Source organism: Narcine bancroftii, chromosome 6 (genome assembly GCF_036971445.1).
Source record: "Narcine bancroftii isolate sNarBan1 chromosome 6, sNarBan1.hap1, whole genome shotgun sequence".
NCBI lineage: Eukaryota > Metazoa > Chordata > Chondrichthyes > Torpediniformes > Narcinidae > Narcine > Narcine bancroftii.
Genome location: NC_091474.1, coordinates 123,079,682 through 123,223,860, shown reverse-complemented (window position 1 = coordinate 123,223,860; position 144,179 = coordinate 123,079,682). Strand labels below are relative to the sequence as shown.

At 41.5% G+C, this 144,179-nt stretch overlaps 2 protein-coding genes across 16 annotated transcripts in view; one reads left to right on the top strand and one right to left on the bottom strand.

The window, feature by feature from the left end:
• LOC138736410 (frizzled-3) overlaps nt 1–20,048 on the top strand; it is a 78,018-nt gene extending 57,970 nt beyond the window's left edge. For 14 of the 15 annotated variants that reach the window (XM_069885902.1, XM_069885898.1, XM_069885904.1 and 11 more), the window contains 4 exons: nt 1,071–2,088; nt 3,631–3,779; nt 5,561–5,791; nt 11,204–20,048. In XM_069885902.1, coding sequence (XP_069742003.1) covers nt 1,071–2,088; nt 3,631–3,779; nt 5,561–5,791; nt 11,204–11,414 — 1,609 coding nt within the window. In that variant the 3' untranslated portion in view covers nt 11,415–20,048. Of the gene's footprint in view, nt 1–1,070; nt 2,089–3,630; nt 3,780–4,719; nt 4,795–5,560; nt 5,792–11,203 lie in introns of those variants that run through there. The other variant, XM_069885910.1, reaches the window with a different exon arrangement.
• A 14,589-nt stretch (nt 20,049–34,637) lies between these two features.
• LOC138736409 (transient receptor potential cation channel subfamily V member 5-like) lies at nt 34,638–143,741 on the bottom strand. Its single transcript, XM_069885894.1, has 19 exons — nt 143,580–143,741; nt 141,059–141,112; nt 130,843–130,902; nt 108,692–108,842; nt 107,161–107,322; nt 102,111–102,220; nt 99,502–99,595; nt 98,261–98,289; nt 97,278–97,352; nt 89,156–89,247; nt 87,552–87,660; nt 85,119–85,289; nt 81,786–81,856; nt 79,804–79,971; nt 73,505–73,623; nt 65,265–65,460; nt 56,434–56,626; nt 55,083–55,159; nt 34,638–34,842 (listed from the first exon to the last, which is right to left on the bottom strand). The coding sequence occupies exons 2-19, from the start codon at nt 141,095–141,097 to the stop codon at nt 34,653–34,655; spliced, it is 2,106 nt and encodes a 701-aa protein (XP_069741995.1). The 5' UTR covers nt 141,098–141,112; nt 143,580–143,741; the 3' UTR covers nt 34,638–34,652.
• Between the last annotated feature and the right edge of the window lie 438 nt (nt 143,742–144,179).

Genomic DNA, 144,179 nt, shown 5'->3' with positions numbered 1-144,179 from the left:
CCCCACCTTTTTATTCAGACGCCTGCCTGCTTTCTCATCCCTTGATGAAGGGTTCAGGCCCAAGACATTTTCTTCCTGTAGAAGCTGTGTAACCTGCTGAGTTTCTCCAGCACCTTTGTGCATTGCAGATTCCAAGGCACATCCATCTCTCTTTCCAAATAATAACAGCAGGTCCCACAAAAAAGTGGCAAGTTCCATCTCTCCATTAGCTCTGTACTCCAGTGAATTGCTGAAATAAAGGAAAAATTATAGTCAATTTTTGTTTGCAAACTGAAAATTAATTCTAAAAATGGACTCTGTAACTTTCCTACATAGCTGATCTATTTCCTTTCAGTTAAGACCAAGCAGTTGCTGAAAATATCAATGAGGCAGATGCATCTTTCTTTCAAAGTTTATAGAAAAAAATAGCTAGGTAACAACTTGGATAATATTGGAGTTGGGATCGAAACAGTTTTTGAATTGATTTAGTGAAGAAGGAAAGAAGTAACAATGCACATCTTGCTGGTCAGCTGGATGGAAGTAGAATTGTGGTTGAATGATCTTTGGAGGATGGTCCAAAGTTGGTTTCACTTAACCCCTCTTTGTCATGTCTGCCCTGTGCTAATTCTCACAGAGAAGCAAAGGCCATTCAAAAATTGGCTGAAAATTGGGCTTTTACTTCCAAGCAGACTGTTGAAGAGCCTAAAGCTGGTTTGTGAAGGGGAAGGAGGTAGTACACCTTCTGTTTTCTAACAGCAGCTGGGTATGCGGTTCAGTGTTTTAGTTAATACAGTGAACAAAATAAATGGCTTGTAGATCACAGCTCCATCAAGAAAAAGTCCCTAATTTGCAAAGTTGATTGATGGCATGAAGATGGAAATTATTTTCAATTCAATTATCCACATAACAATTCAAATCTCAAATGCTGTTAATTTATTAACATTCTTAAACTGACATGTTATTGCTTACGTTAATAATAGTACCTTAATGGAATGTTTTAAAAATGGAAATCAATACATTTTGTGAAATTTAGATATTTTACAAGGAGAATTTTCAAATCTTGTCCTGATCAAATCTTTTGTGCTCCACAGATTTCCAGATTGTGACGAAGGCTATCCACGCTTAGCTGACTCTGTTTCAGATAGCGATCCTACAGAGGAGGCCCCAGTGGCTGTACAGAGAGATTATGGCTTCTGGTGCCCAAGGGAATTGAAAATCAATCCAGAGCTTGGCTATTCCTTCTTGGGGGTCACAGATTGTTCCCCCCCTTGCCCTAATATGTATTTCAGACGTGAAGAGCTTTCCTTTGCCAGGTATTTCATTGGTGTGATATCCATCGTCTGCCTGTCTGCCACACTCTTCACTTTCCTCACATTCCTCATTGATGTAAAAAGATTTCGCTACCCAGAGCGCCCAATCATATTTTATGCAGTCTGTTATATGATGGTGTCCTTGGTGTTTTTTATTGGTTTTCTTCTTGAAGACACAGTTGCCTGTAACAGAAGTGAACCTTCGATTTATAAAGCCTCCACAGTGACACAAGGTTCCCACAATAAGGCATGTACAATGCTGTTTATGGTACTGTACTTCTTCACAATGGCTGGCTCCGTTTGGTGGGTCATCCTGACCATAACGTGGTTTTTGGCTGCCGTTCCCAAATGGGGCAGTGAGGCGATAGAGAAGAAAGCCCTACTATTTCATGCAAGTGCCTGGGGCATCCCAGGAACACTCACAATCATCCTCCTTGCCATGAACAAAATTGAAGGGGACAATATCAGTGGTGTTTGCTTTGTTGGACTGTATAATGTTGATACACTGCGATATTTTGTTCTGGCTCCATTGTGCCTCTATGTGGTGGTGGGGGTTTCCTTGTTACTGGCAGGTATAATATCACTGAACCGTGTGCGGATTGAAATCCCATTGGAGAAAGAGAACCAGGACAAGTTGGTGAAGTTCATGATCCGTATTGGTGTGTTCAGCGTTCTCTACCTCGTCCCACTCCTAATCGTAATTGGATGTTATTTCTATGAGCAAGCATTCCGTACCATCTGGGAGACGACGTGGATTCAGGAACGGTGCCGTGAATATCACATTCCCTGCCCTTACCAGGTATGAACTTCAGCAAGTCATTAAACAAAGTTCCCCAATACTGATTGATTAAGAAAGTAAAGGCTGAAGGATCCAAGGCAAGGTAGCATATTGGGTTAAAAGATGGCTCCGTGGTAGAAAGATTAATTAATAGTCAACAGGAATTATAGTGATTGGCACGCAGAGCTCAGTATTGAATCTGTTGGCTTTTTTTTAATGAGTTTTTTTTGGGTGGCACGGTTGGTGTAATGGTCAGTGCAATGCCTTCATACCGCCAGCGATCAGGCCCGGGGTTCAAAACCCATGCTGACTGTAAGGAGTTCTCCCTGTGTCCGACTAGAGTTGTAGAGCTGCAACATTATTAATGATTTGCGAACTCGAGTTTTGGGAACAGCTGACTCCTGTGTAGTGTACGATGAGGCCTGAACAATTTAAAACTGTGGTGTGAAGGTGGGTCTGTGTTGACCAAATGTTCTTAAGATTCTTTAGTAACAGATGACAGTGAATTTTGAATCAGTCATTCCACTGACAGAGGAATAGCAACGAGATGAAGCCTGTGTGTGAGATTCTCTTCAGTAAATAGAACTGCATTTATTTTGTATATGCTGAAGTCCATGATCCTGTTGGGGAATTTGGAAATGATGAGCATTCTCTCCATCTAGTTAATGGTTCACTTCAAGGTTCACTGGTTAACTGTTCAGTGAGGAGATGACATTATGTGAGTCGTGACTGGTTAGGGTGTGGTGAGATTGGGGTTTCCTTGTTACTGGCAATTATTTGTTAAAGACAAATAATTTAAGATGTTAATTGGAACAAAATAAAACCAAACTTTTCTTGGGAATGAGTTGATTCTACAAATCCATAATCCAATAATTGAATTGTTCACAGTATTTTTGCAAAACATACATGGGGTGTAGGTCAATCGGGTGTAATTGGGCAACATGGGCTCATAAGGCTGAAATGGCTGTTATTAAGCTGTATGACTTAATTTTTTTTAAAAATTATAATTTAGAAAAGAGACCAGTCAGCCAATGTCCTTGTTACAATAAAACCTCTTAACCCCTCCCCATCTTCTCGTATTAGATCCAAACACTTGAAGACTAGGTCTCCAAGTAAACATCCAAGATTTCTACCTTGACCATTCCTACCTTAATCAAACAGTCAGTCTCCTTCCACTTTTTGGATGGGGAGTTGGGGGAGTAGGGAGTACTCATCTCCCTTCTAATCCTACCATTCACTTCAAATCTATTCCCCCTGGATTTTGATCTTCTGTTTGAGGAGGGGGGTTGCTTGAAATGGCCTTGCTATTTGTCTGCTTGGGCCATTTAAAAGCTTAACTTCTTCAATTGAACCTCCCCTCAGCCCACAGCGAAGAGCTGCAACTTAAGCAATATTTCTTCATATTCTGGCAACACCTTTTTTTCTGCATCCTGCCCAGTACTGTGACCAAAGACATCATTGCAGTACCTGGAGCTCTGTACAGTTCTAGTATTACTTTCCTGGTTTTGTACTCTGTTGCAGCAATAAACAGAAAACATCCGATAAGTTGTTGTCTCTCTCAAGGTGACGCAAGTGAGCCACCCTGATCTTATTCTCTTCCTGATGAAGTACTTGATGGCTCTGGTGGTCGGGATCCCATCTGTGTTCTGGGTTGGCAGTAAGAAGACATGTTTTGAATGGGCCAGCTTCTTTCATGGGCGCAAGAAGAAAGAGTGAGTTTGCTTCTGTTGTTCATCATCCTTTTTATCATCCAATTCCTCCACAAGGAAATTCACCATCAGAAACATGTTTATCTGAGTCAAGGCCAACTCCCTGTCATATTTCATCTTCTCAGTTTTACACCAGTGCTCATGTGAACTGCCCATGTGAGTGCAGTATTTAATACAGCCCCATAATTTGTTCTGCGGCAGTACCCCAAATGTGGATCCAATTCATTGATTTGTTTCTACTGCTGTTAATAGTTTTGAGTATAAATGCCTTGGCATCGACTGAAGATGTGGAGTACACTCCAATACAATTGTCTGAAAGGACTAGAAGAGTTGACCACTGAGTTATGGATGCTCAGTGAAAGTTGGTGTGAATGACAAGGGTTGAGACTATATGTTAATTATCCATTTGTACACAAAAAAATTCCAGTGATGAGGTCCCCATGGCTGGGAATTACCCAGGTATATCCTTTCCGGTTGAAATGTACCTGGAGAAGTTAGAGAAATTTAAAAGATCTAGGTTTATTTCAATAAATTTAAATGGCCAGAACATTTGTGAACACTTCAAATTTGTGGAAACACTACTGATATCCGGAATACTCATCGTTCAAACCTTTAGTGAGTGTGAGAACTGTGAAATAATAAATTTGACCATCAAATCGATTTTTAATCTCCCACACTTGAACATTTTGCTCACTTTTAATGGAACTGCCCCATTGTTCTTCAAATGGTAACAGTCAAGACGATGCCCAGTGGAAAGAGCAAATTATCTATTTTTAAAAGTCCTTAAAAAATCTGTATTGTTAGTGTTGCAGAAGAATATTGGCCTAGATTTCTGTAAAACTAGGACTTGAATTTCACAAACTTCTGACACCAATGAGAGACTTAATGAAGATGCTGGTATTACATACTTTAAAAAAAAACTTTGCTGTATTCCTTATAACAGAATGAGACCTTTCCATCCTTCAAGTTTATGTCAGAGATCAATCTTGTTTGAATTTATGGAGGGAGAGTGAAACAGGTAAATAGACATTGCTTGGGATGTTAATGTGGCCTTGTTCAAAATGTTTTCATTCTTGGCCTGTGCCAACCAGCTCACTCTTTAGAAAATGTAACCAGGCAAAAACTATTCTGTCCCTCGAGCATATTTCACCATTCAGTTAGATCAGGGCTACAATTTAATTTTACAATCTTACTAATGTTGAACATTTCTAGCATCTGCATGTAGAGCTCATCGAAAGAATCAAAAACTTGTTGATCCAAACCAAGGCTTTTATTAGCAAAAGACAGGAGCTCTCCACAGGTGGCCAACCAGTCTGGAATGATCCGACCTGGCTAGGGACACAACCCTTTAAGGCCCAGACAATAGGCGTGGCTTAGCTCTCAGCCAATTGCTGTAAGCACAGTCTAGATAGAGTAACTATATACACTATGTACATTGGTGATAGATCTGTACTATCACACCGCAATTGTGTCTTTATTAAAGATTTTCAAACCTCTTGTAAAGACATGTTCTCTCAAGAATGACCTGGTTCTAATTAACATTATCTTCCCTTTTCCTAGGGAATTTGCATAACACATTCCAAGACCAGTCTGTCTAATGGTAAAACTATTAAATCTGTGAACGTTACCAGAACTTTGAAAGCCTGAAGAAATAAAAATCTAGAAAAATAGTGGGTAGAAATTGTTTTGGAAATATCAGGAGTTGGAGATTGTTGCCTCGTGTTTTCTTCTCTTTAAATGGATTCCGTAATTGATTGTAGATCGCCGTTTTTCTTAATTTTTAGTTCTGTGAACGAGAGCTGCCAAGTTTTGCAAGAACCCGAGTTTGCACAATCTCTGCTCAGAGATCCAAACACTCCCATCATCCGCAAATCTCGAGGCACCTCCACCCAAGGAACATCCACTCATGCCTCTTCCCAGCAGCTGGCCATGGATGATCAGAGGAGCAAAGCTGGTAGTGTCCATAGTAAACTCAGCAGTTACCATGGCAGCCTTCATAGGTCACGGGATGGCAGGTGAGTTGATCTTCAAAAGCACTATAGCTGTCCATTTGGAATTTGCAGCTGGATAATCCTCCATAGTTAGGAGGACAGATAAGAGGTTCTGTGGATGAGATCAAGTATCCCAGATGGTATGTTGCCTCCCTGATGCCAGGGTCTGAGATATTTCAGATCGAGTTCACAGCATTCTCAGGAGGTAGGGTGAGCAGCCAGATGTCGTGGTCCATATAGGAACCAATGACGTGGGTAGGAAGAATGAGGAGTTCAGGAAGTTGGGTGCTACATTAAAAGACAGGACTTTCAGGACTGTGATTTTAGGATTGCTACCTATGCCACGTACTAGTGAGGTTAGAAATAGGAGGATAACGTACCTTAACACATAGCTAAAAACATGGTGCAGGACGGAGGGCTTCAGGTTTCCAGATCATTGGGCTCTCTTCAAGGGAAGGTGGAACCTGTTCCAACAGGCAGTTTGCATCTGAACTGGAGGGGGCTAATATCCTTGCAGGAATACTTGCTAGTGCTGCCTCTGGTGGGTTTAAACTAGATTTTCAGGGAGGTGGGAACCAGAGTGCCAGAGCAGGTAGAGGAGCAAAGGAGGGAAAACATAATGTGAAAATTGCATGCACCATTAGAAGTCAACGGGTTGTACATGGTTGAAATTTTCTCAGATGCATCTGTTTCAATACAAAGATATTGTAGGAAAAACAGACAAACTGTGGATCAGCACATGGAATTATGATTTTTTTGCCATCAGTGAAAGTTGGTTACAAGAGGGCTAGGGCTGGCAGCTCAATGTTCCGGACATCTGTTGCTTTAGACATGATAGAATGGGGGGGGGGGGGGGGAATGAAAGGGGGAGGAGTGGCCTCGCTCGTCAGGGAATATATCATAGCTGTGTTCAGGCAGGACAGACCAGAGGACTCATCTACTGAGGCTATATAGATGGAGCCGAGGAACGAGAACAGTATGACCACACTCATGGGGTTGTGTTTTAGCCTGCCCAATAGTCAATGAGAATTGGAGGAGCAAATCTGTAGTGAGATAGCAGTCAGTTTCAGGAAACACAAGATTATGACATAGGAGATTTTAATTTTCCACATATTGACTGGAACTCCTGTACTGTAAAAGGGCTGGATGGTTTGTGTTCAAGAACATTTTATAAATCAATAATATAGAGGTACCAACTAGAGAGAGTGCAATACTGGATCTCCTTTTAGAGAATGGGACATGACAGGTGACAGAAGTATGTGTAGGGGAACGTTTTGGGTCCAGTGAGCATAATGCCATTAGATCCAAATTAATTATGGAGAAGGATAGGTATGGGCCTCGAGATGAGATTCTAAATTGGAGAAAGGCCAATTTTGAGGAAATAAAGGATCTAAGATGTGTGGATTGGTAAGTGAAGGTCCTTCAAAGATGACATTTTGAGAGTACAGAGTTTGTATGTTCCTGTCAGGATTAAAGAAAGCCATGGTTAACAGGCATAGGAAACCTTGGTTTTCAAGGAATATTTGGGGATCTGGTTCACAAGAAGAGAGAAGTATAAAGCAGGAGTAGGCAACCTGGAGCAAATGAGGTACTTGAAAAGTATCAAAAATGCAAGAAAACCCTCAAGAAATAAATCAGAAAGGCTAAAAGAAGACCTGAGGTTGCTTAGACAGTGTGAAGGAAATTCCTAAGGGTTTCTACAGGTATATTAGGAGAAGAATTGGTCCCCTTGAAGATCAGAGTGATCGACTTTCTATGCAGCCAAAAGAGATGGGGGAGATCTTAAAAAATTTTTCAATCAGTATTCACTCAGGAGACAAGCAAAGAGTCATGGGAAGTAAGGAAAACAAACAGTGAAGTCATGGAACCTTTACAGATTAACAAGGTGCTTGTTAAAGCAAAAAAAGGTGGATAAATCCCCAGGGGCTGACAAGATATTTCCTTGGACCTTGAGGGAGGCTAGTGTAGAAATTGCAGAGAATCTGGCAAAAAAATTTTAAATGTCCTTAGCCACAGGTGTGGCGCTGGAGGATTGGAGGGTAGCTCACATTGTTCCTTGCTTAAAAAAGAGCTCCAAAAATAATCCCTAAATCTTAGGCCAGTCAGCCTAATGTCAATAGTTGGCAAATTATTGAAAGGTGTTCTATGAGATCGGATGTACATTTATTTAGATAGCCAGAAACTGATTAGGGATAGTCATCATTGCCTTGTGCGTTGTAGGTCATGTTTAACTAATCTTATAGTTTTTCAAGGAGGTTACCAGAAAAGTTGATGAAGGAAAGGCTGTGGATGTTGTCTACATGGTCTCTAGCAAGGCCTTTGACAAGATCGCACATTGCAGGTTAGTCAGGAGGTTCAGATGCTAGGTATTCATGGTGATGCAGTGAACTGGATATAACAATGGCTGGATGGGAGAAGCCAGAGAGTAGTGATGGATGATTGCTTCTCAGACTGGAGGCCGGTGACTAGTGGTATGCCTCAGGGATCGGAGCAGGGACTATTGTTGTTTGTCATCTATATCAATGATCTGTATGATAAAAGTGGTAAATTGGATCAGCAAGTTTGCAGATGACTCTGGAGGTGTTGTGGACAGTGAGGAAGGTTTTCAAAGCTTGAAGAGGGATCTGCACCAGCTGGAAAAATGGCAGATGAAGTTAAAGCAGGCAAGGGTGAAGTGTTGCATTTTGGAAGGACAAACCAAGAAAGGACATACATGGTAAATGGTAGGGCACTGAGGAATGTGATAGAGCAGAGGGATCTTTGAATACAGATACATAATTCCCTGAAAGTGGCATCACTGGTGGATAGGGTTGAAAAGAGAGGCTTTGGCATATTGACATTAACAAATTAAAGTATTGAGGAGTTGGGAAAAGACATTGGTGAGGCCAAATTTGCAGTATTGTGTGCAGCTTTAGCCACCTAACTACAGGAAAAATGTCAATAAGATAGAGTGCAGAGAAGATTTACTAGGATGTTGTTTGGACTTTATACCCTGGAGCATAGAAGAATGAGGGAGATTTGATAGAGGTATTTAAAATTTAGGGGGATAGACAGCATAAATGTAAATAGGCTTTTTCCACTGAGGGTAGGTGAGAAACAAACCAGAGGACGTGGATTAAGAGGTGAAAGGGAAAAAGTTTAGAGAGAACATGTGGGGAACTTCTTCACACAGAGAGTGGTGGGAGTGTGAAATGAGCTGCCAGCTGAGGTGGTGAATGTGGGCTCAATTTTAACATTTATGAAAAAAGCTGAAAGGTACATGAATGGGAGAGATATGGAGGGCTATGGTCTGGGTGCAGGTCAATGAGACCTTGCAAAAAAAATGGTTTGGCATAGTCTAGAGGGGCTGAAGCAGCCTGTTTCTGTGCTATAGTGTTTTATGGTTCTATAGTCCAATTTTCACCACAACTAATAAATGCAGTTAGTAGCCCCTTTTTCCACTGACACCCTGTCCCTGGAATTAACTGGAAATTTACTGGGACAGAGTTCAGTGGAAAAGGAACACTGTCTGAACGCTGGCATCAAATGACGTCATTTCACGCTGGCGATTAACCGTCTCCACCCCTACTCATATCCCCGGTGTTTGCTGACACCGGCTTGCTGATAAAACCAGTGGAAAAGGGACAGCAGAAAGTCACCTGTTTCCATTTGAAGATAGAACACTCCAATCCCCGGGGCTGTTGTGTTCAGTGGAAAAGCAATTAGTGTCCTAGTTAAGGGTTACCCAGTGAAAATGGTACAAAGGGCTTCCTATCCCAGGACACTGCACAGCTAATTAACTGGGATGCCAGTGGAAAAGGCACTGGTAATTTCGAGGGTGCCAACTTTGAGAAGCTCCCTACAAAAAGAATGGTTTTGGTGATTAGTAGAGAGACGAGATAAACAACAGTGTAAGAAATAGTATGACGTTCACAGGTTAGGTCAAAGGTAGAAGGACAAAATTTTCTGTTTCTATACAGTAATTAAGCATAGTTGTTTAGTACCCATATACCTTTTTTTAATCTTAATCCAAGTTCAGCCATGGCATAACATTATGCAATGTTCAGATGGAATTGTTAATCACACAAGTACTTTAAATAGTGTAACCTGGTTCTAAGGTTCTTAGACGTCCTATTGGAAATTATTGTTGAAAAAAGGATTCCAGAATTGATTAATAGAATAGCTGATTGCAAGATTATGGAGGCATAGATAGGGTGCACAGGCCCCCTAAGGTGAGAGGAGCACACACTAGAGGACATCTGAACAAAATGAAGAGAGGAGAGATGTCTGGGGCTTTTTTTTTACATGGAGAGTAGTGGATGTCTGGAATGAATTGCCAGGGGCGGTGGTGGAGGTTGCTACAATAGGCACATGGATGAAAGAAAAATAGAGGGTTATAGGGTTGGGAAGGTTTTGAGTATGTTAATATAGGTTGCAGTAACGTCTTGGGCTAAAGGCCCTGTAATGTGCTGTAATGTTCTATGTTCTATTAGATTTTAAATGAGATGCATTCCAACACTTCATACTTCAGCCTAGTCCATATTTACTCTGTCTATTGACAAAGTTGCTTTCACCGCCTCCCCCTCCCCATCCTTGACAAGGAGCAGGAAGTCTCTTTCTCATATCAGCTGAATTCTGTTGGTATACGCTCCTTGTCATCAACCATTCATCTTGCTCGTCTCGATGCTTATTCAGTTTATGCCACTGCCCTTACTTGGAATGGGACATATATGGTTGTGCAAGGGCTGCACAAGACTGGTTCATAACTCACCATGTTGATGGCTTGCCCAGTAGAATCTGGTATGAAGACAAAAGGTGGGTAGGTTTTTTGGATTGAGACCTAGAATTAGGATTGAGGAAGAAGAGGAAATATTGTTGGTGTACAGCAGTACTTTGCCCTGGAAAGGCACATGAAGAGGTGCCACTAGTTCAAATCTGCTATCAAGATTAGAAAGTCAAGCAAAAGAGAGTTCTTTCAGAGACATCAAGTGAGTATAGATACATCTGCCTCTTGTCCAGTCTCGTGGTGGACCTGAGCTTGAGACATCCATGGCACAAACATCAGCCCCTGATTTTGAATCCTCAAAAAGGGTGCCATTCCCATGAATCCCAATCCCAATGCCTGGTTCCCAGAAGCTGGTTGTCTATGTCCTTGTGTGAGGTCTTTGTCCACCAAGCCCCATGCTGATCTGCTTTGGTTTCATAGGGAGAGATGAGAAATGTAGTTTTCCTGAGTCATTGGCTTTGTCCTTTGTCTCCAATCTGGCTCTGAGTTTGCACTCTCAGTTCTCAGCCAAATTCTTAGTATTGACTGGAATAAATCAGATGTGCTCTTAAAATGTGATAGGTGCTGCGGACATGAGCTCTGAATCTCAAACCAATTCTGGTTAACAACCTGTGAACAGTTTATCAAAGGAAATAACTAATGAAATGTAATGTTTAATGCTATTTCACCAGATACACACCCTGTAGCTTCAGAGCACTGGATGAGCGTTTGGTTCATGGAAGTCTGCCAAGGCTCAATGACCAGTCCCAGCAAAGCAGCCTGCACCACCTGAATGACCAGTCCCAGCATGGCAGCATCAGAGATCTCACTAACCCAGCGACACACATCACCCACGGCACTAGTATGAACCGGGTCATCGAAGAAGACTGCACAAGTGCCTAGTCATTGCCTCTTCATCAAAGGCAAAGCAAAGGGACCTAAATGTTTTTTAAATCACTGGAGCCTGAAAGATCAGAATCCAAACACAATGTGGTTATTAAATGGCTGCTAACAAATGTGGAATAAAACTTCTGGAAAGATGAAAGGGAAAGAAGATTGCAAGCTATTGGACTTGACTGTATTGTTCTCAACATTGTTATCGTCCATAAAAGTCAAAGAATAGGAAGATTTCATTCCTCTTCAGAGTTGGTGACAGGATTTAACATCGAAAGCTACCTAATTTCATAGCTTTGTGACACATTTGAACATGTATTCTGCTAACATTCTGAAGTGAAGGTTGATGGGAAAGACATTGACCAATATCCCATTATGGAAACGAAAAAGGGTAAATGTTCAAGGCAGAATTGGGAAGACAGTGGCATGTCTGTTTTTATTTTGAGGTGCACCTCTCAAGCAACATGAATACTGCTGTTGGAAATGGGACTTGCTGTGCGAGAGATCAAGTGGTGTAATAAAGTGTAGAAATGCATTGTATTTACTTGAATTAAGGTTAGTAAAGGGAAGGGACTTGCTACCTCATGGTGTCACATCTAAAATCTTTTGAATAGGGAGCATGTCATTCAGCTATTTGGGCCAATTTATTAGTCTCTGATGCTTTTTTTTTATTGGTGAACTTGTGCATTGCTGTTGATGGGTCTTGAGATGAGTGGATTTGTGAAGTGATGTGTATATTTAGATTAGGAGCATGATGCTAGTGTGACAGGGGGTGATGATTTGTAACATAAGTATTCTGAGATGCAAGATAGTTACTTGTACCAGCCGGCAGTGAAGCGCGAGGAGGGTCCAGTAATCCATATTGATACTTGAGATTTGATCGATCTGTCAGCCACCATTCTTTCTGAAGCCCAGCTTTAAAAGAACATCCGGATGAATGGATTCTGCTTCTACTGGGATCTACAGTAGATAGGTGAGCAGCAACCTAGGGTTTATTCAAAATTGGGTTTATAACCAAAAAATTCTCAAAAATTTTATCAATTTCGAAGACAATTTTCAACTGCACCTGACTTGAAGTGAACCCAAACAGGGTTTTAAAAAGTAAAGATAATTTAAAATACCACAATCATCTGTCGCATTGACCATTTCACAGAATTACATTTTGAGTTGGTGTTTTTGAAGATTTGCCAGTATTTTTACAAAGGTTCTTGCTATATAGTTTTCATACCAGTTCTGGTATTCTGATTGTAAATGTTGTTAAAGACCTCTTTGATCGCACCAATTCAAATCAAGTTGTCAATCATAGCTCAGTTATGGCTCCCATGAAAGTTTAAGCCTGACTCCATGATCTTCAACCCAATACCAAGGTGAAATTTCAGCTTTGATACAGCTGCATTGATATAGGTTGAACCTTTCGCATGAGACATCAGTCTGGGCAGAGAAAAAAAGTTCTCGTATAAAATTCTGGCTTATACTTTAGTCATCAACTGATTTTCTGGTTGTCATCGTATTGTTGTGGACAATTTTGTTAATTATTTATTTTGCACCATCGAAGGCATTCTATTTCTCAGTAGACCAATAGTCTTTTATTTCTAAAGTGTGTTTAATCTTTCTCCATTGTAACAAGATGTATTGCACCAGGGTGTGAGGCTATCTGGGCCAAGCTACAGGGTGACTCTTGCAGATGTAATTTTCCCCATATTTTTGATGGGCGGACTTTTTTGATAGTGGTTTGTGAATTCTGTAAGGGTAGATTTTTTTTTAACCTGAATAGCTGTCACCTGGAGGCTGTCTGATCAGAAGAACAAGAATTTAGGACATACCAAAAAAAAATTGAATTTGCTTTAAAATATCTCTCATCTCAACTCTCACACTCATTTTGTAAAGGCTAATCTAATTTGCTTTTAATGGAAAAGCAAAAAATCTGATAGTATTAAAATGCTAGAAATAGTCAATATGGTGGTTCAAGTTCTGGACAGAAAAACTCTGGAGAGTGGATGTTTCAAGATGACCTTTCATCATAACAGGAAAGTGGTAAAAAAGTGATTTTTAAGTTGCATTTGTTCTCAGGTAACTCGAAGAAAAGGGTAGGGAACAGAACAAGGGACTGTTCGTGACGTTTGTTGACCTTACCAAGCATTTGACCCTGTGAGCAGGAAAGGTGTGTGGCAAATCATGGAATGGCTGGGATGACTCCCAAAGTTCCTCAGCATGGTCATCCAGCTACATGAAGATCAACATGGCCAGGTCAGACTCAACGACGACCTCTCAGAGCCTATCTCAATAGGCAAAGGTGTAAAGCAAGGATGCGTCCTCACGCCGACTCTCTTCACCATTTTCTTCAGCATGATGCCCCAAAGGGGCACAGAAGACCTTGATGATGAGGACAGTTTTTTCATCTGAAACCACACTGATGGCAACTTGTTCAACCTGAGGCGACGACAGTCCCACACCAAAACATTGGAGCAAGCTCATTCAAAAGCTTCTCTTTGCCAATGATGCTGCCCTTGTTGCCCATACAGAGACAGCCTTGCAGTGTATAATATCCTGCTTTGTGAAGACTGCCAGAAGTCAGCTTGAAGACAGAAATTTTCCATCAACCCGCACCTTAGGAAGAGTACGACCCTCCTCACATTACCATCGGCGATACCGAGCTGAAGACAGTCCACCAGTTCATCTACCTGGGGTGCAGGATTTCATCAGATGCCAAGATCGATAAAGCATTTGGCAGGCTGTACAGAAGAGTCTTGAACAACAAGAATCTGAAAAAAAGACACAAAGATTAGTATGTACAGAGCTGTTGTACTGTCCACCTTCCTGTACAGCTCCCAAGTTGTGGGTCACCTACTGTTACCACCTACAACTCCTTGACCAATTCCACCAAACATCCACTGGAGTGACTTCATCACTAACATTGAAGTCCTCAAACAGGCAGAGGTTACCAGCATCAAGACCATGCTGTTGAAGGTGCAGCTACATTAGGCAGGGCACATCTCTGGAATGCAGAATCATTTCCTGCCCAAGATTGTGCTGTATGGCGAACTCTCCACTGTCCACCATGTCAGAGGAGCTCTGAAAAAGAGGCACAAGGAATCACTTGGTGCCTGTCACATTGACATTGCCAGTGGTCTACCTTCTGGTCACCTGGCAACACTCCATTCTCTAATCTGTCCCCTCCTTCGAGAACGCATGAAGGGCTTGCTTTGAGGACAAAAGGAGATGGAGGAAGAACCGTGATATACCAACACAAAACCCAGAACAGAATTTCCCTTGCAGCCACTGCGGCTGGGCATGTCTGTCCCCCATTGGCCCATCAGCTACTAGCGAGCCTGTAACAGACGTGGACTGCCTCCTTCCTAAGTCTTCATTTGAGAAGTCATGCCATGAAAATGAAAAAAGGAAAAGAGGAGGATTGTTGGCTAAAACAGAGAATATTTGTGGTAGATCATGCATAACACTTCAAACCTGCTTTCGCATGGTCCACATTGGACTCTTATTTTTCTATTAGTCTCTGTCTTGCAAAAGTCAACTATAATGCCCAAGAGTATTTTCCATTTCATACATTTCACTACTGATCTTGTCCTTTTCTGTCCCATTCCATAGATGCTGTTTAAACTACATTCTTTTATTTTGGATTTCCGGCAAAAAAAAATCACCGTTCCAGCATGTTGTTATGTTTTCCCCCTCTTCAGTCCCCTATCTATTAATTAGCTATCTCCACCCCTTCCCCTCTCTAGAACTCAAAATACCCTTTCACTCACATTTCCATTTCAGATGAAAGGTCTTTGACCTGAAACACTTCTGTTTCTCTCCACACGTGCAAGCTCTGATTTTCTTTGTTTTATCAAAATTCAAAGCAACATTTATTGATTTCCTATCAGGCCAATGTGGAGAACAGAGTTCTCAATCCATGCCTGAATATCAACGCTGTGGTGGCGCACATCTCTATTTCAGAACTGGCCCTGCTTGTACCGCCACGCTGCCGGGGCAGCTGCAGAAAGATGGCGTCGTCTGGGCTTGCTTATTGTCTCGCGGCTGATGGCTGCGATGGCTGGCCACACGAACAGCCTCTTACACGTGGTCAACACCGGATCAGAGTTGAGCGTGCTTCCCCCGACTGCCCTCGAATCCCGCACAAGAGGCCTGACCCTGTAGGCAGCAAACGGCACCGACATAAAGACCTTCGGTGCACGGACCACTCAGGTACACCTTGGGCCAAACAAATACCGCTGGAAGTTCCTGCTGGCCACCGTGAGATCTGCACTGCTAGGAGCTGATTTCCTCCGAGCGCACAGCCTGCTGGTCGACCTGAAGGGCAAGAGACTCATGCATGCCCATACCTTTCAGTCCCTTCGACTTGAGCCGTCCAGTGCGTACAACCCAGGGATAGCCACAATCTGCATACCCAGGAATGAGTACTCCTGCATCCCAGACAAGTTCCCCGGCATTCTACAGCCACAATTCACCGCCACCATTCCCCAGCACGGCGTCCACCACCACTTCGGCACACAGGGCCTCCCAATCCACGCCAAGGCCAGACGACTGCAGCCAGAGAAGCTGCAACTCGTGAAAGAGGAGTTCTCCCGCCTCCAGGAACTCAGCATAGTCCGCAGGTCGGACAGTCCCTGGACCTCTCCCCTGCACATGGTCCCAAAGTCCTCTGGGGGTTGGCACCCGTGTGGGGACTACCGCCGGCTCAACGACACAACCACATCTGACCGGTACCCCATTCCCCACAAACAGGACTTTATGGCCAACCAACATGGCGTCAAGATTTTCTCTAAGGTCAACTTGGTGAGGGGCTATCATCAAATCCCCGTACACCTGGATGATATCGGCAGAACCGCCATCATCATCCCGTTCGGCCTTTTCTAATCCCTGCGGATGCCCTTTGGCCTGAAGAACGCAGCCCAGACCTTCCATCAGCTCATGGACATAGTAGGTAGAGACCTGGACTTCGTGTTCATTTATCTCGACGATATCCTCATCGCCAGTCGAGATCACAATGAGCACAAGACTCATCTTCATTCACTGTTCGCTCACCTGGCTGAATTCGGCCTCAACGTCAACGTGGCCAAATGTCAATTTGGGAAGGAGTCGCTACAGTTTCTGGGCCATACCATCACTGTGGATGGGACAGCACCATCACAGGACAAAGGCAAGATCAAGGCCATACAGCAGTTCCCAAGATAGACACCCTCAAGGGCCTATAAGAGTTCACCGGGATGGTTAACTTCTACCACCGCTTCATCCCAGGGGCTGCCCGCATTATGCACCCACTGTTTGCCCTGATCTCAGCCAAGCAAAAGATACCGAGTGGTTGAAAGAGGCTGAGACACCCTTCGCACAGATCAAGGCTAGAATCAACCTACTAGCCCACCCATGCCCCAACGCCCACACAGCACTCTCGGTGGACTCGTCTGCCATGGTCATCGGGGGCGTCCTCGAGCAAGAAGTCAACAGAGAGTGGCACCCGCTGGCATTCTTCAGCCGGCACCTCCCACCACCTGAACTGAAGTACAGTGCATTGTACCTCTCTATCAGGCCCTTCTCCTACTTCCTGGAGGGAAGACCATTCTCTGCTTTCACAGACCACAAGCCGCTCACTCAGGCCCTCACCGTGGCGAAGGATCCCTGGTCGGCGTGCCAGCAGCAACACCTTTCCTACATCTCGGAGTTCACCACCGACACCCGACACCGGGCGGATAAGGACAATGTCGTTGCCAACACGCTCTCCAGACCTACCATCCACAACTTGTCCCCTCGCCTGAACCACACCCAATTAGCTCATGCCCAGAGGGAGGATAAAGAGACACAGGCCTTCCAAATCGCCATCACCGGCCTGCACCTCAAGGACCTGAAGCTGCCGGGCAGCCATGTTGTGGTCCTGTGCGATGTCTCGACTGGCTCGCCGCGACCGGTAGTCTCACAGGAGGCGTTCCAGATGATTCACAACCTGGCCCACCCCTCAGTTAAGACATCGTTATGCATGGTGGCGGAACGTTTCTTCTGGCACAGGTTAAAAAAACAAGTGGCCCAGATGGTGAGGAATTGCACGTACCGCCAAGCCTCCAAAGTTCAGCACCATATCAGAGCCCTATACAACATTTCGACCCGCCAGCCAGAAGGTTTGTCCATATCCAAATCAATATAGTGGGCCCCCTTCTGGTGTCCAGGAACGCCTGCTACCTCCTGACTGTGGTTGACCGGACAACAATGTGGCCAGGTGCTATCCCCCTCAGGATCCCCCTTCCGCTGCGTCCTGCACCAGAGCCCTGCTCGCTAACTGGGTCAACCGGTTCAGCATCCCAGCCCACATGACCAGCAACAGGGGCACCATGTTCACCTCTGCCCTCTGGACGCAACTGGCAAACCACTTGGGAATCAAGCAACACCACACCAAGGCCTATCAACCCCAGCAAATGGACACGTAGAGCGCTTCCACCAACACCTCAAGGCGGCTCTCATGGCGCGACTGAAAGGACCCAACTGGACAGACAAGCTGCCATGGGTCCTACTTGGCATTCGAACGGCTGTGAAAGAGGACCTCCAGGCTTCATCCGCGGAACTCGTCTACGGTGCACAGCTGTTGCTACCAGAGAAGTTTTTCGGAGTGGGCAAAAAATCCAGAGGTGAGATCCCAACCTTTCTTGATGATCTCCACAACAGACTCGCCTTGCTGGCACTCCCACCACCAACCCACCACAGCAAGCACCCGGCGAACGCCCCCAAAGAGCTGGCCTAACCGGAGTTCGTGTTCATCCGGCATGGCCCGCATCCAATCCCCCCATGCAGCGCCCGTATGAGGATCCGTACAAGGTCTTCCACCGATCGGGAAAGACTCACTCTGGATGTTGGGGGCAGGGAAGAACTATTCACGGTTGATCGACTGAAACCGGCGGCGCACATGGACAGACCAAACCGTGCAGACAGCCCAACCTAAATGGAGGGGTCAGCCGCCCAAGCGGCATGTAAGCTGGTTCTGGGGGGGGTGGTTTGTGTGGCAGTGCACATCTCTATAAGCAGACCGGCCCCGCCTGTACTGCCACGCTGGCAGGGCAGCTACAGAAAGGTGGCGCCGTCGGGGCTTGCTCGTGGCTTAGGCCACAGCTCACACCCCGGGCAACATGGTGACGTCACCGCTGCATGGGGTGCAACTCACTTTGGCCTTAAAGGAGCGCAACTCACGTTGGCCTTAAAGGTGCGTGCATGAAATAAACAGTTCAACTGAAACCTCCACGACAATGCTTTATTTCCTCAATGACATTGAGTTCACTGAAAATAATGTCATCTTAAGGCAGTGAAGGAAACAATTTCTGCCTGCCTTTCACAAGCCAACACTGATCAATATGCAAGTCACGAAATCTTTACTCTGGTCATGAGGTCTTTTTTCAAAATTAATTTTTAATTTAATTTTTAAATTTAGACACAGCATGGTAACAGGTCATTTCGGCCCAAGAGCCCACGCCACCCAACTTACCTACAGCCCCAGTACGTTTTCAACAGTGGGAGGAAACCGCAGCCCCCAGAGAGAATCCACGCAGCCACGGGGAGGACATACAAACTCCTTACAGACAGCGTGGGATTTGAACCCCGGTCCTGATCGCTGGTGTAACAGTGTTACACTAACCACTATACTCACCGTACCCCTCTTAATTAGCTTGCTAAATCTAATTAACTTGCTAAAGGTGTCCAAACATTTAAATACATACAAAAAAGATTTACTGGCCACTGTCATCCAAGACAGACCCATCTTTAGCTTTCTTTCACTCTTCAGCTTTGAGTCTATCATGCCAACTTCTGTTTTATTGAAACTATTTTCTATACCGTGAAGGTAAGGATTAAACAAAATCCAAACTAATAGAATTTATATATTAACAAGGGAGTAGAAGGAAGCATTATTGCCTCATTCTTGTAATTGTGTAAACTCTGGTCAAGTTTTAATGGCTATGCAAGAATGGAATGACATTGTTTCAAAATGTGCTGTGTCATTTGGTCAATTAGATATTGATTTGGGATGAAAATTGTGGCTGAGATTGTGATATTTTGCATTTTCAATGCTCACTGGCTCTTATAGAAATCAGTATTTGTGCTGCATCTGTCCTCATTATCCTGCAAGGTTGAATCAGTAATGGAGAAGTACTATTTATATCATCAATAGGCGCACAAATTCCAAATGATGGCAGTTGTGACATGCCCATACATACAAGCCTGGGCACTGGGCCAGTATAAAATGAAGCCAATGTAGAAGACAGCTGAAAATCTGTTCCAGATGTGGATTGCCAGGACCGGCAATGGTTGTGCTGGGTTTTGTTGAATATTTCATCTGTCATAAGCACAATGTGTTTGAAATGGGCATCAATTGAGACTCTTGTTCACAATAAAATGGCAGAAAAGGCATTCTTACCTTGCACTCACCCCATAAAGAGACATCTTGTTTAGGCTGGATGTATAGTTTGGTAAAGTGTGTTCCCCCCCCCCCCCCCCAGGTTTAGCACTTTAATCAAGTGTCGCGTTTGGTACAGCGTCCCCGTCCCTCCCCCAGGTTTAGCACTTTAATTGAGTGTCTAGTTTGTTGTGCATTAGTTGTAAATTAGATTTTTTTTAGAGAGTAGTAGATTTTTAATAAAACAATGAAATTTATTTCTCTGTTCTTGTGTGTTTTTAAATTCATCAGTTTATTGAACTTTTAATTTTCAATCTCGTAATTTTTGCATTTCTCTTTTTTGCCTGGAGCAGATTTTTCTGCACCTTTCCTTCAGGATCTGCGTGTGACTGGCAATAGCAGCATTTGTTGTCCATTTCTAATTTGCTTCAAACTGAGTGACTTTAGGGGCATTGGAAGACTCCATCACATTGGTGGGACTTGGGACCCTATTGACCAGACTGTAAAAGGATGGCACATTCTTTTCTCTTTTAAAAAAAAACTGGCTGGATGGATCTTTTTAATGACAATCCAGTCATTTTTGTAGTCATTATAACAAGTTTCCATTTTAATTCCATAATTTAAATTCCATAGCAGCAGTGTTAAGATTAAACTCTGATCCTGAATCTTTGGATTACTGGGCAGATTTTTGTCATGTACCTATGAACTCTTTGGTATTTAGCTAGTAATCCCAGACTTAAGTGCCATGAAGCAAATAACGCCACTGAATCCAATTTGCAAATGTCACCTGTTTTTAAATTTGTTTTGTAGGCCGCAGCTTAGAGAACTGAAACCACTTTGACATTCTTCCCTGATACTTGTGCTTAAGTCAAGTAATTTGACTTTCTATCTGTGCTCTGTATTTTGGGGTTTACCTCAGTTTATTTCTGGGACAACCAGAGTGTATAATATTGCAGTTTCCAGTGCATGGAGCAACACTTCAGCTCAAAGTTTTGGATCTCAGGTGTCCATGTCTGTGAACTCACTGATTTGTGTTCTTCCTACCACAATTTTGAATCCTCCAGTAAAGAGTTCACACTTCATTGAACAAGATGGGATCAATAATATAACATTGCCTTGTCACTTGCTTGTTTGTTCCAAGCCATTCCTTGCATTGATGAAATGATCCCTTCCTTTTATTGGGGATGCTGCTACCATGTGGGCCAGTGAGGTTCAGGTCCGACAGAGAATGCAACACAATGTTCGGCATGAAGCTTTGAGGTTTAACCATTGTTCCACCGTCCAATAAAAATGACTTGCTTTTTGTTGATTGATACATACATCCACATTAATGAATGATTGGGGAGAATTTGAATAAGGCAATCACAGTAAAATCCCCATTATCCGGCTCCTACAGGAAACGTGGATGCTGGTAGTGTGAATTTTCCGGTTGACTGTCATAGTAGTTTATTTATATAGCACATTTAACACAACGCACGTTGATCTAAAGCGCTGAACATACAATTAGGAATAAATTGGTTACTATCTGAAGGATGACAGGCAGCCACAATACACCGACGCAGCCATCTTTTTGCATAGACTATCCCACTTTATTTAAACGTTAACACATTACAATGAACAACTTCCAAAGTTCAAATGGACGACAGTGCTACAAACACCAGACTTCACAGAACAAATGGTGAACACAAATAAGCCCGGTCGCAAATATGTTTGGATGTTACAAAAAATCCAACTGCAGCCATCTTAGGGCTCATTTACCAGCATTGTCAGGACTTGGATGTTAAAGTCTGCCAGTTTCAAAAGAGAAACTACCAACTAAGTCACAATTTCTCAAGGCAGCAGAGTAACAGTTCACCTCAAAGCCTCCCTGACCTTGGATGATCTGAAGGCCTTGAGGCCTCGGGCCTTAGATCAGCATTGACCACAACCAACACCTCCTTCAGGATTTCTCAGGCCAAACATGACTCCACCGCTCTGGTTGTATTGGGTCACCACCTCCGTCTCTGCCACGTTGCACCATTTCCATGACCATTGAAGCAGGCACCACTGGAAGGCTGAGGCCACATCGCCATGCTACCCCGCAGCTTGGTCTCTTAAGTAGGCCTCTCTTCACGACCGTCGAGCTGCAAACCTTGTGTGACCCACTCGTTTGGCGACCCAGGTTTTAGTTCCAGACTCACTTTGTTTCACTGAATCTTGTCGAATCCAGGTTTGTGCACGGTGCATCTACTTGCTCGTTACAGCTGTCCTGTGATTCAAAGCGGCTGCTGCTGTGACTGCAGTCCCACCGCCATCTTGACTTGGTGGAGGCAGATGGGGCTACTGAACTCTCTCTTTCAATGCCTAACTAATACACCTACATTGAATATACCGTTTAAAAGACAAAAAAAGTTGCAAAATACATAGTAATTTGGAAAAAAAATCAGCATTGTCATCTTTAAATTATGCTAACTTACAAAATTTAAATTCAAACCCCAGTAGCTGGCATTGTAACAGTGCACGAACCGTGCCGCCATCATAATTAACCCTCCCCTCCCTTAGGTTTACAGATAAATCCTTGGTAATATACTTAATACTAATAAAAATAAAGATTCTTACCAGGCAGGGTTGGGGAGATATTTTCAGTGAGTCGCCATTTTATTCAAACGCAACTTTAATGATACTTTAGTCAAACAGCTGCTGTGGGTGGTGCAGGGCCGGGGAGCTCCACTGGCTGTATGCAACCAGCTTCACCAAGGCAACCCGACTCACCTCCACACCAGCGTCCCGGTCAGGCCCTTGGTGCAACCCGACTCACCTCCTCTGCCATTTCTGCCACCTATTACGTGATACCTCCATTAGGCATATTCCCCGCTCCGCCTTCTGCAGGGGCCACACCCTCGTGATTCCCTAGTCCATTCCTCCCTTCCTACCAATCGTTCCCACTTGTGCCCACACCTCCTCCTTTACCACCATTTGGAGCCTCAAACAGTTCTTCCAAGTGAAGCAACATTTCACTTGTGAATCTGCAGGGGGTCATCTACTGGATCCGGTGCTCCCGCTGTGGTCTCCATTTTGGAGAGACTGGATGCAGACTGGGACATCGCTTTATTGAGCACCTCGGCTTTGTTCACTGCAATAGCGTGGATCTCCCAGTGGCAATCCATTTCAATTCCCCGGTATATTCCTTTGATGACATGTCTGTCCATGATCTCATGCATTGCCAGACTGAGACCACCTGAAAATTGGAGGAACAACACCTCATTGTCTAATTGGGCACCCTCCAACTGGATGGCATTAATATCAACCTCTCTTACTTTTGTTAAAACCTTCCCCCCCCCCCCCACCCCGCTTCTTTCCCCATCACGTTCTCCCAGCTCTGTCTCCCTTGTCTCGCACAAGCAAATTCTTACCTCATCCCTTATCATATTTAATTAACCCCTTTTCTTGGTCTGGAATCCTCCCCCAGCCAGCACCATCTGAATTCTGAGATTTCCTATTATTTGCTCATTCTGCCTATTCCTTGAAGAAGGCCCTAGGCCTGAAACAACAGCAATATATATATATCTTTGCTTTTCATAATGCTGAAAAAACCGGCTGAGTTCCTCCAGCATTTCGGTGTGTTTTCACTACAATCACAGTGTCAGCAGACTTTTGTGTTTCACCATTTTATTAGTGCTTTACTCACCTGCCTGATCCACTGTTTCACTTTTAGCAGTTTCAGATAACCACGATTTGAAAATATTAAATAGAAAATCCCAGAAATAAACAATTTCTAAGTTTTAAATTGAGCACCGTTCTGAGTAGCGTGATGAAATCTCACGCTATCCCACCTGGGACATGAATCATCCCTTTGGCCAGCGTATCCATGCTGTATATGCTACCTGCCCATTAGTCACTTATTAGCCGTCTTGGTTACCAGATCGACATAGTATATATAGGGTTCGGTACTATCTGCGGTTTCAGGCATCTGCTGGAGATCTTGGAACATATTCCCCGCATATAAGCGGGGACTACTGTCTTAATTTTTAAAGCACTTTGGCTTGCCCTGAACATTAGTTGCTTGAAAGTCATATCCATAACGCTTTTAACTTTTAGCTGAAGTGAATAAACAAGTAACCTCGTGAGGACCCCAAACATTGTCATTGGGGAAACGTGTCAATTGAGATTCATTGATTAAAGATTCCTTTATTGTTACTGATCCCTCTCACACACTGACCCTCAATGGAGGCAGGAGTGGGTAATAACACAGGTGTAATATAGCATGAAATTTGCCTTAGTTAGACAGATTGGCCATCAACGGTAATTGGCCAGGCACTTCTTACACTCAGAGAAAGAGAAGCAAGGGAGAGTCATCCCAGAGTCACTGAATGTCTGTGGATTCACCTCCAGCACTCCTGGAGCCTCCTCACTCCCACACAGATTTCAGTCCACTTCTCAGCAACCTGAACTCCAGGTTCAAACCTCTGACACAATCAGTCAGTCTCCAGCAGTCTTTGGTCTGGAATGAGTTCTTTGACCACAGTCGCTAGTAGCCTGCCGCAGGCTTGGGTTCCTCGCCTCTAGTCACAAACAGCCCATCGCCTGTGTGTTCTTCAGCCTCAGAGCCCCTCAATGGTCTGCCACTGTGGTCACTGTCCCATAGGGTTGTCTCCTCTGCTCCTCCCTGTTTTCTGGTGCCTTGCTTCACTGGAGTCTGCAGCCCCATGAGGCTGCTGCTGAACGTAGGTGCCACCATCTTGGATCCAGAGCTTGCTGTTGCAGGATTTTAAAACAAACCACCTTCGGCTCCTTTAACAAGCCAGTTAGGGTTAAGAGCTGTAGGTTGGACTAGGCAGTAGGACCCTGCAGAGGAGCTTTGTGTCTCCTCTCTCTCCATGGGATCACACCAGGGGCAATGGCACCATTTTGTTTTGCTGTCAGTTAACACAGCACATGTGGTGTGGTGTAAGCCTCAGGAAGCACCGTTCAATTTGGGCATGCAGGTTTTAGTGGGTCTTTGAGGCAAGATCGTTGGAACAACCCAAACAGCAGGTTTCAGTAGTATGAGGCCGTACCAATTTGCATTGCAAGAACTGAAACAATATCAGAACTCAAAGAGTGATGATGGCATAAAGAGGGTGGTGTGGCGGATCATGCCACTTAGTTCTCAAACCATCATTCAGAGGGGTACCGGAACACCAAGCTGGACGTTCAGCGCTTGTGACATCGAAAGAAGAGACAAAAGAGAGGCTGGGCGGCAGTTACTTTTTTTTAACTTCTGTTGGGTGTGGTTCACGGCACCACTCGCTACATTGGTGACCCCGACGATCCAAACTGCATTTTGTACCTTGTAAGGATTCGCAGAATGCTGCTGTGCTCAAACTTCCAGTATTTTGGACCTCGCAGTCACACGTCTGGTTCGAGCAGTTCCATCTACGCCAGATTGCTGCTGTTGTGGTGAAGCCCTACTATGTCATTGCATCATTGGACCAAGACATCGTGGGACGTATTGTCGATTTTTTAAACTCAAGCCAACAGCAGGTCTGAAGCTATCGAAGTCCTGCTCAGACATTTTTTCGGCCTTTCCCAACGCAACAGGGCAGCACTACTCCATCTGGGCGACCGCACGCCTTCCTATCTGCTTTTCGAGCAACTTTTTCTCAAGCAAACGCCAGAAGACATCAGTTTGCTGCTTGCAGACGAAGGCTTTAACAACCCCCCTTGTTTAGCAGCCCGTGCTCGTTGTTGTGGCACACTAAGCAGCATGGTGGACCTTTGGTTAGGTGCATAGCAGTACCTCAGCAAAGGACACAGACACTGTCCACTCCAGTTAGCAGTGCGGCATCAAACTCTACCGGTCGCAGCACAGACAGAGAGCAGTGAGGCTATTACTATCAGAGATGGGGAGCTGCGGCCTGCCTTTGCCATTCCCCCTGCACATATCCAGGAAACGCGATGATAGAGGCAGCGACGACCAGTCACAAGAACAACCTCCTTTTCCTCTGGGATCGATATTCAGGCCGTCAGTTCTTGGTCAGCATGGGAGTGGAAGTCAGTGTGTTTCCCTCCTCCGGCCCTTCAGTAAAAATGTCCCTCCTCTCAGGCCACCAACAACAGCAGCATCTGGACATAGAGACAATTCCACTCAATTTCGGCTCGTCGTCTTTCAGCTGGTCCTTCACCATTGCTTATGTATCACAGCGACTCTTGAATTTTTTTGCGAGCACACTTCCTTCTAGTAAATCTCAAAGGTCACCGCCTAGTTAATTTGAAGACTTTCTAGTCCCTCGCCTTGCACCCCGCAGTGTTTCCTGCACCTTGCCTTGACTTGGTGACGCTTTCAGAAAATGAATATGTCAGAATCCTAGCAGAATTCCCCAGCATTATTACTCCACAGTTGTCGATGGCTCAACCAAAACATGAAGTAAAGCACCACATTCCGACTCATAGACGTCCCTTGCATGCACGAGCGTGCAGACTACTTCTGGATAAATTGTGGTTGATTAAAGACGAATTCCGACACATGGAGGAAATGGGGATTGTTTACTGCTCCGACAGCCCTTGGGTATCACCACTGCATGTGGTGCCTAAATCTTCTAGAGAGTGGGGACTATCGGTGTCTGAACGATATGCACCTGCAAAAAATGTACAAATATTATTTAAGGGGAAAATAAGCTTGAAATTTGCAGCCCCAAAAGAGGGAAATGTGACCAGTGCTGCAGACTTGCTTTTAGTTCGCAGCCTAAATCCTGTAGTGAATAGCTCATCTTCTCACTGCCCAAAGACTGTCCACATCTACAAGGCTCAAGTCAGAAGTGTGATTGGAATATTCTCTACTTGCCTGGATTAGTGCAGCTTCAGCATCACTTGAGAAGACTGAAGCAGGCAAGGCTAATGGCCACCATTATGCCAACCTTCTAAAGGAGCTCTATCGAGAGAGTCCTGGCCAGCTGGATCACAGTGTGGTGCGATGGCTGCAGAGAAATGGATCAGTGGTCAATCCACAGGACCATAAGAGCAGCAGAGAGGATTATTGGAGTCATCACACCCCCACCATTGACGTCATCTATTAGAATCATTGTCTGAAAAGAACACGCAAAATCATTGAGGACCCCTTCCACCCTGCACACAGCATTTTCAGCTCCTCCCATTGGAGAAGAGATACAGGAATAATAGAGCCAGCATCACTAGGCTGAGGAAAAGCTTCTTCCCATAGGCAGTGAGAATGCTGAACAACCAATAGAACTGCTCACACTATCCAAGACTCTCAAGTACAAGACAATATTTATTTATTTGTTTGTATCAATGAAATACTTGTCATGCATATGTATTATTTGTAAGTGTTAAGTCTGGTTGTGTCTCTACATGTTTTGCACCAAGAACCAGAGAACACTGTTGTGTCAGGTTGTACTTGTACAATCTGACGTCAATAAATTTGACTTAATTCTGGCCACGACCAACCTCACAAAGCATTACATTACAGTAGATTTGACTGCTGTTGGATGACAGTCGTTGAGGCAGCTCACTGCTCTACTTGGGGGCTGGGATGATTGAAGCAGGTGGGAACCAACGACTGTAGAAATGTAGAAAGTTGTGCTTTTACGATGGCTACAAAAATTGTTTCTAAGAAAACCAGCATAACTTTTACTCTGTCAAGAAGCTTCCAGAGAACAGGGTACAAGATTAAAACTAACAAACCTCCAGACAGGAATCAATTCTCACCTCTTCTACACCACAGTCTCCAGATATCCTGATGTGCCTGATCTCCTTAACACAATAGTGCTAACTGACTACCAATAGAGTCAACGAGCTGTCAAAAGGCAGCCCATTCATAAATCAATTTCCCGTCCAAATGCAGCTGATTGAGTTGTTACTTGTCAGACACAATGTAAATTGTCAGGCTGCAGTAAACACTGACAGCATCACTCAGTCCCTGGTTGGCATTGTTTCTGCTCAGAAGTTTTGGCCACCATTGTTAACTTCAATAGTTTAACATTAACTAGCTATTTTCATGTGTTAATTGGAAATCAGGCAGGCAGAGACCGGATATTGGTGTGTACTGAGAGCAACCTTCCAGACTTCTGTTGATTCTGTATTCAAGAAGGATGTCTCTTGTACATAAGAATAAATGATTGACAGTAAATCATTTCCCTATCTTTCAGAAGAGGATATGCAAAATGTAAAACATAAGTTGTAACAATACATTCAAGGAAATGTTATCCAATTTGTATGCTAGAAAATACCTTAAATATTGTACCTTGTGACTGTGTTCTTTGAATGAGACCCAACAGTCTTAGTGAGGTGACCTTGTCTACCTAATGCTAACGACTGCTTATTCCCTCTAACATTATTCAGATAAAGTCTATTTGAATTGTTTGTACTGTGTGGCTTGGTTGTACTTTTTGTACAGGAGCATGACTATCACACGACTGCAGCAGTGAGAAGATGAAAATGTCCTTAAACACTCCAGCTAGTTGGTTGCCACAGATTTGCAGTACCCTGCCAGGTATACCGCCAGGGCCTGATGCCTTGCAAGGGTTCACCCTTTTGAATGATGTTCTAATGTCGGCCTCAGAGACAGCTATCACAAGGTCATCAGCCTTTGCAGGGATTTTTGGAGACATTGTTGAGTTCTCCTCAAGGTTAGCGATCAGGACCAGGTTTTGAATTCTGCACTGTCTGTAGGTTTGTACATTCTCATGGGTTTCCCTTGAGGGCTCCGATTTCCCCACACCCTCTAAAATGTACCTGGGGTTGTAGGTCAATTGGGTCTGATTGGGCACCACAGGTTTTTGGGCCGACAGGGCCTGTTCCTGTGCTGTATGTCTAAAGTTAAAAATTAAAAGTGAGGATAGAAGATATTCAGCCCATCAGGTAGTGAAGCATCACAGCCATTTATGGTGTTCGACCTCACTTTATAGGGTGTAATGGTCTGTAGTCCCTGCCGTGTATCTGTCTCTTCCACTACAATCGCCTTTTTTTGTTGCAGAGTTAACCTTCTGCAGGTCGTACCTAAACGTCCTTAAATGCCCTTGATCTTGCCTCAACACGTTGCGAATCTTCGATTCATCCAAGGCTTCTGGTTGGGGAACTCCCGCTATGTACACATGGGCACATACTCGTCCACACAAGTCTTGATGAAGTCGTGATGCATGTTGCATGTTCATTCAGATCTAAGGGTGAGTACTTGAATATGGTCCAATCCACTGATTCAAAACAATCCTGCAGGCCCTCCTCCACCTCCCTCAATCATACTTTTACCATCTTTTACTGGTGCTGTGGCCCTTAGTCTCTGCTTGTACACTAGGTGTACAAGTACAGCCAGGTGATCAGACTTGCCAAAGTGGGGTCGAGGGATGACTCAGTAGGTGCACTTCATGGTGGTGCAGCAGTCAAATGTGTTAGCTCCTCTGGTCTTGCAGGTAACATGTTGGTGGTAGTTTGTTAAGAGTCTTCTTCCGGTTAGCTTGATTGAAATTCCCTCCAATGATCAGGAAGACATCAGGGTGTGCTGTCTTATAGCTGCAAATCACAGATTTCAGTCTTTCCAGTGCCAGCCTGACAGCCTGGGCCGGACTGTACACTGCGACCAAGATGATGGCGGTGAACTCCCTTGGCAAATAGAATGGGAAAGCAGGCCTGGGATATAACTCTCATGTTTGTGCACCACGATGTATTGATGATGACATAAACACCGCCTCCCCTGGTTTTTCCTAACACCAGAGTCTGGTCTGCGCGGTGCAGGGTGTAGCCAATGGAATGTCCTTGCTTAGCCATGTCTCTGTGAAGCCCAACACACAGCACTCCCTGATGTCCTCCTCATGCTGTAATGTAGTTCTGAGTTCATCTAGTTGGTTTTCAAGAATTGTATTTTGACCAGGAGGATGGTAGGGGTGGAGGCCTCAGGGTTCAGTGTTATGTGAATGGAGTCTGCCTACCCAATAGAACATGACAATATTGGCTTCAGGTCAAGTTATATATTCAGGTTAAAAAAATTGAGCTCAGTTTTATCTCTATCAGGATGATTTGCTTAGCATTACCATATGTATCCTCTGTTCTTGAACATTAATTGTGAGTTTATTTAAAGATGTTGGACATTTGGGAAAAATGGTTGTTGGGCTTGGGTTCCAGTAAACCACCATCTTGATTTTTAAATGCATACCTTTTGACTGATCATCTCTTTGACCGCTTCCAAACCTAAAATTCTCACATCTTAGCATTTTGTCTATTTTAACTTCAAAAGTTTCTCAAAATTTAATTGGTCCATCATTCGTGACTATCTTTCAGTTAGGCCTACCATCCTAAATCTAATTGTATTCAATTTTCTCCTTGTTCTTTTGAGTCTCTTTGGCCCCTGGTATCTCCTGAGATGAACTGGTCAAAAATGATATTTTGCCATATAAAGTACTAAACTATGTATGTTGAATTTGTAAAGAAATATATTTCAAGACTGAGAATGCCTTTTACATATTCAAATTTATTATTCAAATGTAACATTACAACCCAATGGGACATTCTCTGGTTCATGGTGCAAATACAGTGTAAACACACAAACAGAAATAATGTACATACAAACTATACATATGCACAGAACATATATACATCAAAATAAATATTATTAATAAGTAGTAGTCATGGGGAGTTGTTTTAGCAGTTTAGCAGTCATTCAGCAGTCTCCCTGCCCATGGAAAGAAGCTGTTCCTCACCCTAATGGATCTGGCTCTAATATTCCTGTATCTCTTTCCAGACGGAAGTAGCTGGAAGATGCTGTGTGCAGGGCGATGGGGTCCTTACAGATTTTGCATGCTACCTTTAAAGAACGATCCCAGTAAATCACATTGATGGGGAGGAAGGAGACCTCAGAGATCCTCTCTGCCTCCTTTATGGTCATGTAGGTAGAACTCTGATCCGATACTCTACAGCAATCCCACCACTTTGTGATCCAGCCAACCAGGATGCTCGTGATAGAGCTCCTGTAGAAAGGTGGCAGAATGGTGGTCTGTAACCTTGCCTACCTCAGCCTTCTAAGAAAGTGCAGCTTCTGTTGCATCTTCCTGACAAGGGAAGAGATGTTATGTGTCCAGGATAGCTCACTTTTTAAGTGAACTCTGAGAAAATTGGTGCTCTCCATTATAGAATTACTAATGTGTGGTGAAGGGACTCCTGATGTTCACAATTATCTCCTTTGTCTTGTCCACATTGAGACTCAGGTTGCTATTCTCACACCATTTCACGAGATTTTTCACCTCTTCTTTGTCGTGTGAATCATCGTTGTTGCTGATGAGGCCGACCTTGTATGTTGTCTATTGACCTTCCACTGAAGACCGGTGTTTGCACAGGTGTTTGTGGATCTTCTGATTCTTTGTGGATTTTTATTTTCAAGGAAAAGACAATGGTTGTGGCAGGGTTCAAACCCAGGATACTTTCATAGGCAGAAAGGATTCCAATAAACAATCTCCACTCTTAGAAATGTAAACTATTTTGGTAATTTTAAAGTTTGTCATAAGAATGATTCCTGGAATGAAGGGACTAGCATATGAAGAACATTTGATGGCTCTTGGACTGTACTCCTTGGACTTCAGAAGAATTGGGGGGGTGGGGGGGGGGGGGGAGACTTCATAGAAGCATTTTTAATGTTGAAAGACCTGAGCAAAATAGATCTGGCAAAGTTGTTTACCCTGGTAGCGGAGATGAAGATAAGAGGGCACACTTCAGAATTGAAGGGCACCCATTTAAAACAGATGCAGAGGAATTTATTTTGCCAGAGAGTGGAGAACCTCTAGAACTGGCTACAACGGATGGCTATGGAGGGTCGGTAGTTGGGTGTATCTAAGGCAGAGATTGATAGATATCTCAATAGTCAGGCTAACAAAGGTTATGATTAGAGAGCAGGGGAGTAAGGCTGAGTGGGAAAATGGATCAGTGATGTGGACTCAATGGGCCAAATGGCCTGCTACTATTCCTATATCTTATGTTACCCCTGCCTGTGTTCTCAAACACTAACCCTGTCAATTACTGTGGGATCAGGAAGAGATCAGGCAATTAAAACTACTTTTTGGGTCTTATGTGTTTGATTTCCCCACATTTTCAGAAAAAACTCTAGTGACCGTCCATTAAAGAGCTGAAAATTACCTTAATGTTTCAGTAATTCAGTAATTATGATGATAATTGTTAGGTCTGCTTTGTTCATGAATGAGTGAGTCAAACACCAGACTGAGTCGAAATCAAGGTTCTTTGTTCTTTATTGCCGGATTGTAACACTTGCAACTAACAGTGTTAGTTGGAGAAGGCGCATTCTGCCGTTATCAGCAAGTGGTGTTTTTTTATACCTCAGGATATGTACTTAGTAAATTATCATACCATTACATTGTCCAATGAATAAACTGTTGCTATCCTTCTCTGTTAGTCTGCTGCACATCATTCTTGTTAGTGCAAAGCTTATCTTGAGTGTACAGAATCTACATTCTGTTACTCCTTAGTACTGGGTGACTCCTTCTCCGGTCCCATCTCATGATGTTTTTACCTTACATAGTTCATTAACTTTCAAATGGCATAGGTTCTGCTTTTGAAATTTGATTTTTAGTAACATCTTGAATGATTGACTGGCAATACTGAGGCCTTAAGCAGCAGGAACTTCTATTTGCATTGATTTTGTATCCCAATATTTCTCCATATTCCTTCAATTTCTTATGTAGTTCTTTTATTGATATTTCTGGTTCTGTTAAGTATACTATGATGTCATCTGCAAATAAACTGATTTTATACTCCTTTATTTTTATCCCTTTTATTTTATTTTCTGTTCTTATCAGTTCTGCCAATGGTTCTATTGCTAAAGCGTACAGTGAGGGAGATAGTGGACATCCCTTCCTAGTTGACCTACTTAATTTAAATTGGTTAGATACATATCCATTTACTGTCACCTTTGCCAATGGTCCATTATATAATGCTTTAATCCAATTAATATATTTTTCTGGTTGATTGAACCTCTGTAATACTTTGAATAAATAATTCCATTCTACCCTGTCAAAGACTTTTTCTGCATCTAAAGCAACAACCACTGTTGGCATCTTATTTCCTTGAACTGCATGAATTAAATTAATAAATTTACAGACATTATCCGCTGTTCGTCTTTTCTTAATAAATCCAGTTTGATCTTGTACTATTTTTGGTACACATTTGGCCAATCTGTTTGCTAATAGTTTTGCTATTATCTTATAATCTGAATTAAGTAGAGATATTGGTCTATATGATGCTGGTTTATAACGAACATGTATATAAAGTTGCAAGACAAGGAAAATGATGAAATAAGCTATAAACTCAAGCAAAAGTGGGAAAAATATTTAAACATAAACATAAAAAATGAAATATGGGAAAAGTTATGTTCTGGAACTATGAAGAATATAATAAACACGAGGTTACACATGATACAGTATAATTGGTTACATAGGTTATATATCATGCTCCAAAAGTTAAAAAAATGGGATCCAACATTATCAGATAGATGTTTTCACTGCAAGAAGGAAATGGGAACAACAGTACATGCAATTTGGGCATGTGAGAAAGTGAAAAAGTTTTGGGAAGATCGAAATTAGGTATTAAATAAAATCACAAAAAATAACATATCAAAAAAACCAGAGATCTTTCTTTTAAGTAACATAAGAAGTAAAGAATTAGGCCTCAAATTGGATAAAGTGCAAAAAAGATTTATTATGATAACCTAAGCAGTAGCAAAAAAATGTATAATGTCAACTTAGAAAATGGAAGAGAGCCTGAGAATACAGCAATGGTACATGGAAATTAATAAATGTATTCCATTGGAAAAAATAACATATAATTTAAAAAATAAACTGATATTGTTTGAACAAATTTGGGAATCATACATGGAAATAACAGAAAGAGCTTGCCTCGGATCTCCATCCCCTAAAATGATAAGACAATACGACTCGATTCAGTGTGTAAAAGTAAATGATGCATTTTTCTTGTTTATTTTCCTTTGTGTCAAGATATTATTTTATGGTTTTATTGTATTGTATATGTTGAATATTGGTTTTGGAGGGGGGTGGGAAGGGGGGAGGGAAGGTAAGGGGGAAAAAAGGGGAGAAAATGCCACTGTGTATATTTAAGAGGGAAATGTTTGTATGTATTTTGATTGATATGGTTCACAGTGTGTAAAAAAAAAGCAGCAGGAACTTCGACTGAGGAGACACATAGTATCAGGCACTACAATTACTGACTTTAGAGAACAAAATTCTTTTCTTCGATGTAACCTTATTTTTAATATAATTTTCTCAGCAGTACATGAATTGTATGAAAATACAACAGGAAAATTACAAGATGTGAATGTTTTTATAAATAATTTTGCCCTGTATTCATATTACATTCTAAATTTAAATTTCCAACAATGACAAGAAATTTTGAAAACTTTTCTTGCCAATACTGCAACAAATTCCATGTCACTAGTCTTAGTAAAAATGAAGAAATTTAACAGTGGCAACCACAAGATTGTGCTTATTTTAACCACGTTATATAAACAGGTTAATTAAATCACAGGAATCACCTTGTACTGCAACAATGGGTGCCATTCATTAATCTTTGGTTTAAAGACCTCTGCCCATGTGCATAATCTCTGTTCCGTTTGGAACATGACCATTGCTAAGGATTAGGTGTGGTTATACCAAGTGACTTCCTGTATCTTTCTGTCTGAAGATTGGAATGAATATAACTTTTGTAAGAGGCAACATTTACAAAGCTAAGAAGATGACAGTATCGCAACCCCAAAAGAATATTGGAGCAGATAGTGAGGTGTGGTGATGTATATTTGTTTCTACCAAGTTTCAAAAAGCTTAAGGTTACTCCAGTCCCAAGAGTACTCAATAGCACAGAAGTAACAGGCAGCAATTTTAATCATCTTGCTTTGAGTTTGTAGGTTCACTGCTAACTTTCATTCTTTGCAATAAACAGAATATAATTTGCAGGTGAAGGAAGAGAAGCTGATTTTTCTTTTCTCTCAAACTAGCCATCTTCATTAACTTGTTCTGCAGAACATTCAGATCCTGTTCAATTGCAATCAAATTTTGTTCCTCCTCCTTCCTAAAATAGAACAAAAAGTTCAAAATTTTCATCAAAATTCTCAGTGACTCATTGTATTTATTAGAAAATGGGAAAGAGTTTGAGTTTCATTGGCTGCTATAATCTTAAAGTCACACATTTATAACCTGAGAATCTTTACTGATTCCATGATGCCTTTTTAAAAAACTGGTGGAAAATGGAACTGAAGAGAATTAGAGGATATGCAACTATAGTCATGGTTCACAATACAGAGGTTGAAGGACGATGTTAGAGCATTTATTCTGGGTTTGGAATTTGGGTTGTTAAAAAAGATTGGTGGTGCTACCAGAGCTGCTGTAATGCCGGCATTGCTGCTGGTGTGAACCCAGGAGAGAGGAGGTGCAGCGCTACTCCAAAGGGTTCAGCTGCCCGGTCCTAATGCTGGCAGCTCTGTTCAGCCCTTAAATGGCCTGTTAAAGGTGCCAATAATATTTTTTAAACTAAAATCCTGCAAAAATGGGTCTCTGCCCAAGTACTCGGCAGCAGTCACAAGGGGTTGTAGACTCCAGGGCAACAGAAGACTGGTGCAGGATACCAGAAACTGGGAGAACATCCACCATTGAGGAGAAGCAGAGGAAATGTCCCTACAGGATGGATGGTGACCATGGCAACAGACCAACAAGCGACTTAAAGGCTGAGGGATCCACACAAGCTGCGAGTAACTTGCCGTAGACTGCTGGAGTCTAGCTCATGAGAACCGGGTATAAGGATGTTGAGGGCAAGGAGGGATCCCGAAGGACCTTGGGCATTGAAGGCTTGCAGATCATGTTGCAGGTTTGGATCTGGAGCTCAGGTTGTCGATGGATCAAACAGGAGTGTGTGCAGCTCCAGAGGCTGCGGGAATGCTGGAGGAGAATCCCTCCAACTATGAAGGGACTCTCTTTTGCTCCTCTTTGTCTTGTACTGTAAGAGGTGCCAGGTAACTCTTTGCCTTACGGCAGACAGAAGGCAATTTTGTGTGATATTGTATGTTCTGTACTATTGTATGAGAATAATCTTGATGTGATAATACAGATCTATCACCAATGTACATAGTGTATATAGTTACTGTATCTAGACTGTGCTTACAGCGATTGGATGAGTGCTAAGCCACGCCTATTGTCTGGGCCTTAAAGGGTGTGTCCCTAGCCAGGTCGGATCATTCCAGACTGGTCGGCAACCTGTGAAGAGCTCCTGTCTTTTGCTAATAAAATCCTTGGTTTGGATCAACAAGTCTTTGGTTCTTTCGACGAGCTCTACAATTTTATTAGCAAAAGAATTTTTTTTGAAAGGGATGGAGCGTTTAACTCGGCCAGAAAAACTTGATATCGACCCACAGTCAGCTACAGCCTTCAAAGCCTTTAACTTCTGGCTGCTGAACTTTGAAAACTTCCTGAGACTCATTGAGGTGGAGGAGAATAACCAGCGTCTAACAGCGTTGCTGTTTATGGTGTCCTTGAGAGTCTACGAGAACATCCAGGATGAGACCACTTACACCGCAGCCATAAAGGTACTGAAAGAACTGTATAATCAACCGGTGAACAGAGTTCATGCCCGGCTCATGCTTGCTTCAAGGAAGCAACAGCCTGGTGAGTCCAGCAGGGCATATTTACAAGTAGTCAAGGCGTTGGGCAAGGACTGTAACTGTGTGGACAAAACTGCTGCCGAGATCACAAATGATCTCGTCCGGGATGCCTATGTGGCCGGGCTCCGATCGAACGAAGTGAGGCTGCGCATGCTCGAACAAGGGGTAGAAAAACTAGAGGACGTGTCCCGGATTGCAATCACAATGGAGGATGCAGCCTTAAAGTCCACCGAGTTCTCTAGGGACTGGACCCCTCATTCTGATGTGAGTAGAGTGCCCTTCTACCCTACCACTGACGGCCTGTCAGCTACTGCTACCCTGCCCCCTGCGAACCCAAAATGTTATTTCTGCGGGAGGGACAAACACAGCAGGTCCCAGTGCCCAGCAAGAAAAGCCAGGTGCCAGAAGTGCCTTAAAAAGGGCCACTTTGCTGCAGTCTGTAGGTCTAAAATGGCCGCCGGCAAACACAGTGCCTCGTGTGAAGCCCAACCGCCACTATCCCATTCAAACTCTTCTTCCCCAGAGCTCTCATCCAATGAGAGCGATGGCTCCCCTGCACGGCAACGCCTGACGCCACGGAGACGCCGAACCCGGAAGGGGCAGCCCACCCTCGCAACCATGGTGTTGGCCCGCTTCTCGCCCTCGTGCGGAACACTCGACGCTGCTGCCGCCGCCACAGACACCCCCGGGGACGACGCTACCACCGCTGCTGCCGCCGCCACAATCACCCCCGGGGCCAACGCTACCGCCGCTGCTGCCGCTGCCACAGACACCCCCGGGGCCGACGCTACCGCCGCTGCTGCCGCCGCCACAGACACCCCCGGGGCCGATGATACCGCTGCTGCTACCGCCACCACAGCCACCCCGCGGCCAACCAAGTACTCACCCTAGCGTCCATCGCCGACGACCGCCAGGGCCCGACCGCCGCGACCAACGACCTACCCACTGCCAATCGCGAGCAACTACAAACCCCACTACTTACCATTCACCCGCCGACGCCGCCTCAACAGCACTTCCGGGAGGTCCACCAACCTGCTCCTCGAGCGTTGACTACGTCACCCCGTTGCATGACGTCATCCTGTTGCGTGACGTCATCCCGTTGCGTGACGTCATCGTGCAAAACTCCCCTGTCAACTGCTTCAATAACACTAAACCAGCAATGCTCTCATCCCCTCACCAGAGCAATTGAACTGATTAAAGTGCATGGACACTACACCAATTGCTTATTTGACTCTGGGTCAACTGACAGTTTTATCCAGCCAGATCTGGCCCTCCGTTGGGGACTTGACATTATCCCCACTACCCAGAGGATCTCATTAGCGACGAGGTCGCACTCGACTGGGATAAAGGGGTATTGCATCACCACGCTGGAAGTACAGGGCGTAACGGTCACCCACTTCAAATTATTAATCCTTCCCCAGTTGTGTGCCCCAGTGTTGCTGGGATTAGACTTCCAGTGTCAGTTCCGAATGGTGTCCCTACACTTTGGGGGACCCCACGCCCCCCTCTCGGTCTGCCATCGCCCCACCCCCGAAGCACCCGAGCAACCCGCCCCCGTGCCCCGGGGCCAATCCTGCGGCCTTTCCACACTCCGGATTGCCCCGCCAGCACTCTTCGCAAACCTCACCCCTGGCTGGAAGCCTGTGGCCACCAAAAGTCAGCAATATAGTTACAAAAACAGGCAATTCATTAGGAGTGAGGTGCGTAGATTGCTGGATGAGGGCATCATCGAACCCAGTTCAAGCCCCTGGAGAGCCCAGGTGGTGGTTGTCAAGAACAGGGAAAAACTACGGATGGTGGTCGACTATAGCCAGACCATTAACCGCTTCACGCTCCTGGATGCATACCCCCTGCCACGCATCACGGATGTGGTGAACCAGATCGCCCAATACCGCATTTTCTCCACCATTGACCTACGTTCGGCCTACCACCAGCTCCCGATCCGCTGCGAGGACCGACCATTCACAGCCTTTGAAGCGAATGGGCGGCTATATCAATTTCTCAGGGTACCATTCGGGGTTACAAATGGTGTCGCGGTCTTCCAGCGGGAAATGGACAGGATGGTGGACCAGAATGGGCTAACCGCTACCTTCCTGTATCTGGACAATATCACCATCTGCGGCCATGACACGCAGGACCATGACGCCAACCTAGACAAATTTCTTCAAACTGCCCGTCGGCTGAACCTGACTTACAATTTGGACAAGTGAGTCTTCCGGACCACACGACTCGCTATTCTAGGTTGTGTGGTGGAGAATGGAATAATCATGCCAGATCCTGACCGCATGCGTCCCCTAATGGACTTACCCCTCCCCCATACCCAGAAAGCTCTCAAACGCTGCCTGGGCCTTTTCTTGTATTACGCCCAATGGGTTCCACACTATGCCGACAAGGCGCGTCCTCTTATCAAGACCACCTACTTTCCCCTCTCGACCGAGGCCACAGCGGCTTTCGATCTAATCAAATCCGACATCGCTGCTGCGACGCTGCACGCGATCGATGAGTCTGTCCCGTTTCAAGTCGAGAGCGATGCATCCGACTTCGCCCTGGCAGCCACCTTGAACCAGGCCGGTCGGCCTGTAGCCTTCTTCTCCAGAACCCTCCAGGGTCCGGAGAGTAGACACTCCTCGGTCGAGAAGGAGGCCCAGGCCATAGTTGAAGCGGTGCGTCGTTGGAGACATTACCTCGCTGGGAGGCGCTTTACACTGTTGACTGACCAACGCGCGGTCTCCTTAATGTTCAGCAACACCCAGCGTGGTAAGATAAAAAGCGACAAAATCGCCAGTTGGAGAATCGAACTCTCCACCTTTAACTATGACATCCTGTACCGGCCTGGTAAGCTCAACGACCCGCCTGAGGTGCTCTCCAGGGGGACGTGCGCCAGCATACAGATGGACAGACTACAGAAACTCCATGAGGCGCTCTGTCATCCAGGGGTCACTAGGTTTGCCCACTTTGTCAAGGCGCGCAATCTACCCTACACAGTCGAGATCCGCTCCATGACCCGAGCCTGTTCGGTGTGCGCTGAATGCAAGCCCCACTTCTTCCGTCCGGATAACTCTCACGTTATCAAAGCCACCCGCCCCTTCGAGCATCTTAGCGTAGACTTTAAGGGGCCCCTACCGTCGACCAACCGTAATACCTACATCCTTACGGCCATCGACGAGTACTCCCGCTTCCCGTTCGCTGTGCCCTGCCCAGACACCACTGCCACCTCAGTGATACAGGCCCTTCACAGTATTTTCGCCATTTTCAGATACCCCAATTCCATCCACAGTGACAGGGGGTCCTCATTCGTGAGCGCGGAGCTGCAACAGTACCTTCTGGAGTGTGGTATCGCTTCAAGCAGGACCATGAGCTATTTCTTCTTCTTCTTTGGCTTGGCTTCGCGGACGAAGATTTATGGAGGGGGTAAAAAGTCCACGTCAGCTGCAGGCTCGTTTGTGGCTGACCAGTCCGATGCGGGACAGGCAGACACGATTGCAGCGGTTGCAAGGGAAAATTGGTTGGTTGGGGTTGGGTGTTGGGTTTTTCCTCCTTTGCCTTTTGTCAGTGAGGTGGGCTCTGCGGTCTTCTTCAAAGGAGGCTGCTGCCCGCCAAACTGTGAGGCGCCAAGATGCACGGTTTGAGGCGTTATCAGCCCACTGGCGGTGGTCAATGTGGCAGGCACCAAGAGATTTCTTTAGGCAGTCCTTGTACCTTTTCTTTGGTGCACCTCTGTCACGGTGGCCAGTGGAGAGCTCGCCATATAATACGATCTTGGGAAGGCGATGGTCCTCCATTCTGGAGACGTGACCCATCCAGCGCAGCTGGATCTTCAGCAGCGTGGACTCGATGCTGTCGACCTCTGCCATCTCGAGTACCTCGACGTTAGGGGTGTGAGCGCTCCAATGGATGTTGAGGATGGAGCGGAGACAACGCTGGTGGAAGCGTTCTAGGAGCCGTAGGTGGTGCCGGTAGAGGACCCATGATTCGGAGCCGAACAGGAGTGTGGGTATGACAACGGCTCTGTATACGCTTATCTTTGTGAGGTTTTTCAGTTGGTTGTTTTTCCAGACTCTTTTGTGTAGTCTTCCAAAGGCGCTATTTGCCTTGGCGAGTCTGTTGTCTATCTCATTGTCGATCCTTGCATCTGATGAAATGGTGCAGCCGAGATAGGTAAACTGGTTGACCGTTTTGAGTTTTGTGTGCCCGATGGAGATGTGGGGGGGCTGGTAGTCATGGTGGGGAGCTGGCTGATGGAGGACCTCAGTTTTCTTCAGGCTGACTTCCAGGCCAAACATTTTGGCAGTTTCCGCAAAGCAGGACGTCAAGCGCTGAAGAGCTGGCTCTGAATGGGCAACTAAAGCGGCATCATCTGCAAAGAGTAGTTCACGGACAAGTTTCTCTTGTGTCTTGGTGTGAGCTTGCAGGCGCCTCAGATTGAAGAGACTGCCATCCGTGCGGTACCGGATGTAAACAGCGTCTTCATTGTTGGGGTCTTTCATGGCTTGGTTCAGCATCATGCTGAAGAAGATTGAAAAGAGGGTTGGTGCGAGAACACAGCCTTGCTTCACGCCATTGTTAATGGAGAAGGGTTCAGAGAGCTCATTGCTGTATCTGACCCGACCTTGTTGGTTTTCGTGCAGTTGGATAATCATGTTGAGGAACTTTGGGGAACATCCGATGCGCTCTAGTATTTGCCAAAGCCCTTTCCTGCTCACGGTGTCGAAGGCTTTGGTGAGGTCAACAAAGGTGATGTAGAGTCCTTTGTTTTGTTCTCTACACTTTTCTTGGAGCTGTCTGAGGGCAAAGACCATGTCAGTGGTTCCTCTGTTAGCGCGAAAGCCGCACTGTGATTCTGGGAGAATATTCTCAGCGACACTAGGTATTATTCTATTTAGTAGAATCCTAGCGAAGATTTTGCCTGCAATGGAGAGCAACGTGATTCCCCTGTAGTTTGAGCAGTCTGATTTCTCGCCTTTGTTTTTGTACAGGGTGATGATGGTGGCATCACGAAGATCCTGAGGCAGTTTACCTTGGTCCCAACGAAGCTTGAAAAACTCATGCAGTTTGGCATGCAGAGTTTTGCCGCCAGCCTTCCAGACTTCTGTGGGGATTCCATCCATACCTGCTGCTTTGCCACTTTTCAGTTGTTCGATTGCCTTATATGTCTCATCCAGGGTGGGAACCTCATCCAGCTCTAGCCTTAGGGGCTGTTGAGGGAGCTGGAGCAGGGCGGAATCTTGGACTGAGCGGTTGGTACTGAAAAGAGATTGGAAGTGTTCTGACCATCGGTTGAGGATGGAGATCTTGTCGCTGAGGAGGACTTTGCCGTCTGAGCTGCGCAGCGGGCTTTGGACTTGGGGTGAGGGGCCGTACACAGCCTTTAGAGCCTCGTAGAAACCCCTGAAGTCGCCAATGTCCGCGCTGAGCTGTGTTTGTTTGGCGAGGCTAGTCCACCACTCATTTTGGATCTCCCGTAGTTTGCGCTGAAGATGGCTGCATGCGCGACGGAAGGCTTGTTTCTTCTCTGGACAGGACGGCTTTGTAAGGTGAGCCTGGTGGGCAGCTCGCTTCTTTGCCAGCAGCTCCTGGATTTCCTGGCTGTTTTCGTCAAACCAGTCCTTGTTTTTCCTGGAGGAGAAGCCCAGTACCTCTTCAGTGGATTGCAGTATGGTAGTCTTCAACTGATCCCAGAAGGTTTCAGCTATAACCCATGCGGTAACGGCCAGGTCGAGAGGGAGAATGCCACCATATGGAGAGCGGTTACACTGGCTCTCCGGTCTAAAGATCTCCCCACCTCTCACTGGCAGGAGGTTCTCACTAGTGCCTTACACTCCATCCGCTCCCTCCTATGTACTGCAACAAATGCCACCCCCCACGAAAGGATGTTCCTTTTCCCGAGGAAATCCGAATCAGGAACCACTCTACCGGCATGGCTCACCGTCCCTGGCCCCGTCCTTTTGCGACGCCACATCCGGCACTCAAATAATGACCCCTTGGTCGACCGAGTGACTCTACTCCTCGCGAACCCACATTACGCCTACGTTGAGTTCTCAGACGGGCGGGAGGACATTGTTTCAGTGCGGGACCTAGCTCAGCACGCGGTAGTCCCAGCAAACCCCCCCAACCCAACCTTCCCCAACTCTTTATTCCCCAGGCCCCGTGCCACAACAGAAGGACCAACAGCACCCCAACGACTCGGGCCACCCTGCTGACAACACGACTGGGGAATTGAGCGACGGAGCAGTCGCACCCGACGAGCCTGCTGGCGACACATCCCAGTGACCCCAAATCCGGCACCATGGCGGTCATGCCGGATGGTCAGACCCCCTGACCGCTACAGTCCTTGACTTACTCCTTCCTTTCATTCTCTCCCTCGTTTTTTTTTTTTTCCCAGGGTCCGTTCTCCAAGAAGGGGTGAATGTGATAGTACAGATCTATCACCAATGTACATAGTGTATATAGTTACTGTATCTAGACTGTGCTTACAGCGATTGGCTGAGAGCTAAGCCACGCCTATTGTCTGGGCCTTAAAGGGTTGTGTCCCTAGCCAGGTCGGATCATTCCGGACTGGTCGGCCACCTGTGAAGAGCTCCTGTCTTTTGCTAATAAAAGCCTTGGTTTGGGTCAACAAGTCTTTGGTTCTTTCGACGAGCTCTACACTTGATAAAGTCATTTACACAGAACAAGATTATGCTTTATATACAACCACAGAAATGATTGTGTTAACAATGACCACATCCCAGAACATCAAATTTATTGATCTTTCTGAAGAGAGTCTTTGGCATTATTTTAAAATTTAAAATTTTAGATTTTTTTTCATTTTTAAAAATTATTTAGACATACAGCACAATAAAAGCCATTTTGGCCCATGAGCCCGTGCCTCCCAATTTACACCCAATTAACCTACAACCCCCAGCACCTTTCAAACGGTGGGAGAAAACCAGATCCCCTCAGGGAAAACCCACACAGACACGGGGAGAACATACAAACTCCTTAGAGAGTGTGCAGGATTGGAACCCTAGTCCCAATCGAAAGCACTATAAAGGGTTGGGCTAATCACTGTGCCCAACCGTGCCTCCCCAATTCTAGAACATGATCTGCTGTCATTCAAGCAGCTGCTACTGGAAGCAACTGTTAAATTGGCAGGTAAAAGTGGAAGATTTAGTGGTTGGAGCTTGAACCGAAGTAACATTTAGAAAGACAAGAGCAATGAGCACCTGTAAACAGTATCACTTCCTATTTCTCCACTCCATTAGGTCATCCTGACTTGCAAATGTATTGTCACCCTGTGATTGATGCTGAGAAACATCTAAAACCTCCAACCTAAAATTCTGACCGAGTCCATACATTTGAATTAAATATACAATATATTCATTTGTAGATTTATAACCCTCTGCAGACAATTCATCACAGTGTTGTATAGCTATATGGAATAAAGGAAGAAGTCAAAACCTTCCCATTTGACAGAAATGGAGAAGGACATGAACATGTTACTGGAGTTCCAAGTAGAAAAGTGTAAGGTTGCACATTTTGGTTGGAAGAATGAGAATGGTGAAAGAACTTGAAGGCATCTGCAGAAGTCTTCAGAGATAGAACGTTCAGAAAGAACACTGAAGTAGTCTGGAGACATGGGAGACTGCAGGTATTGGAATCTGGAGTAAAAATTACAAACTGCTGGAAGAACTCAGTGGGTCAAGAAGCATCTGTGGAGACTAAGGGCTGCTCAGTATTTTGGGTTGTGACTCTTCATCACTGAGATTGTAGAGGTAAGATTGCCAGTATATAGACATGAGATGGAGGGATGAGATAATGGCTGCGAGGTGATTGGTGAATGAAATGAGGTGATGGTCAAATCAGGAGCAAATGGAGCCAAGAGAGTGAGGGAAGGACTTTCAGGAAGAATTAAAGATCTTGGCCAGAGAGCATAAATGGTCCAGTGGTGAAGGAGTTGATAACAAGAGTTGGTCAAAAAAAATGACATAAGCAAAAAGATGAGCAATGATAGTTAGGATTTTGAAGGAGCTAGCGATAAAGTAGTCAAAACATTTAAAAATGGGAATGGACTAAATGCTGAACAAATATTTGTACATGAAGTGTCACAAATGTTAGAACATAGAAGATTGTGGCCCTTCATTTCTCAATTTTCAAGATTCCTTTATTGTCATGTAATAGCACAGAACATAATATTACATGAAATTGCTTTCTGCCTGCCAAAAGGCATACTTGAAGTGGGAAGGGGGTGGTTCTGTCTTTGATCTGGCTGGTAGCTGAGAAGACAGTGAGGGAGACCATCTGCTTGCTAGAAGGGTTGGAGCATGTGGAGAGGTGAGCACAAGCTCAGGTCCAGAAAGCAGAAACCAAGGCGGAGGATAGGGGATTCTGTATGACCAACAAAGATTTGTATATGGCACTATTGTGGACAGGGTTAGATAGGGATTGGATCAACAGGATTCCCACTCCCACCCTATATACCCTCTGAATGGAGCATTGTGAGGGAAGTCCATTAAAGGAGGAGATTCGTTCCTCCTAGGACATGGGTTTACCCAGCTTGCATTACCTTCTCCCCCACATGAGACCAAGTCCTTACGCAGAAAACAAATGAAGAACTACGGTAGCAACAGGGATGACCACTGGGTGGTGATCCCCCATTCCACTGACAGAGAATCCTGGCCAGGATTATCCAGTGGTCCTTTCCCATCAGGGAGACCTGAGGCCCTATATCCTATGATTGTACACTGTGGAAAGGGGAATATCCAGCAGTGGAAGGCATTGGTGGACAGCAGTACTGAACATACCATCATCCCTGATACATGGCGAGGTCCCTGGGTTGCCATCGAGGGTTTAGTGGGGGTCATCATCCCTGCCAGGCAAGTTACCCTCTGGGTAGACATCAGTACCAAGCAGCTGAAGCCACCACCCATCCTGGTCGCTGCATCCCAGGAGTTCATCTTGGGGAAAAATGTGCTAATGGGGCAGTCCCGTAGGACCAGTAAGGGGAAGTTCACCTTTGGGGTAGCACACGTAAGTATTGGATTGGCCAGATGGAATCCTATTGTAATCCCATGCCCTTCAAGAGTGGTCAGTACCCTGCAATATCAGGTACCTGGCGGCATGAGGAAGATAGGGGAGACAGTGGCCTCCCTGATGCAGGATGGGGAGGACATCCAACCTGCCATCTCCCTGAGCAACAGCCTGGTGTGGCCCATGCAAAGGAAGGACAGCATGTGTCCTATGATAATGGACTACCAGCTGCTAAACAAGTATGCCCTCATCACGACCGCAGTGGTCCCAGTCATGGTGACCATTGATGAGGACAAAGGGGGCCGGGAGGAGAAGCATTGGTACATGGTGGTGGACCTGGCCAATGCCTTCCTCTCAATTCCTCTGAGCCCCGATTTGCAGGAACAGTGGGAAGCTACACATTTCACCACCTCCCTCGGTACAGCCACAGCCCCACACTGTGCTGCAGTCTGATAGCCAGGGACCAACAGGGGTTACAGCTTGACCCAAGTGTCTCCCTGTCTCACTATATTGATGATGTGCAGCTTCAGTGGGGTGGATGTTTCAAGGCTAGTCTTTTCCTGCCAATTAAGAGAGATTCCCAAACTGATAACCATAACTAAGGAATATTTGTTCAGACAGTACAACCTGCATTGGTCCAACCAATCAGTGGGATACAGTGAGTCCACGCAGGAACAATATCCAAGCATGATAGTGCCCATCTCTAACGGTTCAGTGAAGGTGGGTGTTTCCTGGGCATTAAACGATAATGCATTGGATATGCAGTGAAACGCCAAAGTCTGCAGATGCAATAAAAATACAGAAATGTTGGAGGAACTCAGCAGGTCTTGCAGCATCCATAGCAGGTAAAGATATATAACTGACATTTCAGGCATGAGCCCTTCCTCAAGGTATGAGCAAAAAACAGGCAGAGGCCTGACATAATTGGACATGGATCAGAGGACAAGAGAGGAAAAGTGAAAACTGATCAGGCTGGAGTGTGACTCTGTGATTACAGAGATGGAGGAAAGAAGTCTGAGGGAAAAGGAAAGAGTGAGTGTGAGAGAGAGAGAGCTATGAGACCTATGGATGGGGAAGGGGAAAGACAGGCAGATGGTGGCTAACGAAGATCAGAAAAGTCAACGTTAATGCATCTGATTGAAAGGTTCCCAGATGAAATATGAGATGTTGTTCCTCCACTTTGCGGATGGTCTCAGTCTGGCAGTGCATGAGACCATGGACAAGCATGTCAGCAAGGGAATGGGGTGGGGGATTGAAATGAGTTGCCATTGGAAGATTCTCACTATTGCAGTAGACAGAGTGATGATGCTCAATGAAGCAATCTTATTGAGGGCAAGAACCAGTTTTGCCAGCTGGAGGTGGTGGTGGAGCAGGACTGTTTGGATCCTGTTGTTGAGAAAGAAATGAAGGGCTTTGAGGCCTTTGGTATAGGGGATGGAGGACTTTAGAGATTGGCTGTCTTGAACCTTTGGCTTAATTAATTAGTCAAGACAGTAATATGAAGGGTATTATGGTTAAAACTGATGAAGATAAAATTTGTTTGCAGATGACGTTTTGATATATTTAACACAACCTTTGAAATCCTTGGAGAGTCTGCATAATAGATTGGAGCAGTGTGGTGATATAAAGTTAATTGGGAAAAGAGTGAAATTACGCCTTTAGCTGCGGTGGATTACTCGCTTGGTAGGCATATTGTGAAATGTAAGTAGTCTTGTTATAGGATAATATTGAATGATCTCAGATTGATGAGAAGAGGATGGATCAGTTTATTGATAAATGGAATTCTCCATTATTATATAATTATAATTTACCAGTGTTGAAACATTTAATGGAATTATGGACTAAGAAGAATTAAATTATAGGTGCTGAAGGTAAAATTTCAGCTAAAGCACCTTGTTTCAAAATAACCCTTTTCCTTTTACATTTAATAATCAACTTTTAAAACTGTGGGAACAGAAAGAAATTAGATTGGTAGAAGAGTACTTTGAAGCTTGATATTTTATTTTGTTTCCAAGAATGAAAGAGAGGCTGGAGTCATGTGATGGAGCAGTGGCCGGTTGGGAAAACCAGCCCTCTCCAGGAAAATAGGAAAAAAAGTTAGGAAAAAGCAAAGCATAACAAAGATAGAGTACAAGAAATAGAAGATAAAGATACAGAGAAGAGAAAGAAGATGGCTTCCAAGAAGGAGAAAGTAAGAACAACTGGGAAAAAAGAAGTAAAAAAAGTCACCAGAGAAGAAAGAAGAAGGCCTTACCTGGAGGAAGGAACAGGATGCTGTGGAAGCGAGGAACACCCGACCCTCAAGGTCAGTACCTGCCCTGCGGAGTTGTGACCCACCAGCCGATGGACTACAAACATGGCTCTCGAAGCAAAACAAAAGTGCGCAGTATGCAGTCAGAGGAGAAAGAGGACACCGGCAGGAGTGGGGCTCAGCAGAGGAGTGGGCTGTCACAGACCGAGCAGCTGAGGGACGCCCAACACCAGGGCACTCAGCTGGAGGATAAGGAAGACAGCAGAAGAGGGTGCGACGAAGACAGACGGAGGGAAGATCGACAAGAATACCAACGTCAGGAAGGACAACAGATGAGCAGCCCAGGAGGGGAGGAACAGGAACAAGAGGCCCAGCAAGAAGAGGTAAAAAAGAGATACAGCAAAAAGAGATACAAGCAGCTCATCAGGAAAAACAGAAGAGACACAGACACAAAGAAGAGAAGAAGAAGACACAAACACAGATACAGACACAGAAGAAGAGGAAGAAGAAGACCAAGATCTTTACAGAGAAATAGAAGGTAAAACTGATGGACAAAGAGAAATAAAAGATAAAACTGATGAACAGACATAGATTGTCTTTTTTGAAGAACAAATGAGATGACTAAAAGAATGGTCATCATTAGAGATTAATGCAATTAAAAGGAAAATGAAAAGAACAGAAGATAAAATGCAAAGGTTAGAACTAGTAATGACAGAAATAGGGAAAAGAGTAGAGAATGTGGAAGAGTGGGAAACGGCTGTAGAAATAGAAGTAAATGACTTAAGAGGAAAATTGGAAGAAAGTGACAAAAAAATTAAAGGAACGACAGAAATGCAGGAAGAAATGGAAATAGAAAGGGCACACAGAGCATTAGCTTCGAAACCACAGACACATCAAAAACCAAGATATATCTGAGTAAAATTTTTGAGATACACGACAAGAGAAGATATACTGGAATGGGCAAGGAATAAAATTAAAGAAGATAGTAAACCATTGGAATACAGGGTCAAAAAATAATTTTTTACCCAGACATAAGTTTTGAACTCTTAAAGAGGAGGAAGGAATTTAATACAGCGAAATCAACTTTATGGAAAAAAGGTTACAAATTCATAGTAAGACATCCAGCCGTGCCTAAAATATTTATACCCGGGGAGCAAAACAGACTGTTCTTGGATCCAGAGAAAGCGCAAGAATTCACAGAACATTTGCAGGACAGGAGAAGAAATGAAGAAATGTAACAAAAATGAAGAATGGCAATAAAGTATATTTAAAGATGTAAAAACAATGTATATGTAAAGAACTAAAGAGGGAAAAGAGAAGGGAAAGAAGGGAGGAAGGGAAAAAAAGAGAGAGAGAGCTTTGTTATATGTGTTAAAAAAAAGTGTTTTCTGGAGAGAGCTAGGTAGAGGGGGAATAACCATCACTGCAAAATCAGTTGACGCTGCGAACAAGATCACAATCCAAATGAAAAGGGGAGTTGTGGTTGCCCAGCAAGGGATATGGGGAAACTCAGAGAGGGGGGGGGAACATTTGGGGTTAAGGTATTAGTGGATGTGGGAACTGCGGGGGTACTTTATGTCTTAAATGTGTTGTCGTACATTAAGCGTAATAAGAGAAAACTAAGAGATGAAAATGGGGAAAAGGGGGATGGACGTGGGAAAAGAGATGTATGCAAGATATAAGATGGCCATGTTGAACTATATAACTATAAACATTAATGGAATACATAACCAAATTAAAAAGAAGAGGCTACTAAATTTATTGAAGAAGGAAAAAATAGATATAGCATTTGTGCAGGAAACGCTAATTACTGAAGTGGAACATAACAAATTAAAGAGAGACTGGGTTGGACACATAGCGACAGCATCCTATAATTCAAAAGCTAGAGGTGTAGCCATACTAGTTAACAAATATGTACCAATCAAAATAGAGGAGGAAATAATAGATACAGCAGGGAGATATGCAGTGATAAAGTGTCAGATATACTCAGAATTTTGGAATTTGATCAATATATACGCACCTAACGAGAAGGATCAAAAGTTTATGCAGGATAATTTTTTGAAGATTGCAGACACACAAAGAAATATAGTGATAGAAGGGGATTTTAACCTTAATTTGGACCCAATGTTGGATAAAACTGGACAAAAGACAAGTAAAAAGAATAAAGTAGCCAAATTTATGGTTAAATCAATGCAGGAAATGAAACTTATGGATATATGGAGGCGGCAACACCCAAGAGAGAAGGAATTTTCATATTATTCGAGTCGGCACAAAACTTACTCAAGGATTGATATGTTTTTGTTGTCAGCCCATATTCAAGGGAGAGTTAGGAAAACTGAATATAAAGCCCTATTATTAGCAATAGAACTGGAGGACATCCCACCAAGAACATATAGATGGAGGTTAAACTCCATGCTACTTAAAAGACAGGAATTTAGGGAGTTTATTGAATGCCAAATTAAAACATATTTTGAAATAAACACAGGATCAGTGAAAGACAAATTTATATTATGGGACGCAATGAAAGCCTTCATTAGAGGGCAAATAATAAGTTATGTGACTAAGATGAAAAAGGATTACAATCGGGAAATAGAGCAGTTGGAAATGGAGATGGTAAGTACAGAAAAGGAATTAGTAAAAAGGGATGATATAATAAAAAGGAGAGTATTGGCGGACAAAAAAAAATACGAAACATTACAAATGTATAAGGTGGAGAAGAACATAATTAAAATGAAGCAAAAGTATTATGAACTAGGAGAAAAAACACACATAAAATATTATCCTGGCAATTTAAAACAGAACAAGTTAAAAGAACGATATTGGCATCAAGGAAAAAGGACAAAGAAATTACATATAATACAACAGAGATTAATTAAAATTTTAAAGAATTTTATGCACAATTGTATCAAACTGAGAACGAGGGGAAAGATGATAAAATAGAGGAATTTTTAGCTAAAATTGAACTGCTGAAATTACAAGAAGAGGAACAAAACAAACTAATAAAACCATTTGAAATAGAGAAAGTACAGGATATATTAAAAAAGCTGTTGAACAATAAAACATCAGGAGAGGATGGATTTCCAATAGAATGTTATAAAACATTTAAAGAGTTATTAATTCCTCCTCTTCTGGAAGTAATGAACCAAATAGAAGAAACACAAAACTTGCCAGATTCATGTAAGACAGCAATAATTACAGTAATACCAAAGACGGGGAAGGATCCACTAACACCAGCATCATATAGACCAATATCTCTACTTAACTCAGACGATAAGATAATAGCGAAATTATTAGCAAACAGATTAGCCGATTGTGTACCTAAAATAGTAAAACAAGATCAAACTGGATTTATTAAGAAAATACGAACAGCGGACAATGTCTGCAAACTTATTAATCTAATCTACGCAGTTCAAGGAAATAAGAAACCAACAGTGGCTGTTGCTCTAGATGCAGAAAAAGCCTTTGACAGGGTAGAGTGGAATTACTTATTTAAAGTATTACAGAAGTTCAATCTATCAGAAAAATATATAAATTGGATTAAAGCATTATATAATGGACCATTGGCGAAGGTAAGAGTAAATGGATATGTATCGAGTCACTTTAAATTAAGTAGGTCAACTAGACAGGGATGTCCACTATCCGCCTTATTGTTCGCCTTAGCAATAGAACCTTTGGTAGAACTGATAAGAATAGAAAATAAAATAAAAGGGATAAAAATAAAGGAGTAGGAGTATAAAATCAGTTTATTTGCAGATGACATCATAGTATACCTAACAGAACCAGAGGTTTCAGTTAAAAAATTACATAAGAATTTGAAGGAATATGGAGAAATATCAGGGTACAAGATCAATGCAAATAAAAATGAAGTGATGCCAATGAGTATTGCAGACTATACAGAATTTAAAAAAGAATCACCATTTAAATGGCAAGCACAAGCAATCCAATACCTAGGGATCAGGTTAGATAATAACTTAAGCCACTTATGCAAACTAAATTATCATCCACTAATAAAGAAATTGCAGGAAGACTTAGAACAATGGAAAGAATTACCACTAATGCTGATAGGAAGGGTAAACTGCATTAAAATGAACGTGTTCCCAAGGATACAATACTTATTTCAAACATTACCAATTCCCTTAACAGAAAAATTCTTTAAGGAACTAAAGAGAATAATAAGGAAATTCTTGTGGGAAGGGAGGAATCCAAGGGTAGCATTAGATAAATTAGCAGAGAGGTATAATCAAGGTGGTTTACAGTTACCAAATTTTAGAAATTATTATAGAGCCACAAAATTGAGGTATTTATCAGGTTTTTATCAGACAAGGGAAAAACCAGACTGGACTACGATAGAACTAGATAAAATAGGGGAAAAGGTACCGGAACATATAGCTTATGAGTGGGATGAAAAGCTGATGCAATATAAAAACTCACCAGTACTGCATTATTTACTTAATACATGGAAGAAGATCCACTTAGAAAGGAAAAAAACGAATGATCAAATACCAAAATTAATATTGACGCAAAATCTGCTAATCCCTTTTACAATAGACAACCTTTCCTTTAGAGAATGGGAGAGAAAAGGAATCAAAAGAATAGAAAACTGTTTTTTGGGAAATAATGTATTAACATTTGAACAGTTGAAGTACAAATATGGAACAACTCATGGTACAATGTTTGCATATCATCAATTGAAAGCTTATTTAAAGAATAAATTGGGAAACAGCTTGAGATTACTTGAAAGAAGCAGCCTTGAATACGTGATTACAGACACAATGATAATCAGAAGATTTATAACCAACATGTACATTAAGCTGCAAGATAAGGAAAATGAAATAAACTATAAACCTAAGCAGAAGTGGGAAAAGGATCTGAACATAAAGATAAAAAATGAAGTATGGGAAAAGTTATGTTTTGGAACTATGAAGAATACAATAAACACAAGGTTATGCATGATACAGTATAATTGGTTACACAGGGTATATATTACTCCTCAAAAGTTTAAAAAATGGGATTCAACATTATTGGATAGATGTTTTCGCTGTAAGAAGGAAATGTAAACAACATTACATGCAACTTGGGCATGTACGAAAGTAAATACGTTTTGGGAAGAATTAAATCAGATACTAAATAAAATTACAAAAAATAACATACCAAAAAAAACAGAGATATTTCTTTTAAGTAACATAAGAAGTAGAGAATTAGGCCTCAAATTGGATAAAGTGCAAAAAAAATTCATTATGATACCCTTAACGATAGCAAAAAAATGTATAATGTCAACTTGGAAAATGGAAGAGAGCATGACTATTCAGCAATGGTACATGGAAATGAATAAATGTATTCCATTGGAAAAAATAACATATAATTTAAAAAATAAGGTCACAATGTTTGAACAAATTTGGGAACCATACATGGAACATAACAGAGAGAGCTTGCTACGACCTCCATCCCCTAAAATGAGAATGAAAATGATAAGAAGACAAAATGACTAGATTCAGTGTGTAATAAATAGATGATACATTTTTCTTGTTTATTTTCCTTTGTGTGAAAATATTATTTTATGGTTTTATTGTATTGTTTATGTTGAATATTTATGGGTTTTGGAGGTGGGTGGGTTGAGAGGAGGGAGGGAAAAGGGAGAAAAAGGGGAGAAAAGACCACTGTGTAAATTTAATGAGATACGTTTGTCCATATTTTGGTTGATATGGTTCAGAGTGTTAAAAATTAAAAATTATTTAAAGAAGAATGAAAGAGAAATATGAAATATCTTAAAATACTTTGTTTTCTTATTATCAAGTACTATTGTTGGATAATTTTGGGTGTATGTTACGGTTACCTAGGTGATCTAAATATGGTAAGAAAGGATTTATATCTGAGATGTATGCTTTATTGCAGACTGAAATGTTTAAGCCGGATATTTATAAATCTAAATTAAAATGGGAGAAAGATTTGTACACATCTATTGCTCAGGATGATTGGATGAACTTATGGGATGATAGAATGACACCGGATTAAATTGTGAATGTAAGATTGGTTTATTATTTTCTTCATCAGTTGTACTTGACACCGGAGAAATTAAAGAAATATGTTTATTTCTTCTGATTTATGTTTTAGGTGCTATAAACAAGTTGGTTGGTTCTTTTTTACATTCTACTTGGTCATGTGAGACAGTGAAACCCTTTTGGAATAAAATTAAGGAACTTTTAGAAGCTATATTCAAATTTTAAATTTCACTTGACCCTATGGTATTTTTACTGGATTATATTAAGAAATTGAGTTTGAAATTAAAATTAGATAAATTTCAAGTTGCTTTTTTGAGATTGGCCTTAGCTGTGGCTTGAAAATGTTTGGCATGACTTGGAAAAACGAGACCAATTTGTATTCCATTGGAAAAGATAACATATAATTCATATCATAATTATTCCTTCTTTATTAAAACCTAGAGCCCATATATGAAATGTATGAGGTTGAATTTGTAATAGTTTTTTCCCCCACAAATTGATGGTGCTGCCCCAAACCATGGCAATAACGGAAGGCTGTTATGTTATTCGATCTCCACTTCTATTCTCATCTTTCTTTTGGGGTAGTTTAGAGGGGGCTGGGAGGGGTGGTGGGGTGTTATATGTGGTAAAATATGTATTTACTTGTATTTTATTGTATGATTTATTATGATCAATAAATAAAATTTTCAAAAAAAAAGAGATTGGATATCAATGCTGAAAGTGGTTGAGTTCAGGGAACTGGAAGCTGTTGAAGTGATGGAGGACCAAAAGGCAACAAAACTGAGTCAAGGTAAGCAGATACAAATTTGGTAGGGCAGGATCACATGGAAACAATCGGTCTACTGGGATAATTGTGTTTATGGATCTTCGGTGGAAGGTAGAATCAGGCAGGGCGGAGTTAGGAAACAATAAGATTGGAGGCCATGGAAGGAAGATGACCAGAGGTGATAAGTTCAGAGACAGTGCGCGAGTCAGTGGTTTGATGCATTTTGGTGGATCCTGTTGAAGGGAGTAAATAAGAGGTGCCTGAAAGTTGTCACTTAGCCAGATAGAGGTCAGTGTGGCATTCCACAACAGCACCATCCTGTCTGTGGTTTTGTTAATGTGGTTGGGAATGGTGAGGATAGAGTGGAGAGCAGTGCATTCAGAGGGGGTAAGATTAGAAGTTGAGACGATCAGTGAATTATGTAAAGGCCATATTATAAATGCACCTTTCAATTTCCTGTGTTGAAAGATAATTGACAATTCATGTATGTGTGGCAATTATCAATACCAGATACACGACTTATATAAATATATTACCATTTGTAATATATGATGATGGATCAAACACAAAGATCAACGATAAAATAATTGTCAAGAATAAAAGCTGCAGTAAAGTAAGATCCATCTGCCTCACCTTTTACGTATACCACCGATTCCCTTGAAATGCATCATCCTGGTCTTTAGAAATACTTCAATATCATGAAGCTGCTTCTATTAAGTGTCAATAATATGACTTTAGGTGAGTAAATCTTGATAAATAAAAAGCAGGCATGATAAACATTCTGAAAACTTATTGGTGATTATTTTTGGCATTCATATATTCATTGAAATTATTAGATTTTGGATGAATTTTATTCAAATGCTACACAAAACTACCATGATATGTACCACCATCAAATTAACAATTGTTTGAACAAAGATAATCTGAAAAATACTTAGAAGCAAACATTCAGTATGTCCATATATTCCAAATGGTAGTTGAATCAGATTAAAATTTAATATAAAGGCTTTCAAACAGCATCAACCCTCAGCATTGAACAGCTTTTGATCTGCATGAGAATAGACCACAGTTTACTGGTTTGTTCCTTTATTTAAATTTCATTGCCCATCATTTCTCCAGAACATTTTATGACCTTTTCCAAAAGAAAATATTGAAGATGATGCTTAAAATTTAAAAAAACTTTCAAAATCAAATATTTTAGGGAATTTCAAAGTTCCATTCCCATTTATCCAGGTAACCTCTATTTCCTGTTCATAGAGCTAGTTTTATTTCTCATATTAGGATGGGATTTTGATGAATTTCCCACTGGCCCAGGAATTTTGGGCAGATACTGGAAATGGATGTTTCCACCTTACGTGCTATACACTCTAATTTCTAATTTGTATAGGATGTATATGAGCCAATAGTATTTTAACAAACACATTAATTTGCAACATTTGCTTTTATGCAAACATCTGTCTATCCCATTCACCATTTTGTAAATATATAACTTCCTCTTAAATACATCTATGATTTTTATTTTATCTATTCCTTTAGTAACATATTCTACAGTCTCAATATTCTGGATAAAGGGAATTCTTCAGAAGTCTCTTCTGGATTTACTGGTGATTGTCTTTCAGTCATAAAATCTGGCTTTGGTATCTCAAACCAGTGGCCAAATTCTTTTCTGTCTACCTGAATAAACCCTTTCATCATGTCTGCTTAATGCAAACCAAAACATGAATAGCTGTGCACTCAGCATAGGCCTTCCAATCTTTTCTGACCCCATGAGAATCCACATTTTCCAAAAGATCCTCTGCCCACCCCATATGACCTCACTCAAGTGACTAGGTTTTGCTCTAGTTTCATACTGAGTAAATGGAACATCTGTCTTAGTTAAGCCTCAAGTTATGAAATGGGGTCAATAACCTCAAAAATCAATGGCTGCTTCAGTCATAAAAGTGAAAAGAACAACACTTTTGAGATATTGTTTTTGAATACTTACTGTAATCGTCACGAATGCTCCTTTAAGGAATGAAGCTACAGTTACATCATCCTGGACTATTAATGGCATGCATTGTTTGCAGATAAAATAATGTGCTGCCTGATGATCAAAATAGAAGAGCCAACTCTTGTCCCTCTTTACTAATATAGCCAGCCGTTCCATTGTTAATTTGGTTGAGATCTCATCCTGTGCTCTGCAGAAAAATTAGTATTGTATAGTATTGTAAAAGAAAAATTATATTGTGAGATATTAACTGAATAATTTCTTAGTGTAGTCAAGGTTATTTCAGCCAGCATACAAGCTATTAAACTGATGGTGGGTTTACTATTGTAGCTGAAGCCAAACTGATACTCCCTTATTTTCTTGGAGATACTTTGGGGCTGAGATAAATGATCCAAAAATAAAGCTGTGTGCATGGCACAGTTGAAAACTGAGCTAAATAAGAACATTTGCAGGTGCTGGAGGTCAAGTGCAATACAAAAAGAAATCTAGCAGGTCACACAGCATCCATAGGAAATAAAGGGTTACCAATGTTTTGGGCCTGGGCTTTTCATCATTATTAAGGAAAAAAAAACAGACAGTCATCTGAATAAAAAAATGGGGATGGGAAAGGGAGGAAAGTGAGGAGCATATACTAACAAGTAAGAGGTAATAGGTGGATTCAGATAGGAGAATAGAATTGAAAGAAGCTGAGAAGTGAAGGGGGAGAAGGCAGAGAGCTATAAAGGGGATCGCTCTAAAACCAGGCTGGGAAATGGCTTCTTCCTACCAGTTGCAAGATTGATGAACATTATCAATATCCTGTAACTGAGTAAATCATCCCAAATATTTATATTTATTTTAACTTATATCTCTATGTAAGTTAATAAATAAAATTTTCCAAAGAGATTGGATGTCAATGCTGGAAGTGGTTGAATAGCTGTGCACTATCAATCCACCATCTGACCTCCTGGTCAGAAATGATGTTTCACTGGATTTTAAATTTAGTCAAATGATAAACTTGAACTTGGAAGAGGTAGGGAGCAAAGAAGACAGAGAAATAGGGAAAACTGAGCAGCTAGTTGCAATTTTTAAAGTATTCTTTGTATTTGTTTAATAAGGGGATCTTTAAGTGATTTATCACTTCGAGCCAGAAAATTTACAATTCAGATGAAAAGGCTGGGTCCTCAGTAAACAAAGCAAAAGGGACAAAAGGCTGGGTAGAAGCTACAGCTTCAGTGTCCAAGGCATCAAATCGACACATTAGCAATCTCACCAAGCCTCTATCTTCAAATAATTGCATCTGGTTCCTGACAACTGAAATATTAGTGCAAATGAAATGAATCTGAATTGATTTGACACAAATTCTTTGTGTCAGAAGCTTTAACTAACATACAACATATGTTGAAAACAAAACCTCATTGCTTCATTGAAAAGCACCAACTGCAAATGCTCAAAATTCAAAAATAAAAACAGAAAATGCTGAAAAATGTTTTGTACATAAGGCAGCAATTTTTGGAGGAGATGCAGCTTGACCTGATGTGCATTTCCAGCATTTTCTTTTATTTCAGATTTCCAGCATTTGCAGGTTTTTTTTTAGTCAGTGAAAATAAACTCCTTCAGGATTTTAAGGAACATTCTTGAAACCATTACACCCAAAATGGCAGAGATCAACTCAGAAAATACTGTAAGACTCCAAATATTTCTTTTATCAATCCAAGCCCAGAAGAAATCTTGAAAAAAAACCTTAAAGACATGATTTATTTAAAGGGAATATAATTGCAACTGGAAACAACCCTTATCAAAGCACTGACTGGTTGTCAATTGTTTTCGGCATTCATAGATATTAGAAAGGAGGCTTTTATAACAGGGTGTGCAAATTGCAAATGTGTTAAGCTATAAGACTGAACTGAATAAAAAGTGGAAGAATATGATTCAAATCAAGGACACTACATTGCAAGAGACTGCAACTGCACACTTCGTTTAATGTGGAGATCACAAAGGAACAAAAGTGGAAACTGACAGGCAGCAAGGACAGGCAGCATTGGTGGAAATAAAAAATGTCAACATCTTAGGTCAAAGATCTTCATCAAAACTAGGAAAGAGATAAAAAAAAGATTTTATAAGCTGAGGAAAAGGTGGTATAAGGGAATAGGCAGGGCAGGAAATGTGTGTAATTGGATGAGATAAAGTCAAATGGGCTATTGGATTGCAGGAGAGTGATTATGTTTGTTTAGGCCCTTTCAAGCAAGAAAAATGCCCATTTGTAAAGGCAAAGGTTCTTTGACCTTGTGCCTAAAGAGTTACCTCTCTAAATGTGCTGTGGCCAGCTCCGAGACATCGATTCTAACCCTTCTTGGGGAAGGAAAATCGGCAGAACGTTGCACTCCACCACCTGACCTAAATATATAGCGACTGCAAGTGGCTGGTTAGGGGTGGGCTGATGATACCATCAGCCCGTAACCCATCTCCCCACTCACCCCTCTACTTCCATGACCTCCTTAAGGCAGGGGTGGCGGGCGGGAGCCATCGGGGCAGCGGGGGCCGGTGAGTGCCATCAGGGGGTGGCTGGTGTGGGCTGTGATAGCTTCACTGGGCCTCTTTGGCTTTCAGGGCCGCTCTCTGAAGCTCAAAATGTGGCAGAGCAATGGCTGTCTTCCCTACCCATAATCACCCACACAGCTGGAACTGTTCTGGGAAACAGAGCAGATCCAGCTGTGCGGGAGATTATGGGTAGGGAAGATGGCCATTGCTCTACTGTGTATTTATGATGGGTGGTGCTATGGCACCAATCACCCCGCCTCCATCGGATCCGGAGGGTGCTAAGAGGTGCTGCTCAATATGAATGCGACACTGGAGCAGCCTTTTAGGGCTGCTGTCCGAAAGGTAAATTTTAAGTTTCTGATCTGCTCTTGCAGCCGACCTCCAGGTGGAGGCCTGACATTAAATTTTTCTGCATCACGTGTTTCTAATAGTAGAGCCATGAGATATGTCCAGCAGTCAGGCTGAACTAATGAGGAAAGAAAACAGCCAAAATCATTGTTGGGCACTACCAGTTGGCCCAATAATTACAGAGAAAAGGACTGAGGGGAACAATAGGCTTTATTACACATGAGACTGCTGGTCTGGGTCCAAGCTAGGGAAGTGAGGGAAGAGGAGACTCAACCTTTATAGCCTGGGTCACAGGGGAGGAGTCCAGGGAGGAGTCTAGGAGAGGATGTCATCAGGAGGGCAGGCCAGCCTGTGCCTGTAATACATACAACCATATCATTACATTCACCCCATCTTTTAAAAATAGAGACCACCGGGAACAATCACGAGGAGATGGGGGGGGGGGGGGAGGAGAAGAAAAACGGAAGAAAAAAAAAGGCAGACGCTCCCTCAGACTAGAAGTCAGTCACACAGGTGACTTCCTCCTTCTGCCGAACTGCCGAGGGGCTGGCATCTCCTTAGGAGAGGAGGCCGTCGTGGGAGAGGCCGGGGAAGGAACCATTGGGGTTGGGGTGCTGGTGGGGGACTCCTGGAGGAATGGGTGGTCTCACTGTCAGGTGGCTCAGACTCCAGGATTGTGCCCCTGTGCAGTGTGATCAGCTCTGTAGTCTGGTTGGTCGCCGGCTGGGTCATTTCAGGGTCTCTGGCCCTCGCCAGGTCTCAGATCGATACAGTGCCCGCATGGCCATCAGGGTACCTTACGACCAAGTATTGGGGGTTGGCGTGAATTTCTACCAGTGGGTCCGTCTTATGGCCCCTGATGTGCATCCATAGCAGGACCAGCTGTGGTATTGCCAACCAAGGAGGGATGGATGAACCGTTCGCCCATCTCCTAGGGAAAGCAAAGAGGCGTTCGTGCGGGGTGGTGTTAGTAGCGGTGCATAGCAATGATTGGATGGCATGGAATGCCTCAGGCAAAACGTCCTGCCAGTGGGACACTGGCATATTCCTGGACCTGAGGACCAGGAGCACCACCTTCCAGACAGTGGTGTTATCCCTTTCCACCTGGCCATTACCCCTGGTGGTCCTGCTGGTGGCTATGCCTCTGGCTAGGTAGTACTGTCGCAGCTCCTCACTCATGAATAAAGACCCGCAGTCGCCATGAATATAGTCAGGGTACCCGAACAGGGTGAGATGCTGCGCAGCACCTTGATAACTGTTGTCGAGGTCATATCCGGGCAGGGAATAGCAAAGGGGAACCTGGAGAATTTGTCCACCATGGTCAGGAAGTAGGCATTCCTATTTGAGGTTGGGTGGGGGCCCTTGAAATTGACACTGAGTCGTTTAAAGGGGCGTGTGGCCTTAATGAGGTGTGCCTTTTCTGGCAGGTAGAATTGCGGCTTACATTCTGCACATATCTGGCAGCGTCTGGTCATGGAGTGGATGTCCTCTATGGAGTACGGGACGTTTCGAGTCTTGACAAAGTGGTACAGCCTCGTGACTCTGGGGTGGCACAGATTGTCATGAAGGGCCTAGAGACGGTTGAGATGCGCGCTGGCGCACATTCCCCAGGATAAGACATCTGGAGGATCATTGAGTTTACCCGGCCAATACAAGATATTGTAATTATACGTGGATAGCTCGATCCTCCACCTAAGAATCTTGTCATTTTTTTTATTTTACCCCGCTGTTTTGTATTGAACATGAAGGCCACTGCCCTCTGGTCTGTCAGCAGGGTAAACCTTTTACCAGCCAGGTAATGTCAGCAGTGGCACATCGCCTCAACGATCGCTTGTGCCTCCTTCTTGACGGAGGAGTGCCGTACTTCGGGACCGTGCAGGGTGCGGGAGAAAAACACTACCAGCCTGCCTGCCTGGTTAAGTGTGGTGGCCAGTGCGAAGTCGGGGGCATCACTCTCCACCTGGAAGGGGATGGACTCGTCCACAGTATGCATTGTGGTCTTTGCGATGTCTCCTCGGATCTGATGAAACGCAACCTGGGCTTCCGCCGATAATGGGAAGGTTCTGGATTTAATCGGGGATTGCTCTTTTTAGCAGGAGTTGATCCTCCTTGAGGAGATGTTGTCAAATATAATCCGACCTCAATCCCGACACGCAGGCATCTCGGACCAGATCTTCCACATACTGGGTCAACGATATTGTGGCCATCGGGATCCCTAAACAGTCTTTTCCCAGTGTGACCAGAGATTGAATGAACTCTTCAGCTGACTCACCAGGCTGCTGTTTTCTGTACGCAAGCAGGTAACGGGACTAGACTTCATTGACCTTTGACTTGTATAGCGCCCATAGCTCAGCCATCACCTCGACGTAGATCATGCTGCTTTGGATGGGCTGGAAAGCCCTCTGGCCGACTCTTCTCGCCCGAATCGACTACTTCAGAGGCGGCCTCGAGGAAGTTATTGAAGCAGTTCACCCACTGTTCAGAGGTCAGATGCACCTGGGACTTAGGGATCTACCTCTAGCCGATCGGGGCACAGCAACTTCCCCATTACCGGAGACCTTCAAAAATCATGTGTAATAAATTGTTGGGCGCTACCAGTTGCCCCAATAATCACAGAGACAAAGACTGAGGGGAACAATAGGCTTTATTACACACAAGACTGCTGGCCCGGGTCCAAGCTAAGGAAATGAGGGAAGGAAGAGGAGACTCGACCTTTATGGTCTGGGTCACGGGAGAAGTCCAGGGAGGAGTCTAGGAGAGGATGTCATCAGGAGAGCGGGCCAGCCTGTGCCTGTAGTACATACAAGCATATCATTATAATCATAAAGGCTGATTTACAGCAGAAATAGCCAATTCTGAAGCAAAAAGAGTTACTTAAAGTTGAAGAATTGGATCTTATACCCAAAGACTGCAATGTACCTGGACATGAAATCTGCTGTTGTCCTTCAAACTTGCATTAGGTCTTGTGTAACACATAGATGCCACAGGCAGAGAAATAAATGTGGGGATGGATGGAATGGCCTACTGCAAAACGTATTGTCTACATCAGAGGGAATTTTTTGGAAACTCCCCATATCAGAGGAAAATTAATCAAGATGGAAGAAAAACGAGAATGGAACGGAGTCCTTACAAGACCAAAGATCTCCAATCCAAATCATACACTCTTATTTCTCTTCCCAAAGCTGCTGTTTGAACTACTGAATATTTTACATTTTTATTTCAGATTTCAACAACCACAGTTTTTATTGATTTTCCATGTGAATAAAGTCCAATTCAGCAACCATATCAAACTATCAAACTAGATCCATGCAATATATGAGCATCATGGAACTAGATACAAACAGTGCAATGAAAATGTGTTCCCCCCACTTAAGCCAAAAAAAAAATCAAGATTCAAGTTATTGACATGTAATAAAGACAGTGCAATATGACTAGAAATTTGTTTTCGTCTGCAATAGGGCAGACAGATTCACCATTTGACAGAAATTGCCTGAAGCACCACTTATAGAGAAAGAGAAGCAAGAGAGTCCCTCCCCCCCCCCCCCCAGAGTTCCTGTGTTTCCATGGATTTGCCTTCAGCACTCCCAAAGCCCCTGCTGCCACCTGTCTAGTCTAAACCATCAGCAGCCCGAGCTCCAGATTCAAAGCTCTGACATGATCTGGAAACCTTCAGCACCCTCTCATATCCCAGTTTCGATACCTGGTACTCCTTCAGCCAGCCTTGAGCCAGTCTCCAGCAGTCCACATCCCAGTGTAAATCCCTCAATTACAGTTTCAAGCAGCCCACAGCCTGCATGAGTTCCTCGCCTCGAGTCGCCAACAGCCTGCCACCTGTGTGTTATTCAGCCTTATAACTCCTCACTGTTCCTCTGCTGTGGTCTCTGTCCCATTGGGTCACTTCTTCTGCTTCTCCTTCTCAGAAGGGTGTGGTTTCTTCCTTTTCTGGTGCCCTGCCCCAGTCCTCTTCTTCCCTGGAATCTGCAACCCTTCGTGGCTGCTGCCAATCATAAGTGCCGCCATCTTGGGCGCAGATCCGCGACCACTGGATTTTCAATAAAACCACCGTTATCTCCATTTACAGGCAATTTAAAACCTGTACAGAGCTGATGGCAGTCATGCTGGGCAATCTCAAATATAAATTTGGCAAGAAAATCTGAACAGTGGATACACTGGTAATAAAAAAACCTACTTTTTCTTTCAGGCTAAATAGCTAACAGTTGCTCAGCCACACTAGGTGCCATGATTTATCTCCGAGACTTGGACACCACCAAAATACGATAACAAATTTGAAACACGTCAAGTATTAAACACAGAGAAGGTGAAATCCTATATTATCTCAGGGGGAAGAAGGTTAGTTGGGTGTGAACATATAAACATCCTACAGTATTTTAAAACATTTTTGCTATTAATCAAATACTCTTATAGCTGCTGTGGTTGAAACACATTTTAAAATACTTTCATAACTATCAGGTTATGGATATTATTTGAGCCAAATGTTTTTGGGAACTATCAGTGTCATAATCAGATCATTTAGATTAGATAAAAATGAGATAAAGGGTGTCAAAATTACAAAGGTTTGAATGAAAGTCAATTGAATTCTACGTTACACTCTCACAGAATTGATGAATTGTAAATGAATTCTTGGTTTCTGAGAATCCTTCAAAGAATTGGGAGAAAAAGATCAAATCAACCCATATACCCATAAGCCTTTTGTTTGAAAGACTTACCCCTCAGGTCCCCATTAAATCTTTACCCTCTCACCTTAAACCTATCTGGGAAACTTTCCTTATCTGGGAAAAAGGCCATGACCATCTACTTTATTTATGCCCCTCACGATTTGATGAATCTCTCAAGGTCTCGGTGTAGCCTTCTTCGGATCAGGAGGGAACAGTACCCTTAAATCTAGTAGCTCTTTAAAGCGTGAGCCCTCGCATCCTGTCAGTGTCCTTTTACATCTTTTATACCCCCTTAATCAAATCCTTCCTATAACATGGAGACAATGCAGTGTTGTTGAGATGTCAGAACCTGCTGAGTTGACTTGCATAACAGTAGTCATTGTGTTAAACTGATTAGATTGGATAGTACTGAATGGAGCAATGACGTGTGGTTGTGTGCAAATACCAAACATCTTTTTCTAAATGAAATGACCATCTGCTCAAAATTCAGCACATTTGTGACCAAGCATCTTCGGAGAAGTTGTCTTAACAACCATAAATATACAAATGATGTTTTTGTTCCAAGACATGTGATTGATTGAAGAGTCCAGCAATGCTTTTGTGCCATGATGGACATTGTGCTAGTATGATGTGAGATTGAGCGCTCATGTTCTGAGCCAGTTTGTTCTTATTCTTGATATTTCAAACAAAAAGCCACTGAAATGATTTCATAGGCTTCTAGGGTACACAGTGCATATTTTGTAAAAAGTTAATGACTGTGGTTATCATTAACACAGATGAACAAATCAGAGAGGCTTTTATTTTACTACATTGGAAGAGCCTTTCATAAAGTAACATTAAACATTAATTCTGATAAATGTAACTGGGACCCCTCTATGTTCCTATCACTTTTTAGCAATTGTCCACATTTTAGCAGCATTGAAGTGGTTATTTCAAAGTCATTTTCATTTCAGTCAGTCAGAACACACAAAGTGCACTGTACTGCCTTAATTATCACTGAGCAGAATCATAAAATTAATTTGGGCTATGGATTAAAAATTAGACTAACAACTAGTTATCTCAATTTATAGCATTATCATCAGTTCAATATCTTGAAATTAGCTTTCATTGCAACAGTGGTCTTTTCCTTGATCAACCTTTCTGTGTTATGAAATCATTTAAACATCTGATTATTCATAATAAAATAATTATTACAAAATTAAATGTATAATCTTTAACACATTGTTACTTTCCACATAAAAATTAAATTTTGCATTAAATTCATCTTGTTTTTAAATGTTCTACCTTGAAAATCCTTTAGTTAGCATTCCAATAAATAGATTGTTACAAATAATACTTCCAAATATTAGCATGCAAACCAGAACATTGGTCATAATGGGATCAATTTCATGAAATTCTGCATATCCATAATGATGAATGATAGTAACTTGAAAAACAGCGAAGATTAAAGAGTCAGAAGTCTTCATTTGTTGTGAGTTCCCTGCAAAATAAGTATAATGATTTAAATCCTTTTCTTATAAAAGTTACTCTGGTAATTTTACACCCTGAAAGTCTTAATCATTCACTTAGAATTGTGTATTGTTGCCAGTGTACTGTAGTCCTTTGCCATGTGCCTCCACTTGGTTCACCATATTTACCTCTGACCCCAACAAATTTTCACTTTAGAACATCCAGAGCCTACAATTTTTTCACTTATCCTTTGTCCCTTGTTTGTTTATAATCTTTTTTTGCCCCATGAGATACATAACCAATACAAAACACTTTTCAGTAAAATAATTGTATTAAATGCTGCAGAAACTTAAATGATACACTGAATTTAGTACCAGTCATCATAGAAATTCCCAACGAGACGAAAGTACTTAAAAACTGAGATGGCATACACCCTATTGTTAAATCATTTAATATGTTTAGATTGAGTTTGATTATGATTATCACCATTGTACATGTTGTCAGGTAAGGACAGATTCTGCATAATAATTACACTAAATACAGTGCCCTTCATAATGTTTGGGACAAAGGCACATTCTTTTCCCTTTATTTGCCCCTCTGCTCCACAGTTTCAAATTTGTAATCAAACAATTCATATGTAATTGAAGTGTACATTTAAGATTTTATTCAAGGTTAATTGTACTGTATACATTTTGGTTTGACCATGTAGACCAAGTAGACCATGGTAGATGGTGTGGTGAAGAAGGCATTTGGAATGTTGGCCTTCATAAATCGGAGTATTGAATTCAAGACTAGGGAGGTTATGATGAAATTGTACAAGGCATTGGTGAGGCCAAATTTGGAGTACTGTGTACAGTTTTGGTCACCAAATTATAGGAAAGATATAAACAAAATAGAGAGAGTGCAGAGAAGGTTCACGAGAATGTTGACAGGATTTCAGGGTCTGAGTTACAGGGAAAGGTTGTGCAGACTGGGGCTTTTTTATCTGGAGCATGGAAGATTGAGAGGAGACTTGATAGAGGTATTTAAGATTTTAAAAGGGACAGACAGAGTAAATGTGGATAGGCTTTTTCAATTAAGAAAGGGGGAGATTCAAACTAGAGGACATGGTTTAAGATTGAAGGGGGAAAATTATAAGGGGGACGTGAGGGGAAATTTCTTTACGCAGAGGGTGGTGGGGATGTGGAATGAGCTTCCGGCAGAGGTGGTCGAGGCGGGATCATTGGTTACATTTAAGGAAAGAATGGATCATTACATGGATAGGTGGGGACTAGAGGGGTATGGACCGGGTGCTGGTCAGTGGGACTAGGAGGGTGGGGATTTGCTACGGCATGGACTAGTAGGGCCGAACTGGCCTGTTCTGTGCTGTAAGTGGTTATATGGTTATATATGGTTATATGTAGAAATTACAGCACTTTTTATACATAGTTCCCCCATTTCAGGGCAACATTATGTTTGGGATATTTGGCTTCATACATGTGAGTATCAGGTATGTTTAATTGCTTCATTGATGCAGGTATATGAGAGCTAGACTTGCTGTAGAGCGCGTCGAAAGAACCAAAGACTTGTTGATCCAAACCAAGGCTTTTATTATCACATGTAGGTCGACCAGTCCAGAATGACTTGGTCTAGCTAGGAGCAATCCTTTAAGACCTGCCAGTAGGTGTGGCTACACTCTCAGCCAATCACAATCATCCTACACTACAATCTACATATACACATTGGTGATAGAATCTGTACTATCACATTCATCCCTTCTTTGAGAACTGACCCTGGGGTGGATGGAGGGCTGTAAAAAAAAAGAAAAAAAAGGTGCCCAGTGGAGGTTAGGGGCTGTACTGCTCAGGGGGCCTAACAATCCGGCGTGACCACCATGGTGCCGGGATTGGGGTCGCTGGAGTCGTGTCGCCGGCAGGCTCGTAGGATGCAGCCACTGCTTCGCTCAATTCCCCAACAGCATTGTCGACAGTCTGGCCTGAGCTGGTGGGGTGGTGCTGGTCCCAACATCATTGTCGACAGTCTGGCATGAGCTGGTGGGGTGGTGCTGGTCCCTCTGTTCCAGCACATGAGCTAGGGGAGGAGGATTTGGGGTAGGCTGAGTTGAATCACTGCTGCACCTGATCCGGCTTGGGCTAGGTCCCTTACCGAGACTGTGTCCTCCCGCCTATCCGGGTACTCAATGTAGGCATAATGCGGGTTCACATGGAGCAGAGTCACTCGGTCAACCAAGGGGTCATTCTTTGAGTACTGGACGTAGCGTCGTAGGAGGACCGGCCCGGGAATTGTGAGCCACACCGGTATGGTTGTTCCCGATTCAGATTTCCTTGGGAAAGAGAACATCCTTTCATGGGGGGTGGCATTGGTCACGGTGCATAGGAGGCAGCGGATGGAGTGTAGGGCTCTAGTGAGCACGTCCTGCCAGCGAGAGGTGGGGAGACCTTTGGACCGGAGAGCAAGCGTAACCGCTTTCCAGACGGTTGCATTCTCTCTTTCGACTTTACCGTTATTGCGTGGGTTATAGCTGGTGGTCCTGCTTGAAGCAATACCACGCTCCAGAAGGTACTGTTGCAGCTCTGCGCTCGTAAACGAGGATCCCCTGTCACTGTGGATGTAACTGGGTTACCCAAAGATGGCAAAGATGCTGTGCAGGGCCTCTTATGACTGCAGAGGTGGTCATGTCCGAGCAGGGCACAGCGAATGGGAAGCGGGAGTACTCGTCGATGGCCGTAAGAATGTAGGTATTACAGTTAGTCGACGGTAGGGGCCCCTTGAAGTCCATGCTGAGATGCTCAAAGGTGCGGGTGGCTTTGATGATGAGGGTGTTCTCCGGATGGAAGTGGGGCTTGCACTCAGCGCACACCGGACAGGCTCGGGTCATGGAGTGAATCTCCTCGACTGTGTAGGGCAGGTTGCGAGCTTTGACAAAGTGCGCAAACCTAGTGACCCCTGGATGATAGAGCTCCTCGTGGAGTCTCTGCAGCCTGTCCAGTTGTATGTTGGCACAAGTCCTTCTGGAGAGCGCATCTGGTGGGTCATTGAGTTTACCAGGCCGATACAGAATGTCATAATTAAAGGTGGAGAGCTCGATTCTCCACCTGGCGATTTTGTCATTCTTGATCTTACCTCGTTGGGTATTGCTAAACATGAAGGAGGCCGCGCATAGGTCAGTCAGCAGTGTAAAGCGCCTGCCAATGAGGCAGTATCTCCAACGACGTACTGCTTCAACTATGGGGCCTGGGCCTCCTTCTCGACAGAGGAGTGTTGGCTCTCAGGACCCTGGAGGGTTCTGGAGAAGAGGGCTACCAGCCGGCCAGCCTGGTTCAAAGTGGCTGCCAGTGCAATTTCGGACGTATCACTCTCGACTTGGAATGGGATGGACTTGTCAATGGCGTGCAGCGATGCGGTCGAAGGCTGCTCTGCCTTCGGTTGACAGGGGGAAGGAGGTGGTCATGATGAGTGGCCATGCCTTGTCGGCATAGTGTGGAACCCATTGGGCATTGTAGGAGAAAAAGCCCAGGCAGAGTCTGAGTGCCTTCTGGGTGTGGGTGGGGAGGAGGGCAAGTCCATGAAGGGACACATGCGGTCAGGGTCTGGCATGACCACCCCGTTCTCCACCACGCAACCTAGAATTGTGAGCCGAGTGGTCTGGAAGACACACTTATCTAAATTGTAGGTCAAGTTCACCCGAATTGCCGTCTGAAAAAATTTCTCAAAGTTGGCATCATGATCCTGTGTGTCATGGCCGCAGATGGTGACATTGTCCAGATACGGGAAAGCAGCAGTTAGCCCGTTCTGGTCTACCATCCGGTCCATTTCCCACAGGAAGACTGTGACACCATTTGTGACCCCAAAGGGTACCCTGAGGAATTGATACAGCCACCCATTCACTTCAAAGGCCATGAAAGGTTGTTCTTCTCAGCGGATTGGGAGCTGGTGATAGGCCGAACATAAGACATTGGTGGAGAATATGCGGTATTGGGCGATCTGATTCACCACATCCATGATCAGTGGAAGGGGGTACGCATCCAGAAGTGTGAAGTGGTTGATTGTCTGGCTGTAGTCAACCACCATCCGCGGCTTCTCCCCATTTTTAACAACCACCACCTGGGCCCTCCAGGGACTCGAGCTAGGTTCGATAATGCCCTCGTCCAGCAGTCTGCGCACTTCGCTTGTGATGAATTTCCTGTGTTCATAACTATATTGCTGGCTTTTGGTGGCCACAGGCTTCCAGCCATGGATAAGGTTTGTGAAGAGCGCTGGCGGAGCAACTCGGAGGGTGGAGAGGCTACAGGTGAGGCCCTGGGGTGCGGGGGTGGGTGGCTCAGGCTGCCGCTGGGTGGAGTGGTTACAGACAGAGAGTGGAGCGTGAGGCGCCCCAAAGTGCAGAGAAACGGTTTGAAAGTGGCACTGAAAATCCAGTCCCAGCATTACAGGGGCGCACAATTGGGAAAGGACTAATAGTTTGAAGTCTGTGAACGTGATGCCTTGGACATTCAGGGTCACCACACAATACCCCTTTACCCCAGTCGAGTGCGATCTGGTTGCCAATGAAATCCTCTGGGCAGTGGGGAGAATAGCCAGTCCGCAATGGTGGGCCTGAAGAGACAGCGTCGAGGAGTTGGTGGGGGAGTCGGCCAGCCAAAGGTAAGTGCTGGGGGTCATTGCTTGTTGTCGGCGGTGGAGCGGTCAGTCAGGCGGTCGTCAGCGGTCGCGGCGGTGGGTACTGGGTTGGTAGCATTAGTTGTGGTGGTGTGTCCCCGGTCGGCAGCGTTGGTGGGCATTGGGTCGCTAGTGTCGGTCGCAGCGGCGGGTATCTGGTTGGCAGCGGCGGCGGATCACTGGTCAGCAGCGGCGGTGGTGGGCTCAGCGGTAGCAGGCTCAGCAGTGGTGGTGGCGGTGGCCATTGAGGTCGATGCTGGGGCCTGGTCGGACGTTGCTTCGTGAGGGAGGGTGAACGTCATTGCTGTGAGTGTGGGTTGTACCTTCCGTACTCGGCGTCTGCCCCGTGACGTCAGGCGCTGCTGCACAGTGGAGCCCTTGCCTTTATTGGACAAGAGCTCTGAGGAAGAAGTGTTTGAAGAGAAGGGTGGCGGTTGGGCTTCACACGAGGCACTGTGTTTGACGGTGGCCATTTTGGAGTGACAGACTACCAAAGTGGCCGTTTTTAGGGCACTTCTGGCACCTGGCTTTTCTTGCCGGGCACTGGTACCTGCTGTGCTTGTCCCTCCCACAGAAATAACACTTTGGGGTCACATCGGGTAGCGTAACAGCAGCCGACAGGCCGTCGGTGTGTCAGGGGTAGTAGGGTGGAGGGAGGGCATCTTACTCACATCAGACAATGGGGTCCAGCCCCGAGAGTACAGATCCATACTTAAGACGGCATCCTCAATTGTCTCTGCGATCTGGATCATGTCCTCTAGGTTTTCTCCCCCGTGCTCTAGCAGGTACTGCCTCACCTCATTTGATCGAACCCCAGCCACATAGGCATCCTGAATGAGATTGTCTGTGTTCTCCACAGCAGCTCTATCTGTGCAGGTACAGTCCCTGCCCATTGCTCTTAGTGCTTGAGTATAAGCTCTACAGGACTCACTGGGCTGTTGCCTCCTTGTCGCAAATTTGTACCAAGCATAGACCCTGTTCACCAGTCACTCATAGAGCCCTTTTAGCACCTTCGTGGCTGCGGCGTAAGTGGTCATGTCCTGGATGCTCTGGTAGACTCTCGAGGACACCTTAGTCATCAATATTAGTAGTCGATGGCTGTCCTCTATCACGGCAAGGTCAGAGAGCTGTAAGTATGTTTCGAAGCACCTCACCCAGTGCTTAAAGTAATTCAAGGCTGTAGCTGACTGTGGGTCGATGTCAAGGCGTTCCAGCATACGCTCCATCCCTTCAAAACTTTTTAGTTAATAAAATTGTAGAACGGGTCGAAAGAACCAAAGACTTGTTGATCCAAACCAAGGCTTTTATTAACTAAAAGACTGGAGCATATCACATGTAGGTCGACCAGTCCAGAATGACCTGGTCTGGCTAGGAGCAATCCTTTAAGACCTGCCAGTAGGTGTGGCTATGCTCTCAGCCTATCACAGTCATCCTACACTATAATCTGTACATATACACATTGGTGATAGAATCTGTACTATCACACTTGCTTCTAAGCTTTTGACAATTTTTAGAGTCTGTAGTTTCTTTTTTTCATCATGAGGCCCAGAGCTGTGCCAATGAAAGTCAAAGAACCCATTATGAGGCTAAAAAAAAATATAACAGGAAGAGACGTCGCCCAAACCTAAGGATTCCCAAAATCAACTATTTGGAACATCATTAAGAAGAAAGAGAACACTGGTGAGATCAGTAATCGCCAAAGGACAGGTGGGCCAAGGAAAACCTCCGCTGCTGATGAGAGAAGAATTCTCATCATAATGAAGAAAAATCTCCAAACGTCTGTCAGATCAGAAACACTCTTCAGGAGGCAGATGTGGATGTGTCAATGACTACTGTTCACAGAAAACTTCATGAACAGAAATACAGAGGCTACACTGCAAGAGGCAAACCACTAGTTGGCCACAGAAAAAGGATGACCAGATTGCAGTTTGCCTTATTTTAAAGAGATGCAGAATTTTGGAAGAAGGTGTCATGGACAGATAAGACCAAGATTGACAATTCAGAATGATGGCAAGAGAAAAGTGTAGAGGCGTAAAGGAACTGCCCAACTGTTCATCTGTGAAATGTGGTGGTGGGGTTGTTATGACCTGGGTATGTATGGCTGCCACAGGTACTGGCGCACTTATCTTTATTGATGATGTAACTGCTGATGGCATTAGCAAAATGAATTCTGAGGTGTATAAAAACATCTTATCTGCTCAAGGTCGCAGCAAATGCCTCCAAACTCATTCGATAGCACTTCATCCTACAGTAATGCAATGATCCCAAATATACAAAGGAGTTTCTCAAAGCTGAAAACTGGAAAATTCTTGAATGGCCAAGTCAGTCACCTGATCTAAATCCAATTGAGCGTGCCTTCCTTATACTGAACATAAAACTTAAGGGGACAAGCCCCCAAAACTAGCAGGAGCTGAAGATGGCTGCAGTAGAAATCTGGCAGAGCATCACCAGAGAAGATACTCAGCACCGGGTGATATCTATGAATCACAGACTTGCATGCAAGGGATATGCAAAAAAGTACTAAACTACTTTAATATACATGCCATTGCTATGTCTCAAATATTATGGTGCCCTGAAATTGACGGAACTATGTATAAAAAGTGCTGTAATTTCTACATGGTCAAATCAAAATGTACACAAATAAAATCTAGAAAGTGCACACAATCACATGTAAATTGATTAATAAAATCTGGAATGTGCATTTAAATCACATGTGAATTGTTTGATTACAAATTTCAAACTGGAGCAGAGGGGCAAAAAAAGGAAAAATACGTCTTTGTCCCAAACATTATTGAGTCCAAAGCTTCATTACCCATCTTTTGTAATTGAAGAGTTATAAATTAGGCTTGGATATACCAAATTATTTTCATTGGTGATAGCAATATATTTTGTAATCTAGCTAGTTTTGATTGGAGACAAAGCTCCTTCTTTGCTTCAGATTCTGCCAAAAGCTTTCAGGAGTTCTGTGTTGGCCTTCAACATTACATATTCTAAAAGCATATTCACCAATGAGGCCTCAGCACACATCACCAGCTGCTCTCTAGATCTAAAAGGTCATCCAGATTAAATCCTGCATTGGGCCCAGGCAAGTGTGAGCAGATAGCAGGTAGATTCAGCTCTTGAAGTAGTAGTGTAAAAACAGGTCAACTACAAATAAAGTCATGTATTTAATTACAAATAAATATAACAGTTTCACTTAAATTCAACCATAGTTTGAGGCAAGACATTGCTGTAAGTGTGTACTATGTAAGTACCCGTAACATGGAAATTGAGGTTCATGAAAGAGTTATCACAATTTGATACACTTTATAATAGCTTAATTGAGTCCTAGCCTTTAAATCATTCAGTACATTCACTGCTTCCTGCTTTTGGAAGACTCATAAAAAATAACTAAGCCATTCACTTCAACTACTTGCCTGTGAAGATAAACCAGAAGGCAATGGCAAATGCGATAAACATTTCACAAAATATAAACAGATATTTCAACACAGGGACGATGATTTTATAAAGCATAAGAACAAATGGTCCAATATAACTGTAACAACAAAAAAATACATATTTTATTTATTCAAATTTAATTATCAAAACAATCATAAATGTGCAATTTAATATTTTCAGACAGTTATGTTCTGAAACTAATTCCATGAGAAAGTTACTCAGTAATTAACTTCAAAGAAAAGCTGTTCTAGTGCCTCTAAGTCAGTCAAGGAATGACATCTTTTCCCCTTTGTTGTTGCCAGCAAGTCTACTTGTTCAAGCATCAATCATGTGCCATGTTTAGTGCAGAGAAAGCTAGCCATACAAATGAAAAATATCAACATTTTGTCAACAAGACAAATCCTTCTATATATCTATCTTTGATCAGATCTTTTTGAACACAGTTTACCAACATTAGCTGATATTATGCTATTTTATTCCAAGCCATTGGTCAACAAGAGAAATTGCTGGGAACTGGAAAGGTTTCATTCATTATTATTGTTTCATTCTCACCATCAAATAATCTTTAATTTAGCTTGCTAATTAGCCCATTTCTTCTACAGCTTGAACTTCATTTTAATATCTTTATTAGTGGAAAATTATTAAATGTCTTCTGAAAATCCAATCAATTCTATCCTTTGGATACAATCAGCACATCAAAGAACTCCAGCTCTTAATTGTTTAGAATATAGTAAAACTCCAATTATCGGCTTTCCATTGGGACAGAAATCGCAATAGTTCAGCAGCATCCACTGGAGATGCTGATTCCCTTGCTCCTATTAGCTTGTTGGAGCCTGGCCCTGTGCTCCTTCAATCAAACTTAGACCCTGTTTTCAATTCTCCCTTTAAACACTGATGTTCCAATTCTTGTGACCCTAATTTTGTTTCCCAAGCTCTTCTGAAACTTATGGGAATCAATGGAAAATATATTATGCTACTATTTATTATACTAACATTTTACTATTATATCAAAACAATTGAATTAAGAATGTATTGGAACAATAACTGGAAATACATCCATTAGGCAGGAACATCTACTAGTCCAGCACTACAAGGTGCCAAGCCTATTGGATTAATGGAGTTTTACTGTACACAAATTTGGTGTGCCTTGCAATATGTAAATTGGTTACTTTATTTCCTACACTACAACAGTGACAACCCTCCAAATGTACTATTTTGCTTTTAAAGTGCTTCAGGGAGTTCCAAAAATGTCAATAGATGCTGCATAATATATTTTTTATTTAGTTTTAGCAAATTATAGTCAAAGACTAAATGGGATTGTAGGTTAATTGGGTGTAATTGGGCCACATGTGTTTCAATGGCCAGAATATACCATGTTGCAAATAAAATTTAATGGGTGGCATGGTCAGCATAGCAGTTAGTACAATGCTATTACTGCAAGAGGAACCCAGGTTTGAATCTGGTGCTGTCTGTAAGTAATTTTTATATTCTCCCCATGCCTGCATGGGTTTCCTCCAGGTGCTCTGGTTTCCTCCCATCTTTCAAAAACATGCGGATTGTAGGTTAATTGGTATATTTTGGAGGCAGATTCTTATGAGCCGGAAGGGCTATTGTACTGTTTGTCTAAATTACAAATTTGTAGTGGCACTCCAACTCCTAGAAGGCATCGAACCGGCTATGTGATGTCAGTGCATGATGACATCAGTGAATGACAGGCATGTGATTCGGGCTTTTAAAAGGGTGCACGGGTTACGAAGAGTAAATCCGTTTGATTCACTCAAAAAATGCCTCATGTGGTTATTTCATTGTGTCCACTGTGATTCTAGTGGCCACAATTGGTGACCCCAATGAGTCCAAAAACATATTTTTGGACAAACACAGACTCTCCAGCCGTTGCTATGAAGCTACAACATTTCTGGACAGCTGAGCCTGAACTGTGGTTCCAACAGGCTAAAGCTCAATTTCATCTTCGCAAAGTCAAGTTGGACACCACTCATTATTACCATCTTGTCAGTGCTCTGGACCAGGCGGTCGCTAAGAGGGTCAGTGATCTCCTACAGGATCCATCACATACTAGCAAGTATGATGCTTTAAAGCACTTTTATTACAAGTATGTCCCGTAGAAAAAGGGTAGCCAAACTACTACATCTCGATGGGCTGGGTGACTGCGCCCCTTCAGAACTAATGGATGAAATGCTGTTCCTGACATCTGGCGAAAGTCCCAATATGCTAGTCAAGCTCTTTTTAGAATTAATGCAAGATGATATTAGGCTCTTGTATTCCAAGTGTTCATTTGAAGACCAAAGGGCCTTAGCGGCAGAGGAAGACATTCTATGGCTGGCTGAAAAGGACAGTAAAGAAAGACAAGTCTGCACAACCACCCCTCTGATATTGACCCCTTGTCACACACTAGTGCTCTTAGCACATCACTCCCTACAAATAGACAAAACCCTAAAACAGGCAAGCAGCCTGTGGACACCTCATCTTGGTGTCATTATCACAGGTGTTGGGCAGTAAATGCCCACAAGCTCCTTCCACCCTTCTTGTTTGCAGCAAACGCCCAGGCCAACCGCCAGTAAGGGCTGCACGGGTTGTGAAAAAACTGCAAGCCTACTGTATGTATGGGACCAGTTGTCCCAGTGAAAATTTCTGGTGGACATGGGTTAAGAAGTTGGTGTATTTCCACCCACTGGTTTTGACACATGCCACCCTACCCCGGACCTGCAACTACAAGCAGTTAACAGTTCCAGCATTCCAACCTTTGGCACCAGGAAGATGAATGTCAAGTTCGAGAATCATCTTTACACTTGGCCATTTATTATAGCATCAGTATCCCAACCTTTGTTTGGTGCAGATTTTCTTTGAGCTCATTCATTCTTCGTCAACTTAAAAGTGCGTCAGCTAATAGATGGAACTACTTTTTGGACCATTCCTCTGGCATACACCTATACCCTGCTCTCCACCTCCAAACATTAAGTGGATGAATTCTCCAAGCTGTTGGAAGATTTCCCAGAGATTACTACTCTACAATTTTCTGTCTCCATTGCAATTATTCACTGGATTTGTACTAAAGGCCCTACTATCTATGCTAAAGCGTATCGCTTGCCTCCAGAGAAGCTGTGCTTAGCTAAGGAAGAGTTTGCCAAGATGGAGGAACTAGGCATAATTCGTAGGTCTGACAGTCCCAGCGAATCTGCATTACATATGATACCGACACACAATGGAGGTGTGCAACCATATGAAAATTACAGGTGGCTTAACAACGCCACCATCTGGATCATTATCTGATACCTCATATTCAGGATTTTTCAGCTAATATGCATGGAGTGAAGAACTTCTCCAAAATAGACTTGGTGCGTGGCTACCACCAAGTACCAGTAGACCTGGAAGACATTCCAAAAACAACAATAATTACCCCATTTGGGTTGATCGAATTTTTAGGAATGCCATTCGGATTAAAGAATGCTGCACAATCATTTCAACAGGTGATGGATGCTTTAGGACATGGTATTACCAATATCTTAATTTACTTCAACAACATTTTAGTGGCCAGTGCGACTAAGGAAGAACATTTAGAACATCTTTGTCTTTTTATTCATCTCCATTAATCCAGATAAATGCATTTTTGGACAAGAAATTATTGATTTCTTGGGGCATAGGATTACTCAGGAAGGTGTGACCCTGCTGCCATCCAAGGTTGAGGCTATTAGTAAATACTTAAGACCTACTATGGTTAAGAGCCTGCAAGAATTATTGGAAATGGTAAATTTTTACTGTCTGTTTCTTCCAGGAGTAGCTCATATCATGAAGCTTCTTTTCAATTTACTGTCTAGAAACGCCAGAACTATCCATTGGACTGAAGAGGGAAACAACGCCTTCTTGAAGACGAAAGAATTACTGACTCATACCACTACGCTCAGCTACTTAGTTTTAAATACAGCCACTGCCCTTTCCTCAGATGCTTCCAATATGGTTGTAGGAGGTGCATTTCATCAATATGTCAATGGGCAATGGAAAATGTTAGCATTCTTCAGTCACCATCTTCGTGAAGCATAGAAGAAATACAGTGCTGTTGATAAGGAGCTTCTGGCCATTTACTTGTCTATTTGACACTTCTGTTATATTTTGGAGGGCAGAGATTTTACTATGTACGCCGACCACAAGCCCTTAACATTTGTGTTTTCCAAGGTTGCAAAGCCCCGGTCAGTGCAACAACAACGGCAATTATTATTCATTTCAGAATTTTCCTCAAAAATACTACTTACTTCCAGAAAAGACAATGTAGTCGCTGATGCACTGCCCATACTGCTGCACTTGAGAGGTACTGACTACATAGCTTTGGCCGCAGCCCAAGAACACATCCATGAGATGAATGCTTACTGGACTGCAATCACGGATCTGCAATTGAAGGATGCCCAGTTTGGAATTCATGGCAAACTACTCCTCTGTGATATATCAATGGAACACCCACGGCCAGTAGTTTCAGATCATGGAACTGTTGAGTATTCGACTCTGTGCATGGTCTCTCACATCCATCGATTAGATTGACCTTTCATATGGTTTCGGACAGGTTCACGTGGCACAGACTTAAAAACGACATTACACAAATGGCGAGATCCTGCATTGCCTGCCAGAAAGCAAAGGTTCAGTGGCTTACTAAGGCACCACTGCTGTCCTTCCCAATAGTTACTCTTTCTTTTGTTCATGTCCACATGGAGATTGTTGTCCACTTACTGTTTCAAGAGGATACCATTATCTTTTTACAGTAATTGACAGGTTTACGCGATGGCCAGAGCCCATGCCTATGGTAGATGCCACTGCAGATACTTGTGCTCGAGTGTTCCTCAATTCCTGGGTTGTCTTGCTTTGGTTTACCAGTGCAGGCTACTGTGGATAGAGGACCACAATTTACTTCCTCGCTATGGACAGCCTTGTCTCGTTTGCTTGGTACGACAATTCATCATACAACTGCCTATCATGGAATGGTGGAAATATTTCATCGACATCTCAAGTCAGCCTTGATGGTTCAGTTAGAGGGCCCGAACTGGGCTGATGAGCTACCTTGGGTATTACTGGGCATTAGAGCAACTCCAAAGGAGGACCTCCAAGCTTCATCTGCGGAGCTCATGTATGTCATATTGGTGGTCCCAGGGGAGTTCATCCCCTACCATTCCAACTCCAGCGATGATCCTAAGGAACTGTTGAACAGGCTAAGAAAGACCGTAGGAAGATTGACCTCTATCCACCATTGTCACATGGAGAACACTCTTCCTTTGTGCCCGAAGACCTCAAAAACTGCGAATATGTCTTCATCCAAAGGGGAACACTTGGTCAACCTTTGCAGATGCCTTATGAAGGACCTTATAGGATACTCAGATAAACTAGGTCAACCTGTATTTTGGGCATTGAAGGTAAGCCACAGTCTTTCACTATTGACAGGCTTAAACCAGTTTATGTGGACAAGTCTTCCCCACTGCAGCAGCCAACAGTCTGTCGCAGAAGTTGACCACCTAAAAGACAGATAAACCTTTCTGATAGTTCTGGGGGGTGGTGGGGGGGGGCATGTAGCGGCACTACAACTCCCAGAAGGCATTGAACCAATTATGTTACGTCAGGCTTTTAAAAGATTGTGCGGGTTATAAAGACTAAATCGATTTGATTCACTTGAAAAACTCCTTGAGTAGTTATTTCATTGTGTCCACTGTGATACCTGTGGCCACATATTTAAATTTAAAGACTATTTGAATTGGAAACTGGCTACGTCTACATTTCTGCCTTTCCCACCCAGAATGCCAACCAGTTTGGTAGGCCATTAGCTTCAACTCTTAGTTTTTTGTACATTTTGTGAATATCAGAACAACACTGTCTGTAGCACAAACCTATGTCATCTGTCTGATATCTATGTGCTTCAAAAGATGCTTACCAGAATTTCTCTTTCACTTTTGTCTCCTTGTTCTAAGTTATGGAGAAACAAATAATTTTAAAGTAGATGATAATTGCACTGATAAAATGCTTTCCTACAGCTTTTGCAGGAACCATTTCACAAATGACAAGGATGGCCATGTGTTAAACATTAGTAAAGAATTCTGTCTGCCTGTTACTACCAATGGTTAGCAAAGATATTAATTGAACCAGGAGCCTCTTGAGGAAAGAAGGCCAGAGGAGATGATGGTGACATTTTTGAACGAGTTATGAAGGAACCTGAACTCAAGAATGTGCTGAATTGTACAAAGGACCTGTGGAAATTCAAGGCATCTGTATATATATATTCAATTACCTTAGTACTTGGAAGTGCTTCAAGCCAAGTAGCCAGAGGGGAACAATGATAATAGCAACAAGTCGTTGATCATTGTTTCCTAATATCTTCTTTGCAACCATCATATTGGCAATCAGGATGAAGAAAATCAGCAGCAATAGAACATAATAAAACCAGTTGATTAATCGCCTAAAAAATGAATGATTGCACGTTACAGAAAGGAGTAAATAAGACCAATTGCAACATGAAACAATCAATATTAACCAACAAATAGCGTTGTCAACATTCACAACACTAAACAAATGGAAAAAACATGATAAATCATTCATTTTAAGTGATCTCTTCAAACAATAGCAAACATTAAGTTTGCATCTACTAACTTTGCCAGTAGCAATTTATAGACTTTAAAGTACAAGTATTGTAAATCAAGCTGCCTGGCACACAGCCTCATTTGGCTTGTTTATGATGAAACAACTGAGCCAGGTGGGCACTGCATTGGATCATTACCCCTCCATATTTTTCAATTACAAAAATCCAACGGAGATTGGAAACTTCTTGACTGACCAATGTTCTCATTCCTAATCACCTAACCTGCATTTACATAGACACTATGGTGAGACTCAGTTCATAAATTTTAAATTTAAACGGAGTTTTTTTAAATTTAAATTTTTAATTTAGACATACAGCACGGTAACAGGCCATTTTGGCCCATGAGTCTGTGCTGCCCAACTTACACCCAGTTAACCTACACCCCCAGTACATTTTGAACTGTGGGAGGAAACCAGAGCCCCCAGAGAAAATCCACGCATACACAGGGAAAATGTACAGTCAGCACAGGATTCGAACCCTGGTCCCGATTGCTGGTGCTGTAAAGGCATTGTGCTATCTGCTACATCGTCTGTGCCACCCAACACTACTGCATTTTAAATAGAGGGATAAGAGTTTAAAATGCAGTAGTCTTGAATACTGGTGAACTGGACTGTCACCTGATTCTTTGAATCAAAATGACACCACTAGAAAAGGCAAACAACAATACAACTATTACCAGGTAAACATTGATTTCAAGCCAAGGAAGAAAATATTAAGAGGGGTGAGTTAAAACTTGTCAAAGGCAAGGGTTTTATAGAAGATCTGAGACAGAGATGGAGAGATTACAGATTGCAAAGGCTTCTGAAGGGAAGTCTATTAATGATGAGTAAAGAAATTGAACCAGGAGTCCCTTGAGGATGGATAACCAGAGGAGATAATGACAGGATTGGTGCAGAAATTATGGAGGAACTCTAACTCAAGGAAATTTGAAATGTATAACAAAAGGAACCAATGTACAATTTCTGAGTACAGTGGTGAAAGGGTTACCATTATAGGCGAGAGCATCCATTTTCAATGGGGCTGACCCTTGGGGAGGCACAGCAGTTTTAAGGGGAGCCACAGACTGAAATCATAAAATATTTTTACACTTTTTATGTAGTCATCAGGAAAGAAGAAACCAAGTAAACTTGACTGCTTCACAGGGAAGGAGCAGAGTCTTAAGGGGGCCATAGCCAAAAAAAGGTTGAGAATGACTTGGCAAGAGTAATGCACAAAAGTGCAGAAGAAATTCAGGAGGTCAAGCACTGTCCATAGGAAGCAAAGATATCTCCGGGACTTTTGTATATTACTCTATAATCATAGTGTCTGCAGACTTTCCTCTCAATTATAAGCCGGGATGGAAGCTGTGGAATTTTAGATCCTTCACTTCATGCAAAAGGAAAGCAAGCTGGTTAAGATACTATGGTGGATGCAGATATTCTTGATAATGAGAAAGATGGAAATGGCAAAAGCTGCATAAACTAATGTTCTTTTCATGAAGAATAGCCGATCCCTGCGATCCTTAACAACTCTTGCTGACAGCACATCTGCAAAACTCATTAAAAACAAGCTAAACCACCATATTACATCATTACTCTTGATTTACAATATTTATAATAAACCAGACACTAATTATGGTAAGAGGAAGAACTGACCAGTAAGTTATCTGATAAAAGGGTTTCATTTTGATTAGTCGCTCCAGCCTTTTCTTTAGTAAAGCTTCTTCCTGAGAAAGGAAATTATATGTATAATAAACGATTCAAATCATGAAATCTTTTTTTGAATGACTCAATCAAATTCAGAAGGAAAACTTTTTAATTGGATGTTTTAAGAATATTATCTCTATTGACACCATGCAGGAAAGGATCACATAGATCATTTGAGAAGTGCAGAAACTTTGCTTGTCTATTTCAGTTATTTTCCATAATTATGCCAAATCTAATTTAATTATGATTGTTGCCTTGTTCTCAAATATTCTCTCATTGCCACTTGTTCTATTCATTCAGCTTTAATTCCTAACTAAATTCAAATTCCACCATATTCTTGTTGGACTTGCTGCACATTAACTTTTCAAAAATCCTCTAAAAAGTAATTCAAGAATTTTGCTCCTTTTACAACTTTTGCTTGATTACGATTCCAGGAAATGAAATTACGCCTTATTATTTTTGCATTAATCAAAAATGTTCTTGAATTTTCTTATATTTCCCTGATTATTGGGACCTATCTTATTCTTCCAGGAGAGTGATGACCTCTGATTTCTTTTCTTTGTTTCAACCCATATTATTTAGGATTTCCAATCAAATCATCCCTCCACAGAGATCTAACTCTTTCATTAACTAATATTGCAACATCACTTTCCAGTCTACCCTTACCCATCTCACCAATTTAACTCATCTGAAAACCCTGAAACTAGAAGTATAGAGCTGCCATTCTAGCTCATCATTCAATCATGTTTATTAACAGCCAGCAGAGAAATGGAGATTTGGGAGGAATATAGATCAGGATACATCATGTTTTACAACATGATCTTATTGAATGTAGACCAAATTTGAGGAGCTGTGTATACTATTCTTGCTTCTAATTCTTATGCTGTCGTGAAGGAGCAATATATTCATAAGGAAGCAGAGACAGCCAAAAATTCATTCTAACTTGTGGCTATAGAAGGAGAAAATGTACTTATCTCCATCGAGTCGCTATGAAATGACAAACTGGAGATCAATTGATCGGTTATTTTGAAGGCCATAGAGAATTTGAGAGGGATGAGAAAAGATAATGTTCGATGGTGATTCACAGAAAGTATCCGAAGATAACATGCGTGCTGCCTTCAGGAGAGTGAATCCAAGAAAACCATCCAGTTCAAACTGAGTACCTGGCCAAGTACTGAAAACCTCTGCTGACCAATTGGCTAGTATATTCATGGATATTTGCAACATCTCACTCCAACAGGGCGTGGTATTTACCTGTTTTAAACAGATTTCAATTGTTCCGGTGCTCAAGAAAAGTATGGTAACATATTGACCAGTGACACTTACATCCACAATGATGAAGTGTTTTGAGAGGCTGATGTTGAAGCATATCAGCTCCTGTCTGAGTGGTGATATGGATCCATTCAAATTTGCCTACCACAGCAACAAGTCTACAGCAGTTTCCATCTCACCAGCTCTACACAAAACCCTGGAACCTTGGACAGTAAAGATGCATATGTCAGGATGGTCTTTATTGACTACATTTCAGCATTCAACACCATCATCCCCTCAAAATTAATCAGCAAACTCCAAGACCTGGGCCTCAATACCCCACTGTACAATTGGAACCTGGATTTCCTCACATTCAGACCGAAGTCAGGAATGGCAAGAATATCTTCACTATAATCTCCATCAGCAACAGAGCACCAGAGGGTTGTGTACTTGCTTTACACTTATGACTGTGTGGCTCTGTACGACAGCAACACCATATACAAATATGCTGACGATACTACTATAGTGGGTGGTATAAAACATGGCTGAATGGTGTACTAACAACAACCTCTCACTCAATGTCACCAAGACCAAGGAGATAATTGTAGACTTTAGGAAAGGAAATCCAGAGATGTACGATCTAGTGATCAATGGGGATCAGAGGTGGAGAAATTGAGGTCACTATCTGAGGACTTTTCTGAATTCATCATATTAATGCCATTGTGAAGAAACCACATCAGCACCTCTACTGCCTCAGGAATTTACAGAGGTTTGGAATGTCATTGGAAACCTTGGCAAACTTCTACAGATGCATAGTATAGCCTGGTATGGGGGCACCAATACAGTGGAGTCCTAAAGTCTGGATTGCTCGGGGATTGGGTCAGTTGGGATTTTCAGATTTTCCAGATTCTTGGGCAGTACCTTAAAGATTAAAATTAAAATTTAAGGAGGAATAAAGAAGAGATCAACAGATAAATTTTGATATTTATTTTTGATAATACAGCATGCTTCATTTATCAAAATCAGCAGTTTTAAAGAAAAATAAAGTCAATATTTGACAAAAAATGTAAACATAAATTATTTCTCAACAAAAAAATGTGCAATGCTTGCAATTATATTTAAAAATGAAAATTGTAAAAGAAAAATGCAGTATAATAATGAATTTATTTGTGATAAGATTGCCTGTATTAAGCATGGCTGCTTAATGCTGCTGTGAATCTGTGGCACTTACGCATGCATGCACGCACACAAGAGCATGCTAAGTTAAAAAGTTTAAGAGTCCGGATTCTTGGGTGGTCTGAATTTCTGGCATCTGGATTTTTGTACCTCTAAGCAGAAAGCCCTGCAAAAGGTAGTGGACACAGCCCAGTACATCACCAAAATTCTCCCCACTATTGAGTACATCTACATGGAACACTGCCATTGGAGAGCAGCAACAATCATCAAGAATGCACACCAACCAGGACATGCTTTGTTTTCGATGTTGCCATAAGGAAGGTGGTATAGGTGCCATAGGATTCACATCTCCAGGTTCAGGAATAGTTGATACCTTCAACCATCAGACTCCAGAACAACAGACTCACTCAGAGACTCATTTAAGGACTCGTAGTTTGATCATTATTTATCACTGAATATTTATATTTCTGTATTTTCAATCATTTTGTTAACATTTTTTTGTATACATTGCTTTATTCTTGAGTACAGTAATTTAGAAATTCTGCCCTTGAAAAAAAATTGCAGTTATACAGTATGTAATGTCAAATATGTACTCTGACAATAAATCAGAACTTTGAAATGTTATTGTTAATATCTTTGCTTCTGTTGTTTTATTCGTGAAGTCATAAATGGGAGAGAAATCTCAGCTGAATATCTAATTAGTTGGATAAATGAATAACAAACTGCAATGGAAGGAAAGAGGAAGATCTCACCTACAAGATGGACATTTGGAATGTTAAGGCAGTCAATTTTCATTTGGTGGCTGAACAAATGAGAAAGTATGTCAAAAAATACTGTAACAAAATGACTCTGTACCTGTGGCAAAGCTGGGCTGCAGAATTTTAAGTCATATTCTATCGATTCCTGCTGCTGTTGTTGCCACTGCCGAAATATGTATTTGATCCCAAAATATTCATTTATATCAAGAATGATCAAGTATAGTACTTCAGTAATGCAAAATAAAACTAACAAGAAAATCCATATTTCCTGCACAAAGAAAAAAAGACACCTCATCAGGTTTGATGCTTTGATGATTATAATGGCAAATTTTCAAAAATGTTGCTGTGAATAATTACTTCTCATTAGAGTTCTACTTCCCATTAAAAGTTTTAAATGTGATTTTCTTAATTGATATTTTGAGTTGGCAGAAAGTACAGTAAAAGTCCTAAAATTCAGACTGCTCAAGGATTGCATTAGTCGAGATTATTGGATTTTTAAAAAATTCTCGGGAAGTACATTTGTGGTGCTTATGCAATGCATGCACACACACAAGCAATGCACACTCACACACAATGCATGCACACAATGCATGCATGAATGCAATGCGTATGCACGCACATACAAATGCCGAGAGTTGTCGAGAGGTCTGGATTCTCAGGTGATCTGGATTTTTGGACTTCTACTGTATAGAGGGTTTGACATTATTCAGAGACCTCATTTAATTTAAAAATCCATTAGCTCAAATGAACAATATTTTTCCAAGCATCAGTAGTCTTCCTCATACTTTGCTGCCAATTGCTGCTTGGTCATTCAGTGGCATTTCAATTTCTTATTAATAAAGAACATTGTGGACATCACAAATAATTAAGTTGTTTTTAAGATATACTTATGCTCACAAATCCAACTCTGCACTCAATCTGATTGTCTCCCCTGAAGGAAAAGTGCAGATGATTCTTTTTCCTTGAGCTAAAAGTATGTGACCTTAATGTTGTGATGAGTACATCATTAGAAGTAATTCCTTTGTTCTATCAATTGTTCTGGTGACTTAAAACTAATTTGTTTTCTCTCCTTCTCAGTTCTAACAAGAGTCATGGACTAGAAATGTTAACTTTTTACACACATGGTGCCTAACCTGCTGAGTATTTCCAGCATATTTTGATTTTTTTAAAAATTTCAGACTTCTTGTAACTGCATTTCTTTTTATTTACTGTGAGATATACTGCAGAATGATCTGGTGGCAAAGCAATTTAAGATAATAATGGTAGCTGGTGTTGTGGTCACTAAAGGTTGCAAACCTGTGTTAAGCTAGAAAGGATGCAGGAAAAGATTTATGAGGATGTTGCCAGGACTGGAGGGTTTGAGTTATAAAGAGAGCTGGAGAGGCAGGGACTTTTTCCTCTGGTGCATAGAAAACTGAGTAGTAATCTGAAAGAGAATATAAAGTTTCGAGTGACTGAGATAAGGTGAATAAGATAAGATATGTTATTGTTACATAGGTTTAAGGTAAGAGATAAAAGATAGGAACTGAGATGCAACATATTCACCGAGAGGGTGCTTGGTACATGGAATAAGCTGCAAGAGGAAGCTGTACAATTCTCTGACTATATATCACTATTGACCTGGAAACCTTGATTACAGAGACAATATGCCTCAAGAAGATCAATCTCAGCAAGGTGGTCCCTTAAGTATACTCTGGGTGGATAGGGTCTGTAGACATGAGTTCTCTTTCATAGGTCCCTTAGCATATCTCCACAGCAAAAGATTTAGCTCTAGTTCTTGCAGCACACCCAGAAAGGTCACCATAGATACATCTATGGTCATGCACCTCACCCAAATTCTCTGCAGTGTTCAGAATCAGAGCCAGTCTCCAGAGTATTCTGCAAAATATGGATGTAGTCCTTTACAAATGTACTGCTTCATAGAATGCAATAATGAAAACATACTTGTCTTATGTTCTGACTTGAAACTACATGACTCACTGGCTTTTGGCAGAAATATTTCAAATTTGCAGAAGATGCTCATTTTAGGAGTATCACAGTAAATTGTTAAATTGACTCATGAGATTTATAGATTAAATAAATTGGCTAAAATGCAACAAATAAAGCACCAAATCAGAACATGTAAAGTCATCTATTTTGGATCAAAGAAAGATATATTTGAATATTTTTGAATTGTAGCAGTGAAGATAACAAAAATGAACAAGTCCATTTATACATATCACCAAATGACCTATTTTAAATTTCACTCATATAGAGCCTGATCAGCCTCCATCTGGAGTACACTATTGCATCACAGGAAGGATGTATTGGCCTTGAAGTGGATTTGGTGCAGTGCAGACTCATCAAACTAAAATTCAGACTAAAAGAACTGATTTATGAATACAACTTGCATGAACGTGTATCATTCCATAGAATCCAGATAATTCATAATAATTTAATCAAAATGCTGAAGATGAAACATGAACTTGGCATGCCCTGCTAAAATGCTGCAAAGTTTTTAAATCTTAAAAAAAATGCCAGCATTACTTGCCTTTCGAAAATCAGTAAATCTGATTCTTTCCTTGGAGAACAAATACAAGAAAGAAAACCAAGACACAAAGAACACAGTATTTGCCACAAGAAGAGTCAAAGCTTCCATGCTATAAAATATAAATAGGAAACATTTCAACTCTGGAAAGTTAATGTTTATTTTTTAAGACAGTCAATATTTCTGAAGCTATTTTCATGAGACCCCAAGAGCATTATTTTTCTCCAGCTGAATGACAAATTAAGAATCTACTGAATCTAAATAAAAGACCACTTACTTGGAAAAAAAACGCTGTTTCTGAGATCCATGCAAAACTTTGTGGAAAACATAATTTAAAATGTTTCTGTTCAAAATCAGTCAATATGGAAATATATTCCCTTATAAATATTACAGTCATGATATTAATGTTTAGTGATACATACTTTGAGGCATCAAATTTCATCTATGACCCTGTGAGATCCCTCTGTTGCTCTTATATTCAGGCATGTTGTTCATCATCGATTTTTATACTTGCCAACGTTAGCCATGTTTTTATCCATTTGGATCCTATGTTTTGGAAAAAGCTTAAACCTCTATCCTCAAGTTATCTCTCTTCCTCCAGTGATTCATAATTTTAAATCAACCTCCAACTAACAATACTCAATATCCCTTTTTGTAAGCTAGAGTCAAATTTTGTCCAATAACACTCATTTACCAGTTCGAGTAAAACAATATTCAGTTGGGAAAAGGCTCTGTAAGTATGAAGGAACTTGCAAAGGAAGAAGAAAAAGGATAAACAACAATCAGAAGAGTGAAAAGATAGGACATAATTAGAAATATGACATCATTATGAATTGCAAGGTGTGTGTGTGGGGGGGGGGAGAGAGAGAGAGAGAGAGAGAGAGAGAGAGAGAGAGAGAAGAGAAATAAAGAAGAAAAAGAGATGCCTTGATCAGGAAGAAAGTAATTTGAATTGAGAATTGCAATTAAGTGGTTAAGGGGAGTGAAAATAAACAAGCAAGGCAGCGATTGGTTGGAAAATTAGATCGTAACTGTTTGCAGGGTGGTTGATGGGTTGAGGGAAATTCAGTGAGAAGGAAGAGAGACCACATTTAGGAGAAGGGAGAGAGGCCATAATAATGTACTGTGAAGGATAAAGCTGCTATCATCCAAAAAATGGGGAGAACGGATGTAATTGAAAAATTAGAAGAACAAGAGTTCACAGGGAAGTTAGTGGAGATCTCTCATCTAGGGTGATGGAGATAGGGGGGCACAATAAGGATGCAGGAGAAAGGTACATGATTAGGATTTGGCGAAGCCATATGTTTCCTTGAGTGTATGCATATTTCTCTTGGCCCTTCAACATTCCTAAATATTTGTACACTCAAATGAAACAACACTCCCACCTATTTTATGCATCCAATTTTCCCAGTCTTTAGAGGTTAAATACTCACGGCAATATCCAAATAAAGTTTTCATTTTATGCTTAGATATAATTTCAAATTATTAGAAGTACAAATTCTTTTTTCTATTGCAATGGATTATAGAAAAAAAACATCATTAATACAAGGTAAACATTCGTTCAACATAAAACTGAAAAAAAAGTAACATTTTAAATAACAACTTACTGTCCATACATTTTCCATTTGATATCCACAAATTTCTTAATGACAGGATGCCTTACTAAGTTGTTCAGTTTACACCAAACAATAAACTGCATCTAGTTAAACCAAATAAATTTATTTCAGTATGTGAAGCATCAGATTTCAATATTCATATTAACAAGCCTGCTCCTATTCTCCACAAAGACTAAGTGACTGTCATGAAAACACATCTTTATCATGATGGTTCTATTGGATGCGTTTTTTAGCTATAGTATCCGACAGCATGGAACAGGCCCTTTGGCCCAACTTGTTCATGCTGACCAAGTTGGCATTACCATTTGCTTGCATTTGATCCATAAACTTCTAAACCAGTGGTTCTCAACCTTTTTCTTTCCACTCACATATCACTTTAAGTAATCCCTATGCCATCAGTGCTCTGTGATTAGTAAGGGATTGCTTAAGGTGGTGTGAGTGGGAAGGGAAGGTTGAAAATCACTATTCTAGATCCAATTGTTACTGAAATATTTTACTTGACAAAAATTGTCATTGGCCCATTTTCTTTGGAGTTATGAAATCGTGCACATAACGAGTCAATTATAACTGTGGTTATAACTGTGGTTTTCGAACTTAATTATAACTCAATTATAACTGTGGTTATAACTGTGGTTATAACTGTGGTTATAACTGTGGTTTTCGAACTTAATTATAACTCAATTATAACTGTGGTTATAACTGTGGTTATAACTGTGGTTATAACTGTGGTTTTCGAACTTTTTCTTTCTACCCACATACCACCTTAAGCGATCCCATACTAATCACAGAGCACCTATGGCATAGGGGATACTTAAAATGGTATGTGAATGGAAAGAAAAATGTTGAGAACCACCTTTTCTATCCATATATTTGTCCAAATGTCTTTTGAACTCATAACATGCTTCTATAACTTCCCTTAGCATTTTGTGCATGATATGGACTACCCTCTTGAATGAAAAGGTGGCTCTCAAGTTCCTTTTAAATCTCTACCTGGTCTTCTTAAATTCAAGTTTTAGAATCATCTACCCTGGGAAAAAAAAGACTGAGTATTTACATTATGCATGTTCCTCATGATTTTATGAACCTCGATAAGATCATCCCTCAGTCTTCAACACACCTGGGAATAAAGACCTAGCATCTCCCTATAATTCAAGCCCTCCAATCCCAGCAATATACTGGTGAATCTCTTCTTTTTTTTAAAACTTTATTTAAGATTTTATAACATGAATAACATATAGGATTACATTTTAAAAAATTAAGAATAAAATAATAAAATTACAATACAGTATCAGTAATCTAAATAAACTATACCCTCCCCAATAATTATTACACATTAATAACCCAACTCAAATTAGTCCAACCCCCCACTTTCCCCCCAAAATAAAGAGTGAAGAATTAATAAAGTTAATAATATATGTGAGAAAAAAAACCCACTTACAAAAAAAAAACAAAAACATAACCGATTAAAATACTAACAAAAAGAAAAGTAATTAATACTAAGATATCAGACTTAAAAAACATATTTAAATCAAATTTAAATGCATATATTTAACAAAAAGAGTTAAGATGAAACATATATTTAACTCAAACTTAATATAAAAAATTAGTAAAGTTAGTAACATTATCTATCAAAAATTCTTAAACAATAATCAATTCTTAAAAAAAAATTGTAGCATGAAAAAAAAAGATGAAAAAAAACTTTCTCTATAGAGATAAACTTTCACCAAATATCAACTAACTTCACATCTATCATCATATTGGTCACATAAACCACCATCTTAAAACAAAATTCAAATCTCATTAAGCATTATACAATTCAATTTTAGTACTCTTCCACCATTTTTCCCTTTTACTCTTGAATAGTTATCCAATAAAAGCTCCAATACCACATTTAAATATTCCCAATCATTACGTTAAAATTCAGATATCCAAATAATAAAAACACATCTACAACGAAATCTATATCTTCAACAAATGGAGCATAAACCACAAACAAAATTCAAGCCTCATTAAGAATTGTACAATTCAATTTATAACTTTCACCATTATTCCCTTCATTCTATAACTAAAATAGCAAAATAATATACACCAGAATTACCACTCCTTTCACCTTAAAGTTAAAGAAAAATATTTAAAAAAACTTATCCATCCCATTCACATTTAAATTTCAGATATTCCTTATCTACTGAATAAACTTTACCAAAAAAACCACATCAATTTTTAGTTTTTTAAACAATCAAATACTTTCTTATGTTTTTTTTTTAATATTTAAACAAAAAAACCCTTCACTCTTTAATCTAATAATACAAAAAAAAAGGAAATAAAAACGGGTAGGAGGTTAAAAATACCCCCTCCCGTCTAAACCGCGCAATGCGGTAACTCCCCAAAAAAATGGGTGTGAGATAACTCACACGTAGCAGATGACTTTCAGGAAATAGTGCCTATCCAGTTCTCTCCCCCAACTCTCACTTCATCTTAAACTAACATCATCATTATTTAATATCCCTTTTTAAAAAAAAAACATTAGAAAAAAAAAGGACAACTCTTCTTTTAATCAGCTCCAACTGCTGAGTCACCATTACAACCATTCCTTCTTGGAGCACGGCTCTTTTCTTCCATCTCTTGTCTCCTTAGAGATCGCGGCAGACTATGTCTCTGTTGAAACTGAGTAATTGGCAGCTCTTGAGCAAATGCTATAGCTTCCTTTGGAGAATCAAAGAACTTTGGTTGGCAACTAACTTGAAAAACCTTCAAAACAGCTGGATATCTAAAGGTTGCCTTGTAACCTTTCTTCCGCAACAACTCTTTAGCAGGATTGAATTCCTGTCGTTGAAACATAACTTCGTGACTCAAATCCGCATAGAAGAAAACTCGATTATTTTGAATCATCAAGGGTGATTTTCTCTGTTGTGCATTTCTAATAGCCACTCGTAAAATTATTTCTCTGTCGTAATAATTCAAGCAATGAACCAAAACAGGTCTTGGACTTTGACCTTGAATAGATCTTCTACGCAAGGCTCTGCGAGCACGTTCCAGTATTATACCTTCCGGGAAATGTTCTTGACCCAGCACCTGCAGAATCCATTCAGTAAAAAAATTTCTTGGGTCTGGTCCCTCCATACCTTCTGGCAAACCAATAATCTTTATATTGTTCCGTCTGGATTGGTTTTCCAAATAATCAATCTTTTTCACCAAATTTTGAGTTTGTAAGTCTTCGACCATTTTGGTCACATCAAAAACTTGATCCCGTATTTCGTCTATATCTTCTTCACACGAATTAAATTTATCTCTCACTTCAAGCTTAAAAGCTCCAAACTCAGCCATCTGTTGAGAATGTATTTTCACCAGAGTATTAAACCTAGTACCAAGTTCAGTCATAATCTTGGATAATCCCTGCATTGTATAAGATCATTTAGATTCAAGATTCACAAAAATCTTTTCAATTGGAAGAGATTTTGGCTCAACAGATTCCTGCTTCTTCTGCATAACCAAAGGATCTTCTGTTCCTTCCTTAATTCTAGTTGCCTTCCTTGTAGTATGACTGTGTGTGGAAACCCCAGCCACAGCATCTCCAGCAGTGACTGGAGGACGCTGGCCGGGGTTTTCCCCAGTCCATAATGTATTAAGTTCTCCCAGTACATCAAGTTGTATAGATTCTTCTATCTCAAGAGATGCAGTTTGCAGTGCCACCTCTACAGTTGACAAATGCCTTTGAGTAACTCTTTGTTCTAAAGGCTGTTTGGCCCCCTCTTTCGGGGGCTCTACCGATGTAACATAGAGCTCTACATCCGAACACTGTACCTCTCTCCTGGGATCCATTTCACGCTGAGTCCCGGTGTCTTTCCTGTAGGTAAGCTCCAAAACTTGAACTTTTGGAAAATGTAGTTTTTTGATGATCTGTTGTCGTTTTTTTTGCTCTTTTTCACCAATTGTACCATCATAAGTTAAATTAACAACACTGAAATTATCTAAACTTTTAAAGAATTTTAACGGGCATTTCTAGACAAAACAATAAGATAGAGTCAGGAGAGGACTGGAAGGCACGTCTGATCCTTATGCCATCTTGCCACGCCCCCTGGTGAATCTCTTCTGCACCCTCTTCAACTTAATGACTTCCTTCCTCCAGCTGGTTGAAAAGAAATATACATTGTACTCCAAGTGTAGTCTCACCAGACTTGTATAGCTTTATCATGATGTCCCAACCTTTCTACTCAATAAACCACCCAATGAAGGCAACCATATCAAATTCTTTCTTTACCATCCTGTCCTCCAGGAACCTCCAGGAACTATACACCTGTAATCCTAGGCCTCTCCATTCTTTATCATTTTCCAGGGCTCTTATCATTTACTGTGTAAGTTGTGCTTGATTTGATTTACCCAAGTGCAACACCTCACTCTTTCATAGTTAAATTCTGTTTGCCATTCCTCTGCAACCTTTTCAACTGATCTGCATCCTGTTGTAAACTGAGGTATTCTCACTGTCATCTGCAGTGGTGTGCTGCAGGGTTGGTTTTGGGTCCACTGTTCTTTGTCATCCATGTTAACAACTTGGAAGACAATGTAATTAAGTAGTTAATATGAAAAACAATCTCCTTCACTACCTAAGTTTTGAATCCAGTTGGCCAGCTCACTTTAACCTTCCCGACTAATGTATTACGCAGGACCATAATGGGCTTTCTGTTCTTGCTGTCAGGGCACTTCACACTAATTGTTATGTACCCCCTTCTCTTTTTCTCTGCTTTGTCATAGTGCTATTCATTCTTTTTCATAGAGTCTGGATTTAACCCTACTAAATATTCTCTCTCTCTCTCTCAATGATTGACAAGGGCAGAGTAGTTGATGATGTCTACATAGACTTTAGCAAGAACTTGACAAGGTCCTGCATGGCAGGCTAGTCCAGAAGGACCAAACACATGGGATCTAGGGTGAGATGACTAATTGAATACAGTTGTCTTGATGTAATGGGGGTTGTTATTCAAATTGGAGGCCACTGACCAGTGGTGTGCCACAAGGATTAGTACTGGGCCCATTGCTATTTATCATCTATATCAACAACTTGGAGAGCAATGTAGTTAGCATGGTTAGCAAGTTTTTGGAGGACACCAAAGTGGAGGAGAGAGATATGAAGATTATCTGACATTACAACAGGATCTTGGTGATTTGTGAATATGGACCTAGAAATGGCAGATGTAATTTAACTCAGATAAGTGTAAAGTACTGCAGTATACCAAATTAAACTTGAGCAGGACTTGTACAGTAAATAGAGAGTGCTCCAGGAGTCCAAGTACATAGTTGATTGAAAATGTTGAAACAGAAAGATATGGTGGTGAAGAAAGCATTTGGCAATCTTGGAATCATCATTCAGGGCATAGATTGCAGGAATTAGGGCATCATGTCACAACTGTACAAGACATTGGTGAGACCACACTTGGATTATTATCTGCAGTTCTAGTCACTCAGCTGTAAGAAATATATCATTAAGCTGGAAAGGGTGAATAAAAAATACACTAGATTTAAGTTAAGAGGGGACAGATTTTGGAGGGACAGATTTATTATCTTTTTCGCACAGTAGGTATGTGGCTTGAACTACCAGCACAAGTGGTCAATGTGCGACAATGGCAATGTTTGAAAAGCATTTAAGTGCATGACTAGATAACATTTTGAAAGATTTGGGCCAAATATGGGCAAACAGGACTGGCTTACACAGACAGCTTGGTTAGTTCTGATAAAGGGTTGTTGGCTTAAAACATTGATTCTTTTTCTGTTCCTACAGTTGTGGTCTCTCCTGCTGAATGTTTGCCATTCTTTTATTTTTATTTCAATTTCACTTTTTAAATTATAATGTTTAGGTTTTATTTATAAAAAGCTGGCACAAAACTATTTATATAATGGTAAATGGTTCAAATATGTCCTTGAGGCAAAGAAATCTGCCAGTCTTACTTGGCCTAGACTATGTCTGACTGCACATCCTTCTAAAGACCTCCTAAACATGATCAGAAATGGCTTACGAACAAGGCATTTTGTTCAAGGATAATTACAAATGGGCAATAAATGTTGGTCATCAATTCTCAGATCATGAAAAACGAATAAATAAAACAAAACTCTGGAACTTATTTGATTATAACCAGGAAATTCTATAGCTAATTAACCACAAACCCAAGACACTTTAGGAATGTAAACTCTGTTATGCCTCAAGGATAAAGTAACAGCTGGATGGGCCGAATATGATGGAAATTTTGACCCATATCTCATCTTTTTCCCACACATCTGATCTTACCCATGCTCTTCTTGGAGAGAGTTTTCCTACTCCTTACCTTTCAACCCACCATACTCACAGATCATCCATTGCAATTTCTGGCAGCTCCAACAAGATTCTGCCACCAGGTGCATGTTCCTCCCAACTCACCACTTCAATGGAATCACTCCTTTAACAGCTAAGTGGTCTGATCTTTCATCCCTGCATAATACTCCGCTTTAGACAACACTACAATCACAACTACATCACTTAACTACATCACTTGTCTTTTTTTTAATCTCTTCCCTTCCTACCATCCGGGACAAAAACAATTCTTATAGATGAAGTAATAATTTTCTTGCTCATCTGGTGTACTTGTAGTGTAGATAAAAGGTCACATGACTGGAGGGAGAACAAACTCTTTCATTAGCTTTCAACAATGGGTAGGGTTTACGAGTAGGCTCCAGAGGGGTTCTGGGTTTAGACAGGAAACCAGGGTTATATATGGATTAAACGGGGGTGGAGCCAGTCATCAACACAGCACTCTCCCAGAGAATCCCAGTTCACTGCATTCACCCCTTCCTGCAGAATTAAGGGTCTGTGGATGAAGAAAACATGGGATCAGAAGCCGGCAGAAGACATAGGAAAAAGATATATACAATATATTCCAGCTTGGGGCTGGAATCGGATCCAGGAGCAGTGCAGGCCTTGAACTTCCCTGGACCTCCCTTCACACGGCAGACCCTCACCCAATGCCCCTTCTTTCCGCAGCTGGTGCTAGCCGAGTCTTTAGCAGGGCAACGAGTTCGGGGGTGCTGACCTTTTCTGCAGAAAAAGCACTCCCTGGTGTGGGAAGCGGCAGCCATTAGAGCAGGGGCAGCCATAGCGGGAGCAGCCGGTCCTTAGAGGTGCTCACCTGAGAGCACGAGTTCACTGGCTTCGAGATCATTGTTTTTGAGCCTGGCCTGTTCCAGTGATTTGGCCAGCTCGACATGGTTAGCGAGGTCCTCCTTTCTTGACTCGAGTAGTCACTGCCTCACGTAGCTCAAGCAGACTCCTGCGACCAGAGTGTCCCAGATCTGCTCGTCTTCTCGGATGCGGCCTGAAGCCACTTCATATCTGCACTTCTTAGCAAGTGTCTGCAGATCTAGCAGGTAATCATCAACCAACTCTCTGGGCCATTGGCGACATAGAGTGAGCCGGTGCCTCGCTAGGACCTCGTTCGGGGCCTTCATGTCGCGAGTCTTCAGCACCTCGATGGCGGCTTCATATGTCTGGCATTCTCTGATGACTGTGTACCCCTTCATTCCTACCCTGGAGATGAGCGCCATCTCTGGAATCCGTCTGTGTAGAAAACATCCCTGGTCATGTTCAGGTAGGCCTGGAAGCAGACTACCCAATATGCGAACTCCTCAGCCATGTCAGGAGACTGTGGGTCTATTAGCAGCACACTGGGCTTGAGTAACATCTCCATCTTTGTTTTAAAAGCTAATAAAATTGTAGCATAGATAAAAGCTCTCACACGACTGGAGGGAGAACAAACATTTTTATTGGCTTTCAACAATGGGTAGGGTTCACTAATAGGCTTCAGAGGGGTTCTGGGTTTAGGCGGGAAACCAGGGTTATATATGGGTAAACGGGGGTGGAGCCAGGAGGCAGGGCCAATCATCAATACAGCACTCCCCCAGTGCATCCCAGTTCACTGCAGTACTGTATTCAGTTGTCAAAATGTAGTTGGGTGATCACATTGCAGAGTGCTTTCATCCAGTCTGCAGAAAAAACCAAACTTCCAGTTGCCTGCCATTATAATTCACTCTATCTAAAGTTCAGATGTTATTTATTTGGAAAGGGTGCAGAAAAAATTCATGAGTACATTACCGAGACTTGGTGGCTTGAGTTATAGAAAGAGGCTGGACAGGCTGGAACTTTATTCCATGGAGAATAGGAGGCAACCTAATGAATAATGAAGGGCATTTATAAAGTAAATACTCACAGTCTTTTTTCCTTCAGTTAATGATTCTAGAACTAGGGAAGGGAGAAATTTAAGAAGGGCCTGAGGTGCAACTTTTTCACATGGAAGGTAGTCTGTGTCTGGAATGAGCTGCCATAGGAAATTAAACAAAAGATATTTGGATAGGAAGGGTTCAGAAGGTTGTGGGCCATATGCAGGCAAATGGGACTGCTAAGTTGGTTGACATGGATAAACTTGTTGAAGAGCTTGTTCCATGCTCTATGGCTCGATGATTCTACGAAACCATGCCACTCCTACTCTAACACAAGATTCTTTGGCCTGCTACATTGTTCCAAATTTAACACAAGCTTGAGGATCAATACCCTAACTTCCATCTGGGGATGTTAAGATCTGGGGATTTGATACTGAGTTGCTCAACTTTAGATAAATCACTCTTTATTTCTATTTGTTTGAGGAGCGGCCATTGTTGCTCACTGTTCTTCTTATTTATTCTCCTGTGTGGTGTGGCCTATTGGCATGTCCCAGTAGGGCATATTCTACAACATTCCACACACCACATAACCTGAGTAACACATTACAGAAATCTGATATTAAGTGTCAATTAGATAAATTCCTTTTGTTCCACCCTTCAACATCCTCCACTTTCTTGATTCTCCATATTCTAGGTCTCAACTCTCTCCATAGATGCTGCCTGACCTGCTGAGTTTTTTGAGCATGTTCTGTTTTAATTTCAGATTTCCATCCTCTGCATACTAAATATACTGTAGGTTGCTTCATTAGAAAAGTAATCAAGTAAATGCAAAAGTATCCATTTGTATTAAGGTAATAATGGATAGCTAAAGAATTATGTCACAACAGCTATTCACAGTACTCATTAAGTGTTACTTACAGGTCTCCTTGAGTATTCACTTTTTAAAGCTGTTTGAAGTGGGAAAAATGTTAAGATTCCATCATTTTATTACTTTTCTCTAACCAAAGTTAAGCAAGTTTATTATACATCTACTCTCGTTGTTCACATTTTACAGGTTCAACAACATTAAGGCATGAGGCTAACATTAAAAAAAAACACCTCCATGTATTCTTTGTTAGTAATATTGTAGCAGCCCACAGCCAATTCCGCAGGCTGACACAGAAAAGGCCGTTGAACGTGACAATTGAGCAAGCATCATGCAGGATGGGAGTCCTGTTCCCCTATGCTGTAGTAATAGCAGCCAAATCAATCAATCACCATTAGCGGATTACAGGGAGTCCAATCCAGGCCTGCGGATCCGAGGCGGCTAATCGGCAGCCAGCTCTGCCCAAGCCACACCCCAGTGGTGACGTGGCCGGCTGCCTATAAAAGGCAGAGCTGCATCTCAATAAACTCAGTGTCGACTGCACTCCCTTTGTGTGAGTTTTCTTTCTTGTTATACCCTTGAGCTAATAACCACACCATACCTCAAGTTATAACTGTCATGGCCCACAACGATATCTAAATTACCAGAGTTCATTTTGTGCTGAAATACATTCACTAGAAATAGGAATATGGACTTCCCATAGATGACAAAAAAATGTTGTTATGAAACACACAAGCTTTCTAGATCATAATTCTGGCCATGAATTTACCCTGTTCCCAACCCGAATTCCAGCTGCATAGGAACTATTGATATGTCACTGCTTGCCAGCACCAAAAGTCTATTTCAGAACAAACAAGGTTCACCAGACACTATAGCAGAGCTCCAGTGGAATGCACTCTATGTACCGACATTCACAGTGACACATGGCTAAAGGATTTATGGATAATAAATCAAAGACTAATGAGAACTTGGCATGACTTTTTGAAATAATATGCATAAAATCTGAATTGACTGTGGGCAGCTGCTTCAATTACGCCGAGAACACTAGCCTGAACTTTACAACAACTATTTCATCACAATGAATTCCTGTCATGTTTGATTTATCTGGATTAAGGATAAACTAAACTTTGCAGAGCTGTATTCTTGAGCATTCAGTGGTATTTTATATATTTTGAGTTTCTCATCCTATTTGATTATAAGAATATAAACTATGTCAATCTTATGATATTCCATCCATTATACATTTCCACCAGTAATGTTATGCACCTATTAATTTTTCCAGATTGTAACTTACTGTTTTGATCAAATGGCTCCAAGGGCTTGAGATAATATTGTGTTTTCAGGGTGTCTGAACTGTATGAATAAAATTGATTCAAGCCTTCCTCAGCCTGTGAAGACATGTATTGAATGTTGAAACATTTTTCATGAACATGATGACATTTTTAGTTAAGGAAATAGTGGACAAATAAAACAAATATTTTATGCCTTTCTTCACAGAAGGCACAGAAAATTTGAAAATAGTAGAGATCAACGGATTAATTATGAAAAGGGAACTCAAATAATTTTTTTTTGCACAGAGAGTGGCAGGTGCCTGGAACAAGTATTGATGAAAGCAGAATTAATAATTGTGTTTAAGAGGGTTTTAGATAGATACATGAAGAGATTTATTTAAGTTGGGCATCAAGTTCACTGCCAGACATCATGGGCTGATGAGTCTGTTCCTGTGGTGTTTCCATTTGATTTTCTGTTGGATTGAAATAGCTGTCGAGTTCATGATTAGGCTGGAGGTTATGACTGTGAGGACATTAGGATGTAGTTCAGAGACTCCTCAAGGGAGAATTGAATTGAATTGATAATTATCAATAGTAATGAGAAACAGTGAAAACGTTTATTCTGAGTGTTCTCCAGAAAGTAAACTCATACTTTAAGAACAACCATGAAAACTGAATTGTTGAATTAAAGTTAATGTGTCTGAAGCCAGTATCAGGCTCTGAACCTGGGCCTGGCCCTTAAATAGTTGCAAAGAACAAGAGCCTTCGAAGGATGGAATACACAGATGTAAGTAGAGAGAGGGAAGGAAGTTGCCCAGAGATTGAAAACTTCTTACAGTGTTTACCAAATTAGTTTTGCAGGCACCTTTTACTCAGCATAGAAAATCATCAATGTACAAACCCACAAAAGTTTTAAATAAAGACTATTAGTCTTCATTCTTGCTCCAGGGATAAAAAGTTGGTTACAGACACAAGTCCCACTGAAATGATCTAGGAAGAAACAACAGTAATGCTCAGCTGGAGGTGCTTTATTTTCAATTAACATTAGGATGAGGATATCTGGTGCATATGTTGAGTGTAAAAATCATTTAACCCCATTTGAAAAGGTACACGTGCCAATTAACATAATCAACCTCAAAATTCAAAAATATCTGAAAATAGTTCAAAGTGGAGTGTGCTTGTAACTTCACATTTTTAAATTTAGACAAACAGCACAGTAGCAGGCCCTTTCAGCCCATAAATATGTGCCGCCCAAATACACCCAAATGACCTACACCCCCAGTATGTTTTTGAATGATGGGAGGAACCCAGAGCCCCCGAAGACATGGGGAAAACATACAAACTCCTTACAGACAGCACAGGATTTGAACCCTGGTCCTGGTCGCTGACCATTGTAACAGGGTTGTGCCAACTGCTACACTAACCCATGCTGCCCTTCTGCCATATTTTAGAGATTCAACTGGCCCCTTCTGATCACAAATCACCTTTCTTCACCTGGCATGATTTAGTATCATTTATGCACAGTTGACATGATGCCCTGTACCAAGTCATTTCAAAGTTTTACTTTGGAAATTATGTAATTTGATTCCAAGTTTTGTTCAACCTGAAATAATATGACTCCAGTACAACCATCTTTTCACAGCAAAATCTTTTGATGTTTTTTTTCAACATCTACTCTACTCAAGTTCCCCTTGACTCTCTCAGTACATAGCCTTGTCATTTCCACCAAGCCCTGGATATCCAAGCTCCAGGTCCCAATCTTCAGGAAACCATTTTATCAAGCCCCCAAGCCCTGAATAACTCTTATGCCTTAGTTGAAATCTCGGGTCACCACTCCACCCTTCACAACCCCAAATTCCCAGTACCTCAGGCCTCAATCTCAGAACAGACATATTGTGGTGAATGTCTGCCAAGCTGCCTGTCTCCCCTCTGGCGAGCCTTGCTGTACTAACATTGGCTGTGCATTATCTCTACTGTTAAGGATACTCCCCTTGGGTATAACTGTGTATGCACCTATTGTCTTTCATTATTGTATTATGAGTTTCTGCTAATAAAAGCCATGATTATTGTTTGACCACATCGTCTTTGTCTACTTCATCAACTGGCACTTCACACATGATCACAAAGAACTTGTTCCATTTCCTCTTAAGATCTCTGGAGCTTCATTATTTCCAAGCAGGTTTTCCATTTTCCAATCCAAGTCCTCAATTTTGGCTGCAGACCACAACCTTTGAGCACCTCACCTCCAGACGGCATCCGGGAGCTGACAGTTAGTTAATCTTTTCTTTAAGCACTCTCCCTAACTTCGACTCTGGACCTGGACATCATATTTTAATTTTTGCATTCTGCAGTATATAAGGAAACTTGCACCAGTGATTGAACAACAACACCTGACACATTGGCTCCAAAAATTATGTAGTGGCTGCCTCATGGTCAAAACAGTTGTTGCAACAAAAGTAGGTGAGGATCAATTTCTGGGTTATTTTAATTGACATTTGTAGGATCACCCTTTGTGCAAACCACATTTCTCTACATCACCATCAAAAACAACTAGCAGTGAAGCACTTGGTTTGTGAAAAGAATAAGATAAATTCACTTCTTTCTTAAAGTTAATAGTATTCTGCATTCTTACCACCGTAGGCATATTCACCATCATGAGCGAGAGAATGGATTGACCAGAACTATCAAGTGATTTAATGTCAGCACCATAATCCAGAAGTATTTTAGCTGAATCCTGGTGACCTGAGAAAAAATATTATTTAATTTATTGTTTGTTAGTGTATTTTATGTACCTGTGCAGCTGCACCAAAAATAACTTCGCACACAATGTCACCAAAACCAAGGAACTGGTGTATGATCCAGTGATCATTGGGAGAATCAAGAGGTGGAGAGGTGAGCAAATCCAAGTTCTTTGGAGTCACAATCTTGGAGGATCTTTTCTGAACCTAATACATTAATGGCATCATGAAGAAAGCATGTCAGCACTTTAGAAGTTTGCAGAGGTTGGGTATGAGACCGGAAATCCTGGCAAATTTCTGCAGATGTGTGGTAGAAAATGTGCTGACCGACTGCATCACAGTCTGGTATGGGGACACTGAGCATAAAGCCCTCCAAAAGTTAATGGACACAGCCCAGGACATCACAGACAAAACCCTCCCCACTATCAAACACATCTATAGGGAACGCTGCCATTGAAGAGCAGCAGCAATCCTCAAGGATTCACACCACTCAGGACACACTCTGTTCTCGTTTCTACTATCAGAAAAGAGGTATAGGTGCCACAAGACTCATACTAGCAGATTCAGAAATAGCTGCTACCCCTCCACCATCAGACTCCTCAACAACAAACTCAACTATTTAAGGACACTTACTACTTGTGCACTGTTGGGTACTACCAGTTGCCCCAATAATTACAGAGTCAAAGACTGAGGGGAACGATAGGCTTTATTATACAAGAGACTGCTGGCTCGGGTCCAGGTGGGAAAATGAGGAGAGGGAGAGGGGACTCGACCTTGATGGCCTGGGTCACATGGGGGAGACCAGGGAAGAGTCAAGGAAAGGATGTCACTAGGAGGGCGGGCCAGCCAGTGCACACAACCGTATCACCACATTCACTTTATCTTTTTTATTCTCTCAGTATTGTACTTTCAGTTTGTTTACATTTGTTAGCTGTTTACAGTTCTTTATTTGTTTACATGTGTACGTTGTGTACAGTTTCATTTGCACTACCAGTAAGTGAGAATTCTGCATCGCCCACAAGAAAAATAATCTCAGTTTTTATGTGATGTCATTATGTACTCTGACAATAAATCTGAAATTTCAGAAATCTGTACTTAAGTATATGACAATAAGCTCTTATCTCATTTCAGATGTGGAGGAGGCAAGATCCATTGTGGTCGTTGGAAAAATATATGAAAAAAATCACAAGGCTTCAGCGAACAGGCAAGAGGTGGAAGTAATGAGTCGGCCAAGTGGAAAGTAATCACAGACACCATGGGCTGATTTAGTGAGTGGGTAAAAACATGGCAAATTTAGTTTAATGGAAATAAATATGAGGTTCACTTTGGTTCTTAAAGTAGAAGAACTGATTATTATCAGAAGTAAGATGCAAAGCCTGTTGTCCATACATTTAGTTGGTGATAACAAGTGTTCAGCCACAGCAAGCAATTAGAAAAATATTATACATTGGTTTTCAATACAATAGAACAGGGGTCACCAACACGGTGCCCGCAAGCACCAGATCGCCCGCAGGGACCACATGAGTCGCCCGTGGGCCTGTTCTAAAAATAGCACTAGTCACCAATGAGCTCCATCTAAAATTTTATTTAATTGTGTTGCTATTCTTTTTGAATCACACTTTTTTGCATTGATGTAGATTTGAAAACAAAAATACAGGTACCGGCAGCGCAAGTTGGGCGGGCGGGAGACGGGCAGTGCAAGTCGGGCTGGCAGGAGGGGAGGGGGGGAGACCGGCAGCGTGAGTCGGGCCGGCAAGGGTGGGGGGAGATGGGCAGCGCGAGTCGGGCTGGCAAGGGGGTAGTTGGGGGAGATGGCAGCGTGACTGGAAGGGGGTGTGAGTGGATACTGTAGCACAATTTGGGTGAGTTTAAATCTGGCTTTCCGAAATCCAGAAAAATCCAAAATTCGGAACACACTGTCCTTCAAGGGTTCCGGATAAAGGATTGTGTACCTATATAAAAAAACCCATTTTTTAAAATAAAAATGTTTAATATATATGAACTCTGATCTAGTCTGGTTCAAAGGTCAGTATTGTGTGCATTACAACCCTCAGCATTTGCTGAATAAGCTTGCAGGCGCTGCGAAGATGATGAGCTAGATGCAGTTTCTACTCCCAAAAACATGGCAGAAAAAAGAAAGAAAATTATCATTTTCAAAGTAAATGGGAGGAAGAGTTCTTTTTTACTACTGTGAAAGAAAACTGTGTGTGTTTCATTTGTTGCGGGGCGACTGTGGCAATGGCAAAGCGGCACAATGTGGAGAAACACTTCAGTACGTGTCACAAAAGCTACCATGCTAACTACTGTAAGGTAAAACATCATGAGATGGGAATGTGTAGGGAGTTACCCTGTACAGGGCAGTAACAAGAAGGGGAGGTGTCCTTGTACTCCTGTTAGGTAAAACATCATGAGATGGGACCGGAGAAGGAGTCACCCAGTACTAAGGAGTAACAGAATGCATCCTTGTACTTACAAGATAAGAGAGACATTGATGGATTGAGAGGCAGGAAGCTAGCAGGGAAAGGATAGCAACAGTTTTAGTCATTGGACAAGTAATGATATGATGATGTTCTAAGCATGTATCCAAGGGTATAAAAAATCACCATTTTGCTGATAACGGCAGAATGCATTCTCCGACTAACTTTGTTAGTCGCAAGTGTTACAATCTGGTAATAAAGAACAAAGAACCCTGATTTCGACTCAGTCTGGTGTTTGTCTCACTCATTCATGAACAAAGCAGACCTAACACTACCCACCGGGCAGCGCACTATGGGCAGAAAAAGCCCGTGACTTAAAGGTAGCTTTGGGCAAACAGCAATCTTTTTCCACGAGGCCGGTGAAAAACTCCCGAAAAACAACCAAAGCCTCATTCAGAGCTACACATTTTTTGACAAAGAAGAAGGTGGCATTTTCAGACGGGGAGGTTTTCAAAGAAGCAATGATGATAATCATTCTGTTTAAAGACGAGAAGAATGGAGCCGATGTCATATCCACTCTCTCCAATGTCCAACTGAGAGAAAGTACGATGGTTAGAAGAGTTTCAGCTATGTCCAAAAACTTGGTATATGCACAGCAGCTATGAAGGTTGCCAGTCTGTTTGGTTCAACCTATCTCTGTGAATCAGCGTTTTCTGACATGAACTTCATCAAGAACGAACACAGAACAGGCCTCACTGATGCACATCTGCAAGACTCACTCAGTGTTGCAGTGTCAAGTTACACCCCAGATTACAGTACACTGGTGAGCAGCGTGCAATGTCAGGCTTCCCACTCACAGACAAAAAGATACCAGATGTTGTCAGTGGCAACATGGCAGTGCCATAGCAAAGTTAAATTCTGTTGGAGTTGATAAGTTTTTATATTAAATTACCCATCTTTTAATGTTTATTTTTACTGACTCCAACAAATTCAAATATTGAAAAATTGTGACAAATGTGTTCAAAAAGTGTGACAGATATGATGATTTTGTTAAAAATGCTGCAGATTTGGTGATTGGTACAAAATGTGATGAGATTTATTTAAAAATCTGAAAGAGTTGATTTTTGTTAAATCTTACATAATTGATAACTTGTATAAACATGATACATAGTTCATGATTTGTTAAAAATAGTTAGAGTTAGTGGCTCGTAGAAAAGGGACGTGATGATTTCCTATGAAATGTTGCAAAAGTGATCATTTGAAAATGAAACAGTTGCAGAGATTAATGGAAATAAAGTGTTGCATGTTGAAACATATCTGTTTCCTACCTTGTTAAATCATTGTTAATAATTATTGTGAGGAATCATTAACATGATCAGTGTCTTCACATATCATTAATAATAATATATAATTAAAGGTAAACCATGCAACTTTGTTATTTCAGAAGTGTGTACTAAACTGGTAGCTCTTCGTATTACTCAGTACCCTTGAAGTAGTTCACAGTTTCAAAAAAGTTGGTGACTCCTGCAATAGAATTTGGATATAAGGGCAAATCTGATGAAAATGACAAAGCCATGGATCTGTAATCTACCAACAAGGTTCAGGACTGAGTGTCACAGTTAGCATAGTAGTGAGCACAACGCTATTGCAGGACCAGCAACCTGGGTTTGAATCCACTGCTGTCTGGAAGGAGTTTGTACATTCTCCCTGGGTCTCCTCCAGGAGCTCCAGTTTCATCCCAACCTTCAAAATGTACCAGGTCATAAGTTAATTGGGGTATTTGGGTGGCATAGGCTCATGGGCCAGAAGGACCTGTCATGGTTCTGTATGTCTAAATTTTTTTAAATTAAATTATCCTCACAGTTCTATTGATGTACCAGTTCCAATAATGTCACCAGGCTGTAAATGTGGAATATTAGCTCTATTTTTGCTTGCCTTCTCAGTGATCTTATTTTTATTGTGCTAAAAGAGTTGGGATTTTATTTTATTCTCATGTGAGGTAGCCATTTGTGTCAGGATCAGTATTTAATGCCAAAACCTCATTGTCTTACAGAAAACAGTGTTGGGAACAAACTTTAAGGACATTGCAAGGGTTGTTGGATAAGAAATTCCAGGATTTTAAACCAACAATAATGAAGTATCACCAAATATTTCCAGGTCTGGATGGACCATGATTGGTCAGTAATTCAGAGAATCCATCTCATTGATTACAATAGGAGGAATTATTCCCCTAGGAACCTACATTAGAAATTAGGTGAATGATGAGTTCATTTGTTTGGGTGTTGTTAGGTTCAAATTTAATAACAAATTTTGGCCCAAAAAACGTTTTCCTTCATTTTAAGTTGGCTTTAAGGATGTATCTGTCATTGTGGAATGTAAGAATTCAGGTTTAATTTTACATCTAAAATTCTACATCCTATTACATGACTAAACATTTATATTCTTCTATCAAACAATTTATGATATAAATGATACATATTTTAATTGATCCATATTTTTACTAATAAAATTAATAATCAAAACATACCATATTCAGCTGCTAGGAAAAGTGGTGTCCTTAATTGAAAATCTCGAGATTGAATATTGGCACCATGTTGGCACAGATACAATAAAGTTCTGGTTGCATTGTGCTTTGCAGCATGATGTATTGCTGATTGCCCATCCCCTAACGTTTTCTCATCAATATGAACTGGGAAATAAAGGCAAATGAGAAACAATTCATATATTGTTCAGTAATGAAAGAATTTACTCAAGCTAGTACTTTGAACTAAAAGAAATATTCTGCACCAATTATGTTTGGTCACCAGGTCTAGATTACATACTGTCAGATATTGGTTAACTCTGTGAAAAATAGGGAATTAATCTGACATTTAATTTGTTACGATGCAGCACTGATAATAATTATTTTCTCTTAATCATTTTTATTATAACATGGGTCCACAAATCAATTTTTTTTTCAGAGGGGCAACATTTTGACATAATTTAATAATGTTTTTATAAATCTTTTCCTTCTAAGGGTATTTTACATCTGTCTACTGCATTCCTTCTTTCTGACATTTCACTTATAGGGAGAATTCTTATTTAGTTCTTCAACAATTGTGTTGGACAGTAAGAAACTCAAAACAGTGAACTGTTAAGTTAATCATGAGATAAGGATAGTGGAAAGAGAGAAATGAGATTTCTTTGTTTTTTGCTATGTGCTTGAAGGAATGGAGGTGGACACTTTTGTGAGACTGTTCTTACAACCAGCATTTTGTGAAATAGTCATACTCAGAGCCAGAACATAGGAATGTTCCCAGGCTGCCACGGGGGTGATAAAGCAATAAGGCAATTAAGCCTTTTAGCCTTGGACCAGAGCCAATTAAATATGACACAGTAAAGGCCAGGTGACTGTTAGCCAATGAAATCAAATAACAACAGTTGAGCTAATAAAGAACAGTACAAGAATGGAGAATTTGGGGAAAGGAGCAGTGGAAAATGGAGACCAACCATCATGGAAGTGATTTACCCCATGTAAGAAATGTAGAGATTTCATTAGGATCAAGAGAAACATCTGGCGAGCAAAGACAACTATTCCCGGGTAATACCTTTTCTATTTGATTTTTGGGAAAGTCAGAAAAACCTTGGTGGGTATGAAAACTGGTACTTAGTTTTATATGAATTGCTTGCTGTTGTTGTGAACGGAATCAATAAAGGTAATTGTTAGATTAATACTGATTTTCTCTGTGTTGTTGAGGGTAAAAAATCAACAATAGTGGAAATTGGGAAAACTAACATACTGAAAAATACACTAGGATGTGAACCTCATAACTGAAAACAGGGAAGAGGGAAATGACCAGTGTAGATGAAAAATAGAACAAATTAGTCAAATAAAAATTATTCACCAAAAGGCTGCATTAATGCATAATAGTGAGGGTTGGTCATGTCAATGGTGGAAAGTTAAGGAATTCAAGTTGTTTGTATTGACCACAAATTCAAACCCAAAATTATAATATTAAAAGGACAAAGCCATCCCTTTGGAAACTGAATGAAACCACTGTTAATTTTATTTGTCTTACCATTTTTTTTCAATAACAACACAACGGCATCCAAATTATTCATAGCAGCTGCAATGTGGAGTGCTGTTCGTCCTTGATAGTCACCTTGATTGACATTAAAATTCTTTGTGGACAGCAAAGCTATTAACTCACTATCACCTTTAAGAGCAGCCTGAAAGAACAAAAGAGAAGGAGCATGCCACGTGATACCTCATGGCTGTTCTCTTACACCAGCAAAATTTTTCTGTACTAATTCCATAACTTTCACTTCTCTTAACATTCAAAAATCTATCAATATCTGCCTTGAATATTCTCAAATGGCAGAGCAAAGAGTTCAGAGTCTCTCTCTATAGGGTGAAGAAATCTTCTTTAATCTTACCCCTGAATGACCAACTACTTTATCTTAAGGCTCTTCAATGGTTTAGGTACCCCGGTGAGGGGATACATCATCGCTACATCTACTTTGTCATGCTCAAAAGAATTTTATCTATTTAATTGAGATCACCACTCATTATCACTTTTCTGGGGCAATTCTGCCATCAGAAGAATCAATCTGGTGAACCTTTATTGCACTGTCTCTCTGGAATTATGTCCTTCTTTTGGTTAGGAGACAGGACCTTTAATCAAACAACTTTCAATTGAATGGAATGAAACTCGAAAGTCAGCAGACACAGTGATTGTAGTCAAACATGTAAATGCTAGAGGAATTCAGCCATTCTCACAGTGGCTTAGGCAAGGGTGTCAAACTCAAATTCACGGAGCGCCAAAATTAAAAACTTGGACTAAGTCGAGGGCCGAACTAAATATTTATTGAAAATTTTCAACAACATCTGCATGTTTTCTCTTCTTTCAACATATGTAATGTTAAACTTTAGGATATAACTTTAGGAGGATAATGTTACAGGTCAGGAGTAGGTAGTTCAAGTTCACCCTTTGCTTGACCTGAGGGAAACATATTTGGTCCCTGTGGAGATGTAGTCAGCATTCACAGGCTGTGTCCATTTTGGCCTGCATCAGGACTCAGCATTTCCTGCTCACTCCTCAGGCTCTAGGCCTCTATTCACCCTCGACCCACCATCCCTCTACCTGACCAGTCCTTTACCCAACCTCTACTCACCCCTCACTCCACTCGGTCTGCCTCTACCCACCCCATCCTATACACGCCCCTCTACTGCCTCTCCCCTCAACCTGTTCCTCCCTCTACCCGTCTCTCACCCTCTAATCACCCTTCCCCTACTTGCCCTGCCCCTCCCCTTTTACCTCTTCCCTATCCACCCCTCCTTCTACTCATCCCTCCCTCTAACTGCCCCTCGCACCACCATAACTTCCCCTGCCCATTACTCCTCACCTACACCCTCTGCCCACCCCTGCTTACCCTCCCACTCAGGCCCAGCGCACTGCCGATCAGCCTTTGCGGACAGCCACCATCTCTCTCTTCACATGCAGGGCCGAACCTGGGGTCCGCGTGGGTGCAAGCGCTGAAGGCCGTGGCGACTGGGAGAAGTACGCTCGCGCTGTGGAAGGGCTGTCCGATGCCAGTCGCGCGGGGCTCGCACTGCCCGGTGGCCGTGCGCAGCCAGCCATGCCCGTCGCGCCGACGAGAAATCACAGGCGCTCACCAATCCGCCGCACCGCTCGACAGGTGGGAGAAGTGACTGGTTGTGCGGGGAGGCTTCCAACCGGCTTGCCGGCTGATGACATCGACAGACTTCTCGTGTTACAATTTCTCGTGTTACAATGGGGAAGGATGTGCAATGAAGGGGGAGGATGGTGGGGGTGACATTACCAAAAAACAGCATCGGCGAGCCACCTCTAATACATTTTTGAAATGATCTTGCGGGCCAAATAGAATTATATCGCGGGCCAAATTTGGCCCGCGGGCCAGAGTTTGACATGTGTGGGCTTAGGCATCACCTGTTTTTTTCACTCATACCTTGAAGGGCTCAAGCCTGAAAAATCAGTAATATATCTTAACCTTCTATGGCCACTGTGAGTCCAACTGAGTTCCTCCAGCACTTCTGTGATTTAAATAACTTTCAACTAACTACATTTGATGCCTCACCAAAATAAACACAATATTATGTTTAAAAAGATCTTCTTTCTTCTTGCTTATTCTCAAATGATGGGAGTTACCTCATGATTTTCAGTTTAAGCCTTTAATCTGAGATTTTTTTTGTACATCACACTTTATCGTCCATAGATTTGATCAAATTTGTATCACTACACATATTCTGAATGTAAATTAACTGCTCTGATCCATCCTACATAAATGGTGTAATTCTGTATGAGAGTTTTGAAAACTAGAAAGCTAACATTTACTGCTGTCACTCATATTGTTTTAGTAAAAATCAGAACTAAAAATATTACTGTGCATAGCTGCCTTTCAAATACATGGGAATGGGGGTGGGAGGAGGGTATGCCAGTCACATAAAATACTGGTTGGATGAGAATTGCTAAAAGAAAATCACACGTTAGTATTATAGGCAAAAACTTCTAAATAAATTGCTGAACTATGTGATTTCCTTACTCTTTTAGTGTCTTAAAAAGCAATTCTATACTTTGTCAAACAATATTAATATAAAATATAGCAAAACTAAATCAAATGGATGACTGTGGTGACCATCATATGAAATGTCAATTCGTGAATGGTCCATCTTAATGATATCTTTCCAATAGCTGGGTGATTGAAACTGTGCATGGTACTATTAAATGTATACTTTTTCTCAGGCATTTTTGACCTATAGCTGGGTAACCAAAATTGCACACACTAATAAAAGTATGACTTTTTTCCTGATGTCTAGTGCTTTAACTATATTATTTGCAAAATAGTAAAATTGAACAAGGGATTACAATACAGACACTACTCTCAGTATATTTTTTCCATACATGAATACCATCTTGATATAGGTATTTCCTGAAAGAAGTAAAATCATCAAAGTTCTTGAGATGAAACTATTTTTTGGGTATGATAATAAAGGTTAGGATGATCTAATAATTTTAAAAACACCCATACAACAGGCCTGTGATACATGCCTCCCTAAAGCAGGCTGAGATAATCACAGAATCTTAATTTGGGGAAGAAGCAAGAGTGACTCATTATTCTCCATTCACTTGACCAAACACACAGGAATACCTTGAGTTAGTGAAACTCATGCCAGACCATGTCTTGGTGGTTCAGACAAACTTGATGAGCTTGTTGGTCTCATCACTAGCTGAAGCCTATCTGAGACACAAATTCAGCAACCAAGCATTTAAAACCAATCTCACTTTTTAAATTTTAAATTTTCTTTGAATGGAATTGAGGAATAGTCATAAGGGATTTCTTCCATTCTCTTAATTCTTCTATAATTGTTCCATAATTCTTACCTCGATCCCTTATCATAAATTCTTACCTTGTCCCTTATTATATCCAATTAACACTTTTTGTTCCTCCCCCATTGTTTGAATTCTGAGACTTCCTGCATCTGGCTTATTCAGCTTATTATTTGAAGAAGGTCTCAGGCCTGAAACGTTGGCAATATATCTTTGTCCCCTATAGATGCTGCAAAACCAGCTGAATTCCTCCAGCATTTCAGAGTGTTTTTATTACAATTACAGGGTCTGCAGACTTTTATGTTTCACTTTCTTCCATTCCAGAACAATTAACAAAACCAACCTGGTACTGTCCACCATCTTTCCCAAATCATTGCAACTTGCAACAATCCACCCTATTTACACTGTATTTATGAAAATAGAAAAAATTATCTTCTAATTTAAGGTGAAGAAAAAAAATTGTTAAAAGCACAAACAAGTCTACCATTTTGGATATTGTTGAGGGGAGGTGGAGGGCTACCCAGCACAAGCCACGGTGATCAGGTCTCTGGCACAGAGTCTGGACCTGCGGCTAAGAGGCTAAGAGGCAAGCAGTAGTGCTAGGGGATTCTGCAGTTAGGCAGACAGATCAAGTATCCTGGATGGTATGTTGCCTCCCTGGTGGTAAGGTCCAAGATATCTCAAATCGAGTTCTCATCATTCTCCGGAGGGAGGGTGAGCAGCCAGATGTCATGGTCCATATAGGGACCAATGATGTGGATAGGAAAGGTGAGGAAGATTTGTAAAGAGAGTTCAGGTAGTTAGGCGGTAGGTTGAAGGACAGGGCTTCCAGGATTGTGATCTCAGGACTGCTGCCTATGCGACACGCTAGTGAGATTAGAAATAGGATAATGCAGCTTAACATGTGGCTAAAGACATGATACAGGAGGGAGGGCTTCAGGTTTCTGGATCATTGGGCTCTCTTCCAGGGAAGGTGGGGCCAGTTCTGATGGGACAGTTTGCATCTGAACTGGAGAGGGACTAATATCCTTGCAGGAAGGTTTGCTAATGCTTCTCCAGTGGGTTTAAACTAGATTTTCAGTGTATTTGAACCAGAGCGCCAGAGCAGATAGAGAAGTGGAAGAGGGAAAAAATATGTGAAAATTGCATGTACCATTAGAAGTCAACAGGTTGTATGTGGTGGAAATTTCCTAAAGAGCAACTATTTCAATGCAAGGAATATTGTAGGAAAGGCAGACGAGCTTAGAGCCAATGGCTAATTAACCATTAGGTTAAGAAAGCTGAAACCTAGGGACCCAGAAAGTAAGGGGGCCTGATGCATTGTGGTCTGATTAAACAATGAGGTTCATTATTCTCCTTCTTCTTTTGTATTTGTTTGATTTCATTAAAAATTGCAGGTATCCTCCCAGCAGATGAAAAGTTCTGGGCAAGTGAGTTAGCCGGGTATTTCTTTTCTGTTGTGCTAATAAAATCAAGATGTCTCAACTATTTATAAAGTAGCAGAAATGGACAACATTGTTGCAGGTGGGAGAAGACCACACATATATACAGGAGCACTGGAGGAATGGTGTGCCGTAGCCACAGTGCTGCAGGAACCCAGTAGGTCATTTGTGGCCCTTCCTCTACACCCAAGGACACAGCGGGTTTCTGTGGTCGCCCACCAGGCCTGATTGGCATTGTGACCTCTCCTGCCCAGTGGGACAGGGGACAGGGATCTCTCCCTTCTGAGCAGGACAGAGGATGGTGACCTCTCTCTTCCCAGCGGGATGAATGAATGGCATCTTCTTCCTGCCCAGTGGGATGGGGCCAGGGCCTGGGGAACAGCGACCTCTCCCTGCTCAGCAGGACGAGACCATGGAATGGCTATTTCTCCCTGACCATCAGAACAGGGGGACAGGAACAGTGGATGGCAACCTCGTCCTGCCCAGCAGGATGGGGATGAGCCCACTGCTTTAAGATTTTGATGAAATTGGCAAGGCCAGCAAAAAAAGTTTGTACATTAAATTAATTGTTGGATTTATATAATACAGTGGGACCCTGTTATAACGCAATGGTTCAGGTCCAAAAAAAATCAGATCGTGAAAAAAGCGGGGTCATGCTAAATTGGCATCTCGAAAACAGTGTTTTCAAAAAAAATTAAGAATATGTATAATACCTGTATTGGCAATCATCTTTTTTATTTCTTTCAATCATCATTTTATTTCATTGCCTGAACGCAGCAGGTCACTGATGGTGAGCAAAATCCAAAAGGCTCCTTAGCTAGAGGATTTTTATGTGGTCCACATCCTGGGTGTCCAGCCAATGTAGGCTCACCTCAAGGTACTCAATGCCTTCAGACACTTTCGGGGGTGTGGGTGAAGGCTCCTCATTATCATCCTCCTGTGGTTCAGGAACCCATGTTATAGTAACGTTTTGAATGATCTCAGAGTCTGTCAGATGTTTATATGCTGGGCAGGGTACTTCTGGTGAAAATCCTCTTTGCTAATTTGAAACAACCTCTGTTCCTCACCCTCCTCTTCACCTGTGAAGCTGTAGAATTCTTGCTTATCATCATCTTCATCTTCCTTGGTGGATATTCGTGATGAAAAGGTTGGACCCAAGCCTTTCTCCCAGCATTTTTCTGCACACGAGGAGTTGACTGCTGCCCAGCCCATCCCACCTAAGTGGCAAACTTCTTTAACATTCATGCTTTTCAGATAGTCTTCCAGCCTTGTTGATTCATCTCCAATTCTACGAATTAATTCACGCCTGTAATTCTGATCTTGGGGCTGGATCTTAGATATAGTATTCTTTGGGAGATAAGAAACTCGGATCTTTCCATAGGTTGGCAGCTGGCAGGTGGGCAGGACAGTTGTCAAACAAAAGGAGAGATTTGAGTTCTAGCTTTTGCTGACACAAATAAGCAGGGACAGAAGTTATGTAAAACCAATCCTCAAAGATGTCACTGGTCATCCAAGTATTGTTGCTATGTGTGTACTTGAACAGTAACGACTTCATCTTGACATGGTGGAAATAGCAGAGCGACCAAAATTTGCCAATCATGAGTGGTTTTAACTTATGTGTCCCAGTCTTCTTAACACAAAAGAACAATGTCACATGATCTTTGTGTTGTTTGAACCCCTTATGTTGATGGGCATCATCTTGTAGCAGAGGCCTGTTTTGTCACAGTAATACACTTGTCCTTCTAAGAGAGTTATTAGTTTGCTGGCTGCAGCACTGTTGGCTGACAAATTTCTCCAGACACTAACACTTGAGAAATCCCATGACAGCTTTTAAACCAGTCTAGCCATCTATTGCTAGCTTTGAACTACTCTCACAACCTTGTGTTTCCTGCAGCTCTCTGCTACCTCTCTACAGATTTTCTCATTCAATTCTCATTGATCACTATGTGGTCTCATAAGGTTGTGAGATTTCTCCAGTGATCAGCTGGTCAAACTTCTCAACTTGAGCTTTGAGAATAGGCCTGGAAATTGGAAGGCCGTCTGAGCAGGCTTGAATGAACCATTCATACAGGGAGTCATAGAGGCTGGCATCTTTGGCTGTTTTCATGCATTTGGTCTTCAGTCCCGTTGTTTCCTCAACTTTACAAAGCAACATGCGTAACCAGCCATGAAATGTTGATTCAGGTATGTCGAGATCGCATCAAACTTGGGTTTGACTTTTATTCTTGATTGTGTCAAGTGCATGAAGCTTAACTTTCATTGAAAAATATTTTTCTTCTAATGGTGTATTCCATTTTGATCTGAAAACAATTTCAATTCTGGAAAAAAGGGAAAAAAAGGGTCCTCTGGCCGATTACATTTCATCCAGGTTCGCATTAAATCGGGGTTCCATTGTATTAAGCTAAATCAATGATTTCTTTTCAAATAATACATCCAAAGGTGATAGCAATTGTTTGAACTTTAATATGTCTATGTTTTTAATCATCATAGTATTCTGATTTTCCATAATCAAGTTTTATTAATAAATGAAACCTAATTCTTTCCTTCATTGCAGGGATATTTGATCTATTATTTGGGCAACAGTTGTAGAAAACGTGTAATGTGTAAATTGTTTAAAATTAAATCTCAGCAAAACGAAAGGGAGAAGCCAAACTCATATTTGTAAATTGAGTTGTAAAATCACAATGCTGGAGGAACTCAGCAAATCTCATAGTGTCCATAGGAGGTAAGGATGCATTACTGACATTTGGACCTGAGCCCTTCTTCAAGATATCTTTACCTCCTGTGGATGTTGAGTTCCTCCAGCATTTCTATGTTTTACCACAGCCAGCATCAGACAAAGGGTGGGGGCCGTGGGCAGGGGGGCGAGGTCGGTGAGGCCTTACTAAAGCTCAGCCTAGGTCCTGGGTGGTAGTTAATCCGCCACTGCTTAGAGCATGGATTGGCACGTGGAATTATGATATTGTGGCCATTAATGAAACCTGGTTTCAGGAGGGGCAGACTGGCAGCTCAATGTTCTGTGCTTTTGTTGCTTTAAACGCAATAGAACAGGCGGATGAAAGCAAGAGAAGTGGCATTGCTCATCAGGAAAATATCACAGCTGTGTTCATGCAGGAGAGACCAGAGGGCTCATCTACTGAGGCAATATGAATGGAGCTGAGGAGCAGGAAAGCTATGTCCATTCTCATGGAGTTGTACTATAGACCACACAGTGATCAACGAGAATTGAACGAGCAAATCTGTAGAGAGGTAGCAGAAAGCTGCAGGAAACATAAGGTTGTGAGAGTAGATTTTAACTTTCCACATATTGACTTGAACTCCCATAAATGGACTGGATGGCTTAGAGTTAGTAGGATTAAAGGCAAGGTTAGCAGGCATAGGGAACCTTGATTTTTGTGGGAAATTGGGAGAAGAATAGAGAGATGTATAGCAGATATAGGCAACAGGGAGCAAATCCTCAAATTCTAGTTGATTGAATGCCTTTTCTACATCTAAAGAAATAGTTATGTTTGGATTCAGCCTTGATTTTGCCCTATGTATTATATTGAACTATTGAACGACTGAGACAATTTGAAGAATGTTTTCCTTAAATAGATCCCACCTAATCTGGATGTATTAATTTTCGTAGATCTCACCCAATCTGTTGGCTCCTGCTTTTGCTAGAATTTTATAGTCTGCATTCAGAAGTGATATTGGTCTGTATGCTGAAGTTTTCAATGGGTCTCTACCTTTCTTCAGTAGCACTGTAATTATAGCAGTGGCATCAATACCTTGATCTCCAGACGAAACCTCAAGTGGAGCAGAGTGGTAAAGTACATTAGCTACTACATTGTCTTTTCTGGAAATATGTAGTAGTTTGTGGGGAATTCTGAAATGAATAATAATTGCCATTGTTGTCAAGCTGACCAGGGCTCCGTAACCTTGGAAAATGCAAATATTAAGGGCTTGTGGTTGGTGTACATAGTAAAATCTCTGCCCTCCAAAAAATAACAGGTGTCAAATAGACAAGTAAATGGCCAAAAGCTCCTTATCAAAAGCACTGTATTTCTTCTCTACTTCACAAAGATAGCGGCTGAAGAATGCTAACATTTTCCATTGCCCATTGATGTATTAATGAAGAGTACCTCCCACAGCCTTACTGGAAGCATCTGTAGACAGGGTAGTGGCTGCATTTAAAACTGGGTAGCTGAGCCTAGTGGCATGAGTCAGCAAATCTTTTGTCTTCAAGAAGGCGTTGGTTCCCGCTTCAGTCCAATAGATGGTTCTGGCGTTTCTGGACAGTAAATCGATAAGATACTTCATGATATTGTAGTGAACTGGGATTCTCTAGAAGTGTGCTGAACTGATGACTGGTCCCATCTCCCGGCTCCTCCCCCTGGGGCCTGTATATAACCCTACTTTCCTGCCTAGAACACCTCTAGGAGCCATGTGATGGAGTAGTACCCATTCAGGAAAACCAGCCCTCTCCAGCAAAATAGGAAAAAGGTTAGGAAAAAGCAAAACATAACAAAATATAAGAAATAGAAGATAAAGATACAGAGAAGAGAAAGAAGATGGCTACCAAGAAGGAGAAAGTAAAAACAACTGGAAAAAAAGAAGTAGAAAAGTCGCCGGAGAATAAAGAAGAAGGCCTTACCTGCAGGAAGGAACAGGACGCTGTGGTGGCGAGGAGCGCCCGACCCTCGAGGTCAGTACCTGCCCTGCGGAGTCGCGACCCACCAACCGGTGCACTACAAAAATGGCTCTCGGAGCCAAACAAAAGTGCGCAGTGCACAATCAAATGAGAAAGAGGATACCGGCGGGATGGGGGCTCAGCATAGGAGCGGGCTGTCAGAGAGCGAACAGCTGAGGGATGCACGACACCAGGGCGCTCAGCTGGAGGACAAGGAAGGCAGCAGAAGAGGGAGCGATGAAACAGACGAGGGAGAAAGACAGGGATGACCGACAAGAAGATCAACGTCAGGAAGCACATCAGATGAGCAGCCCAGGAGTGAAGGACCAGCAACAAGAGGCATGACAAAGAGATACAAGCAGCTCATCAGGAAAAACAGAAGAGACACAGTCATAAAGAAGAGAAGAAGACACAAACACAGATACAGACACAGAAGAAGAGGACCAGGATCTTCACAGAGAAATAGAAGGTAAAACTGATGGACAAGGAGCAATAAAATGTAAAACTGATGAACAGAATATAGATAAAATCTTTTTGAAGAACTAATGAGATCAGTAAAGGAATGGTTGTCATTAGAGTTTAATGTAATTAAAAGGAAAATGAAAAGAACAGAAGATAAAATGCAAAGGTTAGAACTGGTAATGACAGAAATAAGGAAAAGAGTAGAGAATGTGGAAGAGTGGAAAACGGCTGTAGAAATTGAAATAAATGACTTAAGAGAAAAATTGGAAGAAAGTGACAAAAAAATTAAAGAGACACAAGAGTTATCTCAGAAAATTGATATGTTGGAAAATTATAGTAGGCGAAACAACATAAAAGTGGGCTTGAAGGAGGGTGAAGAAGGCACAGACATGAAGGAATTTATAAAAGGATGGATCCCAAAGTTCCAAGGAATGACAGAAATGCAGAAAGAAATGGAATTAGAAAAGGCATTAGCTCCGAAACCACAGACTCATCAAAAACCAAGATCCATCTTGGAGATACACGACAAGAGAAGATATATTGGAATGGGCAAGGAATAAAATTAAAAAAGATAGTAAACCATTGGAATACAAAGGTCAAAAAATATTTTTTACCCAGACATAAGTTTTGAACTCTTAAACAGGAGGAAAGAGTTTAATACAGCAAAATCTATTTTATGGAAAAAAGGTTACAAATTCATATTAAGACATCCAGCGTGCTTAAAATATTTATACCCGGGGAGCAAAACAGACTGTTCTTGGATCCAGACAAAGCGCAAGAATTTGCAGAACGTTTGCAGGACAGGAGAAGAGATGAAGAAATGTAACAAAAATGAAGAATGGTGATAAAGTATATATAAAGATGTAAAAACAATGTATATATAAAGAACTAAAGAGAGAAAAGAGAAGGGAAGGGAGGGAGTTAGGGAAAAAATAGAAGAGAGAGAGCTTTGTTAAATGTGTTTTTTAAAAAAAGTGTTTTCTGGAGAGGGCTGGGTAGAGGGGGAATAACCGTCACTGCAAAATCAGTTGACGCTGCAAACAAGATCACAATCCAAATGAAAAGGGGGAGTTGTGGTTGCCCAGCAAGAGATATGGAGCAACTCAGAGAGGGGGGGAAACATTTGGGGTTAAGGTGTTAGTGGATGTGGGAACTGCGGGGGTACTTTATGTCTTAAATGTGTTGTCGTACATTAAGCGTAATAAGAGAAAACTAAGAGATGAAAATGGGGAAAAGGGGGATGGAGGTGGCAAAGAGGTGGAAAAGAGGTTATGCAAGATATAAGATGGCCATGTTGAACTATATGACTATAAACATTAATGGAATACATAACCAAATTAAAAGGAAGAGGCTACTAAATTTTTTTTTTAATTTTTTATTTTTCACACAATAAACCATGCTGACCAAAATACATACAGACATTTTTCTCTTGAATATATACAATTTCATTTCCTCCCCTTTTTCCCCCTCCCTTCCCTCCCTCCCTCTCCCCCCTTCCCATTTATTCAAAGTTCAATCTATAAGATACATTAAATCCATTAAACAATGTCGTCACTTAATAAAATAAACAAGAAATTTTTATCTTTTGCTTTTATATACTGAGTCAGTTCATTTCGTTGTCTTCTCCCTCTGTCATTTTACATGGTGGAGGTTCATGGTAGGATTTCTCTATTGTATTTCATGTATGGTTCCCATATTTGTTCGAATATTGTGATGTTATTTCTTAAATTATATGTTATTTTTTCTAATGGAATACATTTATTTATTTCTATGTACCATTGTTGTATTCTCAAGTTGTCTTCTAATTTCCAGGTTGACATAATACATTTTTTTGCTCCAGCTAGGGCTACTAAATTTATTGAAGAAGTAAAAAATAGATATAGCATTTGTTCAAGAAACGCATCTAATTGAACCGGAACTTAAACTAAAGAGAGACTGGGTAGGACACGTAACAGCAGCATCCTATAATTCAAAAGCTAGAGGTGTAGCCATACTAGTTAACAAAACTGTACCAATCAAAATAGAGGCGGAAATAATAGATACAGCAGGGAAGTATGCAATGATAAAGTGTCAGATATACTCAGAATTTTGGAATTTGCTCAATATATATGCACCTAACGAGGAGGATCAAAAGTTTATGCAGGATATTTTTTTGAAGATTGCAGACACACAAGGAAATAAATTGATAGGAGGGGATTTTAACCTTAATTTGGATCCAATGTTGGATAAAACTGCACAAAAGACAAGTAAAAAGAATAAAGTAGCCAAATTTATGGTTAAATCAATCTAGCAAATGAAACTTATGGATATATGGAGGAGGCAACACCCAAGAGAGAAGGAATTTTCATATTATTCGAGTAGGCACAAAACTTATTCAAGAATTGATATATTTTTATTGTCGGCCCATATTCAAGGGAGAGTTAGGAAAACTGAGTATAAAGCTAGACTACTATCAGATCATTCACTCCTATTATTAGCAATAGGACTGGAGGACATCCCACCAAGAACATATAGATGAAGATTAAACTCCATGCTACTTAAAAGACAGGAATTTAGGGAGTTTATTGAACGCCAAATTAAAACATATTTTGAAATAAACACAGGATAAGTGAAAGATAAATTTATATTATGGGAAGCAATGAAAGCCTTCATTAGAGGGCAGATAATAAGTTATGTGATTAAGATGAAAAGGGATTACAATTGGGAAATAGAGCAGTTGGAAAGAGAGATAGTAAGTACAGAAAAGGAATTAGTAAAAAGGGATGATATAATGAAAAGGAGAGAATTGGCAGACCAAAAAATAAAATATGAAACATTACAAACATTCAAGGTGGAGAAGAACATAAAGAAAATAAAGCAAAAGTATTACGAACTGGGAGAAAAAAACACACAAAATATTAGCCTGGCAACTTAAAACAGAACAAGCTAAAAGTACGATACTGGCATCAAGGAAAAAGGACAAACAAATTACATATAATCCAAAAGAGATTAATGAAATTTTTAAGGAATTTTATGAATAATTGTAACAAACTGAAAACGAGGGGAAAGATAATAAAAATAGAGGAATTTTTAGCTAAAATTGAACAGCCGAAATTACAAGAAGAGGAACAAAACAAACTAATAAAACCATTTGAAATAGAGAAAGTACAGGATATATTAAAAAAGCTGTTGAACAATAAAACATCAGGAGAGGATGGATTTCCAATAGAATGTTATAAAACATTTAAAGAGTTATTAATTCCTCCTCTTCTGGAAGTAATGAACCAAATAGAAGAAACACAAAACTTGCCAGATTCATGTAAGACAGCAATAATTACAGTAATACCAAAGACGGGGAAGGATCCACTAACACCAGCATCATATAGACCAATATCTCTACTTAACTCAGACGATAAGATAATAGCGAAATTATTAGCAAACAGATTAGCCAATTGTGTACCTAAAATAGTAAAACAAGATCAAACTGGATTTATTAAGAAAATACGAACAGCGGACAATGTCTGCAAACTTATTAATCTAATCTACGCAGTTCAAGGAAATAAGAAACCAACAGTGGCTGTTGCTCTAGATGCAGAAAAAGCCTTTGACAGGGTAGAGTGGAATTACTTATTTAAAGTATTACAGAAGTTCAATCTATCAGAAAAATATATAAATTGGATTAAAGCATTATATAATGGACCATTGGCGAAGGTAAGAGTAAATGGATATGTATCGAGTCACTTTAAATTAAGTAGGTCAACTAGACAGGGATGTCCACTATCCGCCTTATTGTTCGCCTTAGCAATAGAACCTTTGGTAGAACTGATAAGAATAGAAAATAAAATAAAAGGGATAAAAATAAAGGAGAAGGAGTATAAAATCAGCTTATTCGCAGATGGCATCATAGTATACCTAATAGAACCAGAGGTATTAGTAAAAGAAATTGAAGGAATATGGAGAAATATCAGGGTACAAGATCAATGCAAATAAAAGTGAAGTGATGCCAATGAGTAACACAGACTGTACAGAATTTTAAAAAGAATCACCATTTAAATGGCAAGCACAAGCAATCCGATACCTAGGGATCAGGTTAGATAATAAATTAAGCCTCTTGTACAAACTAAATTATCACCCACTAATAAAGAAATTGCAGGAAGACTTCGAACATTGGAAAGAATTATCGCTAACATTAATAGGGAGGGTAAACTGCATTAAAATGAACGTGTTCCCAAGGATACAATACTTATTTCAAACATTACCAATTCCCTTAACAGAAAAATTCTTTAAGGAACTAAAGAGAATAATAAGGAAATTCTTGTGGAAAGGGAGGAATCCAAGGCGAGTGTTAGATAAATTAGCAGAGAGGTATAATCAAGGTGGTTTTTCAGTTACCAAATTTTAGAAATTATTATAGAGCTGCACAATTAAGGTATTTATCAGATTTTTACCAGACAAGGGAAAAACCAGACTGGACTAAGATAGAACGAGATAAAATAGGGGAAAAGGTACCGGAACATATACTCTATAAGTGGGATGAAAAGCTGGTGCAATATAAAAACTCACCAGTACTGCATCATTTACTTAATACATGGAAGAAGATCCACTTAGAAAGGAAAAAAATGAATGATCAAATACCAAAATTACTATTGACGCAAAATCCACTAATCCCTTTTACAATAGAATGGGAGAGAAAAGGAATCAAGAGAATAGAAAATTGTTTTTTGGGAAATAATTTATGTTTTGGGAAGAATTAAATCAGATACTAAATAAAATTACAAAAAATAACATACCAAAAAAAAAGAGATATTTCTTTTAAGTAACATAAGAAGTAGAGAATTAGGCCTCAAATTGGGTAAAGTGCAAAAACAATTTATTATGATAGCTAAAAAAATAGAAGAGAGCATGAGTATACAGCAATGGTACATGGAAATGAATAAATGTATTCCATTGGAAAAAATAACATATAATTTAAAAAATAAAGTCACAATGTTTGAACAAATTTGGGAACCATACATGGAACATATCAGAGAGAGCTTGCCTACGACCTCCATCCCCTAAAATGAGAATGAAAATGATAAGAAGACAAAACGACTAGATTCAGTGTTACACATTTTTCTTGTTTATTTTCATTTATGTTGAATATTTATGAGTTTTGGAGAGGAGGGAGGGAAAGGGGAAGAAAAAGGGGAGAAAAGACCACTGTGTAAATTTAATGAGAAACGTTTGTACATATTTTGGTTGATATGGTTCATAGTGTGAAAAATAAAAAAATATATATTTTTTTAAAACCCAGAACCCCTCTGAAGCCTGTTCAGGAACCCTACATGTGTTGTAAGCCAATAAAAGTGTTTGTTCTCCATCAGTCAAGTGTGAGTTTTTATCTACACTACAATTTTATTAGCTTACAAACAAGGATGGAGGCATTACTCAAGTCTAGTATGCTGTAATAGACCCCCAGTCCCCTGCCTCTGTTGCCAAACCTGTCTGCCGACTGACTGTAAGTCCATTGCCACCAAGAGCACGAAGTACAGCGCGGCTGACAGGGAGTTTATAAAGACAGCGACCCAGCACCTGCTCGAAGAGCCGATCATCGAACCCAGTACCAGCCCATGGAGAGCGCGTGGTGGTATTAAAAGGGGAAAACAAGTCCAGGTTAGTGATTGTCTATAGCCAAACAATTAACAGATACACACTCCTGGACGCATACCCCCTCCCTCGCATTTTGGATATGGTGAACGATATCGCGCAGTATTGGGTCTATTCAACCATTGACCTGAAAGCTGCCTATCACCAGCTGCCAATCCATTTCGAGGACCACCCGTACACAGAATTTGAGGTTAATGGTTGACTCTACCAGTTCTGGAGGGTCCCTTTCGGTATTACCAATGGGGTGTCTATTTTCCTGTGGCAGATGGACAGGATGGTGGACGAGTATGGGTTGAAGGCTACCTTCCCCTACCTCAACAATGTCACCATGTGTGGCCACATAATGGAAGACCATGATGCCAATCTCCAGAGCTTTCTCCATGTTTCGAGGCCCTGAATCTCACTTTCAATTCTGACAAATGTGTATTCAGGAATACATGACTGGCTATCCTTGGCTACGTGGTGGAGAATGGCATCATTGGCCCTGACCCTAATAGGATGCCCCCCCCACCAGAACCACAAAGGTTTTGAGGAGATGCTTGGGGTATTTCCTCATATTACGCCCAGTGGGTTCCTCAATACACTGACAAGGTTCGACCCCTCTTAAAGGCCACCACTTTCCCCATTTTGGCTGAAGCCCAGATGGCTTTTAATTACCTCCGAAGTTACATTGTGAAAGCTGCCATGCGCGCAGTGGACAAGAATGTACTTTTCAAGTGGAAAGTAATGCTTCGGTCATAGTCCTGGCCGCTACTCTCAATCAGGCAGGCAGGCTGGTTGCCTTTTTCTCACAGACACTTCAAGGCCACAAACTCCAAAACCTGTCTGTGGAAAAGGAGGCTCAGGCCATTGTACAACCGTAAGGCACTGGAGGCACCACCTGGCTGGCAGAAGATTTACACTCCTCCCGGATCACCGCTCTGTCTCATACATGTTCAGCAACACCAAGAGGGGAAAAATCAAGAATGACAAAATTGCTAGGTGGAGGATTGAACTCTCCACCTACAATTTTGACATCGCCTACCAGCCAGGCGCCCTTAACTACCCTTCAGGTGCCTTGTCCAGGGAATGCTGTGCCTCTGCACATACCGGACAATTGCAGACCATACATAATGAACTCTGCCATTCCAGGGGTCACCCGCATGGCTCATTTTGTCAAGTCCCACAATTTGCCCTACTCAATAGAAGATGTCAGGGAAATGACCAGGTCATGCCAGGTCTGTACTGAGTGCAAGCCGCACTTTTTTCACCCCGCAAAAGTACGCCTAATTAGATCATCCAGGCCCTTTAAATGGCTCAGCATCAATTTTAAAGGACCTCTCCCCTCCACAAACAGGAATATCTATTTTCTCTTAGCATCGATGTATTCTCCCGCTTCCCATGCTCAGACATGTCCACCACATCTGTTATGAAGGCTATAAACTCTATTTTCGGATATCCCAGCTTTCTTCATAGCGACCCTTTCATGAGCAATGAGCTGCATCAGTACCTGCTGGTGAGGGGCATCGCTTCCAGCAGGACTACCAGTTACAACCCCCAGGGGAACGGGCAGGTTGAAAAAGAGAATGCCATGATTTGGAGGGCTGTCAAATTTGCCCTGAAGTGAAAAAGCCTTTGAGACCCAAGCTGACAGTATGTCCTCCCCATCGCGTTCCACTCCATTTTGTCACTACTCTGCACTGAAACCAATCCTACTCCTTAAGAGCTCATGTTTACATTCGACAGAAGAAACTGAGATTCACTGGAAGTGAACTGTCCTGACGACTGGTCACGCTTCTCGGCTCATCCCCCTGGGGCCCATATATAACCTTGGTTTCCCGCCTAAATCCAAAACCCCTCTGAAGCCTGTTCATGAACCCTAGCTGCGTTGTAAGCTATAAAAGCATTTGTTCTCTCTCTAGTCGAGTGTGAGCTTTTATCTACATTACAGATATGAAATGCTCCTGGAAGAAAATTCCCAAGAATTCCAACATGCTTTTATCTGTAGCAGGTCTCGAGTATTTGGTAATGGCCTCAACTTTGGATGGCAGCAGAGTCACACCTTCCTGAGTAATCCAATATCCCAAGAAATCAGGAGCTTGCCAAAAAATGCATTTATCTGGATTAATGGTCAGTCCAAACTTTTGAAGATGAATAAAAAGTGTACAATGTTCTCCCTTAGACCCACTGGCCACTAAAATATTGTCGAGGTAAATGAAGACATTGGTCATACTACATCCTGAAGCATACATCACCCGTTGAAATGATTGAGCAGCATTCTTTAATCCAAATGGCATTCATAAAAATTCGAACAACCCAAACGGGGTAATTATTGCTGTCTTTGGAATGTCTTCTGGCTCTACTGGTACTTGGTGGTAGCCACGCATCAAGTGTATTTTGGAAAAGATCTTCACTCCATGCAAATTAGCCAAGAAATCCTGAATATAACATATCAGATAATGATCCGGGATGGTAGTATCATTAAGCTACCTGTAATCTCCACAAAGTTGCCACCTCCAGTTTGTTTTGGGACCATGTGTAATGGAGATGCCATGGACTGTCGGACCTATGAATTATGCCTAGTTCTTCCATCTTGGCAAACTCTCCCTTAGCTAAGTGCAGCTTCTCTGGAGGCAAATGGTGCACTTTAGCATGGATAGGAGGGCCTTTAGTACAAATGTGATAAATAACATTGCTTTGCAGTGGAGGCAGAAAATTGTAGGGTAGTAATCTCAGGGAAATCTTCCAACAGCTTGGAGAATTCATCTACTCATTTACTTAATGTTTGAAGAGCAGGAATAGTCTGAAAAGTAGTTCCATATATTCGCCGACACCTTTTAAAGTCTACAAGGAATGAATGAGCCTGAAAAAAATCTGCACCAAGCTTAGGTTGGGATACTGTTGCTATAATAAATGGTTAAGTATAGAGATGATTCTTGAACTTGACATTCATCTTTCTGGTGCAAAACGTCGGAATGTTGGAACTGTTAACTGTTCCTAGTTGCAGGTCTGAGGTAAAATGGCATGTGTCAAAACCGGTGGGTGGAAATACACCAATTTCTGAACCCATGTCCATCAGAAATTTTTGCTGGAACAACTGGTCCAAAACATGCAGTAGGATTGCAGGTTTCTCATGAACTGCTGCAGCCCTTACTGGCAGTTGGCCTGGGCGTTTCCCACAAACGGGCAAGGTGGAAGGCACTTGTGGGCATTTACTCCCTAACGCCTGTGGAAATAATACCAAGACGAGATGTCCACAGGCTGCATACTTGATTCGGGGCATTATCTGCTTGTAGGCAGTGATGTACTAAGAGCACTTGAGTGTGACATGGGATCAATATCAGAGGGGTTGGTTGTGCAAACTTGTCTTTCCTTGCCTCCGCCGTTACAGCCCTTGGGTCTTCACAAAAACACTTGGATAACAAGAGCCTAATATCATCTGGCATTTGCTCTAAAAAGAGCTGCTTGAATAACATATTGGCCCTTTTACCAGCTGCCAGGAACAGCATTTCATAAAGGGGTGCTATCTCCTAACCCATCGAAATGTAGTAGCTTGGCTGCCCTTTCCCTACAGGACATACCATATACACGTAATAAAAATCTTTTTAAAGCGTCATACTTGGTGGTATATGGTGGATCCCGCAGGAAGTTGCCGACCCTCTTCGAGACGGCCTTATGCAGGGCACTGAAAAGATGGTAATAACGAGTGGTGTCCAATTCAACTTTGCGAAGATGAAATTGTGCTTTAGCCTGTTGGAACCACAGTTCAGGCTCAGCTGCATAGAAAGGTGGTAGCTTCACAGAAACGGCTGCAGAGTCCACGTTTGTCCAAATTAAATTTTTGGACTCATCAGGGTCACCAATTGTGGCCACTGGAATCACAGTGGACATGACAAAATAACCACACAAGGCATTTCTAGAGTGAATCAAACGGATTTACTCTTCATCACCTATGCAACCTTTTAAAAGCCACAATCGTACTTGACACACGCTGACACCATCACGCACTGATACATATGGCCGGTTCAATCCCTCCTGCGAGTTTTTGTGCCGCCATAGCAAGGTCAATTTGCTACAAGTGCAAATTTACCTCTCTCTAACTCAATGGTTCTCAACCTTTTTCTTTCCACTAACATACCACTTTAAATATTTCCTATGCCATCAGTGCTCTGTGATGAGTAATGGATTGCTTAGGGGGGTATGTGAATGGGAAGGGAAGGTTGAGGACTACTGCTCTAGGCCCAATTGTTACTGTAATATTTTACTTGAGAAAATTGTCATTGACCCATTTTCTTTGGAGTTATGAAACTTTAAGCAATCCCTTACAAATCACAGATCACCTATGGCATAGGGAATACTTAAAGTGATATGTGAGTGGAAAAAAAAGGTTGAGAACCACTGTTCTAAATGAAATAATGTCTCCTCATCTGGTCTTAAATGTTTTATCTTATATCCTGACACTATGATTCTTGGCTTTCCACCACTTTATCCCCACCTCACTAGGGAAAACATCCTCCCTGCATCCATCCTGTTAAATCCAGTCAGATTTTTGTTTACATTTCAATGTGATCTCATCTTATTCTTCTAAAATTGAATAAATACAGGACTAAGGAAACAGTCCTGATTGTAGTAAAAACACACAGAAACGTTGGAGGAAATCAGCTGGTCTTGCAGTGTCCATAGGAGGTCCTTAAAGAAGGGCTCAGGGCCAAAACATCGGGAATACATATTTACCTCCTCTGGATACTGCGAGACCAGCTGAGTTCCTATAGCACTTCTTTGTATTTTTAAATAAAGGCTTAGTCAACTCAATCTCATCACTGCAGAAATTTATTGGTGAAACTTCATTGCATACCATTTGTGGCACATATATCCTTTCCTAAGTAATATAAAGAAATAGTGCACACAATAATCTAAGAGTGTAACACAATAAAAGTTTGGTATAACTCACAGGAAATGTGGCACCCTCCAAAACAAAGCATTCGCTTGACCATTTACCACCCAAAACATTCAGATCCCCCATCCCCACTACTCCAAATACAAAGTGCACTGCAATTACTCACCTAGGCTATTCCAACGGCACTTCTCAATCCCGTAACCTTGCCACCAAGAGGACAATGATGGGAACACCATCATGTAGTAGAATCTTCTTCAAGTCATACACCACGTTATGTTGGAAATCCATTATTGCTACATCAAGTCCTGAAACTTGTTACTGTATTATTTTGTGAGAATAACCTCACCAAATATATTCCAACAGTTCATGAAAGTGACTCACTGTCTTCTCAGGGGAAATTAGCAATGGACAAAGAATACTGAGCTTGCAGGCAGTACCCATATCCACAGATTGCTGATTGTTCCAACTTATAGTTCTGGAATACTGTCTTTCCTTGTAATTCTTTGCAATAGTTTAGGTTTGCTGGAAGCTACCAGTGTGATCAGAACTAGAAACATAACCAAAACTCTTTGCTGTATAATTGCTGGCCAGTGATGATGAATATAGCAACCAGAAAACCATTAAACAAATAAATTCATAGATGGATTGTTTTAGATAACCTCTTTAGCCACCCCAAACGATTTCTGCAGTGTGAGGAGCTAGCACAAAGATTTTAGTTGGCTTCAGCAGACAATCTTATCGAAAGTGTTCTTCAATCAAAGAGTTAAGAGGTGGATGCCAAGAACATACTCTAGGTATTATGCCATTATGGCTGCAACCCTGTTTTTATTTTCAAGAAAACCCTAATTACACATCAGGGGTAATATCTATTTTCTTCCAATATGGACTCTCAACTCCCGCCCATCGGAGTTCCCATTGCCTCAAATGTGGACTCACGCCTCAGTCAAAACCCACCCATCACAGCTCCCGACACCTCAAATGAGGACTCGCCTCAGTCTAGCCACCTGCCCATCACAGCTCCCGACACCTCAAATGAGGACTCTTGCCTCAGCCCAGCCACCCACCCATCGGAGCTTCTGACACCTCTAATGTGGACTTGCCTCAGTTCAGCTATCCGCCCATCACACCTCCCAAAATCTCAAACGTGGACCCTCACCTCAGCCTTTCGCCCGTCACAGCTCCCAACACCTCGAATGTGGACTCTTGCCTCAGTCCAGCTCATCAGAGCTCCTGATACCTCAAATGTGGACTCGTGCCTCAGCCCAGCCACCCGCCCATCGGAGCTCCTGATACCTCAAACGTAGACTCTTGCTTTGGCTTCCCGCCCATCATAGCTCCTGATGTTTGAACATGGACTCATGCCTTGGCCCAGTCACCCGCCCATCGGAGCTCCTGACACCTCAAACGTGGACTCTCCTCAGTCCCAGGTTCCTGTCAATTGGGACTCCTAGCATCTTTTACGTGGCAAATATTTACCACGGTCCCGATCTCTGCCTTGGAAGGATGTTTTTTTATCTGCAGACACTGAAAAGTTACTTTAAACCATTTTGTTTTTGTATTTTATTCCTTTGGAAATCATTCGGACTTCTACTACTGATACGGTATTTTGGATTCCCATGTGAATTTCAGTCCCTCAAAAGTAGTTTCCTTATAATAGTTGACCTGATAAATTTAACATTAAAAATGGTCTATAAAATTCAATTTTTACAAAAGTATATATGGTATTTGTTGATAAAATGCAGAAACATTTCAATATATGTGACTAAAATTATGCCAGTCCTACCTTATGAAGTTCACTTTCTTTGTTTGGATCAGTGATAACTGGGTCAACTCTGATTGTTATCTGTAAATTTTAGGTAAAATCAAAATTTGTTTAAAAATTCAAACAGAAAAGTTAGAAAGTATTTTATATATCCCATATTGGTCTTCTTTTAAGAAAAGGTGGCCTAATTTGGATAACACTAGAAAATAACTACTGGCATCAAGATGCATTAACATTAATGAATTTAAATCTTGTATTTGTTTGGAAAAGATAACATATAATCTACATAGTAGTTATTCTTTTTATGTGAAGATGTTGTCTCCATATCTGAAATATATGGGTTTGGAAGTATAATAGTTATAATTTTTTTGGTTTTTTTTTAAATGTAAAGGTTTGGCATATTCCATAGCAATGAATAAATAATTGATATATATTATTTTTTCTCAGTAGAGGGAGTGTTTTTGGGGGGGGATTAAGAAGGGAGGTGGGAAGGAGGTGGAGTTATATAGTTTTGGTTTTTTTTCTTTGCAAGGGTTGTTTGTTTTGTTCATTATGTATTCCATATACATTCATAAATAATGTTTTTTTTAGAAAAGATGCATTAACATTCAGTACTTCTGATCCGGGCAAGACAAACACAATTTATGTTATAACCTTAACAACATAATATTAGCAACCAGTCAGCACTTTATTTGCTGTCATACAAATAAGAAGTCAAGTAACTATCAGTTAACATCTATTCAACCAGCACCAATTCTTTTTGTTGAAGGCTAAATGTAAATCATTCTCAAGGTTTGACAGTTTAATGCACACATGTCAAACTCTGGCCCACGGGCCAAATTATATTTGGCCTGCAAGATCATTTCAAAAATGTATTAGAGGTGGCCCGCTGGCCGCCGCGCCAGTATAGCGCATGCACAGCTAATACTATAAATCCCAGAATGCATTGGCGTCAGCCCGCTAATCACCCCCACCTCCTCTGTTTACGTTGCAGGGTCTCACCGTGGACTCTGGTTTTGGGGCCTGGCCGGTGTCAGGGGAAGCCAAGGCCGCTTCCCAGCGCCCGGAACCGGAGGCCTCGGGCCTGACCTCGCCAGGACCGTTGCCCACTCCCCCTCCCTGCCGCAAGCCGATCCGCGACTCACGGTGACGGGGCCGCTGATCCTCCGAGATGCCGCCCTGCAGTGAGAGCCGATGCCCCCGCACTGTCGTTGTCCAACCCGATCGCCCGCAAACCCCGCCCTGCCGCACACAGGCCTGAGTAAGGATTATGAACTTTAATCTCAGGATAAAATGATCTTCCAATAGTTTCATGTCACAGTGATAAATATATTCCTGGTTAAGAATGGTCCTGCACCTGGATACAAGCTCATTAGGCATAAAACTTGAAAAGTGTGTAAATCAAAGGATATCTGTACCAATGGAAAAAGGGGATGGCAAATAACCCTGCTAGAGTTCATGCCCACAATCAGTCACCCATTTGATTGTTTCAGAAATCATGTTATTCTCCCACATTCTCAATAGCCCTCAGATTTTAATATTCGACAGCACACTAGCAACATTTGACAAATCCTCTATAGAGAAATATTATTTATTGAATATTTTATTTCTCATTTGTTAATGCTTCTGGAAAGAGTTTGTCCAAAACTATTATTAAACATTTATTTTAATAAGAAAAAGTTTAACATTACATATGTTGAAAGAAGAGAAAACATGCAGATGTTGTTGAAAATTTTCAATAAATATTTAGTTCGGCCCTTGACTTAGTCCAAGTTTTTAATTTTGGCCCTCCGTGAATTTGAGTTTGACACCCCTGGTTTAATGGAAGAGATGGCATAACACAAACAGCAGCAGGTAGATTCCAAATACATTTATAAATTGGATAAAGGCATAATGTGATCAGCCAAGAGCAAAAGTGATTACAAATAAACAAATGTCAAAACCCTTTTTGTTCAAAAGGTCTTCTAGAGAAGGTTACCCATTATCACCTTTTTTTATTTGCATTAGCAGAAATAATTAGAAATGATAAAGAAATTGAAGGTTTTGTAGGTAATAAAAATCATAAAATTAATTTATTTGCAGATAATGTTATAGTATATTTAACTAGACCAGAAATATCACAAACTAAGTTGAATGAGAGATTAAAACAATATGGACTAGTATCAGGTTATAAAGTCAATATTGACAAAAGTGAGGTGATGCCTATGGTAGATATGGATTATTCTCAGTGTAAAAGACTGACAAAATTTAAATGGAAAAATGATGCAATTAAATATTTGGGAATAAAAATGAATAGAAATATAAATAATTTAAGTTAAATTATTTGCCATTATTTAAAAAGTTGGGAAAGGATTTGAGAAGATGGAAAGATTTTCCAGTGATGCTAAAAGGACGAGTGAATTGTATTAAAATTAATATTTTTCTGAGATGACAATATTTATTTCAATCATTTCCTATTCATGTTCCAGAATCATTCTTTTGTTTTGTAATTCTTTATTTATCACACTATAAACCATATCAACCAATATATTTACAGATGCATCTCTTTAAATTTTCACAGTGACATTTTTTCTTTTTTTTCCCCTATCCCTCACTTCCCCCTTCACACCCCCCTCCAAAAACAGTAAATATTGAACATATAACATACAATAAAACAATATCTTTATACAAAAGGAATACAAACAAAAAAGACGTATCATCTACATATACTCATTAAATCTGATCATGTTTATCTTCTTATCATTTTAGGTGGTTGTGGTCCGAGGCCTGCTCTTTCTGTAATGTTCCATATATGGTTCCCAGGTTTTTTCAAACATTGTAACTTTGTCTTTTAAATTATATGTGATTTTTTTTTCCAATGGGATACACTTAAACTTGGTTATATATTCCGTTAATTTTTATAGTCATATAGTCTAACGTGGCCATCTTATATCTTTATTTTCAGTTCTTTTCCACCTCTTCACCACCTCCATCCCCTTTTATCCCCATTACTGTTTTTTAAGTTTTACTTTTTAATCTCGATGCACTTAAGACATGAAATACCCCAACAATCCCCACAAGCAATAATCCTTTAACCCCAAATGGACCTCCCCTCCTTGGATTGCCCCTTGTCCCTTGACGGCAACCACAACTCCCCTTTCCATTCGATTTGTGAACTTACTAGCAAGCGTCAACTGATTTCGCAGTGACCATTATTCTCCCACCCCCAGCCCCCCCAGAGAACACTATTTTCCTATACATATAACAAAGCTCTCTCTTGTTTTCCCCTTCTTCCCCTTCTCTTATCCATCTTTAAATCTTTATATATACATTTTACATATTTTTGTATATTTTCTTGCTGGTCTTCCTTCTTGTCACTCCTCCTCCTCTCTTCTCCTGTCCTGCAAATGTTCAGCAAATTCTTGGGCTTTCTTTGGGTCCGAGAACAGTCTATTCCATTCCCCAGGAATAAATATCTTGAATACTGCTGGATGTCTTAATATAAAGGTATAACCTTTATCCATAAGATTATTTTTGCCGTGTTGAATTCCTTCCTCTTCTTTAAAAGTTCGAAGCTTATGTCTGGGTAAAAAAATATTTTTTGTCCCTTATATTCCAATGGCTTATTGTCTTCTCTAACCTTCTTTCTTGCCTCCTCCAGATGTTTTCTCTTGTCGCATATCTTCGAAGTTTTACCAATATGGATCTTGGTTTTTGATGTGGTGGCAGTTTCGGTACTAGTGCTCTATGTGCTCTTTCGATTTCTATTTCTTCATGTGAATCTGTCATTCCCAGCATCCTCAGGATCCATCCTTTTATAAATTCCTTCATATCTGGCCCTTCTTTGCCTTCTTTCAGGCCCACTATTTTTATGTTGTTTTGCTGACTGTAGTTTTCCAATACGTCAATCTTTTGTGACAATAAATCTTGTGTCTCTTTAATTTTTTTTTCGATCTCTTCCAACTTCCCTCTTAAATCATTTATCTCCATTTCTACAGCAGCTTCACGTTCCTCCACATTTTCCTCTCTTTTCCCTATTTCAGTCATGACAAACTCTAAGCTTTGCATTCTGTCTTCAGCTCTTTTCATTTTTCTTTTGATTGAACTAAATTGTAATGATAGTCATTCTTTTAATGACCTCATTTGTTCTTCAAAAAGGGCTTTATCTAAATTTTGTCCTTCTATTTTACCTTCTTCTTTCCTTTGAAATTCTTGGTCTTCTTCCTCCTCTTCTTCTGTGTCTATATCTATGTCTGTATCTATGTCTGTGTCATCTTCTTCTCTTCTCTGTATCAGTGTATCTTCATCCTTCTCTGGTGAGCTGCTTCTGTATCCTTGCTGGGCCTCCAGCTGCTGTGTCTCCTGTTGTTGGGCTTCCTGCTACAGGTCAACCCGTTGTTGAACCTCCCGCTGCAGGTCGACCCGTTGTTGGACCTCCTGCTGCAGGTCGACCCACTGCTGGGCCTCCTGCCGCAGGTTGTCTCCCTGCCGGTCGCCCCGTTGCCGCTCACCCTCTTCCAGCCCTTCATTCTCTTTCTCACCACTCTTCTTTCTTGCTTACTTCCCCGAGCCAAACGCCCCGATACTGGGTGTCTCTCAGCTGAGTCCCCCTCCCGCCGGCATTAACCTTTTCTTTTACTTCACGCAAGCATAGTTGCACACCTCTTCTAGGCTCTGAGAGCCATTTTTGAAGTCCGCTGGTCGGGAGGACACTGCTCCTCTGGGGTCTCACCAACATTCGAGATCGGCCACTCCTCTCCATGGTGGCTCTCTGCTCTGACGTGCAGGTAAGGCCTTCTTCTACCAGAATCATTCTTTTGAAGTTTGAATAAAATAATATGGGTGTTTATTTGGAAAGGCAAGATGTCAAGAATTGGTTTGAAAAAATTAATGTGGAAATTTGATCAGGGAGGACTAAGATTACCAAATTTTAATAGTTATTTTGAAGCAGCTCAATTAAGATTTTTGTCTTCCTGTTATCAAAGGGGTGAAAAAGCAGCTTGGGTTCAGATTGAAATGAATAAAATTGGTGAATTTATCGCAGAGCAAATTCTGTATAAAAGGAATAGTGAATTGTTCAAAGGAACTAAGGAGACATTAGTTTTAAAACATGGAATGGAATCCATATTGAGAGAGGAATTAAAAACTATCAATTGCCAAAAATGTTGTTAAAACAAAACCAACTTCTTCCTTTACTTTGAATAATTCTTTATTTGATAATTGGTAAAGTGAAGGTTTACAGAGGATAAAAGATTGTTTTGTAGGATTTTTAAAACTTTTGACCAATTCTCTTTTCTCTTTGGCTTGGCTTCGCGGACGAAGATTTATGGAGGGGGTAAAAAGTCCACGTCAGCTGCAGGCTCGTTTGTGGATGACAAGTCCGATGCGGGACAGGCAGACACGATTGCAGCGGTTGCAAGGGAAAATTGGTTGGTAGGGGTTGGGTGTTGGGTTTTTCCTCCTTTGCCTTTTGTCAGTGAGGTGGGCTCTGCGGTCTTCTTCAAAGGAGGTTGCTGCCCGCCAAACTGTGAGGCGCCAAGATGCACGGTTTGAGGCGTTATCAGCCCACTGGCGGTGGTCAATGTGGCAGGCACCAAGAGATTTCTTTAGGCAGTCCTTGTACCTTTTCTTTGGTGCACCTCTGTCACGGTGGCCAGTGGAGAGCTCGCCATATAACACGATCTTGGGAAGGCGATGGTCCTCCATTCTGGAGACGTGACCCACCCAGCGCAGCTGGATCTTCAGCAGCGTGGACTCGATGCTGTCGACCTCTGCCATCTCGAGTACTTCGACGTTAGGGATGAAAGCGCTCCAATGGATGTTGAGGATGGAGCGGAGACAACGCTGGTGGAAGCGTTCTAGGAGCCATAGGTGGTGCCGGTAGAGGACCCATGATTCGGAGCCGAACAGGAGTGTGGGTATGACAACGGTTCTGTATACGCTTATCTTTGTGAGGTTTTTCAGTTGGTTGTTTTTCCAGACTCTTTTGTGTAGTCTTCCAAAGGCGCTATTTGCCTTGGCGAGTCTGTTGTCTATCTCATTGTCGATCCTTGCACCTGATGAAATGGTGCAGCCGAGATAGGTAAACTGGTTGACCGTTTTGAGTTTTGTGTGCCCGATGGAGATGTGGGGGGGCTGGTAGTCATGGTGGGGAGCTGGCTGATGGAGGACCTCAGTTTTCTTCAGGCTGACTTCCAGGCCAAACATTTTGGCAGTTTCCGCAAAGCAGGACGTCAAGCGCTAATTGACCAATTAAAATATAGTTAATAATACAATTTTTGCATATTATCAATTAAAATCATTTTTTTTAAAATTGGGAACATATTTGAGACTTTAAAAATGAAGTCAATTTGAAGATATAACAGATACATTTATGGTCAAGAAATTTATTACTAATATGTATATAAAATTACAAGAAACTACAAAGAAAAAAGATTTATATAAATCAAAAATGTGAATGAAGAAAGATTTAAATATACAAATTCAAGAGGAAATATGGTCCAAATTGTGTCAAGAAAGTGTTATGAATACTGTTAATGCTAGATAAATGAAAGAAAATGAAAGACCTCAACAATGAAGACGCTGTTTACATCTGGTACCGCATGGATGGCAGTCTCTTCAATCTGAGGCGCCTGCAAGCTCACACCAAGACACAAGAGAAACTTATCTGTGAACTACTCTTTGCAGACGATGCCGCTTTAGTTGCCCATTCAGAGCCAGCTCTTCAGCGCATGACATCCTGTTTTGCGGAAACTGCCAAAATGTTTGGCCTGGAAGTCAGCTTGAAGAAAATTGAGGTCCTCCATCAGCCAGCTCCCCACCATGACTACCAGCCCCCCCACATCTCCATCGGGCACTCAGAACTCAAAACGGTCAACCAGTTTACCTATTTCAGCTGCACCATTTCATCTGATGCAAGGATCGACAACGAGATAGACAACAGACTCGCCAAGGCAAATAGCGCTTTTGGAAGACTACGCAAAAGAGTCTGGAAAAACAACCACCTGAAGAAACACACAAAGATCAGTGTGTACAGAGCTGTTGTCATACCCACGGACCTGTTCAGCTCTGAATCATGGGTCCTCTACCTGCATCACCTACGGCACCTAGAACGCTTCCATCAACGCTGTCTCCGCTCCATCCTCAACATTCATTGGAGTGCTTCATCACCAACATCGAAGTACTCGAGCTGGCAGAGTCCGCAAGCATCGAATCCATGCTGCTGAAGACCCAGCTGTGTTGGGTAGGTCACGTCTCCAGAATGGAGGACCATCGCCTTCCCAAGATTGTGTTATATGGCAAGCTCTCCACTGGCCACCGTGACAGAGGTGCACCAAAGAAGAGGTACAAGGACTGCTTAAAGAAATCTCTTGGTGCCTGCCACATTGACCACCGCCATTGGGCTGATCTCGTCTCCAACCGTGCATATTGGTGCCTCACAGTTCGGCGGGCAGCAACCTCCTTTGAAGAAGACTGCAGAGCCCACCTCACTGACAAAAGACAAAGGAGGAAAAACCCAACACCCAACCCCAACCAACCAATTTTCCCTTGCAACCGCTGCAACCGTGCCTGCCTGTCCCACATCGGACTTGTCAGTCACCAACGAGCCTGCAGCAGACGTGGACATACCCCTCCATAAATCTTCATCCGCGAAGCCAAGCCAAAGAAAGAAAGAATGCTAGATACCAAATGGTTCAATATAATTTTTTCCATCAATTATATTATACTCCATATAAATTAAAGGTACTTCACCCTAATTATTCAAATGTGTTTTTGAAGTACAAAAGAAATAGGGACTTTTTTACATTCAGTGTGGTCTTGTGAAAAAGAGGAAAGGTTTTGGAACAATTTGAGTCCATTATTAGGACAAATTATGAAGATAAAGATACAAAAGGATCCAAGAATTTTTTTAAAAACTTGGGATATATATGAAAAGGATATAAAATAGAAATTGAATAAATGCTAAGAAAAAAATTTAAATATAGCAATTGTGGTTGCAAAGAAATGTATAGCGATAACATAGAAAGTTGATTATGAAGTTTGAAGTAGATGACACAATGAAATGAAAAATAGTATACCTTTAGAAAAAAATTACATATAGTTTAAGAAATCGAGTTGAAAATTTTTATAGTATTTGGAAACCATATATGGATTTTATGAATAAGTTTCCGTCCACTTCTTCCACCTTATCCGCCCCTCTCAATTAGAAAGTAATAATAATAATAATTAATTAATATATATATATCTGATAATGCTATTATATATGTAGTAGTAGATGTTTCTTTCTTTTCTCTCTTTTTTCTTACTTTTGGGAAGGAGGGGGGGTTGATGAGAAAATTTAAAAGTTCTTTTTTTGTATCACTACGCATGATCAAATGATTAATATTGTATTCATTGCATTTTTCTTTTTGTCTGTATTGATACAAATGATAAATAAAATTTTCAAAAAACTACAGCAGCAGGCACTCTGATTTTACCATCAACTTCTAATGTCATGGTGGACAAAGTGATCAAAACTCCTTGCATCCAGCCACTTCTTCAACCAGCCACGCTGAAGTGATAGAAGATCAAAACTGAGGTAAATGCAAGAAATCTAGCCCTAAGCACAAGGGCATAGTGCACAAGAGGTCACTAATCAAAGTAATTCAATCAGTGAATATATTAAACTCCATTTCTAACCAACTGTAACATGAGACTCAAGCTCTGGTCAAGTAATGGTCTCCAACCTATTAAAAATCTATTCTTTCTTCAGTTTTTCAAACAAGCAAAAGTTATTGCTAAAAGGACACTATTAGGCACTTAAGAAAACCAGCTCCTGGCAGTTCCTGTTTGTCCTATATTAACTGAACTGAAACTTTATCAATGTTACTTCATTTTAATTTCAATTAAACCCTGGAACAACTTACTTAATAATGCTGTAGGATTATTTCTCCAAGATTAGCACAATACTTCAAGGCAGTGTCTATGACCACCTTCTCAAAAGCAATTAGAGATGGGCAGATGCATCCATAAGTGTCAGACTGGTGAGGTCATGCATATTTTCCTGCTTGCTTCCTTGGCTGGGTTGTCTTTCAGAGCTCAAACACCCCTATCAGGGTAGTGTAGTGATTAAGTGATTGACATTAATTTCCCTCACCCAAAGTGTTTTCTGTTGCTTTGTCATGCTTGGTATTTTTTCCAAAAGGACCTCAATACTGGATACAGATTCAGTGGATCTAGTCGAGCAGTATTTGGCAACCCATCAGATTTATTTTCAAACTTGCATCGATATTAAAGCTCCCATTTCCCTTGCTGTTTATTGAGCTCCTCTGAAACACTACCTTCCATGGATCTATCATGCAGATGGTTAGCTGAGTTATTAGGATATAGACTGAGAAACTCCAAGACCTTGGGCTCATTCACACAATTACACTGTGTAATTTGATACTTGATTTCCTCACTCACAGACCACAATCAGTGAGGATTGGTAAGAACATCTCCACCACAATCTCCATCAGTATTGGAGCACCACAGGGCTGCATTCTTAGCCCCCGTTCTACTCGCTTTACACCTACGACTGTGTGGCTCAGTACGACAACAACACCATCTACAAATTCGCCAATTATACCACAGAAGTGGGTTGTATAAAAAGAGGTGATGAGTCAGGATTCAGGAGGAGACTGAAAATGTGGCTGAATAGTGCACCAACAACAACCCCACACTCAATATCACCAAAACCGAAGAGCTGATTGTTGACTTCAGGAAGGGAAAACCAGATGTACACAATCCAGTGATCATTGGGGGATCAGAAGAAGAGAGGGTAAGCAAATTTAAGTTCTTATGAATCACTATCTCAGAGGATCTTTCCTGGAGCCAACACACTAATGGCATCGTGAAGAAAGCATGTCTCTACTTCATCAGGAATTTGCGGAAATATGACATCAGAATCCCTGGAAAATTTCTACAGATGTGTGGTGGGAAGTGTGCTGACCACCTGCATCATGATCTGGTATGGAGACACCAATACCCCCGAGCATAAAGCACTCCAAAAGATACTGGACACAGGCAAACCCCTTCCCACCATTGAGAACATCTACAGGGAAGACTGCCATTGGAGGCCAGCAGTGTTTTTTGCATTATGAGTAAGTGGTAATTCTGCCTTGCCCGCAGGAAAAAAGAATCTCAGGGTTGTATGTCATGTCATATATGACAATAAATCTGAAATCTAAGATTAATCTGTGGTTAAAAACCTCTATAATCCTTGACAATTTGTAATTACCTTATGTTTGGAGAGTAAGTTTGTCATCTTGGCAAACATGTTCTTAAATGCAATCTGTCAATTTAAGCAATTGAAGAGATCAGACAATTATCACATTGGATGAACTTTTCCAAAACTCCAAAATCTGGAAAAATGTGAATAACAAATATTTGAAGAAAATCGAACAAAACTAGAAAATGCTGGAACAAAAATGATAGGCAGCAGATATTGTGATTGTAGTAAACACACCAAAATGCTAGAGGAACTCAGATGGTCTTTTCAGCATCTATAGGAGACCAAGATATATTGCCAATGCTTCAGGCCTGAGCCCTTTTCAAGGAAAAAAAATCTGAAAAGGCAGAGAAGGTCTGAAGGGCATCAGAAAGTCTCAGAATTCAAACAATGGGGAAGGAATCCAAACCAACAAAAGGTGTTAATTGGATATCATAAGGGACTAGGTAGAATTTATCATGTCTATGTGAAAGGAGACAGGGAATGGAGAGACAACAGGGAAAAAAGGAGGTAAAGAGGGGGTTAACAAAAGCCAGAGAAGTTGATATTAATGCCATCCGGTTGGAGAGAAACATTATAGACATTTCTGGTGAGAAACATTTATCAAAAATGAAAAACTGAGAAAATGATTAAACGATTGTACTTTAAGTTATAGAGAGGATAAATGGTGAAGGGAACATGGGAATGATTGTGACAGAATATAGGCCAACATTTCCAAAGTAAGAATTACTTTAAAAAAAAGAAATCAAAGACAGAAGAGATGAAATAAACTGAAACTGAAAGGTACCACCACATATGTGGAGAGAGAAAAAGAGGATGGTTACCGAAATTGTAAAATTCAACATTAATTCCTAATGACTGCAAAGTGTCCAGACAGCACACGGGTTAATGATATTCAAATTTGTGTTGGGTATCATTTAAGCAATATAAGAAACCACTCTGCTCCCTCTGTCATTATCCTATGTGTCTCTCAGTTAATTAAAAAAAAATTAGACATACCAATTCGGCCCTACAAGTTCATGCCACCCAATTTACACCCCATTAACCTACACGTTTTGAAGGGTGGGAGGAAACTGGAGTTCCCAAAGAAAATCCTCGCAGACATGGGGAGAATGTACAAATTCCTTACAGAGAGTGTGGGATTCAAACCCCAGTCGATCACTGGCACTATAAAGATGATGCGCTAACCATTACACTAACAGTTACAACTGAGTTTTTCTTAATTACTACTTTTCTGAGAAATTGTTGTCTTAATAACATTGATCTGCTTCTTCTCAGACATTCCCTCTGCTATCCCCTCCTGCCACAACTTAACAGCACCCATTTTGCCTTCTTTCTCACTTCTGGTAAAGGGTCCCTTGCCTGAAATATCTACTTCTGTTTGTCACTCACAAAGCATGTTGCCTGATCTGCTTAATGTTTCCAGGTTCCATTTATGTTTCAGGTGTCCAGCAACTATTTTTTTTTTGCTTCTCTTTCTTTGAGAATTTAGGATTGTAAACTCTTGTAAATCCTTTTCTAAACTCTTATTGACCTTGGTCTGGAAACCAGCAAGAGTAGGCACCATGCTGAACAGCCCAAGAGAGGCCAGAAAGCAGCTCACCCCCATCCCCAAAGTCATCGTCCCTAGAATTCTTGCTCCAAATTTCACTATCCTGGCTGAACCCCTGATCCAATCTTCACAGACCAAAATTTACACCAATCTCTGATCCTAACATCCACTCTGTCCAATGTTCCCATAAGTCTGACATCTAAATCCAAGACATAGACTGAGGTTGATGAGATCCTGATGTCTGTCTGCAGTGAGACCCTGATGTTTCTGTATGGGTGAGGGACCCTGCTATCTGTCTGTGTCTTCAATGAGTCCCTGATGTCCATTGGTGTCTGCAGTGAGACCCTGATGTTTCTATATGGGTGAGGGACCCTGCTGTTTGTCTGTGTCTGCAGTGAGACCCTGATGTTTATGTATGTGTGAGGGACCCTGATGTCTATCTGTGTCTTCAATGAGACCCTGATGTCCGTTTATCTGCAGTGAGACCTTGATGTTTCTGTCTGGGTGAGCGACCCTGATGTCTGTCTGTGTCTTCAATGAGACCCTGATGTCCGTCTGTGTCTGTAGTAGGACACTGGTGTCTATGTATTTATGAGAGGGACCCTGATACCTGTCTGTGTCTGCCTTGAGATGCTAATGTGTGAGAGAGACCCTGATGACTGTCTGTGACTGATTTCTTTTTCTGTCTGAGAGGGATCTGATATCTGTCTGTGTGAGAAAGACCCTGATGTCTGTCAATGTTTGTTGTAGGACCCTGATGTTTATGTATGGGCGAGAGACCCTGATATCTGTTTGTGTCTTCAATGAGACCCTAATGTCCATTTGTGTCTGCAGTGAGACCCTGATGCCTGCTTGTCTGGGTGTGTGCCAGACAGACCCTGACATCAGTCTGTCTGCATTTGTGCGTGGAGAGCCAGAGCCTGAAGGTCAAGTCAGTTATTTCTTTCAGCCTGCCGAACGGTGATGGAAGTATCTCACCGACGATCCCCCAGGTTGTAGCCGGCGGTGCGGTGAAGATCCCAGGAGAGCAGGCGACAGTTGGACAGGTCGGAGAGCGGGAGACACCGAGCGGCAGAGGGCGCGCGGAGGCGGTGGCAGGGTGCAGAGGGCGCGCGGAGGCGGTGGCGGGGTGCAGAGGGCGCGCGGAGGCGGAGGCGGAGTGCAGAGGGCGCGCGGAGGCGGAGGCGGGGTGCAGAGGGCGCGCGGAGGCGGTGGCGGGGTGCAGAGGGCGCGCGGAGGCGGAGGCGGGGTGCAGAGGGCGCGCGGAGGCGGTGCGGCGTTTCAGATAGCGCCTCCAGTGATGACCTATTAAGCTCTTAAGTCAACCATAATTGACCCGTGCACGAACCAGGTCAGAGAACAAGAGATCAATTATCTTCATTGGAAACTCCACCTTTCCTTCTATGGTGAAAACAGATCGACAGGTATCTAAAACCAGATTTCCAGAGGAAAACCCTGGAACAAATACTGGCTGGAAAGCAGTGTAGTTGGGCACTGGCTTTCAGGAGACAGGAAACAGAGGCAGGTTAAATAGATGGGTTAGGATATGACATACTGGAAAGACTGGAGCCGCTTTCA

What these genes read in the sequence shown, in the direction of transcription:
- LOC138736409 (XM_069885894.1), bottom strand. Translation starts at nt 141,097, where the DNA reads ATGTTTGCCAAGATGACAAACTTACTCTCCAAACATAAG. An exon ending in ACTTACTCTCCAAACATAAG is followed by an intron (nt 130,903 to 141,058) that starts GTAATTACAAAT and finishes TAAAATTTACAG; the next exon opens with ATAACAATCAGAGTTGACCC. An exon ending in CTAACTAAAGGATTTTCAAG is followed by an intron (nt 56,627 to 65,264) that starts GTAGAACATTTA and finishes ATTTTTCTGCAG; the next exon opens with AGCACAGGATGAGATCTCAA.